The following is a 144,179-nucleotide window of genomic DNA, read 5'->3' as shown; positions in this document are numbered from 1 at the left end:
CGAAATCCTGAACATCCAATGCTAAATATCTCTCCCCAACTAGAATATAAGCAAGACTCCCCATGCTCTCAGTCTTCGTTCTCAAAGAATTAGCCACCACATTCGCCTTCCTCGGGTGATAAAGAATGGTGATATCATAGTCCTTTAGTAGCTCTAACCACCTCCGTTGCCTCAACTTTAGATCCTTTTGCTTGAATAAGTGTTAGAGATTCCTGTGATCTGTGAACACCTCACAAGACACACCGTTAAGATAATGCCTCCAAATATTGAGCGCATGAACAATGGTTGCTAACTCCAAATCATGTACTGGTTAGTTACTTTTATGGGGTTTCAACTGACATGAAGCATAAGCAATAACTCTAACCTTCTATATCAACACACACCCAATGCCAATTCATTAAGCAACAGAATAGACTGTGTAGGAACCCTATCCCGAAGGTCAAACCAGAACTGGAATTGTAGTCAAAGCGGTCTTGAGCTTTTGAAAGCTCTACTCACACTCATTAGACCACCTGAATGGGGCACCCTTATGGGTCAATCTAGTCAATGAAGCCATTATAGATGAAAACCCCTCCACAAAATAGCGATAATACCCAGCCAACCCAAGGAAAATCTGGATATCAGTAGCAGAAGATGGTCTGGGCCAACTCCAAACTACCTCAATCTTCTTCGGATCCACCTTAATCCCCTCACTGGACACTACATGGCCCAAGAATGCCACCAAGTCTAGCCAAAACTTGCACTTAGAGAATTTAGCATATAACCACTTCTCCCTCAAAGTCTGGAGCACGATCCTCAAATGTTGCTCATGATCCTCCCGGCTACGAGAGTATACCAATATATCATGAATTAAAACTACGATGAAGAATCAAGATAGGGATAAAATACGTTGTTCATCAAGTGCATAAAAGCTACTATGACATTGGTTATCCCAAAAGACATCACTAGAAACTCAGAATGACATAGCATGTCCTGAAAGCCGTCTTCGGAATATATGAAGCCCGAATCTTCAACTGATGGTACTTCGATCTCAATTAAATATTTGAGAATACCCTTGCACCCTGAAGCTGATCGAACAAATCATCAATACGCGGTAGTGGGTACTTGTTCTTGATAGTAACCTTGTTCAACTGTCTGTAGTCAATGCACACCCTCATAGAAGAATCTTTCTTCTTCACAAATAATACCGGTTCACCCCAAGGTGACAAACTAGGCTTGATGAAACCCTTATCAAGCAACTCCTTTAACTGTTCCTTCAACTCCTTCAACTCTACTGGTGCCACGTGATACGATGGAATGGAGATGTGTTGGGTTCCCGACACCAAGTCTATACCAAAGTCAACATCCCTATTGGGTTTCATGCCCAGTAAGTCTATAGGAAACACATATGGAAACTCCCTTACTACTGGAACTAACTCAATAGTAGGAGTATCTGCACTAACATGTCTCACAAAGGCCAAATATGCCAAGAACCCCTTCTCGACCATCCATTGAGCCTTCAAGCATGAAGTCACTTTACTGGGAGTGTGACCAAAAGAAACTCTCCACTCCAACCTAGGCAACCCCGGAATCACCAACGTCACGGTCTTAGTGTGATATTCAAGAATAGAGTGATATGGCAATAATAACTGCATGCCCTAATCACATCAAAATCTACCATACTGAGCAATAAAAGATCAACTCTAGTCTCGAAACCTCCAATGGTCACCACACAAGACCAATATACACGGTCCACCATAATAGAATCACCCACTAGTGTAGACACATGAACAAGCATATATAAAGAGTCACGAGGCATATCCAAATAACGAGCAAAGTATGATGACACATAAGAATAAGTGGAACCATGGTAAAATAATACTGAAGAATCTCTATGGCACACAGAAACAATACATGTGATCACAACGTCGGAAGCAACTACCTCTAGTTTGGTAGGAAATTCATAGCAACGAGCCTGACCACCGCCTGACATCCCCCTTTAGGGTTACCTTGAACTGACTGAGCCCCCTAGCTAGCTATGCGGGTGATGTAGCAGATGGTGTTGATATCATAGACTGCATGAACTGCGGTGGAACTCTACTTAGAAGTTAAGGGCAATCTCTCTTAAGATGACTCAAGTCTCCACACTCGTAGCAACCCCTCCTATAAGGCTATTGTCCTTGATAACACGAATAACTGCCTGTGGAACCTTGAGCATATGGAGCATGGTAAGAACTTTGTGCCGGTAGTGTACTGAATGATGACCGAACTGGTCAAGCACTGTATGAACCGTGGCTAACTGAAGAACTACGAGGAATATGACGAGCTGCCTGAGCGGGCCTAAAAGGATGACCTCTGTTGTGATAAGACTGGTCTTTAAATGAGGCACCACTAAAAGCACATAAATCGTGGGGACTCTTACCCTCCCGCTCCTCTCGCTCAAAGCGAACATGCTCCAAGCGCCTATCAATCTCAACCACCTGGTCAAATACGTCTCGGCTTCTTGAGACAAATTATAACCATAGTTATGGACATCAATGAACCTCCTGATCTTCTCCCTCTCAGTGGAAACCAACCATATTGCATGGACTGCCTAATATGCAATCCTCATCTCGTATCTGGTCACAGTCATATCCCCCTGGCGTAGCTGCTCAAATTCCCTGCGCAACCCCTTTCGGCGAGTCTGTGGGACAAACTCTAAGAAGAGAACTGAGAACTGATGCCATGTGAGTAGTGCTGTGTCAGTTAGCCTGCCTGACTCATAGGTCTACCACCATCTGTAGGCTGCCCCATTAGCTGAAAATAAATAAAGGCAACTCCACTAGTGTCCACAATACCCGCTGTATGAAAACTTTGGTGACACCGCTCTAGAAAAGCTTGAGCATCCCGTGACTCGCATCCACTGAACTTAGGAGGATCAAGCCTCTTCAATCACTCCAACCTCTTCTGCTCCTCATCGGAAATAGATGGATCAATCGCGGCCCGAGGAACAACACCTGGCTGCTCCGGTGTATGGGCGGCAGGAGTCTGGGCGCCTCCCCTAGCCTGTGAGGTAGCTGGTGCAATTGGTATCGTGATTGCCTAAGCCAAGCTCATACACACACTCAAGATCTGAGCCAAAACCTCCTAATGAACAGGTATAATAATAGGTACCGCTAGTGTCTAAGCTGGTCCTATCGGCTCAATAGTATTTGGAACTTGCTCCTCCACTGGAGCACCTGGTGGCTCCACAAGTGCTGCTCTGGCTGCAGTGCGAGTCCTACCTCAGCACTGGCCTCTCGCGGCCCTTAATGGTGGTACTGGTCTCTGTCCGTCCGATCTAGCATAATGTGCCCTCACCATCTGTGAGAAAATAGAAGAGTAAAGGTTCAAACTTCAAAAATAACAAATCCGCACGACAAGAATGGAAGAAGGTGAAATTTTCTAACAGTTCGGTAGCCTCTTGAAGATAAGTACAAACGTCTCCATACCGATCCGCAAGCCTCTACTAAACTTGCTCATGTCTCGTAGAACCTATGAACCTAGGGCTATGATACTAACTTATCACGACCCAAAACCACTAACCGACCGTGATGGTGCATAACGCACTTTCTAGGCAATCCAAGCATAACAAAATGAAATATAGATACTGAATTAACAGAAATAATACAAGTCTAAGGCCAATTAACATAAACATTAGCGTCGACACATAACTATCACGCCCCGACCTTGGGGAGAGAGACCGACGCCCAACCTAGTTACCCCAGTCAAGCAAGCCTACTTAGTGCCTACCATCAAACCTTTCCCATGAACAATTTGAGATGAATTACAAGAGATAGATAGTGAGATAATGAATGAGTTCAACATCATACTTCGCTACTTAAGGAGCTTCACTGATAATTACCAAAACATTTTAAGTCTATAGTTTAAAAGTGAAAACATGTCGGACAACTACAACATATTTAGTTTGTTTCCCCAATCAAAATACAACCCACAACATGTCTACAGAGCCTCTAAGTGAGCATGAGTACAAATATAGATGTGTCGGTGACAAGGCCCCCGCTATACCTCAAAATACTATGTACAAGAGTCAAAATGACATGAGGCCCGATGTAGAGTAGGGCTCACCAAATCATCTGAGTAGAGGGTATGATGATATCAACGATCAGTGCCGCCTGCTGAGGAACCACCTGCATTTATTAAAGATGCAGTGCCTCTAGCAAAATGGGAGTTAATACATATGGAATAGTACTAGTATGCAAAGTTAAATACCCTCTCATGGAAACAGTAAGAAGATCAATACTTATTTACATGTCAAGTTAAACAAAGTAAACCTTCAAGTAAGCATTAATATCTTAAGTTAGGAGATCCTTAGTATCGACACACCACAATGCACATGGCATGGAGTCCGATCCCTGCCCGATCGGCTAAGATGGCTCGCCCCAATGTATGAGGGCTGACATGGAAGCACGATACCACCATGTGTGGGGCATGGTGTCCGATCTCTGCCGGATCGGTTAGGCCGTCTTATCAAAATGTCATGTGGGTCGACATGGTCTTTGCTAACTATCCATTCATCCTAATCAAGGGGAATAATCTCAACATATCATAACAGGAATTTATCCCTCAACCATTTCCTACACCGGCACGTGTAGTTTGGAGCATGGGCATTTATAACCCAACTTTCCTCGGTGACCTAACGATACTCCCAAATATATTTTTCTATATAAAAGAAATATTTTCATCTCATAGTATTTCGTTAAATATTTGATTCCATTGGCATGCTTGGCCATACATGATAATCTTCATTCTTGGCACGATGGTCGCATTTCATATTCATACTCTTATTTCTTTACTTTAAAAGATCATCATAGAACATCAATATGTAGAACGTTTTGGAAATCATGAATTTAAATACATGAATGATAAGTGCCTTAAACACATGGAATTTCTTCTATAAGGTGAGCATACTAATTTGCAATTGAAACATGAATTCAAATCATAAGCATTAGATTTAATAACCATATTTGAAACATTTTTCCCAAAGGAGAGTAATACAATAGGGGCAATTGAAGCATGATTTGAGTAAATAAGCATTCGGATAAATCAATCGTTTGAAGCAATTCAGAACAATAAGAATAGGGCTTGAACAAACCACATTTGGAACTTACAATGAACTCATGGATTTCGATTCTATAGAAGGAGGATAGCCAACATACCTCGATGGATCTTTCCTTAGAATTACTACAATGTTCCCCCTAATCTTAGCAACTTCAATCAATAGAAACATAACCAAATTGAACAATTATTAGGGAAACGTTCATAGACGTAGCCATTATTGGCATTTCATCAAATACTAAGTGCAAAATTGACTACAGGGTTCAATAATTGAATTCCCTCTCTCCAAAACCAATTTCAACAACAAGAAATCAATTTGCGTAGTCCTACAACACCTCTTAACCTTTATTGGCACATGCATGCCCAAACATCTAATCCAAACTTCAAGAATCACACTTCTTAGACCTCACATACACCAACATTCGAGTTTGAGGGCTTATGGCTTCCGATCACCGGCCCATAAGCCCCATCACTATAAAATCACACTTAAACCCCTTCAAAGCTTGCATGAAATCATAGAGGCGATGTCTTATCCAGTTAGTTGATGACCTTATGAGTAGCTTCCTTGAATCTTCAAGATTGAACAAGAATTTGAATAGGGGAAATGTTGGAGCTCCTACCTCTCTCTAGATAACTCTCCTCTCTCTAAAATAACAGCTGAAGCCTTCTAAAATAACCCATGATGCCTTTTTATTAAAATAGGGTTAGGTAAACATTTCCCAAAAATACAAGTCTAACATACCAAACAACAATACTTTCTGAATGAAAGTCAATAGTACAAAATAAAAAGAGACGCCAAGACTGCGGTTGAGATGCAGTTCTACCTCGTCTCTCCAAAGCTAACTCCGCAACAAGTCTCAGTCACTGGATGGCTCGGTCCAACACCTAGATCTGGACAATTAAGTGCAGAGTGTAGTATGAATACAACCGACCCCATGTACTTAGCAAGTATCATAACTAACTTCAGCGAGGAAATAGAAACAAGAATTACAAATGATACTCGCTAATCACCTGTACAATTCATAAATTCCAACAAGTACAGAATAATAAAATGATCAAGTCATGAATCACAGATAAAATCCACTTTGCACAATGACTAAACGTACTCTGCTCAATCAATGATCCAACGTATAAAGGAGATATGCAACAAATCAGGTAAACAACCAAGGGAATTGCAATAAACAAATTAAACACTGGCCAGACTTTCCTCACTACCTCAATAACCGAACCAAAGCGCTGATCAATTTTTCTCAAACTGCATGTACACCATCAAGAAGGCACATGAGAGGGTGACCCTAGGGTGATGGATCCATATCCACGCACTACAAGGTGTAGTCACGTGCAATAATCATAATCCGCCCTGCATGGTCACATGCTTAATATCATAATCCGCCCGGCATGGTCACATGCTCAATATCACAATCCGCCTGGCATGGTCACAGTCTCCATAACACAATCCGCAAGGCGTGATCATGTGCTACCAGTCCATACCACATCACCCATAGGCAAATAGATAGGAATACATGTACATGATATATGAACATCAAGTTTTATATTCCTATACTAGTATAAGTGACATGCTAAAGTGTATGCATGTGCAAAATGTGCTATCAAAGCTCAAATCAAGTATATACATCACAAAAATAGAAATTATAAGGTTTAATCAAGAGAATAACCTCTATGTGACCTAAAACATGGCACAAATAGCTCACAACAGGAGTACAAATAGGAGAAACATCACAACATGAAGCCTAGAAATACACTCAAGGCATATCATAGCCTAAGCACTACCCCGAGCATGAATAATAACCCAGTGAACACATATATGTGTGCCACCCATAGCACGTAGCTATCACAAATAACTCAGGAAACTAGTGCCTCAACAAAGTTTAGGTAAGATACTTACCTCAAGCAAGCCTAATCAATCCTCTAATAAATTCCCACGTGAATCAACCTCAAATTGACTCAAATCTAGCCAAAATAACTTAATATCATCAATAAGAGACATAGGAAACAATTCCAACTAATAAAGCTAAGATCTTGAATCCATTATGCAAAGTCAACCCAAAAAGTCAACATCGGGCTTGCACCCCGAAAACCGACCAAACACACAAATTTGAAACACTCATTCTAATACGAGTCCAAATATATGTGTTTCATCCAAATTTGGCCTCAAATCATCAATTTATGCTTAGATAAGTTCTTATTAATATCCCCAATTTCATCACCAAGATTCACCAATTAAATGCTAAAAACAAGGTTGGAATCATTAATAATTAACAAATCTGAGCCAAAAACACTTAACCTAATCCAAATCGTGAAAATCCCCTCCAAAATCGCCCAAATCCGAGATCGCAGAGGGTCTTCCCAGGTATACCCTTCGTGATCGTGGAACCAACTTCGCGATCGCAAAGCACAGCCAAACACTGCTTTAGAAAACTCTTACGCGAACACGAGCCCATGCTCGTGAACGCGATGCACCACTCGCAACCCCACCAGCCCCTTCTTCTACACGAACGCGTCTTCCACATCACAATCGCGAAGGTCAGTGCCTTCTCAAGCTCGGGGAACGCGACCTCCCCTCCGCGAACGGGTTGAACAAACTCATCCTCCATCCAATTGCCCCCGTAAACGCGACCTCTTTGTCGCGATCGCAATGAAGAGAACACTAGACATCAGAAACAACAATTCAAAACATGGTGAAATGACCCGAAACCCATCCGAAACATACACAAGGCCCTTGGGACCCCGTCCAATCACACCAACCAATCCCAAAACATAACACGGATTTACTCGAGGCCTAAAATCACACAAAAGAACACCAAAACTATGAATCACACCCTAATTCGAGCCTAAGAAACTAATGAACTTTCAACTTTCAAAACACGTGCCGAACCATATCAAAATAACTCGGAATGACCTCAAATTTTTCATGCAAGTCACAAAGGACACAACAAACCTATTCATGCTCTCAGAGCCGCAATACCAACCCGATATCAACAAAGTCAACTCTCGGTTAAATCTATCAACCTTCCAACTTTTGCCAATTCAAGCCAAAACAACCTAGAACCCTCCAAATCCAAATTCCGACATTTGCCTAAGTCTAAATTCACCATACAAAGCTATCGAAACCATCAAAATACCATTTGGGTTTCGTTTACACAAAAGTCAAACTTCAGTTAACTCAACAACTTACGCTTCCAACCTTGAGACTAAGTGTCCCAATTCACTCCAAAACATTCCTAAAATCAAACCAAACACCCTGGCAAATCACGTAACGACAAATACACATAAGTAAAGCATCAAATAGTTGAAATGAGGCTAAAATACTCAAAATGACTGGTCGGGTCGTTACACTTGTGCTTCAAGAATTCAAAAAGTGAGTAAAATAAACTCAAAATCCCAAAATTAGATGTTTTAAAGCCCTGCTAGTCATCCTTCTTCGCGATCACGGTTGTCAGCCTCGCGATCATAGTTCACAAAATGTCCAACATGATTTTACCCTTCGCGATCGCTGCCAAGAAGCTTCATGATCGCAATGAACAAACCTAAATAAACTTGCTCAACTCTCTTATGACAGCCTCTAGTATAATTACCAATAAGACTCAGTACAATGTTCAAAATGATAAATGGTTCAATTTTTTTGAAGACTAGACACAAAGGTATAAAATATTAATTTTTGGAATATCTCCAAATTCCTTATGCATTGCAAGATATAAGCTCCCGAATTTAGCCCAGTGACAGTAGAAATTTCTTCTGTGCGATCGCAAACAAAACCTCCGCGATCGCGATTCACAAGACCAAAACTGCAATTTACTCTTACCACAAGTGGCCCAGAGCTTCGTGATCATGATTTATACACATGTAGCAAAAATCAACAACTAAAAAAGGCCTATAAATGGTCTGAGACAACTCCAAAACTCGCTTGTGCCCCTCATTACCCTGTCCAATCATACCAACAAGTCCTTATACATCGTCCAAACTTATCTAAAGGCTCGAAAAACCCCAATTAACATCAACTGAGAATCAAAGATAAAAATCCTTCTCTTAACTTTCAAATTTTTAAACTTCGCCGACTGCTTCTGAATCACACCTAAACATTCTGGATCACAACCAAACTTTGCACAAAATTTCCAATCAACTAAACGAGCATATAAAAGGTCCCAAAACCACAATAGTAGTCCAATAATACCGAAGTCAACTCTCGGTCAAACCTATGAACTCTCCAATTTTTCAAATTGCCAACATTCGACAATTAGAGCCAAAACCTTCTAGGAGCATCCAAATTCAAATATGAAAATACGCCCAAGTTCAAAATTATAATACAAACCTACCAGAATCATCAAATCACCAATCCTAGGTCATTTACTCAAAAGTCAAATCTTGATCAACTCTTCCAATTTAAAGCTTCCAAATTGAGAATCACTCTATCAAATCCATCCCGAACCACTTGAAAATTAAAACTAACCATGCACACAAATCATAATACATCGTATGAAGCCACTCGAAGTCTGAAATCACAGAACCAAATTCTAGAACTCAAAACCACTGTTCGGGACATTACATTCTCCCCCACTTAGACACACATCCAATTACTGTATGACTCGACATACACATCATCGTGGGTGATGTCACATCACCTCAATCCATGTAAGCTCGTCAACACAATCCTAACTGAGGATTCTTCCTTTAACCTTACATAAAATCCTTAGAACCAAATTCCATTATCTGGAACTCCCTCCAAGATCCAATTCTTGCGTATATACGTTGTATCAATCTCATCAAGCTACATCAAGTTGGTAATATACTACCACGATCAAACCACACGATGTACCACACAACTCATGTACTCATAGCAATAACTTTCGACCACAATAACTACTCATTGCCAAACCCGGTACCGATAGTATACCTTATATCAAATAAAACATTGTTCCAAACCTTCACAACACTACTAATGATGAAAGAAACATGTAGAAAATCATCACCACCCAGCAAATCAATCGTCAAATTCTAGGCTGACAAATGAAATTCTTTTTCAAACATACATCACCCAAATCTGATTGCACTAATTCCGGATCCATTAACCTCATCTCACCTAGTACAAGCTGCTTGATCAGTAGGCCACACCAAATGCCACCTAGAGCCACATACGACACAAGACGTGTACCCAATAAGCAACAACTCAAATATAACCAAATTGGAAAGAGAACAAAATAAGAGAACTATCCAACAACAGATACAACCAAAAAAGAAAAATGCTATGATTCCATCCGACAAGTGAGAAGCAAAACACGCGGAATGAGCACAAAGAATCATATCCCAAAAAAGCTCTGATGTAGTGCATAACCCGATCCAAAATAACAATCCATATAAGGATACTCGTCGAGTCCAAATGCTCATACCCAATAAACATGTGTATATCAACAACAAGCATGTGAAGTGCATGACCATAACCATGGGAAGATGGATAACACAGTATACCATACAAGAAAAGCATGACAAAGGTGTTATAAGTAATTCGACATCTCAAGAAGGCCTAAACTGAACCACATCAAACGTGTGAATAGCTAAATAGTCTCATAACCCGTCGTAACACAAGAGAGTAACACACGGAACATATCAGGGCATGAATAAGATCAATTCTAGCCGATGACATACCCCTAGCAATTTCTGTGCTAGGTAAATAAACCCGATCAGATGTAGAATACACATTCTCATCGGCCCTATCAATGGGCCCCTAAATCAATTTAGATCATCCCAAAATAGGTAAAAATAACATTCCACAAAGTCCACAATGACTTATCCATAACACATAAAATCGACTGTCTAACCCTCAACTCACCTTCACAGCCGCAACCAAGGAATAGTCTGCCTCTGAGAATATTAAATCTCTAAACCTCAAGAATAAAGGAATCTACATATCTGATCTTTAATTGTTCCATCTAAATAACTTCCATATCATGCATACACAATCAACTCGTGAGAAATACTCCTATAAATCTTCTATGACATGTAGCAAAACCTGAACATCAATAGTCACCAACCTGTAATACTAGTCAAGCATCCGCAAATCAATACACAATGCCTCTTCTACAACACACACCTCCTCCGGCGTTACAAGGTAGTACTAGCAGACTCTTAAACATCTTGTCTAGAACTTATGACCTTCGTTTTAAAATTGAACCGCAATCTTGTCCATGCAATCTCAAACCCACACGGCGCACCGTATCTATTATGCTATCATTTGAAAATACAAGAATCTCATTATCAACTCTGAATCACAAGTATGATAAAAACTCCATCAGTGAGAGACCTTCCACTTAACTTAATTCAGGAGAGACCATTGCAATACACAAAAAAACTTCCATACCCATAGAAGACATCAGTCTCAAGCCATGGTCGTAACCATCGAGAACTCTTCGAAACCCATTTGCACATAACCAAGCTATCATAATTGAATCTCTCTAACTCAACAAAGTTTCGCGGGCTTGTCACAAACCCAATTTCCCTCCGTATGATGTCGTGATGGAACCTAGTCTCTACAACCAGGTAAGCCTAACATGCGTAGAGAAATAGCAGAAATACTACTAAGACTTCAAATAAAACCTTCAAACTATAATAATAACTCAATAGTATAATACCCAACATTTTCACCAAAACCTGGTGGAGCTGAGTCATAAGCTCTACAAGATAGTAATACTAGTCTCGAACTACAATACTTTTTGAAACAAGAAAGAAACTGCAGAATGTATAAAACAGAAGGGGACTCCGAGGCGTGCAGACACAGAGAAGGTATACCTTGAAATCTTCAAAAGTAGCTACTCAAATAAACTTTAGTGTTTGGCACGGGCATACATACCCGGATCTGCACAAAACATGTGCAGAAGCGTAGTATAAGTACACCACAATGTTATCCAGTAAGTATCAACCCTAACCTTAGTAGAGTAGTGACGAGGATAGGTCTAGACACCTACTAGGATAAAATAAACAGAAAGAAAACATAATAACAAGAAAATGGAAAGCGGGGCAATAAGTAATATGAAAAATGTTAATAGCATAGACTAATGAACGGATTATAAGCATAGAGATAACATAAGAGAAGAAATTGAAAACAACCACAATGTTCATATAGAGACAATAACTGATGGAGCAAGGTAGAACAAAAACAACAACAAATGTTCCCACCAAATAATTGTTTACAACACGAGATAAACAACAAGAATCACAACGAGTTACTGCCTCGTGTACAATAAGAATCACAACCGAGGTACCGCCTCATATATATCAAGAATCAAAAAACGAGGTACCGTCTCGTATTCACATTTCTCAATTTAAATTACAATCATGCCTTATACCGCCGCATGAGCCTTACATTTAAATAGTTTTGAAAATATTTTTCCCGAAATAGCTACACGCACTTTAGCCCACCTTATGATGCCCCGTGGCTTCACGTAATTCCCTTAAGCAACATGCACATAAGTCCCATCTTATGCCGCCGCATGCACATTAATCCCTAGCCTTGTACCGCCACATGCGCGTCAATATCACATCACAATAACAACTTGCACAAGTGCCCATAGGTCACAACTTGCCAACAATCAATAATATCAACGTTTCCACAACAATAGCCCATGGCTCCATCACAATATGTACAAGAATGTCAACAATAACAATGAATGTAAAATTCTCAACAAGAAGGATATCCCAACAATTAACAACTTCGCCTCAATGTGATATGGCTTTCACAAATTCAACACCAATAACTCAACAATGAGAAAGATAATGTGTAACCACGAAAATAAATACAAATAACTCATAATGGAAGAGATAACATGACTTCAAATAAGAATAATAGCAATGAAAGATATAACTTGTAACAATGACTTCAAATAATGATAATCAACAATGAAAGAGACAAATGTGTAATAATAAAAGAGGCAACAAGTTCAACTAAAGCATAAGAGCAAATTATCAAGTAGGATGTAGAAGTGTGTTAACAAAGTCATTTAAGGCATGCAAGGATAGGCTAACACAAGTAAGAATAGATTGACTGTGTGAATTTAGTACACGATATGACCATTCAATTAAAGCATGGAAAGAGTCTAAGCAGCTTAAATGGATCAATTACCACATACAACCCGTATACCCACTAGTCACCTTGCGTACGCGACTTTCACATAGCACAAATGACACAATCAATCTCAAATCCTAAGGGGTAGTTATCCCACACAAAATTAGGCAAGACACTTACCTCAACTAGGCAAATTCAACCCTCGAAAATAGCTTTTCCCCTAAACTTCGCCTCCACACAGCTCAAATCTAATCAAAATCGACTTAATATCATCAAACAATGCAAGGGAAATAAATTACAATAGATAAAGCTATAATCATTACATTTTTCACAAAATATCAACAAAAGTCAACTCGAGGCTCGCCCGGTCAAAACTTGGGTCCAATGGTAGATTCCGACTACCCTTGACCCCAAGAGTTCATATATGTGATTAGTTTCAATATTTGAGTCCAAATCGACTCTCAAAACTCAAATTCTTATTTTTCAAAAACATGACAAAGTTTCAAAATATTTCACTTTGATTCACATGATTTTGATGTTAAAATCTAAGATATATTGATGGAATATGATTGGAAATAGATTAGAATCACTTACCCAAAGTTTGTAGTTGAAAATCCCCTCTCCAAATCACCTCCTACCGAGTCTAGAGTTCTAAAATGAGAGAATGTGTTGAAAAATGTCGTCTCCCAACCCTTTGTACCAGCTGTAGTTGTCGCAATTGCGACACAGGGTTCACATTTATGAACCCTCACAATTGCGGAACAGGGATCGCATTTGCGAACCCTGACAGCCTCATTCATCATTGTAATTGCGAACCTGGAAATCTCGCAAAAGCGAACAAATGTTTGCAAATGCGAACCAAGTCAAAACTCTGCTTACTTCGCAAATGCAAAGGGGAAGTCGCAATTGCGACATCTGTGCCCCCACTATCACCTTCGCAATTGCGATAACTGAGCACCAACAACACCAACAATTCATTTTCCATTCAAATCCATTTTGATACATGTCCAAAACTCACCCGAGCCCTCGGGGTCTCCAAACCAAACATCCGCACAAGTCTAAAAACATCATACGAACTCGCTCGCGCGATCAAATCACAAAAAAACATCTAAAACTACTAACGGAATGCTAAAATGCATAAGTTTCTAAATTTCAAGAACTTCTAGAATTGCAACAAGACGTTTGAATCCTATCAATTCAACTCCAAATGATATCAAATTTTACAGACCAGTTCTAAATAGCATAAAGGATCTATTCCAAGTCCCAAAATCAAATTCCGAGCTCAATAGCTAAAAGTCATCCAATAATCAAACATTTCAACTTCAAATTGCAAATTTCGGTGAAACAACACAAATCAATGTACGGACTTCCGAAACCAAGTTCGAAATCATGATGCGAAGCTATCAGAGACATCAAAACACCGTTTCGGGATCATTTTTATGAAAGTCAAAGTTTGATCAACATTTCTAACTTTGGCTTCTAAGTCCAGAATCAAAGGGTCTGAATCAACCTGAAAGCTTCCTAGAACAAAACTAACCAACTCTGCAACCCATAAAATCAGAAACACACATGTGTGAAGCATAAAAAGGGGATACAGGGTGCAACTACACAAAATGACCGGTCAGGTCGTTACATTCTCCCCCTTTAAAAAGAACGTTCGTCCTCGAACGTGCATAAGGACATACCTAAAGTGGTGAATAAATGAGGATTACGACTTCGTATATCATGCTCGGTCTCCTCCTCGACCAGATGACCCTTCAATTGAACCTTGACCAAAGCAATGTTCTTTGATCTCAACTTTGGGACCTGTCTCTGCAAGATAGCCACCGACCCCTCAATATAAGTCAAATCCTCATCCAATTAGATTGTGCTGAAGTTTAAAGTATGAGACGGATCACCACAATAATTTTGGAGTAGAGAAACATGGAACACTGGATGAACCGCAGACAAACTAAGTGGCAATGCAAGCTTGTAGGGCACCTCACCAATCCTCTCAAGGATCTCAAAAGGTGAGGTATACCTAGGGCTCAACTTGCCCTTATTCCCAAACCTCGTCACACCCTTCATGGGTGAAACCCAGAGCATGACTTGATCTCCAACCATGAATTCAATATCATGAACCTTCCGATCTGCATAACTCTTCTGTCCAGATTGGGCTGTACGAAGCCAATCCTGGATCAACTTTACCTTCTCCAAGGCATCTCAAACCAAATTCGTGCCTAATAACTTAGCCTCTCCTGGATCAAACCAACTAATTGGGGAACGACACTATGTCCCATATAGGCCTCATAAGGAGCCATCTAAATACTCGATTGGTAGATGTTGTTGTAGGCAAACTCCGCAAGCAACAAGAACTGATCCCAAGAACCCCCGATATCCATGACGCAGGCACGAAGCATATCCTCCAATATCTGAATGGTGCGCTCAGACTGTCCGTCCATCTCGGGGTGAAATGTTGTACTCAACTTAACCTGTCTTCCTAGCTCACGCTGTACAACTCTCCAGAAACATGATGTGAACTACGTACCCCGCTCAAATATGATGGACACCGGCACGCCATGAAGTCGGACAATCTCGTGGATATATATTTGAGCTAGCTGCTCTGAAGAATATGTAGTCACTACCAGCCGACTTGGTCAACCTGTCCATAATCACCCATACCGCATCAAATTTCTTCTGAGTTCGTGGGAGCCCAACAATGAAATCCATGGTGACACGCTCCTATTTCCATTGGGGAATCTCGAGTCTATGAAGCATACCGCCCGGCCTCTGATGCTCATACTTCACTTGCTGATAATTTAGGCACCGAGCTACATACTCCACTATGTCTTTCTACATTATCCTCCACCAAATAGTGCTATCTCAAATATCTAGTACCGCGAACTATGGGCCTCCAAAAGAATCCACTCACACAACCCATCCATATTTGGCACACATAACCGGACCTGCATCCGCAACACACTGTCATCTCCGATAAAAACCTTCTTGGCATCATCGTACTGAACCATGTCCTTAAGTACAAGCAAATGGGGGTCATCATATTGAAGCTCTCTGATGAGATCATATAAAGAAGACCGAGAAACTATGCAAGCAAGAACTCGACTAGGCTCCAAAAAATCCAATCTAACAAACTGGTTGGCCAAGGCCTGATCATCCATGGCTAGTTGTCTCTATGCTACCGGTAGATAATGCTAAGCTACCCAAACTCTCCTCCTTACGACTCAAGGCATCGACCGCCACATTGGCCTTTCCGGGATGATAGAGAATGGTGATATCATAATCCTTAAGCAACTCTAACCATCTCTGCTTCCACAAGTTAAGATCTTTTTGTTTGAACAGATGTTGTAGATTTCAGTGGTCGATAAAGACCTCACAAGGGACACCGTACATATAGTGCTACCAAATATTCAAGGCATGAACAATAGCAGCCAATGCCAAGTCGTGGAGCAGATAATTCTTCTCATGGGTCTTTAATAACCGAGACGCATAGGCAATCACCCTACCGTCTTGCATCAAAACCGCGCCAAGGCTAACACGTGAAGCATCACAATACATAGTATAAGACCCCGAACCCGTAGGCAACACCAACACCGGAGCTGTAGTCAAAGAAGTCTTGAGCTTTTTAAATCTCGCCTCACACTCCTCGGACCATATGAAAGGAGCACCATTGTGGGTCATTCTGGTCATAGGTGTAGCAATAGATGAGAAACCTTCTGCGAAACAGCGATAATACCCAACCAAACCAAGGAAGCTCCGAATCTCAGTAGCTGAATACAGTCGGGGCCAACTTTGAACTGCTTCAATCTTTTTCGGATCTACCTTGATCCCCCCACTTGACACTACATAACCCCAAAACGCCATCGAATAAAGCTAGAATTCACACTTTGAGAATTTTGCATACAACTTCCTCTCTCTCAAGGTCTGAAGCACGACCCTCAGGTGATGCTCATGATCTTCCCGGCTGTGGGAGTACACCAAGATGTCGTCAATAAACACAATGAAGAATGAATCAAGATATGGTCGGAATAGACTATTCATCAGATGCATAAAGGCTGCTGGGGAATCGGTCAGCCCAAATGACATCACAAGGAACTCATATATGCGCCGTCATGGGATTTATCATGGGGGATTGGGATATATATTTCCATTTCTTCATTTATTTCATGTTATTTCTTGTTATATTCCTTAAATATTACATGTTTTTACTTGACATCTATTCTATACATGTTACTTGATATTTAATTGTTACTTGCCTTAATTTGTTCATTTCCCACACGAATTCTGCTTATTTGCTTCCTGTTTCTACTTGCCTTAACTGTATATTTTAGTTGTTACGTGTTTTACCTATTTTTATTGTTTTATTTATATTATTTGATGCACTCTATATGTTGCTCCGCTTATGTAAGCCATTTAATTGTTATGTACTGATGAATTGGTAAAGTTTGAGATTTCGAGATGTTGGATATTCTCCAGTTATTCTGTGGTTGTTGAGTTGTTTATGTTAATGATTTAAAATTATTTGGGGATCGGGTTGCGCGCCGTAACAGTATTGAATATTATTTAAATGATATGAAGGAATAAGGACGGATTATGATATGAACAGATGATGATATGGTGGGATCGGGTTGCGCGCCGCAACGAATTCGATATGTTCTAATTGTTTGAGATTGTAGAGTTATCCTCGATATTTTGATATGAGACTTGAGACTTTGTTATTTTGGGGCTCTCTAGTAGTTGCCCTTTGGGTTCGTTTATATGAGTTTATTTCTTTATTTCTATTGCTGTTATTATTATTTTGTACATGTTAATTGTAAGTGGCTTTCCCTGGCCTCGTCACTACTTCGTCGAGGTTAGGCTCGGCACTTATAGAGTACATGGGTTTGGTTGTACTCATGCTACACTTTTATACTTCTTGTGCATATACCGGTATTGGTCCCGGTAGCGCTTACCGAGATTGCTCAGATTTAGTGGCTTTGAACACTTGAGGTATAGCTGCACAACGTCTGCATACCTGGAGTCCCCTTCTTTATCCACTTTTACTGTTTACTTAGTATCAAATAGTTGTACTTTATTTCAGACAAAATTTGTAGTATTCTAGTTGCTCATGTATTCATGACTCCAGATTCTAGGATATGTTTAGATTTCGTCATTTGGGATTTTCTTAATCTATTTCAGATTATTACAGTTTATTATTATTAATGTTTTGATTTGAATTGTTAAAACTGGTTAAGTTACATAGCTAACGTTAGTTTGTCTAGTAAGTAAAATGTTAGGCGCCATCACGGTCCCAGGGGTGGGGTCCGGGTCGTGACAATTATCATTTTATGATTTGGTTGTCAAGATGGATTTACCTACGTGGAGTTTATATCTCATATTTTGTTGAGTTGTTGGTAGCGTATCGGATTGACATGATAAGAAAGTTGTCGCCAGGAGTATAGTGGAGAACTTTCTCTTAACACAAGAGATATTGACTGATATAAGGATGAGAGGCAAACCATCCAATATGGTGATCAAATTGGACATGGCCAAGGCCTATGATAGGGTCTCATGGATATTATTGACTAAAGTATTAAGGCAGATGGGATTTGATGAGGTGTTTGTTGACATGATCTTCAGATTAGTATCAAACAATTAGTATTCACTATTTCTAAATGGAAAGGCAAATGGCTTCTTTAAATTATCAAGCGGTGTAAATCAAAGGGATCCTTTATCTCCCACATTGTTTATACTGGCTGCAGAAGTGCTTGGTAGAGCTTTGGATGCATTGTTTGACAATCCCAACTTTATAGGGTTTGGAATGCCAAAATGGAGCCAGAATATAAACTATCTCTCTTATGCTGATGATACAATCATCTTTAGCTCTTCCCATTATGGGGAAATCCAGATGATTATGAATGTATTGGAGGAGTATGAAGCAGCATCATGTCAGAAGGTTAACAAGGAGAAATTAGCATTTTATATGTATGGAAGGCTCTTTCAGATGAAGTCAACACTGTACATCTTATCACTGAATTTCAGAGGAAATAGTAGAAGGCAGAAGGGGTTCTATAAGGATATAATTTTCAAAGTGCAACGAAAGACTACAATCCTGGAAGGGTAAATTATTATCCATAGGGGGAAGGGCAGTTTTGATCTCACATGTACTAAAAAGCATGCCTATTCACTTATTGTCTGAGGTGAATCCACATGCATATGTAATTGTTGAGCTACACAAGATGTTTGCTAGGTTCTACAGGAGTAATTCAGGAAATGCTAGGGAAAAACATTGGTCTTCATGGTATTCTTTATGTCTTCCTAAAGATGAAGGAGGTGCTGGATTCAGATCCCTTCATGATATGTTAAAGCCTATTTGCAAAGATGGTGGAACTATAGAACTAAAGATACATTATGGTCTACATTCACGAGAAATAAGTATTGTAAGAAGATCAATGAAGTATTGGTTCCTAGGAAAGATGGAGCACATGTATGGAATAAAATGCTTCAAATGAGGGATCAAATAAAGCATAAGATTTGGTAGCAACTAAAAAGTGGCAATTCTTACTTCTGGTATGACTAATAGACTAGACTTGGAGCTCTATATCATGCTTTAGGTCCAGATCATTGGTGTAATGAATCCATAATACATGTGGATAAAGTTGTGGAGAATGGGGCATGTAATGAGGACATGTTGAGAGAACTGTTGCCAGATGAGTTAGCATATCATATTATGGAAACCATTACACCACCTTCAGCTTACAATCTGAATGACAAGCCATGGTGGAAACTTGAAGCCAAAAGTAAATTCTTAGTAAAGTCAGCTTGGCAGTACATAAGGAAAAGAAGGCAGAAAGCAAATTGTACAAGTTTATTTGGGTCAAGGGGATGCCTTTTAAAGTCATCTTCCTTATAGGGAGGTTATGGAAAGCAAGGCTGCCCTTGGATGACTACTTTTTAAGGCTGGAATACTTCATAACCTCAAGATGCTGGTGTTGTAGGCATCCTAAGGAAGAAACTTTGGCACATGTTTTCCTAAAGTCTCTAGTAGCTAAATTCATTTGGAAATACTTTTGTGCTCCATCAGGGATTAATATAGAAGGGAAACAACTTGTACAAGTTGTCAATTAATGGTGGAGAAGGTCAGTGAATGCCAGTTTGAAGCTAGTGTATCATGCCATGCCTAGTTTGATTGTATTGCACTTGTGGAAGAGGAGGAACTCAGGATTGCATGGAAAAAGTGTGTCCATCAGTAGGTTGATTTTTAAAATGTCAATCTCCATTAAAATGTTGTTAAAGATAAGAAGGCCAAATCTCATAGGAGTTACAGCTAACCGGCCATATTTACATGATAAACAATTGCACCATATTCCTATTACTTATTTATTTATTTATTATTATTTTTTTATTTGTTTTTTATTTGTTTTTTCTATTTTATATATTTTATTTATTATTTTTTTTTCTTTTAAATATTATTTTTTTTGTTTTAAAAGATTTATTGCACTCATCATTTATTTCATTTTCATCAATGCTTATGTTGCGACCAAACACACTCACGCAAGTATACGCGGTCGTCAAGTAATAAAGTGACTAAAAGTCGGATGTCGAACCCACGAGGACTTATGATTAACTATTAACTAAATTAGACTATCCTAATTATCTAAACAAGAATTAAACCTAAAAATATTTGATTCTAAACTAATTAAATAAAAAATATAAATAATGAACTTTGAACAGAGAAAGAGCAGATTTTTATGATATCAATGTAATGAAAACGATCTAGGGTTATGGGCTATCTAACAATCATATTGTATTCTTATATTGAATTGACCGACTAATTTATATAACTTATTGGTTGACAGGGTTAATATTGTTCATAAGAATCTGTCGAGTTCTTACTCACCTATTCAAGCTAACCTAACGCCTATATGTCTATGGAGTTAGAATCAACAAGAACGCATTTATAATTCCTGTAAATCAACCAAGCAAGACAATTAGGTATATGTCTATCCTAACCACGAATCCGTTCCCCGATGCACGAGTTCAAGAACTTGCCCTACTCAATCCTATATGCAATATAGAATTCCCACTTTCGAGTTTAATTCTAGATTCGTAGATAATATTCAATTGGTAATCAAGTAATTAAATAATTAAGCACAAGATTGAATAAATAAACTAATATGATAAATCAAGAAGTCAAAATCAATATCCGAATAACAATAGTCATGAAAGAACCACAACCCTAGAACGTGAAGTTTAGCTCCATATAGACATGGTAGCCAAACAACAAATCATACAAAGAAACATAAAGATTACTAAGTTTGGTGGGAGAAAGATGAAACTTGATGAATTCCGGCCTCCACAGCTTTGTCGTGGCTTTTTCCCTCTTCCCAATATGTTTGATAACCTAAATGAGGCGTTTTTGGATTATATATTGCATACAAAAGTCGTGGGCCAAAGCTCTCCTATTCCTAGTCCAAATCGGCTTCAGGGATTGATGCTAAGGTGGATGCGACGCATCCACCTCGTCCTCCATTTCAGCTTTGCCTGCGAGGGTGGATGCGACACATCCACCTCGTCCTCTATTTCTCAGGTGCGGATGCTAAGGCGGATGCTATGGGCCGACTTCACTGCTAAGGGTGCACGAAATCTGATCTTTTTCTAGATTGGATGCGACGCATCCAATCTCTCTTCCTCTACCTAGAGCACCTTTTCTTCATATTTTTGCACTCCAAACACCCTAATTCACCATACACAACTCGATTAGTCATAAAACCAATAATTAAATCATGTCGGGCATTTTAAAGATCAAATAACATCAAGAAGCGGTTAAAACATGGGTAAAGTAACATCAACACATATCGAAATATGCCAAACATCACTACTCCACACTTAAACCTTTGTTCGTCCTCGAATAAACCATCCTATAGTAGACGAAACAAAATTAAGCTCTTATCATTCAAAACACACTGCACCTATGACCATGGTTATTTGCACAATTAGGCTCTAGACTATGCATCACATACACTTCCCTTTACTTATGCCCTTCTTTAAACATATTCGAACAAAGACAACATGCTCACAACAACCCTAACCTCAAAAACCGACTCAATGTCACAATGCACTCATGGCTTGAACACCCAACATCATAGAGAAGTCTAATAACGTTACCTATCCCTCGTGAAACCATGTGCCCTCACAACAAGAACAAGAGAGCGAGTTCAATCCACACATTCGAATCTCATGATCAAATATATTTTAATGACTCACATATATCAAAGAAAATCGCTCACTCTCACAAAGAAGTCACATGCATGCAATTGGTACCATAGGCTTGCCCTTAATGTAAATCTCTACTAATGTAAGCTCGCTCGATCTAAAATCAATTAGGACTTTTTCATGGTTGTAATGTGGGCTAAGGGAAAGGTAGGATATATTTTAGGAATAGTGACTCAACCTCCTAAGCACTTTAACACATCATCAAATAACTTAAGCGCAAATTCTTCAACACCACTTCAATTTCACAAATAATATCACCCCAACAATATTTCCTCTTTCTTTAAGCACTACTTTAATTCATACCCACTAGCAAGAACAAGACAACAATTTATTCATCTATATTTTTATTTCTTTTTTTCCAGATTTTTCTCTTCTTTTTTTTTCTTTCAATTTCCGCTAGTGGTGTATTATTTTACAAAATAAGTGCACCCTTCTTTCTTTCATTGGTTCCACTCAAAAGTCACCCCACACTTAGTCCCTTCTTACTTCTTTTAGCGCTCATCTAACAATTAAAGTGCTTTAAGAGGTAAAAGGATCAAAACAATGTCAATTAAGAATAAAAAGGGTATAGGCTTGTAATGTAGGTACCAAATAACAGGTCTACAGGCTCAAAAGGGTTAACTAGGGATATATTTTATTTGTGATAAGCAATAAGCTCAAAAAGATCAAAGAAAGCCTAAAATCATTTTTCAAACCGAGCATCACCTAAAATTTTGCTTCAACTCATATACTGGGCAAGTTCTAGACACAAGTACAATACATGGACAACACAAAAACCTCACCACACATGGCACATGACTCACTAAGGACGATCACATTCCGACTCTCAAGCAATGCAAGTATTCACGGAGCCACGAGATATTAAGTATTAAACACAAGGTGAACATAAGTCATGTAAACGAGACATAGGCGCCACAAAACATGCTATCCAATTTAACAAGGCATCATCAATAAATTCAAATCATACAGAAGATACTACACATGCCAAAGCATAAATATGTTACTATCAAACAAGTCAAGGGCGCCTAGGTTCATCATTCTTGCTCCTTTTATTCCCTAAATTCCTAATCTACTCGGAAAGAAAAAAGCTACCCGGTTCAAACTACATCCCATGGAAAAGAACCGAGGCACAAAGAAAAACCACAGGGGATTATTACTACCTAAAGAAAGCTAAAAGACATATTTTGAATTTTTGTTTAGACTTTAATCCCTCAAGAAAACTGTCTAGGAGATCAATCGTCGGGAAAAGTCTAATTTTTCTACTTTTTTGTTTTTGTTTTTGTTTTTTTTTTCCACAAAAGCTACTACACTTAAGAATGAGTACTACAACTAAGCTAAAATAGCACAGAAACTCATCCAAACGATCTCCTCACCCCACACTTAAAATTTTGCGATGCCCTCAATGCACACTATAAGTAATAAGAGGGTAAACGAGACTCCCTGGTAGGCCAAAGGCCGAAGCAATAGCGGCTCACGAGGTACTCAGACTTCCCCCAGGCATCGTCCTTTGTGTGGGCACCCCATACTTAGTCCTCACCATCTAGCTCGCTTTTGCACTCTTCTAATGGTTTTGCTTCCTATGCTCATAATCCTACAAAACAAAAATAAATACTACAAAATAATAAAAATAAAATAAAATAAAAAGTAAACAAAAATAATAATAATAATAATAAAGCTGGGTTGCCTCCCAACAAACGCCTGATTTAACATAGCGGCACGACGTGAACCACTTTTTGCCTCCACCTCGAACTTATGAATTGAGCCCCTAACATGGCATCCAGTCTGCGGCTATGCTCCAGTGGTGGGGCTACAAAGATAACCAGGACAAGTAATAAATTTTTCACTCTACACTTCTCGGCCTTTAGATGAGGAATGTATTTTTTGCTTTTTGGCACAACAAATTCAAGAATATAGGCACTTCCATCCTCACCCTTTGACCCCCTCATTGGCTCAGATGGCTCTATTACTATCTTACTATCTAAACACAATGTGAAAAAATGATTGGAATGAGGTCTAATGCGCCTTAACTCATGAATTGTACTTCTCTTTACATCCTCATATTTACATACACAAGAATCTTCAAATATAACATTATCTACTTCCTCACATGGCTCTAGTGTACTTTTCTCAACATGGGCATCATCAACAAAAATATGCTTGAGTGATTGGCTCTCCACTTTTAGCTCCTCAATTTGGCGTATAAGCTCATTTTCAGCTTTACACAACTCGTTACTGTTTTGTTGGGCGTTAGACGCATCAACCTTTGTATTCAATTGAGCCTCTAAGTCGTGAATAGTAGTGCCAAATTTATCGATCTCTTGTCCCAATTCGGCTCTTCCTTCTATAAAGTATCTCATCTCATTTGTAATTTTCTCACGTTGAGCCTCATATATTTCTAATCTTTCGGATTGTTCCACCAGCGACATATGGCTCAAAATCTCCACTTTTTCAAAATTATCTTCTTGCTGGTACTCGCTCTCTTCATTCAATTCTTCCATATTGGCCTTCATTCTTGTGATTGCTGCCCTCATTCTTTTCATATCTTTTTTGAGTTCATCCTGTTGCTCTGCTACTTGCCTCAGAATATCCCTAATATATGCATCAGGTTCCATATCCTGCACTTCATTGCCCCTATCAAACTCAGAAACATCATTAGAAAGATAATAATAAGGGCTCAGAGAAGGATGAACAAAATTAGGACAACCATCCCAATGGCCATCTTGACCACCACACATATTACAAATATTCCACTCAAAGGATTGAGATTGTGCGCACAACTCGCTCCTGGGAACATTCTGACAATTTTTCCACTAGTGGGGTCCTCCACAATATGGACAAGGATCATCAAAATAAGAATAACCATCATTCGAACAATTTTCATTCCAAGATGCCATGTTAAAATAAATAACAAATACTAACTAAACTAAAAAAAATGAATAGATAAAAAAAATGTCTAATCTAGAAAAATAGCTAATTTCTAAGTCCCCGGCAACGGCGCCAAAAACTTGTTACGATCAAACACACTCACGCAAGTATACGCGGTCGTCAAGTAATAAAGTGACTAAAAGTCGGATGTCGAACCCACGAGGACTTATGATTAACTATTAACTAAATTAGACTATCCTAATTATCTAAATAAGAATTAAACCTAAAAATATTTGATTCTAAACTAATTAAATAAAAATTATAAATAATGAACTTTGAACAGAGAAAGAGCATATTTTTATGATATCAATGTAATGAAAACGATCTAGGGTTATGGGCTATCTAACAATCATATTGAATTCTTACATTGAATTGACCGACTAATTTATATAGCTTATTGGTTGACAGGGTTAATATTGTTCATAAGAATCTGTCGAGTTCTTACTCGCCTATTCAAGCTAACCTAACGCCTATATGTCTATGGAGTTAGAATCAACAAGAACGCATTTATAATTCCTATAAATCAACCAAGCAAGACAATTAGGTATATGTCTATCCTAACCACGAATCCGTTCCCCGATGCACGAGTTCAAGAACTTGCCCTACTCAATCCTATATGCAATATAGAATTCCCACTTTTGAGTTCAATTCTAGATTCGTAGATAATATTCAATTGGTAATCAAGCAATTAAATAATTAAGCACAAGATTGAATAAATAAACTAATATGATAAATCAAGAAGTCAAAATCAATATCCGAATAACAATAGTCATGAAAGAACCACAACCCTAGAACGTGAAGTTTAGCTCCATATAGACATGGTAGCCAAACAACAAATCATACAAAGAAACATAAAGATTACTAAGTTTGGTGGGAGAAAGATGAAACTTGATGAATTCCGGCCTCCACAGCTTTGTCGTGGCTTTTTCCCTCTTTCCAATATGTTTGATAACCTAAATGAGGCATTTTTGGCATATATATTGCGTACAAAAGTCGTGGGCCAAAGCTCTCCTATTCCTAGTCCAAATCGGCTTCAGGGATTGATGCTAAGGTGGATGCGACGCATCCACCTCGTCCTCCATTTTAGCTTTGCCTGCGAGGGTGGATGCGACGCATCCACCTCGTCCTCTATTTCTCAGCTTTGCATGCGAGGGTGGATGCGATGCATCCAACCCTAGTTCCTCCATCTCAACTTTGCCCAGGTGCGGATGCTATGGCGGATGCTATGTGCCGACTTCACCGCTAAGGGTGCACAAAATCTGATCTTTTTCTAGATTGGATGCGACGCATCCAATCTCTCTTCCTCTACCTAGAGCACCTTTTCTTCATACTTTTGCACTCCAAACACCCTAATTCACCACACACAACTCAATTAGTCATAAAACCAATAATTAAACCATGTTGGGCATTTTAAAGATCAAATAACATCAAGAAGCGGTTAAAACATGGGTAAAGTAACATCAACACATATCGAAATATGCCAAACATCAGACACTTTGTGTGAGCAGGGTGGATCAAATGTAATACAGATGGGGCATGTAGAGGAGACAATGGGGGAGCTTCATATTCTTTTTGTATAAGAGATGGAATAGGTGATATCTTATATGCATAGGCAGATTCAATTGAGGATGCTACAAATAATATATCTGAAGTACGGGCAATACTGGAAGGTTTAAGGTACATGATCCAATTACTGTTTCCACCATGCCTAATTGAAACTGATTCCTGGCTAATGCAGAAGGTGCTGGAGGAGGTTTGGGAGCCACCTTGGAGCATAATCCAGCAGGTGGAGGAGATTACGGCTTAAATGACTAGGGGTGTGTTCCAGGTTGAACATCTACTACGTGAAGGTAATAAGCTAGCTGATCATCTAGCTAACTTAACATTGGAGCAGCGGGCTATGATAAAGTTCCACTCTTTTGAGGAGATGGACAAGCAAGGAAGGAAGATTTTAAATAGTGACAAGCTTCAGATAACCTATATTAGGGTAAGAACAACCAAGCCAAACTCAAAAGGTTGAAGTACTGGATTAACATGAGAATGATGGGGAGGATTCCTATTAGGACCAAAGGATTTGACAAGGGGAAACTAACTGGAGGAGGAGATCACGTGATACTTCCTACTCGAATCCATATGGAGGAGAGTAAGAAGATGTTTTATACTAACATAGTTTTTTTTTGTAGATATTGTGTTTGAAGCTGGAGTTTATGTCGTGGCAAAATCTTTTGGGATGGTAATAGCATCTTCGATGCTCATTCCCAGAAGGTGCAACCATTACATAGACCAGCTCAAAAACATAGAAAGCAAGCAAGCGAGGAAGCCTCACACAAATATGCCATATTGGGATTGCATTGTGTGCCAGTTTGGTGCTGACGGGGAGCAACACACCAAAAGGCCTGAATGCCTTAGCATCTTCTACTTCTTGGAGGCTCTACAAACATGGTACAACAAGGTTCATAAAAGACCATTGATTGCTGGAACACGCAGGAGGCTCATACTAACCAGAAGTGTCTATTTGTTACATGGGAATTTGATTCATTTTGCGGGTTGTTTGTACATCCTCTGGAGGAGCTCCCAGGTATATTCTACAAGTCCTATGCTAGAGGAAGGCAGGCTCAAGAGGATCCAAATCCTAATCACTAACAACAATCATGCATCGATCAATCAAAGTTACAAGAATAATAGGATAACAAGAAGCTAGGCACGGTTCATATACAAATCTGCGAGTGTCCCAGCTACCATGTTAACTCTTCATAGAAGGAATGCTAATCCCAAGAGTAATGTGAAGCAGTTAATCCCCTTGGATTTTCAGTGCTCAAGTTCCTTATCATGTATGCAATATTCCAATATATGGGGCAATTTTGGGATGATCAGTCCTAAGCCGAACATTTGGTTAAGTTTGATCATTCATATGCAAGTTGGGTTAGGTGATTTTGTACTCCTAATGCTGAATGTAATGTTCAGATTTGGTAATATGATGGATGTAATGTCATGCTTTAGTTTTCTTCACTTTGTAAGACCTCAAGATAGTTTTTTGTATTTTGTTCATATTATTAATAAAAATCACCACTAAGTACACAACTTAGTGGTATATTTGCTTAAAAAAATCTAAAGTTACCAAGGACAAGTGGCAGTTATAGCCGGAACGTATGTACATCTTCAATTCCAACTGTCGCCGTACACAACAACATCAACACCAAGATCTGCACGCAAGGTGCAGAAGTGTAGTATGAGTACAACCAACCCCATGTACTCAATAAGTATCCTAACTAACCTCGGCGAGGTAATAGAAGCAAGATCTATAAATGATACTTGTCGATCACCTGTGCAGTTCATAAATTCCACAAGTATAGAACAATTATATGATCAAATCAGGTAAATCATATGTAAAACCACCTTGGTGCTCACAATTCTTTGTTTTAAAGTGTTCAGTCAGCAATCCATCATATAAGGATGATATGCAAGTAAATGAGATAAACATTCAAGGAAATTGCAAGTAAATATGAAATGCAATAACCAAATATCAGTTTGTTGCAACGCGCAACCCGATCCATATGACAATAAGCTAATAGGGCATGTAGCGACGTGCAACCTAATCCCAATAACAATAACCAAATGTGTCATAGCTCACATCAACCAGAAACCCGTCAGTTTTGCACAATCCGCGTGTATAGAATCAAGAGAGAAACATAAGAGAGTGACCCTAGGGGTATGGATCCATATGCACGCGCAAGCACGGCTAATTCAAGGTGCTACCAGCCTGGCGTGGTCACAGGCTCAATATCATAATTCGCCCGGCGTGGTTACATGCTTAATATAACGGATCCACCCGACGTGGTCAATGGCTAAATCACAATCCGCCCCGCATGGTCATAGGCATAACAAGTACAATCCACCTGGCGTGGTCACATGCATAACAATACAATCCGCCAGACGTAGTCACAAGCATAAAAATACAGTCCACCCTATATGGTACAGGCATAACAATAAAATTCGCCCGGCGTGGTTATAGACATAACAATATAACAAGCCCGACATATCAAATGTAATACAGATGGGCATGTAGTGGAGACAATGGGGGAGCTTCATATTCTTTTTGTATAAGAGATGGAATAGGTAATATCTTATATGCATAGGCAGATATAATTGAGGATGCTACAAATAATATAGTTGAAGTATAGGCATTACTGGAGGGTTTAAGGTACATGATCCAATTACTGTTTCCTCCATGCATAATTGAAACTGATTCCTTGCTAATGCAGAAGGTGGTGAAGGAGGTTTGGGAGCCACCTTGGAGCATAATCCAGCAGGTGGAGGAGATTAAGGCTTTAATGACTAGGGGTGTGTTCCAGGCTGAACATCTACTACGTGAAGGTAATAAGCTAGATGATCATCTAGCTAACTTAACATTGGAGCAGCGAGCTATGATAAAGGTCCACTCTTTTGAGGAGATGGACACGCAAGGAAGGAAGATTTTAAATAGTGACAAGCTTCTGATAACCTATATTAGGGTAAGAACAACCAAGCTAAACTCTAAAGGTTGAAGTACTAGATTAACATGAGAATGATGGGGAGGATTTCTGTTAGGACCGAAAGATTTGACAAGGGGAAACTACCTGGAGGAGGAGATCACGTGATACTTCCTACTCGAATCCATATGGAGGAGAGTAAGAAGATGTTTTATACTAACATAGTTTGTTTTTTTGTACGTATTATGTTTGGAGCTGGAGTTGATGTCGTGGCAAAATCATTTTGGATGGTATTAGCATCTTCGATGCTCAATCCCAGAAGGTGCAACCACTACATAGACCAGCTCAAAAACATAGAAAGCAAGCAAGCGAGGAAGCCTCACACAAATATACCAAACTAGGATTGCATTGTGTGCCAGTTTGGTGCTGACGGGGAGCAACACACCAAAAGGTCTGAATGCCTTAGCATCTTCTACTTCTTGGAGGCTCTACAAACATGGTACAACAAGGTTCATAAAAGACCATTGATTGCTAGAACACGCAGGAGGCTCATACTAACCAGAAGTGTCTATTTGCAACATGAGAATTTGATTCATTTTGCGGGCTGTTTGTACATCCTCTGGAGGAGCTCCCAGGTATATTCTATAAGTCCTATGCTAGAGGAAGGCAGGCTCAAGAGGATCCAAATCCTAATCACTAACAACAATCACGCATCGATTAATCAAAGTCATAAGAATAATAGGATAACAAGAAGCTAGGCACGGTTCATATACAAATCTGCGAGTGTCCCAGCTATCATGTTAACTCTTCATAGTAGGAATGCTAATACCAAGAGTAATGTGAAGCAGTTAATCCCCTTGGATTTTCAGCGCTCAAGTTCCTTATCATGTATGCAGTATTCCAATATATGGGGCAATTTTGGGATGATCAGTCCTAAGCCAAACATTTGGTTAAGTTTGATCATTCATATGCAAGTTGGGTTAGGTGATTATGTACTACTAATGCTGAATGTAATGTTCAGATTTGATAATATGATTGATGTAATGTCATGCTTTAGTTTTCTTCACTTTGTAAGACCTCAAGATAGTTTTTTTTGTATTTTGTTCATATTATTAATAAAAATAACCACTAAGCACACAACTTAGTTGTATATTTGCTTAAAAAATCTAAAGTTACCAAGGACAAGTGGCAGTTATAGCCGGAACATATGTACATCTTCAATTCCAACTCTCGCCGTACACAGCAACACCAACACCAAGATCTACACGCAAGGTGCAGAAGTGTAGTATGAGTACAACCAATCCCATGTACTCAATAAGTATCCTAACTAACCTTGGCGATGTAATAGAAGCAAGATCTATAAATGATACTCATCGATTACCTGTGCAGTTCATAAATTCCACAAGTATAGAACAAATATATGATCAAATCAGGTAAATCATATGTAAAGCCACCTTGGTGCTCACAATTCTTTGTTTTAAAGTGTTCAGTCAGCAATCCATCATATAAGGAAGATATGCAAGTAAATGAGGTAAATATTCAAGGAAATTGCAAGTAAATATGAAATGCAATAACCAAATATCAGTTTGTTGCAATGCGCAACCCGATCCATATGACAATAAGCTAATAGGGCATGTTGCGACGTGCAACCTGATCCCAATTACAATAACCAGCTCTCTCATAGCTCACATCAACCAGAAACCCGCCAGTTTCTCATAATTCGCGTGTATAGAATCAAGAGAGAAACATAAGAGAGCGACCCTAGGGGGATGGATCCATATGCACATGCAAGCACGGCTAATTCAACGTGCTTACAGCCTGGCGTGGTCACAGGCTCAATATCATAATTCGCCCGGCGTGGTCACAAGCTTAATATAACGGATCCGCCCGACATGGTCAATGGCTAAATCACAATCCTCCCAGCGTGGTCACAGGCATAACAATACAATCCACCCGGCGTGGTCACATGCATAACAATACAATCCGCCCGACGTGGTCACAAGCATAACAATACAGCCCACCCTATGTGGTACAGGCATAACATTAAAATTCGCCCGGCGTGGTTATAGGCATAACAATACAACAAGCCCGACATATCAAATGTAATACAGATGGGCATGTAGTGGAGACAATGGGGGATCTTCATATTCTTTTTGTATATGAGATGGAATAGGTGATATCTTATATGCATAGGCAGATTCAATTGAGGATGATACAAATAATATAGTTGAAGTACAAGCAATACTGGAGGGTTTAAGGTACATGATCCAATTACTGTTTCCTCCATGCATAATTGAAACTGATTCCTTCCTAATGCAGAAGGTGGTGAAGGAGGTTTGGGAGCCACCTTGAAGCATAATACAGCAGGTGGAGGAGATTAAGGCTTTAATGACTAGGGGTGTGTTCCAGGCTGAACATCTACTACGTGAAGGTAATAAGCTAGCTGATCATCTAGCTAACTTAACATTGGAGCAACGGGCTATGATAAAGGTCCACTCTTTTGAGGAGATGGACACGCAAGGAAGGAAGATTTTAAATAGTGACAAGCTTCCGATAACCTATATTAGGGTAAGAACAACCAAGCCAAACTCTAAAGGTTGAAGTACTAGATTAACATGAGAATGATGGGGAGGATTTTTGTTTGGACCGAAAGATTTTATAAGGGAAAACTAACTAGAGGAGGAAATCACGTGATACTTCCTACTGGAATCCATATGGGGGAGAGTAACAAGATGTTTTATACTAACATAGTTTGTTTTTTTGTACGTATTATGTTTGGAGCTGGAGTTGATGTCATGGCAAAATCTTTTTGGATGGTATTAGCATGTTCGATGCTCATTCCCAGAAGGTGCAACCACTACATAGACCAGCTCAAAAACATCGAAAGCAAGCAATCGAGGAAGCCTCACACAAATATACCAAATTGGGATTGCATTGTGTGCCAGTTTGGTGCTGACAGGGAGCAACACACCAAAAGGCCTGAATGCCTTAGAATTTTCTACCTCTTGGAGGCTCTACAAACATGGTACAACAAGGTTCATAAAAGACCATTGATTGTTGGAACACACAGGAGGCTCATACTAACCAGAAGTGTCTATTTGCAACATGGGAATTTGATTCATTTAGCGGGCTATTAGGACATCATCTGGAGGAGCTCCCAAGTATATTCTACAAGTCCTAAGCTAGAGGAAGGCAGGCTCTAGAGGATCCAAATCCTAATCACTAACAACAATCACGCATCGATCAATCAAAGCCACAAGAATAGTAGGAAAACAAGAAGCTAGACACGGTTCATATAAAAATCTGCGGGTGTCCCAGTTATCATGTTAACTCTACATAGTAGGAATGCTAATCCCAAGAGTAATGTGAAGCAGTTAATCCCCTTGGATTTTCAGCGCTCAAGTTCCTTATCATGTATGCAATATTCCAATATATGGGGTAATTTTGGGATGATCAGTCCTAAGCCAAACATTTGGTTAAGTTTGATCATTCATATGCAAGTTGGGTTAGGTGATTATGTACTACTAATGCTGAATGTAATGTTCAGATTTTATAATATGATTGATGTAATGTCATGCTTTAGTTTTCTTCACTTTGTAAGACCTCAAGATAGTTTTTATGTATTTTGTTCATATTATTAATAAAAATCACCCCTAAGCACACAACTTAGTGGTATATTTGCTTAAAAAATCTAAAGTTACCAAGGACAAGTGGCAGTTATAGCCGGAACGTATGTACATGTTCAATTCCAACTCTCGCCGTACACAACAACATCAACACCAAGATCTGCACGCAAGGTGCAGATATGTAGTATGAGTACAACCAATCCCACGTACTCAATAAGTATCCTAACTAACCTTGGCGATGTAATAGAAGCAAGATCTATAAATGATACTCGTCGATTACCTGTGCAGTTCATAAATTCCACAAACATAGAACAAATATATGATCAAATTAGGTAAATCATATGTAAAGCCACCTTGGTGCTCACAATTCTTTGTTTTAAAGTGTTCAGTCAGCAATCCATCATATAAGGAAGATATGCAAGTAAATGAGGTAAATATTCAAGGAAATTGCAAGTAAATATGAAATGCAATAACCAAATATCAGTTTGTTGCAATGCGCAACCCGATCCATATGACAATAAGCTAATAGGGCATGTTGCGACGTGCAACCTGATCCCAATTACAATAACCAGCTCTCTCATAGCTCACATCAACCAGAAACCCTCCAGTTTCTCACAATCCGCGTGTATAGAATCAAGAGAGAAACATAAGAGAGTGACCCTAGGGGGATGGATCCATATGCACACGCAAGCACGGATAATTCAACTTGCTACCAGCCTGGCGTGGTCACAGGCTCAATATCATAATTCACCCGGCGTGGTCACAAGCTTAATATAACGGATCCGCCCGACATGGTCAATGGCTAAATCACAATCCGCCCAGCGTGGTCACAGGCATAACAATACAATCCACCCGGCGTGGTCACATGCATAACAATACAATCCGCCTGGTGTGGTCACATGCATAACAATACAGCCCACCCTATGTGGTACAGGCATAACATTAAAATTCGCCTGGCGTGGTTATAGGCATAACAATACAACAAGCCCGACGTATCAAATATAATACAGATGGGCATGTAGTAGAGACAATGGGGGATCTTCATATTCTTTTTATATATGAGATGGAATAGGTGATATCTTATATGCATAGGCAGATTCAATTGAGGATGATACATATAATATAGTTGAAGTATAGGCAATACTGGAGGGTTTAAGGTACATGATCCAATTACTGTTTCCTCCACGCATAATTGAAACTGATTCCTTGCTAATGCAGAAGGTGGTGAAGGAGGTTTGGGAGCCACCTTGGAGCATAATACAGCAGGTGGAGGAGATTAAGGCTTTAATGACTAGGGGTGTGTTCCAGGCTGAACATCTACTACGTGAAGGTAATAAGCTAGCTGATCATCTAGCTAACTTAACATTAGAGCAGTGGGCTATGATAAAGGTCCACTCTTTTGAGGAGATGGACACGCAAGGAAGGAAGATTTTAAATAGTGACAAGCTTCCGATAACCTATATTAGGGTAAGAACAACCAAGCCAAACTCTAAAGGTTGAAGTACTAGATTAACATGAGAATGATGGGGAGGATTTTTGCTAGGACCGAAAGATTTGACAAGGGAAAACTAACTGGAGGAGGAGATCACGTGATACTTCCTACTCGAATCCATATGGGGGAGAGTAACAAGATGTTTTATACTAACATAGTTTGTTTTTTTGTACGTATTATGTTTGGAGCTGGAGTTTATGTCGTGGCAAAATCTTTTTGGATGGTATTAGCATGTTCGATCCTCATTCCCAGAAGGTGCAACCACTACATAGACCAGCTATAAAACATAGAAAGTAAGCAATCGAGGAAGCCTCGCACAAATATACCAAACTGGGATTGCATTGTGTGCCAGTTTGGTGCTGACAGGGAGCAACACACCAAAAGGCCTGAATGCCTTAGAATTTTCTACCTCTTGGAGGCTCTACAAACATGATACAACAAGGTTCATAAAAGACCATTGATTGTTGGAACACACAGGAGGCTCATACTAACCAGAAGTGTCTATTTGCGACATGGGAATTTGATTCATTTAGCGGGCTGTTTAGACATCATCTGGAGGAGCTCCCAAGTATATTCTACAAGTCCTATGCTAGAGGAAGGCAGCCTCAAGAGGATCCAAATCCTAATCACTAACAACAATCACACATCGATCAATCAAAGTCACAGGAATAGTAGGATAACAAGAAGCTAGACACGGTTCATATACAAATCTGCGGGTGTCCCAGCTATCATGTTAACTCTACATAGTAGGAATGCTAATCCCAAGAGTAATGTGAAGCAGTTAATCCCCTTGGATTTTCAACGCTCAAGTTCCTTATCATGTATGCAATATTCCAATATATGGGGTAATTTTGGGATGATCAGTCCTAAGCCAAACATTTGGATAAGTTTGATCATTCATATACAAGTTGGGTTAGGTGATTATGTACTACTAATGCTGAATGTAATGTTCAGATTTGATAATATGATTGATGTAATGTCATGCTTTAGTTTTCTTCACTTTGTAAGACCTCAAGATAGCTTTTTTGTATTTTGTTCATATTATCAAAAACAATCAACACTAAGTAAACAACTTAGTGGTATATTTGCTTAAAAAAATCTAAAGTTACCAAGGACAAGTGGCAGTTATACCCGGAACATATGTACATCTTCAGTTCCAACTCTCGCCATACACAGCAACATCAGCACCAAGATCTGCACGCAAGGTACAGAAGTATAGTATGAGTACAACCAACCCCATGTACTCAATACGTATCCTAACTAACCTTGGCGAGGTAATAGAAGAAAGATCTATAAATGATACTCGTCGATCACCTGTGCAGTTCATAAATTCCACAAGTATAGAACAAATATATGATCAAATCAGGAAAATCATATGTAAAGCCGCCTTGGTGCTCACAATTCTTTGTTTTAAAGTGTTCAGTCAGCAATCCATCATATAAGGAAGATATGCAAGTAAATGAGGTAAACATTCAAGGAAATTGCAAGTAAATATGAAATGCAATAACTAAATATCAGTTTGTTGCAATGCGCAACCCGATCCATATGACAATAAGCTAATAGGGCATGTTGCGACGTGCAACCTGATCCCAATTACAATAACCAGCTCTCTCATAGCTCACATCAACCAGAAACCCACCAGTTTCTCACAATCCGCGTGTATAGAATCAAGAGAGAAACATAAGAGAGTAACCCTAGGGGGATGGATCCATATGCACATGCAAGCACAGCTAATTCAACGTGCTACCAGCCTGGCGTGGTCACAGGCTCAATATCATAATTTGCCCGGTGTGGTCACAAGCTTAATATAACGGATCCGCCTGACATGGTCAATGGCTAAATCACAATCCGCCCAGCATGGTCACAGGCATAACAATACAATCCACCCGGCATGGTCACATGCATAACAATATAATCCGCCTGACGTGGTCAAAAGCATAACAATACAGCCCACCCTATGTGGTACAGGCATAACATTAAAATTCGCCCGGCGTGGTTATAGGCATAACAATACAACAAGCCCGATGTATCAAATGTAATACAGATGGGCATGTAGTGGAGACAATGGGGGATCTTCATATTCTTTTTGTATATGAGATGGAATAGGTGATATCTTATATGCATAGGCAGATTCAATTGAGGATGATACATATAATATAGTTGAAGTATAGGCAATACTGGAGGGTTTAAGGTACATGATCCAATTACTGTTTCCTCCACGCATAATTGAAACTGATTCCTTGCTAATGCAGAAGGTGGTGAAGGAGGTTTGGGAGCCACCTTGGAGCATAATACAGCAGGTGGAGGAGATTAAGGCTTTAATGACTAGGGGTGTGTTCCAGGCTGAACATCTACTACGTGAAGGTAATAAGCTAGCTGATCATCTAGCTAACTTAACATTAGAGCAGTGGGCTATGATAAAGGTCCATTCTTTTGAGGAGATGGACACGCAAGGAAGGAAGATTTTAAATAGTGACAAGCTTCCGATAACCTATATTAGGGTAAGAACAACCAAGCCAAACTCCAAAGGTTGAAGTACTAGATTAACATGAGAATGATGGGGTGGATTTTTGTTAGGACCGAAAGATTTGACAAGGGAAAACTAACTGGAGGAGGAGATCACGTGATACTTCCTACTCGAATCCATACGGGGGAGAGTAACAAGATGTTTTATACTAACATAGTTTATTTTTTTGCACGTATTATGTTTGGAGCTGGAGTTTATTTCGTGGCAAAATCTATTTGGATGGTATTAGCATGTTCGATGCTCATTCCCAGAAGGTGCAACCACTACATATACCAGCTCAAAAACATAGAAAGCAAGCAATCAAGGAAGCCTCACACAAATATGCCAAACTGGGATTGCATTGTGTGCCAGTTTGGTGCTGACAGGGAGCAACACACCAAAAGGCCTGAATGCCTTAGAATTTTCTACCTCTTGGAGGCTCTACAAACATAGTACAACAAGGTTCATAAAAGACCATTGATTGTTGGAACACGCAGGAGGCTCATACTAACCAGAAGTGTCTATTTGCGACATGGGAATTTGATTCATTTAGCAGGCTGTTTGGACACCATCTGGCAGGACATGGCCATGGCAGGACGCAGGACATGACTAGACTCAGGACATGGTAGGACGTTGAACATGGTAGGGCGTGGCCATGGCACGGCGTTAGATGTCGCATGACATGGCAGGACGCAAGACATGGCAAGGCGTGGCCATGGAATAGCGTCGGACGTGGCAGGACATGGCCATGTGTCACGCCCCGAACCTAGGAGCGAGACAAGCACCCCGTGCCTCACCTAACCTGGCGTACCAAATTGCGACTAAGGGACTCTGAACACATAATGTCATACTTTGGCCATGGGGCCACCTTGCAAGACAATTTGCGAAGCAAAATATAAAACTGAATGGAAACTAGCACTAACTAAATATCAATATAAAGCTAGGCCGTCATAGCTACTACAGCTGACAAACCACCAATTTATACAAACCCAACATAATGCACTAACCAACAAGATATGCCTACAAGCCTCTACTGATAGATGTACTGTGATCGGAACAGGGCCCCGACCTACCCATAACATATATACAGATATACATAAGATGTACACAAAACTCTAGTCCTGGCAACTCCGAAAGACGTGGAGCTTACCGATCAGGCGGAACTCGGAAAACACCTACTGAGGAGGTCTACCCGTCTGTCTGTCTGAACCTGCACGCATGAAATGCAGCGCCCCCAAAAAAGGGACGTCAGTACGAAATAATGTACCGAGTATGTAAGGCAATAAAATAACTGAAATCTGAAACTGAACTGATAATATGATAACTGAAATTAACTGGGAGTCAAAGATGATCTGGAGATATACTTACCTGCTGATACTGACTCAACTCCTTCAATATAGTAAGTAAAATTATTGTACGGCCTTATAAGGCTCGGTATATATAACTGCTCTGCCATAGTAGGCTCGCTTATAGGCGCTCGGCCATACTAGGCTATGTATCTCGACCATGCTGGGCTCGCTCATAGGCGCTCGGCCACAGTAGGCTCGGTATATAACTTTCCATCTGATCAGTGGTTGCCCAATAGGGGCCTGCCCATCGATTATAGCTCGATGGTAATGAAAATACTGTAATACTGTATATATAGGCTTGCTGCTCTCTTGACTGAAAGAAGACAATACTAAAATTGAATATAGAGTCTCGATAAGGAATAATATTGTAACTTATGAGACTAGAATAGTGTGAATAAATTCATGAATATGAACTTCTCTTTTTGTCTCATTACTAACACATGTAGCTACGAGATCATGCCAAAATGAAGGAAGGCTTAGCCTTAACATACCTTATCACAATCTTTGCAATCACCAAGTTGAACTCATCTCTTCGCACCTTAATCTACAAGAATGATAATAATACTATCGTTAAGTTACGAAAGGTACAACTATCGCACAACGAACGACAAACCTATTTTGTATTAAAACGGGCAGCATCTCCCCTATAATATGCCCTTCCTCCAACTTCAAGATAACACCAACAATACAAGGACAGAACAATAACAACATATATACATCATTTTCCAGCCCTATATACACCATCAAATACTACAAAACAGCCCAACACACCCCAATCTCTTCGTACACAAAACGACCACCGTAGTAGTGTCAAACGACCCGAAAATGTTATGACGAACGACCAGCCAACCACCCTACATTTATATGGTGTTTATAAACCCCCTTCCTCCTCCAAAACTCCACAAAATAGTAATAAAACACGCAGCCCAACAGTAACACAAAACAGTCCACAAAACAGTCCGCTACAAGTGAATAACTCGAACTCACGGCTTCCGATCACCATCCCGTGAGTTCTTACAAGTATAGAACGACTTACCATGAATTTACAGAAGAAAAAATGGATGAAAGAGAGCAGTAAACGCACCTTATTTGTTGGATAACTCAGCTCCTATCTTGGTTCTTCAAACTCTAAGTTTTACCTCCAATTGGAACTTGAAAGGGAGAGAAAATCAATTAGGGTTTGTGGGAAATTTTTAGGAGGATTCTTTGCAGAGCTTATGTCTGGTTATTATGCTCTATTTTAAGTCTAATATATGAAGAAAATAGGCCCTTAAAAGGCCTCTTTGGACGACCCGAAATGGCCCATTTTTGGGCTTTCATTTAAGCAAGTAGGTGACACACCTACTTGTCACCTAGCAGCTTGCGCAGTATCGCAAAAATGCACATATCTCTCTACTCCAATGTCGTATTGACAAATGGTTTAATGCGTTGGAAAATAGACTCATAGATCTTTAATTTGATGTGTGGAACACACCATAACTCTAAGTATATTGGGAGAAAATTGTAGTTACATTTGACCCAAAGTTTCAGTAAAACTTATGAATGTAACTTGTGATGACTTTCATCGACTTTTGTTCCACAACTCGCTTGACTTAAAAACATAACACACGGATGTAATACGACTAATATAAATCATAACATAATCTCTTTATCATGTTAATCACCCTAGTCTCACCCCAAAGGTACATGTTATAACATTCCCAACTTGTCGACTTTCGATGAAACATTGTTTTATTTAATTGCTTTAGCTTCTGAACTGTCCAACCCTCTTTGTACTTGTTGTTCATGATCTTCAATATTTGTAACCTCAGAGGTAACATGATTAACTTACTTTATATACTTTTAAATATTATCTCATTTTTTTATCCTACATTAGTTTGCTTACGACGCATTTTTACATACGAAAATATAGGGTGTAACATCACTCCCCCTTGGGAACATTCGTCCTCGAATGTTTACTCTTGGAGACTTTGGAAACTTTTTCCAGAGTATCCTTCGTACACTAGGTTAAAACCAACCTGCACGTAGCCAGAAACATACTATGCATGCCACACATGGCCAATCTTTATAAATAGCAGCAATTTGCCTCACCGACCGTAAATCATAAATATTGAAAGTGAAAAATAAAAGCTTACCTGATGACCTACTAGCCTACATAGAGCTATGTTGTAGCGTCCCATCTCGAACCATATCTTCATTTTGAAATAGGTGGGGGTATTTAGACTTCATTTCTTCCTCTGATTCCCACGTCATCTCTTCTACATTCTTGCTCCTCCATAAAACCTTTACGGAAGCTACCTCCTTATTTCGTAGATTGCGGATTTGTCGGTCTAGGATGGCAACTGGAATTTCCTCGTATGACAAGTCCTCTGTAATCTGTACATCATCCGTGGGCACCACTCGGGTAGGATCGCCAATGCACTTCCGTAGCATAGATACGTGAAAAATCGGATGGACAGACTCCAATTCTGAGGGCAACTCTAACTCATAAGCTAGTTGGCCCACTCTCCGAATGATCCTATAAGGCCCAATATACCGTGGGCTAAGCTTTCCTTTCTTGCCAAACCTCATCACGCCCTTCATAGGTGATACCTTTAAGAATACCCAGTCATTAATCCTGAACTCTAAGTCTCGTCGCCGCACGTCAGAATATGACTTCTGACGACTCTGAGCTGTCAACAGTCGCTCCCGGATAACCTTTACTTTCTCTATGGCCTGCTGAACCAGGTCTGGTCCATGTAACCCAGATTCTCCAACATCAAACCACCCTATAGGAGATCTGCACTTACGCCCATACAAAGCCTCGTACGGAGCCATCTGGATACTGGAGTGGTAACTGTTATTATATGCAAACTCGATAAGAGGTAGATGTTCATCCCAACTTCTTTTAAAATCCAACACACATACTCGTAACATATCCTCGAGCGTCTGAATTGTGCGCTCGGCTTGTCCATCAGTCTGTGGATGAAAAGCTGTGCTGAGATTCACCTGAGTCCCTAGACCTCTCTGAAATGACCTCCAAAAATGTGCTGTAAACTGAGCCCCACGGTCAGATATAATAGAAACTGGTACTCCGTGTAGCCGCACTATCTCCTTAATATATAACTTTGCATAATCTTCTGCTGTATATGTAGATCTGACCGGTAGGAAGTGAGCTGATTTCGTGAGCCTATCGACTATCACCCATATGGAATCGAACTTACGATTAGAACGAGGTAAACCCATGATAAAGTCCATGTTTATCGCCTCCCATTTCCATGTCGGGATCTCTATAGTCTGCATTAGCCCTCCGGGCTTCTGGTGTTCTACCTTCACTTGCTGGCAACTAGTACATTGGGCGACAAACTCAGCAATGTTCTTCTTCATATCATTCCACTAGTACATATCCTTAATGTCATGATACATCTTCGTCGATCCAGGGTGGATGGAATACCATGAATAATGTGCCTCTGACATAATCCTGTCTCGTAGCCCTGCTACATCTGGAACACACAAACGACCCTTGTATCTGAGAACCCCATCTCCCTTGAGCTCTAACAATGGCTTCTTCTGCTGCGGAACTCGCTCTCTCAACTCGACCAACTCTGGGTCCTCGTACTGCCTTTCCTTGACTTCAGCTATGAGGGATGATTTTGCAGTGTTTTGGATTACAACTCCACTATCCTCAGAATCTACTAACCGAACCCCCAACGAAGCCAATTGATGAATATCTCTAGCTAATTGTCTTTTCTCGGGCTCTACATGTGCTAAGCTACCCATAGATCGGCGACTTAAGGCATCTGCTACAACATTAGCTTTCCCTGGATGGTAGAGAATGTTAACATCGTAATCTTTCAATAACTCAAGCCATCGCCTCTGTCGCAAATTCAACTCTTTCTGCTTGAAAATATATTGTAGGCTTTTATGATCAGTAAATATATCAACATGAACACCATATAAATAATGCCGCCATATCTTAAGTGCATGGACAACCGCAGCTAACTCGAGGTCGTGGGTCGGATAATTCCTCTCGTGCTTCCTCAACTGCCTTGAAGCATATGCAATTACCTTCCCATGTTGCATCAGGACACATCCTAACCCGACACCTGATGCATCACAATACACGGCATAACCCTCTAGACCCTCTGGAAGTGTTAGAACTGGAGCTGAGGTCAACTTGTTCTTAAGCTCTTGGAAACTCCGCTCACAAGCCTCTGTCCATTGAAACTTAGTTTCTTTCTGTGTCAACTTCGTCAATGGTGCCGAAAGGGAAGAAAAACCCTCTACGAACCTCCGATAGTATCCTGCTAAGCCTAGAAAGCTACGAACCTCTGTCGGAGTGGTAGGTCTAGGCCAAGATTTCACGGCCTCAATCTTCTGAGTGTCCACCTTTATCCCTTCATCTAATACAATATGCCCCAAGAATGCTACAGACTTCAACCAGAACTCACATTTAGAAAACTTAGCATACAACTTATGATCACGGAGGGTTTGGAGTACCGCTCGCAGGTGGTCCGCATGCTCATCCTCTGAACGGGAATAAACCAGAATATCATCAATAAATACTATCACGAACAGATCTAAAAATGGCCGGAATAGGCTATTCATCAAGTCCATAAATACAGCGGGTGCATTAGTCAACCCGAAGGACATGACAAGGAACTCGAAGTGGCCATATCGGGTCCTGAAGGCTGTCTTCGGAATATCTTTTTCCCGAACTCTGACCTGGTGGTACCCCGACCTCAAATCAATCTTGGAAAAGCATCTAGCTCCCTGCAACTGATCAAACAAGTCATCGATCCTTGGAAGTGGATACTTATTCTTAATAGTTACCTTGTTCAACTGCCTATAATCGATACACATCCTCAGCGAGCCGTCTTTCTTCCGCACAAATAGTACCGGTGCACCCCAAGGTGAGGTACTGGGCCTAATGTAACCTTTCTCCAGCAAATCTTTTAACTGCTCCTTCAACTCCTTCAATTCGGCAGGTGCCATTCTATACGGAGGGATGGATATTGGTTGAGTTCCTGGAAGCAAATCGATGCTAAAATCAATCTCTCGCTCTGGAGGAATACCTGGAAGCTCATCTGGAAACACATCTGCATACTCTTTGACTATGGGAATAGACTGAAGTGTAGGTATCTCAGCATCTGCATCTCTAACTCGCACAATATGATAAATGCACCCTTTTGCGATCATTTTCCTCGCCTTCAGATAGGAAATAAACCTACCTCTGGGTGTTGGTGTATTACCTACCCATTCAAGGACTGGCTCACCCGGAAAATGAAATCTGGCTACCTTTGCTCGGCAATCAACTGTGGCATAGCAAGCTGCCAACCAGTCCATGCCCATGATAGCATCAAAGTCCATCATCTCTAGCTCAACTAGGTCAGCTGAGGTCTGACGACTACAAATTGTCACCGTACAACCTCGGTAAACCCGTCTAGCAATAATCGATTCTCCGACCGGTGTAGATACCGCAAAAGGATCACTTAGTATTTCAGGCACTATACCAAACTTCCTCGCGACAAATGGGGTAATATACGATAAAGTAGATCCTGGGTCTATCAAAGCATAAGCATCGTGAGAGCAAATGGTTAATATACCTGTCACAACGTCTGGTGAAGACTCCTGGTCCTGTCGACCCGCTAAAGCATAGATACGGTTCTGATTACCACTTGAACTGGAACCTCTACCTCTGCCTCGACCTCTACCAGCCGAAGACTGAGACTCACGCCTTGAAGGATGCACGGACATAGACGATCCTGTTGCTGAACTCGCTGGTTGTGCCATTCCCCCAGAATCTCTATTTGGGCAATCTCGCATCATATGCCCCGGACGCCCACATGTATAACAAGCATCAGAACCTGCTCGGCATTGACCCAAGTGTCCTCTACCACAGATGTCACACCGCGGAGGAAATGACCATGTCTGCGCAGAACCTCGTTGTCGCTGCAAACCCGACGCCCGTGAGCTCTCACCTGGTCCTGACTGAGTATAGCGGTCATACCCGTAACCCTGTAACTGAGGTGGCGGAGGCCTAGGTGGCCGTCCGAAGTACTGGGTCCTATAACTACCCTGAGATTGCTCCTGAGACCTGGGAAATCTCATCCTCTTACGTTGCCCTTGCTCAGCCCTCTCTGTACCCTGCTGTCGACGCCTACCCCTTTCTATATTCTGGGCGAATGCCTGAATCCGGGAGATATCCATACTATCCTGCAATGCAGCGGTGGCACATGCCTCGGTTAACTCTGGGGCTAACCCTGCTATAAACCTATGAATCCTGTCCCGCATAGTAGAAACTATGGATGGTGCATATCTGGCCAATGAGTCAAAACGGAGACTATACTCTCGAACACTCATATTACCCTGCTTGAGGGCTAGAAACTGATCGACTCGAGCCTGTCGGATCTCCCGCGGTAAGTACTGGTCAAGGAAAGCATCTGAAAAATTCTCCCAAATAGCTGGAGGTGTATCACGTCCCCTGGACCTCTCCCATCCCTCATACCAAAGGATGGCTATATCTCGGAGTCGAAAAGCTGCTAGCTCAACTGCCTCTTTCTCCGTGGCATGCATAACACGAAAGATCCTGTGAAGCTGATCTATGAAATCCTGCGGGTCCTCCCTCTGATCTGTCCCCGTGAACTCTGGGGGACTCAAAGCAATAAACTCTCGGACCCTTGAACTCCCAGACCCCTCAGAAGTTCCTGCACTAGCTGATGCCCTAGCATGTTGCTGGGTAGCTACCAACTGTGTCAACAAATGCACCGCACTCCTTAAGTCCTGATCTGATGGAAGTGGAGGGGGAACTGGATGTGCGGTTTCCCTAGGAATCTCCGTAGTTGGTGGAGGAGCCGGTAATGGCTGAGTAGGGGTCTCCCCTTGAGCCTCAGACTGGGCCCCATCTACTGGGGGTACCCTGTTGGTCCCCTCACCTACTACTGTATCTCTCCTCTGGCTAGCCGTAGTCTTCCTAGTCACCGTCATCTGTGCATGCAAACACCAACACATAAGTTTAATTCAAATTTCCTATAACTCAGTTCTATAGCACGATTTAGATTTCAAAGAAGTGTAACAAACTCCTAAATGCCCTGTAGTTCCTTGCTTATATAATGTGGTGCACAACACATCTATAAACAAGACCCTACTAGACACGGCTTGTAGACTCCCTAGGACAGAACTGCTCTGATACCAAGTTTGTCACGCCCCGAACCTAGGAGCGAGACAAGCACCCCGTGCCTCACCTAACCTGGCGTACCAAATTGCGACTAAGGGACTCTGAACACATAATGTCATACTTTGGCCATGGGGCCACCTTGCAAGACAATTTGCGAAGCAAAATATAAAACTGAATGGAAACTAGCACTAACTAAATATCAATATAAAGCTAGGCCGACAAGGCCGTCATAGCTACTACAGCTGACAAACCACCAATTTATACAAACCCAACATACTGCACTAACTAACAGGATATGCCTACAAGCCTCTACTGATAGATGTACTGTGATCGGAACAGGGCCCCGACCTACCCATAACATATATACAGATATACATAAGATGTACACAAAACTCTAGTCCTGGCAACTCCGAAAGACGTGGAGCTTACCGATCAGGCGGAACTCGGAAAACACCTACTGAGGAGGTCTACCCGTCTGTTTGTCTGAACCTGCACGCATGAAATGCAGCGCCCCCAAAAAAGGGACGTCAGTACGAAATAATGTACCGAGTATGTAAGGCAATAAAATAACTGAAATCTGAAACTGAACTGATAATATGATAACTGAAATTAACTGGGAGTCAAAGATGATCTGGAGATATACTTACCTGCTGATACTGACTCAACTCCTTCAATATAGTAAGTAAAATTATTGTACGGCCTTATAAGGCTCGGTATATATAACTGCTCTGCCATAGTAGGCTCGCTTATAGGTGCTCGGCCATACTAGGCTATGTATCTCGACCATGCTGGGCTCGCTCATAGGCGCTCGGCCACAGTAGGCTCGGTATATAACTTTCCATCTGATCAGTGGTTGCCCAATAGGGGCCTGCCCATCGATTATAGCTCGATGGTAATGAAAATACTGTAATACTGTATATATAGGCTTGCTGCTCTCTTGACTGAAAGAAGACAATACTAAAATTGAATATAGAGTCTCGATAAGGAATAATATTGTAACTTATGAGACTAGAATAGTGTGAATAAATTCATGAATATGAACTTCTCTTTTTGTCTCATTACTAACACATGTAGCTACGAGATCATGCCAAAATGAAGGAAGGCTTAGCCTTAACATACCTTATCACAATCTTTGCAATCACCAAGTTGAACTCACCTCTTCGCACCTTAATCTACAAGAATGATAATAATACTATCGTTAAGTTACGAAAGGTACAACTATCGCACAACGAACGACAAACCTATTTTGTATTAAAACGGGCAGCATCTCCCCTATAATATGCCCTTCCTCCAACTTCAAGATAACACCAACAATACAAGGACAGAACAATAACAACATATATACATCATTTTCCAGCCCTATATACACCATCAAATACTACAAAACAGCCCAACACACCCCAATCTCTTCGTACACAAAACGACCATCGTAGTAGTGTCAAACGACCCGAAAATGTTATGACGAACGACCAGCCAACCACCCTACATTTATATGGTGTTTATAAACCCCCTTCCTCCTCCAAAACTCCACAAAATAGTAATAAAACACGCAGCCCAACAGCAACACAAAACAGTCCACAAAACAGTCCGCTACAAGTGAATAACTCGAACTCACGGCTTCCGATCACCATCCTGTGAGTTCTTACAAGTATAGAACGACTTACCATGAATTTACAGAAGAAAAAATAGATGAAAGAGAGCAGTAAACTCACCTTATTTGTTGGATAACTCAGCTCCTATCTTGGTTCTTCAAACTCTAAGTTTTACCTCCAATTGGAACTTGAAAGGGAGAGAAAATCAATTAGGGTTTGTGGGAAATTTTTGGGAGGATTCTTTGCAGAGCTTATGTCTGGTTATTATGCTCTATTTTAATTCTAATATATGAAGAAAATAGGCCCTTAAAAGGCCTCTTTGGACGACCCGAAATGGCCCATTTTTGGGCTTTCATTTAAGCAAGTAGGTGACACACCTACTTGTCACCTAGCAGCTTGCGCAGTATCGCAAAAATGCACATATCTCTCTACTCCAATGTCGTATTGACAAATGGTTTAATGCGTTGGAAAATAGACTCATATATCTTTAATTTGATGTGTGGAAAACACCATAACTCTAAGTATATTGGGAGAAAATTGCAGTTACATTTGACCCAAAGTTTCAGTAAAACTTATGAATGTAACTTGTGATGACTTTCATCGACTTTTGTTCCACAACTCGCTTGACTTAAAAACATAACACACGGATGTAATACGACTAATATAAATCATAACATAATCTCTTTATCATGTTAATCACCCTAGTCTCACCCCAAAGGTACATGTTATAACATTCCCAACTTGTCGACTTTCGATGAAACATTGTTTTATTTAATTGCTTTAGCTTCTGAACTGTCCAACCCTCTTTGTACTTGTTGTTCATGATCTTCAATATTTGTAACCTCAGAGGTAACATGATTAACTTACTTTATATACTTTTAAATATTATCTCATTTTTTTATCCTACATTAGTTTGCTTACGACGCATTTTTACATACGAAAATATAGGGTGTAACATCATGTTAACTCTACATAGTAGGAATGCTAATCCCAAGAGTAATGTGAAGAAGTTAATCCCCTTGGAGTTTCAACGCTCAAGTTCCTTATCATGTATGCAATATTCCAATATATGGGGTAATTTTGGGATGATCAGTCCTAAGCCAAACATTTGGTTAAGTTTGATCATTCATATGCAAGTTGGGTTAGGTGATTATGTACTACTAATGCTGAATGTAATGTTCAGATTTGATAATATGATTGATGCAATGTCATGCTTTAGTTTTCTTCACTTTGTAAGACCTCAAGATAGTTTTTTTGTATTTTGTTCATATTATCAAAAACAATCAACACTAAGTAAACAACTTAGTGGTATATTTGCTTAAAAAATCTAAAGTTACCAAGGACAAGTGGCAGTTATACCCGGAACGTATGAACATCTTCAATTCCAACTTTCGCCGTACACAGCAACATCAGCACCAAGATCTGCACGCAAGGTACAGAAGTGTAGTATGAGTACAACCAACCCCATGTACTCAATACGTATCCTAACTAACCTTGGCGAGGTAATAGAAGCAAGATCTATAAATGATACTCGTCAATCACCTGTGCAGTTCATAAATTCCACAAGTATAGAACAAATATATGATCAAATCAGGAAAATCATATGTAAAGCCACCTTGGTGCTCACAATTCTTTGTTTTAAAGTGTTTAGTCAGCAATCCATCATATAAGGAAGATATGCAAGTAAATGAGGTAAGCATTCAAGGAAATTGCATGTAAATATGATATGCAATAACCAAATATCAGTTTGTTGCAACGCGCAACCCGATCCATATGACAATAAGCTAATAAGGCATGTTGCGACATGCAACCTGATCCCAATAACAATAACCAGCTCTCTCATAGCTCACATCAACCAGAAACCCGCCAGTTTCGCACAATCCGCATGTATAGAATCAAAAGAGAAACATAAGAGAGTTACCCTAGGGGGATGGATCCATATCCACGCGCAAGCACGGCTAATTCAACGTGCTACCAGCCTGGCGTGGTCACATGCTCAATATCATAATTCGCCCGGTGTGGTCACAGGCTTAATATAACGGATCTGCCCGACGTGGTCAATAGCTAAATTACAATCCGCCCAGCGTGGTCGCAGGCATAACAATACAATCCACCCGGCGTGGTCACATGCATAACAATACAATCCGCCCGACATGGTCAAAAGCATAACAATACAGCCCACCCTATGTGGTACAGGCATAACAATAAAATTTGCCCGGCGTGGTTATAGACATAACAATACAACAAGCCGACGTATCAAATGTAATACAGATGGGCATGTAGTGGAGACAATTGGGGATCTTCATATTCTTTTTGTATAAGAGATGAAATAGGTGATATCTTATATGCATAGGCAGATTCAATTGAGGATGATACAAATAATATAGTTGAAGTACAGGCAATACTGGAGGGTTTAAGGTACATGATCCAATTACTGTTTCCTCCATGCATGATTGAAACTGATTCCTTGCTAATGTAGAAGGTGGTGAAGGAGGTTTGGGAGCCACCTTGGAGCATTATCCAGCACATGGAGGAGATTAAGGCTTTAATGACTAGGGGTGTGTTCGAGGCTGAACATCAACAATGTGAAGGTAATCAGCTAGCTGATCATCTAGCTAACTTAAACATAGACCAGCTCAAAAACATAGAAAGCAAGCAATCGAGGAAGTCTCACACAAATATGCCAAACTAGGATTGCATTGTGTGCCAGTTTGGTGCTGACGGGGAGCAACACACCAATAGGCCTGAATGCCTTAGCATTTTCTACTTCTTGGAGGCTCTACAAACATGGTACAACAAGGTTCATAAAAGACCATTGATTGCTGGAACACGCAGGAGGCTCATACTAACTAGAAGTGTCTATTTGCAACGTGGGAATTTGATTCATTTTGCGGGCTGTTTGTACATCATCTGGACAAGCTCCCAGGTATATTCTACAAGTCCTATGCTAGAGGAAGGCAGGCTCAAGAGGATCCAAATCCTAATCACTAACAACAATCACGCATCGATCAATCAAAGTCACAACAATAATAGGATAACAATAAGCTAGACACGGTTCATATACAAATCTGCAGGTGCCCCAGCTATCGTGTTAACTCTTCATAGAAGGAATGCTAATCCCAAGAGTTATGTGAAGCAGTTAATCCCCTTGGATTTTCAGTGCTCAAGTTCCTTATCATGTATGCAATATTCCAATATATGGGGCAATTTTGGGATGATCAGTCCTAAGCCAAACATTTGGTTAAGTTTCTATCATTCATATGCAAGTTGGGTTAGGTGATTATGTACTCCTAATACTGAATGTAATGTTCAGATTTGATAATAGGATTGATGTAATGTCATGCTTTAGTTTTCTTCACTTTGTAAGATCTCAAGATAGTTTTTTTGTCTTTTGTTCATATTATTAATAAAAATCACCACTAAGCACACAACTTAATGGTATATTTTCTTAAAAAAATATAAAGTTACTAAGGATAAGTGGCAGTTATAGCCGGAACGTACGTACATCTTCAATTCCAACTCTCGCTGTACACAGCAACATCAGCTCCAAGATCTGCACGCAAGGTGCCGAAGTGTAGTATGAGTACAACCAACCCCATGTACTCAATAAGTATCCTAACTAACCTTGGCAAGGTAATATAAGCATGATCTATAAATGATACGCGTCGATCACCTGTGCAGTTCATAAATTCCACAAGTATAGAACATATATATGATCAAATCAGGTAAATCATATGTAAAGCCACCTTGATGCTGACAATTCTTTGTTTTAAAGTGTTCAGTCAGTAATCCATCATATAAGGAAGATATGGAAGTAAATGAGGTAAACATTCAAGGAAATTGCAAGTAAATATGAAATGCAATAACCAAATATCAGTTTATGCAATGCGCAACCCGATCATATGAAAGTTAGCTAATAAGGCATGTTGCGGCGTGCAACCTAATCCCAATAACAATAACCAGCTCTCTCATAGCTCACGTCAACCAGAAACCCGTCGGTTTCTCACAATCCGTGTGTATAGAATCAAGAGAGAAACATGAGAGAGTGACCCTAGGGGGATGGATCCATATCCACGCACAAGTACGGCTAATTCAACGTGCTACCAGCTTAGCGTGGTCACAGGCTCAATATCATAATTCGCTTGGCGTGGTCACAGGCTTAATATAACGGATTCGCCCGACGTGGTCAATGGCTAAATCACAATCCACCCAGCATGGTCACAGGCATAACAATATAATCCACCCGGCGTGGTCACATGAATAACAATACAATCCGCCCGATGTGGTCACAAGCATAACAATATAGCCCACTCTATGTGGTACAGGCATACCAATACCATCCGCCCGGCATGGTTATAGGCATAACAATACAACATGCCCGACGTATCAAATGTAATACAGATGGGGCATGTAGAGGCGACAATGGGGGAGCTTTATATTCTTTTTGTATAAGAGATGGAATAGGTGATATCTTATATGCATAGGCAGATTCAATTGAGGATGCTACAAATAATATAGCTAAAGTACAGGCAATACTGGAGGGTTTAAGGTACATGATCCAATTACTGTTTCCTCCATGCATAATTGAAACTGATTCCTTGCTAATGCAGAAGGTGCTGGAGGAGGTTTGGGAGCCACCTTGGAGCATAATCCAGCATGTGGAGGAGATTAAGGCTTTAATGACTAGGGGTATGTTCCAGGTTGAACATCTACTACATGGAGGTAATAAGCTAGTTGATCATGTAGCTAACTTAACATTGGAGCAGAGGGCTATGATAAAGGTCCACTCTTTTGAGGAGATGGACACGCAAGGAAGGAAGATTTTAAATAGTGACAAGATTTAGATAACCTATATTAGGGTAAGAACAACCAGGGTAAACTCTAAAGGTTGAAGTACTGGATTAACATGAGAATGATGGGGCGGATTTTTGTGAGGACCAAAAGATTTGACAAGAAGAAACTAACTGGAGGAGGATATCACGTGATACTTCCTACTCGAATCCATATGGAGGAGAGTAAGAAGATGTTTTCTACTAACATAGTTTGTTTTTTTGTAGGTATTGTGTTTGGAGCTGGAGTTTATGTCATGGCAAAATCTTTTTGGATGGTATTAGCATCTTCGATGCTCATTCCCAGAAGGTGCAACCACTACATAGACCAGCTCAAAAACATAGAAAGCAAGCAATCGAGGAAGTCTCACACAAATATGCCAAACTGGGATTGCATTGTGTGCCAGTTTGGTGCTGACGGGGAGCAACACACCAAAAGGCCTGAATGCCTTAGCATTTTCTACTTCTTGGAGGCTCTACAAACATGGTACAACAAGGTTCATAAAAGACCATTGATTGCTGGAACACGCAGGAGGCTCATACTAACTAGAAGTGTCTATTTGCAACGTGGGAATTTGATTTATTTTGCGGGCTGTTTGTACATCATCTGGACAAGCTCCCAGGTATATTCTACAAGTCCTATGCTAGAGGAAGGCAGGCTCAAGAGGATCCAAATCCTAATCACTAACAACAATCACGCATCAATCAATCAAAGTCACAACAATAATAGGATAACAATACGCTAGACACGGTTCATATACAAATCTGCGGGTGCCCCAGCTATCATGTTAACTCTTCATAGAAGGAATGCTAATCCCAAGAGTTATGTGAAGCAGTTAATCCCCTTGGATTTTCAGTGCTCAAGTTCCTTATCATGTATGCAATATTCCAATATATTGGGCAATTTTAGGATGATCAGTCGTAAGCCAAACATTTGGTTAAGTTTCTATCATTCATATGCATGTTGGGTTAGGTGATTATGTACTCCTAATGCTGAATGTAATGTTCAGATTTGATAATAGGATTGATGTAATGTCATTCTTTAGTTTTCTTCAGTTTGTAAGATCTCAAGATAGTTTTTTTGTCTTTTGTTCATATTATTAATAAAAATAACCACTAAGCACACAACTTAATGGTATATTTTTAAAAAAAATATAAAGTTACCAAGGATAAGTGGCAGTTACAGTCGGAACGTACGTACATCTTCAATTCCAACTCTCGCCGTACACAGCAACATCAACTCCAAGATTTGCACGCAAGGTGCAGAAGTGTAGTATGAGTACAACCAACCCCATGTAATCAATAAGTATCCTAACTAACCTTGCCGAGGTAATAGAAGCAAGATCTATAAATGATACTCGTCGATCACCTGTGCAGTTCATAAATTCCACAAGTATAGAACATATATATGATCAAATCAGGTAAATCATATGTAAAGCCACCTTGATGCTGACAATTCTTTGTTTTAAAGTGTTCAGTCAGTAATCCATCATATAAGGAAGATATGCAATTAAATGAGGTAAACATTCAAGGAAATTGCAAGTAATTATGAAATGCAATAACCAAATATCAGTTTATTACAACGCGCAACCCGATCCATATGACAATAAGCTAATAAGGCATGTTGCGGCGTGCAAACTGATCCCAATAACAATAACCAGCTCTCTCATAGCTCACATCAACCAGAAACCCGTCAGTTTCTCACAATCCGCGTGTATAAAATCAAGAGAGAAACATGAGAGAGTGACCCTAGGGGGATGGATCCATATCCACGTGCAAGTACGGCTAATTCAATGTGCTACCAGCTTAGCGTGGTCACAGGCTCAATATCATAATTCGCCCGGCGTGGTCACAGGCTTAATATAATAGATCCGCCCGACGTGGTCAATGGCTAAATCACAATCCGCCCAGTGTGGTCATAGGCATAACAATACAATCCACCCGGCGTGGTCACATGCATAACAATACAATCCGCCCGACGTGTTCATAAGCATAACAACACAGCCTACCCTGTGTGGTACAGGCATAACAATACAATCCGCCCGGCGTGGTTATAGGCATAACAATACAACATGCCCAACGTGGTCATGGGTATAATAATACAATCCACCCGGTGTGGTCACATGCATCCAGTCCAAATCACATCACATAGAGGCAGATATGGAAGAACACATGTATATGATCATTGAATATCCGATTTCATGCTCGTGGACTGGTATACGTGAAATGCTATAGTATAGGCATGTGCAAAGTGTGCTATCTTAGCTCAAATGGGCCATTTCATCACAGAAATTGCAATTACCATGTTTATTCAAGGAATTAGCCTCTTCGTAACCTCAAACATGGCTCAAATAGTTCACAACAATGTTACAAATGCGATAAACATTGTAGATTAAAGCTTAACAGTCAATTCAAGGTATAACAATAGCCTAAGCACTACCCCGAGCATGGATAAATACCTCGATGCTCGCACATGGGCTCAAACCCCACACATATGCGCACCCATAACACATAGCTATCACAAATAATTCAGGAAACTAGGGCCTCAACCAAGTTTAGATAAGAAACGTAACTCAAGCAAGCCAAAACAAATACCGAGCAAGCCAAATAATACTCTAGAAATGCCATCCTGTGCAAATCAACCGACAAACAGCTCAAAACTAGCCAAAAGCAACTCAAAATCATCAAATAATGCCAAAGGAAACAAACCCAAACGATAAAGGTTGAATCTCTAATCAACTGCTCAAAGTCAACCAAAAGGTCAAACCCGGGTGTAACACTCCGTAAATCTGAATTAGTTGTGGATGCATTAATTAAGTATTAATGTGAAGTCCTATCGGGATGAGTATGGGTGGAAACCGTTGTTTTGGAATCAAGACCGATAGTGAGGTGCATAAAACTTAGACAGTGCAAGGACATCAAAACTCACAACCATAGACAATGCAAGGCCATAAAACTCACGGCCATAGACAGTGCAAGGCACTGTCTAGGGCATTAACATCAGCGCCCCTGACAGTGCAAGGCATTGTCCCGGGAATCAACCTCAGTGCCCTAGATAGTGCAAGGCACTGTATTATTGGCACCTCTGATGGCGCCTTGCATAATACCTTTGGTGCCCCTGACGATGCCTCGCACCGACGAGGTTTATTCGAGCTACTTTTATTTTTCTCCTCAATTTTGGGACGTGTTCACTTATTTAAAAGCCCTACCTCATTCCCCCACACCCCAAACACGAAAACCTACTCTAGAAAGGGAAGCTTTCAAGAACATAACTTCCCCAAGGTCCCTCCATCATCCAAGGTAAGTTCTAACAATGATTCTAAGTTAATTTCAATTCTCCAACACCTTATTGACATGGGTAAATCCTTCCACTCATTACATATTCGGTCGAGACACCATTGTTGAGAAAGGAAACCCTAGAACTCTAATTCAAGAAGAGTCAAGTTCGAAAAGGTAATGCTTCTACTCCCTAATCATTTATAACTATGAATTGATGAGTTTTGGGAGAAGAGTAAATGGGTTTGATAAAGAGAACCATAAGAACTATGCTAGGGTTTTAGATTGTTGAATTATGATTGTTGTAAACATTTGGGTAATGAGAAATGGTGTTAGTTACTTCTATTTGGGATGGTAGAATCACCTAGACATAGTAGAATGAGAACATGGTGAAGAAAATACCAATTACTAAGGGCTATGAGGCTTTACACCCATAAGGTGTTTGATAAAATTCTTAAGTTACTAAAATAGGAGAATTATTGCTAATGTTGGTTCCTCTTGATATATATATTGACGTAGATTATCATTGAAAGAGGCGACGAACATCGTGATACTTTTAAAAAGGGCCAGAGCTAAGGTGTGTGAGGCTAACTCTCTTTACGTTTGGAATGCTTATGATTCTCCCTACCTCCCATTCTTTATGACTGTCACGAGTTTCCTCAGAACGTAATTATTCCTTAGTCCCATGAATAGTTGTAGAACTTCTATTCTCTAGATGGCATAGTTTCATAATCGCTCAATATTCTATGAGTTTTAGTTATGACAAATCAATTTATTATGAATACATGTCTTAGTCTAGTTCTATTCAGCATTCCAGTATCATGTAACTCAGTATGGTTCAGTATTTTAGTATCATATATTGCAGTAAGATTCTCAGTTCCTAATTTTGAATTCCTGAATATTGAACACTTGTATTTGGGCATGAGGCCACAGTTTATGCTTTATGCTTTTTTGGGCCTGAGGCCACAGTTTATGCTTTATGCTTTTTTGGGCCTGAGGCCGCAGTTATGTATACGTATACTTGGGCCCGAGGCCACAGTTTAAACACACACACACACACACACACACACATATAATATATATATATATATATATATATATATATATATATATATATATATATATATATATATATTGGGCCTTAGGCTGCAATTTGTTTATTCAGATAAACAGTTGGTTCATCATTCAGAAGAGGGAGTATTCATAACCTTACGTCCTATGTTTAGTTCAGTTATCAGTTATCAGTTTCAGTTTCAGTTTCAGTATTTACAGTTCCTTCTTTCAGTTGTTTTACATACTAGTGCAATTCAAATGTACTGACGTCCCTTTTTTCTCGGGGCCAGCATCTCGCGATGCAGGTAACGATTTACAGGTTGACGATTCTGCTTGCTAGGACATCTCGTATTAGCTATTAGTGAGCCCCAGTCTTTCGGGCATTATCACTTTTTTCAATCTTTAGTCTTTATAGTATTTCAGTTAGTAAGGTATGCCGCTTGTCCCAGTAAACAGTTAGCATTTCAGTATTCTTAGAGGTCGTAGACTATAGTTCAGTCAGTCAGATGTTAGAATACTTTTATGTGTTAGCCTTGTCGGCTACTCATTTATGTTGCAGACTTTTCCGTATCTATGATATGTCAGTCAGACTCTTTAGTAGATCATCATGTTGTATATTTATATGTAGCTTACAATTATACCACATGTTGATCCCGCCATATAGTTGATTTGCTCAGTCACATGCAGTCAGGCACTGAGTGTCGTATTACACCCAGGGCATGGTTTGGGGCGTGACAAAGCTTGGTATCAGAGCATAGGTTCAAGAGTCCTAGGGAGTCTATGAAGTCGTGTCCAGTGGGGTCACTTTTATGTGTGTGTGTGTGCCACATGTAAACATTTGACCACCAAGACATTTAGGATTGTTTCATTTCTTTCATACTCTAGATCGTGCAGTTAGAGCTATGCTTTCCGGAAACCTTCTAACTCGTACAAATTACGTATTTCAAAAAATGCCTGCAAAATGAAAGTACTCCACGAGGGACGCAACTACTAGCCTTGGGGATACGGCTAATGCAGCTCAAGAGGAGGTCACTCCGGCCCAGGGAGTTGCAACGGGTTCAGTGCCTAATGCTTCAGACATGGATGTCAGGGGAGCTATTCAATTGCTCCCCCAAATTGTTGCTACTGAGGCTCAAAGGCAGGGGACAAGTGTTGTTGATGAGACGGGTAGTTCCGGGTTCAGGGAATTCCTCAACATGAAACCTCCAGTCTTGACATGGTCCAAAAAGGATGAGGATCCGCAAAACTTCATAGATGATGTTCAGAAGATATTTAGAGTGATGCATGCTACAGACACTGAGGTAGCAGAGCTTGCTACGTACTAGCTGAAGGATGTTGCTAACACTTGGTATGAAAAATGGGAAGAGTCCCGAGGGGAGGATACGGATCCTGCAACATGGAAGGAGTTTGCAGATGCTTTTCTTGAACATTTTCTACCCATTGAGGTCTTGAAAGCTAAGTTTTTAGAGTTTGAGAGACTCAAACAGAATGATATGAGTGTGAATGAGTATTACTCAAGTTCGTCTCTCTAGCCGAGTATGCTCCGGAAATAGTACGTGATATGAGGGCCAGAGTTAGGTGGTTTGTTTTGGGGCTTTCAGATGACTTGTTTGCTGATGCTAATATAGCTGCTCAGAATAATAAAATGACCATTACTAAAATGGTAGCCTTTGTTCAAGGGAACGAAGATAGGTTGAAGGAAAAAGAGCGGCTACAGAGAGAGAGGGATAGGGAATTCAGCAAAAGAGCTAAGTCTGCAGGAAATTTCAGCCATGTGGGATCACAAGGAGGCGGTAATCATCAGTTCTTCAGGAAACCAAAATCAAGACCTGGTCCATCTTCAACTAGTGCACCAGTTCATAGGTCCAAGTTTAATAAGAAAAACTAGAATTTTAGAGCAATAAACTCACAGTCACAGGCTAGTACGGGCCACAGAGTCCCTGGTTACCCTATTTGCAACATGTGTGGTAAGAGGCACCCAAGGTTGTGTCACTCGGGCACAAATGGTTGCTTTGGGTGCGGTCAGCAGGGCCACTTCTTGAGGGATTTTCCATCAGCAAAGCAGAACAATAGAGGCAATGTAGCTCAGTCCACTAATTCAGCAGCCCATCAGAACTCTCTGGCCCAACAAGGGCGTGGTGCAGGAAAGTTCGGTTATACTGGCGGTGGTTGGAACCGCTTGTATGCGCTGGCAGGCCGTCGGGATACAGAGGCTCGTGGAGATGTTGTCACAGGTATGCTAACAGTCTTCACCTTTGATGTTTACGCTCTTATGGATCCGAGATCCACCCTATCTTATGTAACCCCCATGTATTGCTAAGAAATTTGGGATAGAACCAGAAAAGTTGTGTGAACCCTTTGAAGTGTCCACTCCAGTTGGAGAATCAGTTATAGCTAGACGTATCTATAGGGGGTGTCCAGTCAAAGTGTATCATCACCTTACTGTAGCAGACTTAGTAGAATTGGAGATGGTAGACTTCGATGTACTCATGGGCATGGATTGGTTAGAGTCTTGTAAGGATACTTCTTCTTCATTTCTTCCTCGGCCTCCCAGGCAGCCTCTTTAACCTGCTGGTTTAGCCATAACACTTTCACGGAGGCAATCTCTTTGTTCCTCAACATTCGGACTTGCCTATCAAGGATGGAAACTGGAATTTCTTCATAAGTCAATTCTTCATTAACCTCAATGGTCTCTACTGGCACAATAACTGATGGATCTCTAACTACCTTCTTTAATATAGACACATAGAATATCGGGTGCACTAATGACATCTCAGGTGGTAGCTCAAGCTTGTACGCCACCTGACAAATCCTCTGAATGATTATGTACGGCCCGACATACCTCGGACTCAATTTCCCTTTCTTACAAAACCGCATTATAACCTTCATGGGGGAAACCTTCAAGAATACCCAATCACTTTCTTTGAACTCCAAATCCATGCAACGGACATCCGAATAGGACTTTTGACGACTTTGAGGAGTTTTCAACCACTCCTTAATGATCTTAACTTTTTCCATAGCCTGATGAACGGGTCTGGACCTATCAACTCTTCTTCCCCAATCTTGAACCACCCAATGTGATATCTACATCTCCTACCATATAGAGCCTCGAAAGGTGCCATATGAATGCTGGCATGGTAACTGTTGTTGTAGGCAAACTCTATTAGCGGCAAATGATCATCCCAGCTACCTTTGAAGTCAAGAACACAAGCGTGCAACATATCCTCAAGTGTCTGAATAGTCCGCTTTACCTGCTCATCGGTCTGTGGATGGAAGGTTGTACTAAGATTCACCTGAATACCTAAACCTTGCTGAAATTTCTTCCAAAAATTAGCCGTGAACTATGCCCCTCGATCTGAGATAATAGAAACTGGGATGCCATGCAACCTGACAATTTCCTTTATGTACAACTGAGCATAATGTTCTATTGTTTCGATAGTCTTAACAGGTAAGAAGTGTGATGATTTCGTGAGTCAATCCACAATCACCCAAATCGATCCAAATTTATGAGGAGTGCGAGGTAGCCCTACCACAAAGTCCATGTTAATCATTTCCCACTTCCACATTGGAATTTTTATGTTCCGTGCCAACCCACCGGGCCTTTGATGTTCGGCCTTCACTTGCTGAAAATTTGGACATATTGTCACAAAGTCCACTATGTTCCTCTTTATACCATTCCACCAATAGACTTCCCTAAGATCATGATACATCTTTGTAGATCCTGGGTGCACGAAATACCTAGAAGTGTGAGCCTCGGTCATGATTCTTTCCAGGAGATCATCCACATTTGGAACTCATAGTCGCCCTTGGTACCTTAGTGTACCATCATCCACGCCAAGAGAAAAGGCCATGGTCTTATGTTTTTGAATCCTCTCCTTCATTGTACCAACAATGGATCATTGAATTGGTTCTCCTTGACTTCCACCACAAGCAACGATTTAGCCCTATTTTGCACAATCTCCCCTCCTTCACTAGAATCCGCAAGACGAACTCCCAAACTAGCCAAACGATGAACCTCCTTGGCCAACGGCCTTTGATATGCCTCGAAGTGATCCAAAATGCCCATAGATTTCGTGTTAAGAGCATCCGCTACAACATTAGCCTTCCCCGGATGATACAGAATGTCGATGTCATAATCCTTGAGTAACTCAAGCCATCTTCTCTGCCTCAAATTCAATTCCTTCCACTTGAAAATATATTGAAGGCTCTTATGGTCCCTGAATACATCCACATGGACCCCATACAAATAATGACGCCAAATCTTCAATGCAAAGACCACCGCTGCAAGCTCTAAGTCATGTGTTGGATAGATCTTTTCATGATTCTTGAGTTTCCAGGGAGTAATGTGAGTATGCCAACTCATTAAGTAAAAACAATAAATAAATACTGAGCAGTAGTGACGAGCAATAAAGCATATAACATTCATATCGGGAAATCTCAGTAAAATACCACATGTTTTTAAAAATCATGATTTGAATCAAAACATCTCGTTTAACCCAGTTCCAGTAAAAATCATTTAAAGATATTGTTCAACAGTTTTTAGACAGAGGAAAAATGCAAAGGTGAGCAAAAATGATGAAATCATAAACAGCCCCTCGGGCAAAACATCACTCATAAACAGCCCCTCGGGCAAACCTCACAGTCACTCGTACCACTCGGGCATACCTCACAATCACTCATTCTACTCGGGCATACCTCACAATCACTCATGCCTTCCAGTCACTCAGTACTCGGCACTCGCACACAGTAGGTATCTGCGCTCACTGGGGGTATGTACAAACTCTGGAGGGGCTCCTTCAGCCCAAGCGCTATAATGTGCACAGACAACTCACGTGCTGCACGGACAACTCACGTGCCATAATAATAAAGTATGCGGCAGGCGAGCAGCCCCGATGTACACTCATCCTCACAAATCAATCCCTCGGCCTCACTCAGTCATAAACCTCTCAAGCCACTCGGGCATTTCAGTAAAACAGGGCATTCGGCCCAAAATATTTATATGCATCAAAATAGAGTCATAAAACTGAGTTATGCGGTAAACAAGTATAAACATGACTGAGTATAGATTTTCAATCAAAAACAATGAGAGGATGGTAAGAAACAGCCCCTAAGGGTCCAAACAGCGTTGGCGCAAGGCCCAAACATGGCATTCAGTCCAATTTACAGAAATTCTTTCTAAAACATATAAGTATCATATGGTTTCAACAAAGTATGAAACTTTACAGTTGCTACGGGACGGACCAAGTCACAAATCCCCAACAGTGCATGCCCACACGCCCGTCACCTAGCATATGCGTCACTAAAAATAGTAGAATGAAACAAAATCCGAGGTTTCATACCCGCAGGACTAGATTTACAATCGTTACTTACCTCAAACCAGTCATATCTCTACCCTGCAATGCTCTTGCCTCTGGACGCGGCCTACAAATGCTCCAAATCTATTCACAATCACTACAATACCATCAATATACGCTAATGGAATGAATTTCACATGAAAAGCTTCAAAATTAGACGAAAACACGAAATTGGCTCAAACCCGGCCCCCGGCCCACGTCTCTAAATCCGACAAAATTTACAAAACTAGAAAGCTCATTCACTCACGAGTCTAACCATAAAAATTCATCAAAATCCGATATTGTTTGGTCTTTCAAATTCTTGAAATTACTTTCCAAACATTCCAATCCCTAACCCCTCATTTTCACTAATTACCATGATTAAATAATGGAAAATCACCATATATACAACTATTAGGGCTCAAGTAACTCACCTCAACGAAACTCCCTTGATTCCCTCTTTAAACCTCTCCCAAAAGCTCCATAAACCGAATAGAAATGGTGAAGAATGCACCAAAATCGCAAAGGGTTCTATTTATGGTTTCTACCCAGGTTTTTCGCACCTGCGGCCATTTTCTCGCACCCGCACGACCGCACCTGCCGTCCAAGGAGCCGCACTTGTGTAACTCACTTAATCCCCCAGCTTCCACACCTACGGACTCGCATCTGCGGTCCCTGGTGCGCATCTGCGAAACCAGCCAAACATTCTCATCTCCGCATCTGCGCTCAAGGCCTCGCACCTGCGGGCCCGCAGATGTGGCCAATTCTTTGCACCTGTGTTCCCAGCCTTGGCCCAGCATTTCCCGCACCTACGCACTCCCCACGCGCACCAGCGAGGCTTTCTTTCGCAGGTGCAAAAATAGCAGTAGCAGTAGCAGCAGCTCCAGCTGCAAATTCTAACTTCGGCAAATCCGTTAACCACCCGGAATCAACCCGAGGCCCTCGGGACCTCAACCAAAAATACCAACAAGTGATATATCAACATACCAACTTAGTCGAACCTTCAAATCACTCAAAACAACATCAAATCATCAAATTACCCTCGGATTCAAGCCTAAGAACTTCTAAATTTCCAAATTCGGCAACTGATGCCGAAACCAACCAAACCACGTCTGAATGACCTCAAATTTTTCACACACTTCACAAATGACACTACGAACCTACTCCAACTTCCGGAATTCCATTCCAACCCCGATATCAAATTTTCCACTGCCGACCGAAATTGCCAAATTTCCAATTTTGCCAATTCAAGCCTAATTCTACCACGGACCTCCAAATCACATTCCGGACGCACTCCTAAGTCCAAAATCACCTAACGGAGCTAACAAAATTATCAGAATTCAAATCCGAGATCATTTACACATAGGTCAATATCCGGTTGACTTTTCCAACTTAAGTTTCTACTTAAGAGACTAAGTGTCTCAATTAACTCTGAAACCACTCCGGTCCCAAACCAACTAACCCGACATAATATAATATAGCAGAATAACACAAAAAGAAGTAGAAGTGGGTAAAACGAGGCTATAACTCTCGAAATGACCGGCCGAGTCGTTACATCTACCTCTGTAGACGCTCATCCTCTTGAGTAGGTTCATTCTTGCAGGGTATCTCCTCCATATATTCACCATCACAATGCACTAAGCTTTATGAAACTGTACTTATTATTTGACTTACTTGCATGGTTAGGTTATTAATGGCTTCATCATCTTGTGTAAATCTCTCTTCCACCTTATTTATGAACTTATACACAAGGTCTTCTAAACTATTAATCTCCCCCTTAAGGTGGTTGTCTCACTTCGCTTCTATTCCAGTTATAATAAGGGTATTCATCCCAACCAGAGTCAAGATTGTGCCCATATGAATCCCCATACCTGTACGTACTAGAAATAGAGTGAGACTATTCAGAATATAAATTATAGGAAGAATACATACCTGCTTAACAATCAACCCATAGATGATTTCCACCACACTTAAAACACATAGGACACCGCTGACAATGTTCAGTTGCTAACTCTTCAACCATTTTCTTAGGCTGGTTGTACTCCATCTTTATAGCATTTAGGGTTCAATATCAAAAATATTTTCTTCAAGAGTTATTCAACAAAAGAAATCTTGCAGAGAAGTTAACTAAACAAATTTAAAAATAAGAGGAAAAAAGAACAACAACAACCCAGTAAAATTCGACTAATGGGGTCTGGGAGAGGAAAAAAGAAAGAAACAATTTAAATATAATTCCTGAATTAGCACTACAAACTACTTCAAACACTATTGATTTCCAATCCCCGGCCACGACGCCAAAATTTGACGAGCGCAAAACACAACACAAAATTATGCTCGCTAGTCGAATATAGTATCCACAGGGATTGAATTTAAATAGTGTTTTCGTAGCTTCTAGTTTTAGTTGCTATCCAAGATGATCAACAATTTAGAATTGTGTGATTTAAAACTAAAATTTACTAAAAGTCTAAACTATTAGCTAATGAAAATCTCAACAAGAGTAAGCAAGATGATATCATAGGGAGAAAACATGGGTTGATAGGATAGGTGTAAGATACTTGTTTGGGAATTAACTCTAGTTGATTCATTTCTAAGGTTCAAGTGAGTCTCTCGAATTCACTCTTTTATTAGTTCAAACGTTCAGTAGAAACTCCTCTCTCGATCAAGTCTCAACCTCACGATATGAACTAAGTTAAGCTTGGTGAAGATATGCAAGAATTTATAGTGGATTGATCATTAGGAGAACCTCTTTCGATTATCCTCCCAACTAGGTCTAAACAATAATTCAACTAGCCTCTTTCGATTACTAAGAAGAATTAATAAATTCAACCAACAAGATAATGCAAAACATCACAAATTATGCCTCTTTCGATTACATAAACAAGTGAATATATATGCAACAATAAAATACCCAAAATGATTCAATATATAAAACTAGAGTTAATATCCACAAACAATTCTCAAAACACAACATCCATCAACCCCTAAGGAAGAATTACTCCATGGATATGGATAAATTCATCACAATTAAGTTTAAGCAAAGGAAAACATAAAACATCCAAACCCTTGTCTTGATTGAGGATGAATGGTGAAATCCTTGTGCTCTTGCTTCTCCCTCTTCTCCTTAGCTTCCTTAGGTCTAATTTATGTCAAAAGTCCTCAAAATACCATTTTTCATGTATATATACCAAGTAGGGTTAGGCCCAAACAAATACACCTTCTCCTATGCAAAATAGGACACTTTTCCCGGACAGGACGTGCGTGGCAGCACACCTGGAAGTGTGCTCGCACACTTGGCCGCGCACTTTTCACCTTGTTCTGCCTTATATGCGTGCCGAGTGCACAACCGAGCACGTGGGTGGCGTTCTGTTGGGAATTTGGGAAAATATAAAACATGAAAGTTGTAGCCCTTTTAAATAGATTTCCAATGATATATTGTGTACCCCAAAAGGAGTTCCGAGCAAAATGTTATGTGCATTTATCTGGACACTGCGCAATAGGCTTGTTCGATTCTTCGTTTCGTTGCACTATCATCCGTTGATCCCCAAACTCGATCCCAACTTAATCCTTGGGCTTTTACTCAGACTTCAAAGCTCTAGAATAGCTTGAATTCATTCCATAATATCTACATAGATCAGAATCACTCCTACAAGGCATAAAACACACAATTAGTGCAAAACACTAGCGATTAGAGCTCCAACTCAATTAAAGTGCAGTAATTAGAGTGGGATAAGCGACTAAAATATGAGATTATAGCCTACCATCAGAAGTTTATTTGGTTCTTACACCATAGAGGTGCTTGATATTTTCATTGTGCATTATGCTATATGGCTAGGTTTATGCACCTTACGTGCTTGTTGTTGATAAGCATATGTTTGGGAGTATGAGAACTATGGACCAATAGTTATTGATGAGATTGTTGTAGATTGGGTGGTAGGCCACCAAGTGTATTCTGAGTGGATCGGGTGCACGCCTCCACGAGTATCATGTGTGGATCGGGTGGCACGCCGCCACAGGAATATGTGCGGAGTGAGTTGCACGCATCAATGGAGTTATGATGGTTACAATTCCTTGAGCTTATTTTGTGCATTTTGCTTCTCCTTTATGGGATGATTTCATAGAATTACGCTTTTGTTATATCTGCTAGAAATGTTGGATAGTTCTTGTACTTTAGTTCCATTCCCATTAGTGATCATGCTTGAGCATCTATTGTAAGCGCAACAAATCGTGTTGTATGAGGTTCTTGATGGCATTTGATACAGCCCATCGATTGAGCAGCTTGTACTGGGTGAGACACGGTTATTGGACCTGGAGTCAATGTAATCGGATTTGTATAAGATATGTTTGGAAGAATAATGTCATTAATCAGCTCAAAATTTGGCAGTGGTTCTTGTACTTATTCGTTTGATGGGTAGTTATGAGTTTCTACAAGTTTCTTCTTTATTAGGGGTGTTGTGAAGGCTTTGATTCGGGTTTTATATGTTATGAGGTATTTATTGGTACCGGGTTTGATAATGAGCAACTATTGTGGTCGGAAGATATTACTATGGGCATATAAGTTATGTGGTACATCGTGTGGTTTCATTTTGGGATTATACTTGTCGTTTGACCGCACTACAGGCCAAGCGTAGCCAGTTTTGTAGCCATCTTTACTGCGCTACATGCCAGGCGTAGCCAGCTCTGTAGCCAGGTTGGCCGTGCTATAAGCCTGGCCTCGCGAGGTCTGTAGCCTGGCGGTTAAAAGTTCGCGAATTAAAAGACTCCGACCCGGATTTGGACTCAAGCACCTCGACCCTAACATATAAATACTCCCTAAACGAGTTGAGAAAGGGTGGAACATTATTTTGGAGAAGAAAAAAGGCTACAGAGCACCGTGGAGCAAGGAATCAGCGAGTTTTTCCATGCGTTTCTCTTTACTTTGTAGTTTGATGTCTTTGAACATCATGATGATTATTTATACATTTATGAGTACCTAAACTCTCTCATCTAGGGTTTGATGGAACCTATTGAAGGATGATTTTCCACTACGTTTAATATAAATTTGTCATTGATCTTTCCCTACTTGTTCAACTATATTTTTGTTGTTGTTGATTGAAGAGCTCTCAATTAACTGTGCATATTTAGTGTGTACTGCTCGAGAGAGAGTACACGTTTAGGTAGTCGTTGAACAACTTCACTCCTAAGGTATTTGAGAAATCAATATGGGGGGTTTAAAGGTGGGATTAGAAATAATGAAACATTGGTGCGATCGTAGTGAGCGGTGAATTAGTGCCAGCCAGCGTAGTTTGAGAGAATACGTCTAGTAAATTGTGGTAGATGCTCGAGAGAGAACTACACCACCCAAAGTACTCACGATCGATAGAAAATACTTAGGAGAATATATAGGAAATGTAGCGGAGGAGATTCCGACAATTGGGAAAATCAAAACCCTAGACTTTTCCAATCTTGTCTATAACATTTGCTCTGTTAGTTATAAATTATTGCACTTTAATTACTTTTCTCTTAGTTAGTAAACACTTAAATCGTTATTTAATATTTCTGAAGGTTGATTGAATTCTTACAAAACCAGTGGTTGTGATTAGTAGGTTAATTCCATGCGGGATTCGACTCGGGACTTGTAAACCAGATTATATTTGCAACGACCGCTAGACCTCTTAGGAGGCATAGTTGGGCATGATCAAATTTTGGCGCCGTTGTCGGGGACTTAACGGTGTTATTAATTATGACTAGAAGAATTGCTAGAATTATTATTTTAGTCAGCTTTCTCGAGTTGAAATTCATTATATTGAAACTCTAACGTTTGTAGCCTTATGTGTTATAGGTGCATGCCTAGAAACTCCTCAAGAATTGGTGAATTGTTGGAATCATTACCGGACATTGAGAAAGATTTCAAGGCACAAAATCAAGCAAACAAGAAAGAAAAACGACAACATAACTCAACAGACCGAATCGAACTAGACACGGGTGACATCATAGACAATCAAAATAACAGATACATTGGGATGACCCGAACAATCAGGGTGTGGCACCTCTGGTGCCAGAAGCAGCCTTATATGATTGGGCACAACCCACCGCTGAAAATCTGGCAACCGCAATTACAGTCCCTCAGATACAAGCAGAATAATTTCAAATCACAAACAACATGCTACATTTGTTGCAGAATAAGGGACTATTCTCGGGGTCTTACATTGAAGATCCACAGTAGCATCTAAAAAATTTCCCGTCGATTTGTGTCATGCAAAGGCAACGGAATGTGACACCGGAAGCAATAATACTGTTATTGTTTCCATCCTCAGTGACCGGAGAGGCTCAGACTTGGCTCAATTCGCTCCCCATAAACTCCATCACTACTTGGGAGGAATTAGTCAAGCAGTGTTTGAACAAATTCTACCCACCCAAAAAGACATCCAAGCAAGTGGATGAGATATTAAGGTTCAGGCAGAAACCAACAGAAACACTCATGAAACGTGGGAGAGGTTCAAGGGGATGTTGGTCAAGTAACCACACCGTGGCATTCCTGATCAGATGTTTGGTCAAAGGTTCTATATGGGATTGGCAGACAACTTGAAGGCCGATGCTTCAGCAGGTGGAGTATTTTTTAGCAAATCATTCAGAGAATGTAAGGTCTTACTTGATAAAATGGCTCAAACCTCAAGATGGATGACAAAAGACTCTACAATCACTCTTGTAGTTCACTCAGTAGCTCTAGACCCAAACAACTCCATAGCTGAGAATATGGCCACTCTGATGATGCAAATGAGTATCCTCACCAAAATGATTGATGAGTCGGGCCAAAAGCAGGTGCACATAATCGACATGAAAAATGGAGGATTATGAACACCATGCATTAATAGACCATATATGTTCTTGTGGAGTGGTGAAAGTGACAATTAGAACAATCAAGAGAATATGAAGTATGTGAGCAACTTTGGAGTCTAGAGACAAGGTGGTCAGAATTGGGGGTAGCAAAATCAGTAGTATAGACCTACATAGCAGCAATACAATAACAACAACAATCCTAGAGCTATGCGACCATAGGGTCAAGTTGTGCCTTACCAAAGACAGCAGGGTCACAATCAGCAAAATCAACATCTAGCTTATCAACAACCCCAACAACAACAGATAGTGAGACAAGTTGATGGGTTGTCTCAAATTAAAGGAATGATGCAACAACTCATTGGGTCTAACGAAAAAATGCAAGAGAAGGTTGAAACACATGACTCGGTGATAAAAGATATCGAGATTCAATTAGGGAAGATATCTTTGGCTCTAAATAATTGTCCCTTAGGGATGCTACCTGCGGACACACATCAACCCGAAAGAGCAAGGCCTAAAGCAGCTGATGGTTGTGAGTCTGAGAAATAGTAGAGATCTTCATTTAGAGCAAGAAATTACTCGCAAAAGCCAACTAACCGAGATACTTGTGCTAGTACCAAATGAGATAGATGAGTAAACTAAGCTAACAGAAGTAACAGTGCACCTGGCTCAGGAGGAACTAAACAAAGAAAAAGAGGTTACAAAGGAAACTGAGCAAGGGCAGGAGGAAGTATCTGAAAATGTGTCTGAACAGAATCCCACCCAAATCACTGGAAGGAAGAGACCTCTAGCACCTTTCCCACAGAGGTTGGTCAAATATCATATGGATGAGCAATACAAGAAATTCATGGAGATGTTGAAGCAAATTCAGGTGAACATCCCATTGTTTGATACCTTGAGGGACATGCCCGGTTATGCAAAGATGATGAAGGACTTGATGTCTCAAAAGTTTGACTTTCAAGACTTGGCAACTCTGACATTGACTCAGACATGTATTGCTGTTGTGAGAAGACCTATAGCTGAGAAGCTATCTGACATAGGGAGTTTTACAATTCCGTGCACCATAGGCAGAGCATTGTGTGATTTAGGGGAGAGCATAAACTTGGTGCCATTGTCTATCTATAAATGATTAGGCATTGAAAGATCAAGGCACGCATCCATGTTACTACAGCTAGCTGACCGAACGGTGAAGAGACCATCAGGTATACTTGATGATGTACTTGTGCAAGTTGGAAAGTTTGAGTTCCCGGCAGATTTTGTCATTCTGGACTGCCAGGTTGATGAGGAGATTCCCCTAATTTTTGGAAGGCCATTCTTGGCCACGGGGAGAGCTTTGATTGATTGTGAAACTGGGTAACTAAACATGAGACTGAACGCTGAAGAAATAACATTCAATGTGCAGAAGTCTATGCGGAAACCTAGTGAGTTTGCTAATTGCTCTCTGAAGCAGTGGATGTGATCATGGAGGAGGAAGATGAGATGCTTAATGCAAAAGATCCTCTAGCAGCCTGCCTCATGAACCTAGAAGAGGTAGGTGGTGAAGACTTGGAGGAGTGGGTTTTGGCTCTCGAAGGCCAACTGTATTGGAAACGAGAGCTCGAATTCAAGCCTTTACACTTAGAAGAAAGAAAGACCCCTCCAGCTAAGCCATCAATTGAAGAGCCACCACAGTTGGAGCTAAAATTGTTACCATCTCTGTCACGCATCGAACACGGAGAGCGCGACTGGTGCTCAACCTAGTGAACCCAGTCAAGCAAGCCTGTTAGATTCTTCCTACCCAAACTCACTTATGAATAAAGATAATACATATTTTCGTCAATTAGACAATAAAGTGATCATGTGTATAATATCAATTCATTACCATTAGTTACTTAATTTTAAAGTCCTCAAAATATTACATTGCACATCCATAGTTTAGAAGTGGAACATGTGATACATTTACAACATCATTAGTTTGACCTTCCCAATACCAACGTACAACCCACACCATGTCTATGGAGCCTCTAACAGGTACAAAATAGTACAAGGATAATGCCGGCAACAAGGCCCCAGCTATACCTCAAACACAATACATGAGAAAACAAAAGGTACATGACCCCGGTATGAAATAGGGTTCACCAAGAAGCTGAGAGGAAGGTATACTTCTATCACGGATCGATGCCGCCTGCTATGGAACCACCGGCATCCATTAAAAGATGCAACGCTCCCGACAAAAGGGACGTGAGTACATGTGGAATAGTACTCGTATGTAAGGCAGACAGAACAACATATGAAAATACGGTAACTCAAATAAGAGGCATTTAAAGGGCACCAATAGACTACGAAATGTCCCATAAAATCAAATATCAAGCCTTATTATACTTGCATCATTCTAAACTTCTTTTAGGATCAACTGAGCCATATGAACCATGCGTGAAATACATAGTATAATGTAATTGAAACAACATGTACAAACAAGGCCAACGAAAGTGGCACCTATTGTCTGCATTAATAATGCGTCTCACTAGACCGTTCATACCCCTCTCTTATTTTACGCCCATACATTTCATAGACCATCCTTAGTGTTCACATATCATATTATACACCTATGCGTTTCATAGACCGTCCATGGTGTTTATTCATACCGTACACCTATACATTTCATACACAATACACCTATGCATTCATAGACCGTCCATAGGATTCCATATACAATGCACCTATGCGTTTCATAGATCGTCTGCATGATTTCATATCACAATATACCTATGCGTTTCATAGACCGTCCATAGGGTTCATAACACAATATACCTATGCGTTTCATAGACAGTCGCATTTCATAGGCCGTCCATAGGGTTCATAACACAATATACCTATACATTTCATAGACCGTCTATATGGTTTCCATAACACATCACTATGCACATAATCATATACAAACTCAAGCGACATGACTAATGCTACTTTTAAGGTCGTAAGTTCCCGAATCATTGGAACACTTCATGTTCATGCTTATCATAGAGAAACATAGTTCTTTACATTAACACATGCGTGGCAAATCATTAGTAGATTTCAATGGTACATGGACCCAATTTCCTTTCTTATGGTTCATCATCATTAAGCATATGATGTCTCTTTTACACCTCATTATATACCTCTTTGTCATCTTGGGTCACTAGCTAAGTTCATGATTCTCATTTTGGCAACGGCCACAGTTCACATTCATACTACCACTTACTTGTACTAGTCACGGTTGATCATAGGACACTAATGACATTATTATATAAAGTACTTTCAGCTCATTTCCTAGTCTTTTACGCATCTTTTCATTTCATTGGCACTAGTGGCCACAAATGTAATATCATTCTTGGCATGTCGGTCGTATTTCATATTTCATGTTCACCCCTTTAACTTTCACACTTCATCATGGATTATCAACAACAAAGCATCTCTAAATCATGACTTTTAGTTCACATATGAGCAAATAAGAAATCTTAGGAACATTGAGCTTTCTTCAACAATTTGGCATGATAGCTAGCAATTGAGACATAATTGAATTCATAATATTTTGACACATGGTCACATTTAAATACAATCTCGGAGGATAAGACAATAGGATAAGAGCATTCGTAACGCATTTTGAACATATATCTTTCGACATAGAGTTTGTTCGGAATTGTTACACCCCACAGTATTATATTACGACGATGTTACATCCAGTAGTATTATACGTGAAATTGTTGTAAGATAATTGACCTAAGTTCAAGGACAAGATTATTTGGATATTATAAGCATTATGCTATTTCAAACAAGTGAGGAGTAAATTCGTGAAGGTGAGAGGATAAAGAAATCAAAGAAAATGAATTTTCGTCGAAGTTTGACATTTTGGAATAAAATGTGACCCGAGATAAAATACCCGGTATTTATGGACTAGTGCCATATAATGTACCACATGACCATGATAGTGAGGTGTATAAGGTGTGCTAAAAGTGAGCAGTATTTTAAGTAATTTGAGATAAAACTTAATTATGTGAATAATTGGTTAATTATTGGATTAGTGGGGAATTACCAAGTTAATTTAGAAATTGGTTTAATTAAGATTTTGGATAAACTCTTGAACATTTGGCAGCCATAAAGAGCCCAAAGAATGACTCTTCATTTATATGCTATGTGGCATATTTAGGAGAATTGGTGGCCACAAACCTCAAAGTTAAGAGATTACTATACATAAGTTTAAAGGAAAATACCTAAGCTTGCAAAAAGGTTACGGCTGAAGCTCTCAATTCCAAGAATCTCTTTACTTCACTATAATACTTCTAATTCACAAAGAAACGTGAATTAGAAATAAGCAAAGTAACGATTTTGAGCAAACATTTCATACAAGGTTACACTGCGTAATAGCAACGGGATTTGCAATTCTAAGAGAGCACGGTACAATCTTTATCAAGAACATCATACGGATTTTCCCCTACTTCGATCTGCCATTACGTGTTGTCGCAATTGACATGTGTTGGAAGGATTGTCAAGAGAATCGGCTCAGGTATGTTAAGGATAAGACCAACCTTCATTTTGGCATGATCACGTAATTACATACGTTTGATAATGAGATATAAAGAGAAATTCATATTCCAGAATTTATGTATATTTTTCTAGTCTCGTAAGTTACAATATTCTCCTTATCGGGACTTCATATTTAATTGAGTATTTTCTTGTTCTAGTCAAGAGAGCAAAGAGACTATATATGCAGTATTATAGTATTTTCATTACCATCGAGCTATAATCGATGGGCAGGTCCCTATTGGGCAACCTCTGATCAGATGGTAAGTTATATACCGAGCCTACTGTGGCCGAGCGCCTATGAGCGAGCCCAGTTGGCCGAGATACAGAGCCTAGTATGGTCGAGCGCCTATGAGCGAGCCTACTACGGCAGAGCGGATATATACATGTATCGAGCTTTATAAAGCCGGACAGCTATTTTACTTACTATATTGAGAGAGTTAAGTCAGTATCAGCAGGTAAGCATATCTTCAGATTATCTTTGACTCCCAGTTACTTTCAGTTATTATATTATCAGTTCAGTTTCAGCTTTCAGTATATTGCCTTACATACTCGGTACATTATTTCGTACTGACGTCTCTTTTCTGGGGACGCTGCATTTCATGCGTGTAGGTTCAGACAGACAGACGGGTAGACCTCATCATTAGGTGTTGCCCGAGTTCAGCTTGATCGGTAAGCTCCATGCCCTTCGAAGTTGCCGGGTATATATATATATATATATATATATATATATATATATATATATATATATATATATATATATATATATGTGTGTGTGTGTGTGTGTGTGTGTGTGTGTGTGTGTGTGTGTGTGTGTGTGTGTATATGTTATGAGTAGGTCGGGGCCCTGTTCCGATCACAGTATATCCATCAGTAGAGGCTTGTAGACATATCCTGTCAGTTAGTGCAGTATATTGGGCTTGTAGGCCTTTTATGTATATTTTGTTGGTTTGCCAGCCATAGTAGTTATGACGGCCTTGTCGGCCCAGCTTTATATTGATGTTTAGTCAACATTCAATTGTCTTGCAATGTGGCCTATGGCCAAAGTATGACATTATATGTTCAGAGTCCCTTAGTCACAAGTTGGTACGCAAGGATAGGTAAGGCACTGGGTGCCGGTCTCGCCCCCCAGGTACGGGTGTGACAAAAACTGGTATCAGAGCAGTTCTGTCCTAGGGAGTCTACAAGCCGTGTCTATTAGAGTCTTGTTTATGGGTGTGTCATGCACCACACTTATAAGCAGGAGGCTACAGGGCATTTAGGACTGTCACCCTTTCTTCTTACTCTAGATCATGTGGTAGAGCTCAGTTGTAAGAACTCAATTTCCAAAACTCTATCTTATTCATAATACGATGATGCCTACATCTAGAAAGACAGTTGGTAAGAGATTGCATGTGGCTATGGAAGAGTTGAGTCAGAGGAACTCGATTTTTCATGATGTTTATGATGAGTAAATATAAGGTCTTCAGTAGATAATGTGTGTACTAAGACATGTAAGCCTCTTGATAAGGAGCCTTAAGGCAAGAATATTTATTCACCCCTATGGTGAAAGGCAATGAGTGATTCAGAAGATAGATATAAGTTTCAACAAGTAAAAGAAGCAAGATGAATAATGGTACGAGGTGCCCAGTTAATAAAGATTATCAGTATTTACAAATTCAGGCAGAGGAATATAAGCCTTTTGAGATACCTTCAACCATAACAGAGGCATGTACAAATGGCCACACCCATCTCATTTATGTCATATGGAAGTTAACAGAAGTAGTATAAGAAAAGGACGGGATATCAGGATCCGGCTGGGGTTATAGTAACCCAAAATGGTAAATGGTGAATGGATTGTTTGCGTTAGTTGACATTTCCGAAGGATAGTGCAAATATGCTAATAGATCTCCTTGTGAGACACCAGATGGTGCACTCTAAAATAGTACATCTAGATATGAGTACTACAAAGATGGGCACTGGAAGCCTGGAAGGGATAAATATTACCTTAAGTATGGCTCCTGTCCCTAATAGAGCGATAATGCTAGGCAACCCGAAGAGCCAATGAATGAAGCAAGGGGAGCTAAAAGTAAAGGAATGTCTTGTTGAAGCTTTCAAAAGAAAGTGACAGGCAGAACTATTAACAGGGAAATAAGAAGAGAGATAAGGAAGCATTATGAGCAAGATGTGATACATGGATGACAACGGTAGAAAAAAAAATGAAATGATAGTATTACATAGTCTATAGTCAAGGAAAGGAAAAGATGAGAGGTTCTAGGCTTGGAGACAACAAAAGAGTATAGGCCATAAAGTCATATCCTCATTTCAAGAAATAAGTTCGTGATTACCAGAAGGAAAAGTAAGACCCTAGAGTAATAGGAATTAGTAGGGATTGGTGAACAAGATAAACTAAACATGAATTAGGGGTTGAGTGGTTTGGTAATGGTCAGCATCATGAGAATTTTGGATTGCGTTTCGGCAATAATAGAATGGACAACAGAAGAATATTCATGAGAAATTCAGAGAATGGTCATTCAGGAAGACGCTTCCCTAAATCAGCAATATGAGCAAAGTTAAGCTTAAGGGACTATATGTGCCAGTTACACTAGGTGTCACCCTTGTGAGTAAGGAAATTTGTTATTCTTGGTACAGAAGGATTACCGCAAGGCGAGTAAGGGTCATCGATGATGTGAAAAGACGCCAAAGATGAAGAGATAAAACATCTATAGGTAGGTCATCGTAGATCTAACTCTTAGTACTCCCCTAAAGGGGGAATATGGAGTGATGTGGCATTAAGTCAGAATTAAGTGGTTCTAGTAATTATGGAACGGTAAAGGAAGAATGCGAAAAAAAAATGAAAAAGGGATGAGATTGCACTTATTCAAAGCCTATAGATATGCTACGATTCTTGAACATTATGCAAACACGACATCAAGGAAAGGAAGTAAGGGTCCCTGCCCGAGATGTAATTGATAAATAAGGAGCCAGTGCGAGAGGTGAGGTAAGACAAACAAAATATCCCAAGAATGATTACGTGGAATATTGATATGAGAATGGGCCAACGAGTAGTCAGTAGTTAATTCAGGAAAAGCCTAATTATGGATAGACAAGAGGATATAGACAAATCAACAGATTGTGCAATATAAACATAATGAACCCCAACATGAGGCATTCAGTCTCTGCAGATATGATATCGTAACCTTGAGAAATATTAAGATAAAAGTTGGGGTAGTAAAGGTATTGTATGAGGGTTACGGAGATAAAAGAGAGTGCCATTGGGAAGATAATAAAAATATCAGCTTAGAAGAAACCCTACGAGCACAAGGGCATGAAGGTAAGTAAGTAAGGATAATTACAAGTAAGAAAGAACGTCAAACATTCCGCCGGTGAAACGATGTAATAAGCTCGTAGCCTTACAAGAATCAGAGAGTCCTCCCTAAGTACTACAATGAAAGACTAGCTAAGGAAATAAGGAAGAAGTCTTCAACCTGAGCACAGTGACCTGAAAAGGAAATGGTCTTATAACAACACTCTCACAACAACACTGTACGCACTCCAAAAGAAAGTGGCACCTACCATGGCTAATGAACGGGGTGTAAAACCAAAAGTAATATTCGAGACCATATGAGTTGCACAAAAATTTCGGCATGTGTGGGAACTAAGTGAAGCTAAGTATGCACGCAACAAGGGGGCAAAAAGATCAGGAAAAAAGTAATTGCTTACATTTAAAGAAAGCTGAGATGGAACGAAATGAATTATTCGATCAATGATATAGAGTTAGTTATGAACGCACTTAAGATTTTAGAGTATTATCCATGCAGCATATAAGTTGACAATCATACAACCGTAGAAGACTCCGGTATAAGTTAAAAGAAAGAATTGAGCCCAGGGCATAGATAAAGGATTCAATTGTTAGAAGATTTTATCATGGATATTCCATAGCGCCCATGAAAGGCTAAAGTAATAACTAATACTAAGAGTCGCAGATCGGAAGATAGCTTAAGTCTATATGAAGGCTGATCAGAAGGAAGAAGAAACTAAAGAGTTACATCAACCAAGTAAATCAGGAATCTGATTATTGGAACCAGAAAATTATAAACCTCGTGATTGAGAGCATTGCAGAATTACTGTTAGATATCAGAGGTACAATAGAGATAGTATACTATCCATATTCTATAATGGCTATACAAGGAAGCTAGTTAGAAGAAGTACCAGTTTCATAAGAAGTCAGTATGAAGCTCCCACCGGATTGTATATGTACCAGAGGTGCAAGTATTATAATAGAGCTTCAAGTTGTGGATGTGAATTATACCTATGTGGAAGGGAGGTCATGAACGAGATAGAAGATGTGAGGCGAGACTTTAAGGCAAGTAAGGTAAAGGTGAATAACGTAAGAGATACTCAAATAGAGAGGGTTGTGAATGGTCCATACTTCGGATAGAAGGCTAGAAGCACGGGGATTTAGTATCCAGGAATGATAGCAGCGTCGTCAGTAGCATATCTTCCAGCCTATGGTTTCTAGGTACCGAAAGATCCAGCCAAGAGAGTAAAGAAGAGTTAGAGATAATGTAATATCTCGCTTGATGTTTCAGAATAACACAAGGAAATATATGGTGCAAGCAAGTTGAATGAAGGTTCCGAGTAGTATAAATAGATATGTGTAGGTCGCAAGCTAAAGTATGGTAAAGCGACAAGGTTTTAGGAAGACAGGGTGAGGATAAGAAAGGGAGAGTAAGAAGGTGATGAGAATGGATAAGTCTTCGGGATTAAGCCCATGAAAACAAGAGAGCTGATGGTTTCTCTAAATTATAGAAAGCTTAGTATAGCCTGAATGAACTCAAAGGAGTCTAAGACTAGCAGCATTTAGAAGAGATGGAATGCTGCCTTGGTAGTAGAATGAGGGTGTAATTGTGACAGATAAAGGATGACGTTTGGGGCCTTCGATTGAGTAATGATTTCATGAATTGTACTGGATTAAAATACCCACGTAAGGTAAACCACATTGGGATGTTATGAAATACGATTATTGAAGTACAGTATCGCCCCTAAGTGGATCAGGAAAATCACTTCAAATATTCCTCGATACAACATAAGCCCTAGTGGCAATATATTATGTAAGAAGTTTCAAGTTATTAATGGAAGATTGTAGATCAACATTGAGGTAAATCGACAATGGATGGATAAAAGATACAAAGTACGGGATGATATTAGGCCATCGGTCTTAAGATGAACAGTAATGAAGAAGCATTAAAAGACTTAGCTTTATGCATATAGAATAAGCAACGAGAGTAACCTGGATTTTGGTCGCAGACCTCAGTAACAATAAATCGAAGTAAGAGTTATGGTATAGTATGGCCTACTTAGATGTAGTAAAGCTAATGACGCCCAGAGGGACAACTTGACATAATTTTGTATATGTTCACAAAGTGAGGCCTAGAGATTGGCTAAGAGCTGGAGGAAAGAGGAGAGAAGCATCGCATAGGCGCACATACAAAGTGAGAGTCATACAGCTACATGATAGAAGGTAGCAACAGTTACGAGATTAGAAGGATTCCAACTACAAGTCGTGGTGTGAGAAAGAGGCTTAAAGGGGGGAACACCCTTGCCTTTGGATTGATTCAAAGAACAGTTGCCTAAATGGAAAGGAGAATATTAAAGTATTCGCAAGAGCTATTGCTTATGAGAATGATAAGTGCATCAGTCAACATTTGAGGACGAATGTTCCAAAGGGGGGAATGATGTTATGCCCCGCAGTATTATATTATGACGATGTTACACCTTGTAGTATTATATGTGAAATTGTCGTAAGATAATTGACCTCAGTTCAAGGACAAGATTATTTGGAGATTATAAGCATTATGTTATTTCAAAAAAGTGTGGAGTAAATTCATGAAGCGGAGAGAATAAGGAAATCTAAGAAAATGAATTTTCGTCGAAGTTTGATATTTTGGGATAAAATGAGCTAAAATACCCGGTATTTATGTACTAGTGTTGTATAAGGTACCACATGACCATAATAATGAGGTGTATAAGGTGTACTAAAAGTGAGCAGTATTTTAAGTAATTTGAGATAATACTTAATTATGTGGATAATTGGTTAATTATTGGATTAGTGGGAAATTACCAAGTTAATTTATAAATTGGTTTAATTAAGATTTTGGTTAAACTCTTGAACATGTGGCAGCCACAAAGAGCCCAAATAATGACTCTTCATTTAAATGCTATGTGGCATATTTAGGAGAATTGGTGGCCCCAAACCTCAAAGTTAAGAGATTACTATACATAAGTGTAAAGGAAAGCACCTAAGCTTGCAAAAAGGTTACGGCTGAAGCTCACAATTCCAAGAATCTCTTTACTTCACTATAAGACTTCTAATTCACAAAGAAACATGAATTAGAATTAAGCAAAGTAACGGATTTTGAGCAAAAATTTCATACAAAGTTACACTGCGTAATAGCAACAGGATTTGCAATTCTAAGTGAGCACGATACAATCTTTCTCAAGAACATCATACGGATTTTTTCCTACTTCGATCTGCCATTACGTGTTGTCGCAATTGACGCGTGTTGGAAGGATTGTCAAGAGAATCGGCTCAGGTATGTTAAGGCTAAGCCCTTCCTTCATTTTGGCATGTTTACGTAATTACATACGTTTGATAACGAGACATAAAGAGAAATTCATATTCCAGAATTTATGTATATTTTCCTAGTCTTGTAAGTTACAATATTCTCCTTATCGGGACTTCATATTCAATTAAGTATTTTCTTGTTCTAGTCAAGAGAGCAGAGAGCCTTTATATGTAGTATTATAGTATTTTCATTACCATCGAGCTATAATTGATGGGCAGGTCCCTATTGGGCAACCTCTGATCAGATGGTAAGTTATATACCGAGCCTACTATGGCTGAGTGCCTATGAGCGAGCCCAGTTGGCCGAGATACAGAGCCTAGTATGGCGGAGCCCCTATGAGCGAGCCTACTACGGCAGAGCAGATATAGACATATACCGAGCCTTATTAAGCCGGACAGCTATTTTACTTACTATATTGAGAGAGTTGAGTCAGTATCAGCAGGTAAGCATATCTTTAGATTATCTTTGACTCCCAGTTACTTTCAGCTATTATATTATCAGTTCAGTTTCAGCTTTCAGTATATTGCCTTACATACTCGGTACATTATTTCGTACTAACGTCCCTTTTCTGGGGGCGCTGCATTTCATGCGTGCAGGTTCAGACAGACAGACGGGTAGACCTCCTCATTAGGTGTTGCCTGAGTTCAACTTGATCGGTAAGCTCCATGCCCTTCGGAGTTGTCGGGTCTAGAGCTTTATGTACATCTTGTGTATATATGTATATATGTTATGAGTAGGTCAGGACTTATTCCGATCACAATATATGAGTAGGTCGGGGCCTTGTTCCGATCACAGTATATCCATCAGTAGAGGCTTGTAGACATATCCTGTCAGTTAGTGTAGTATGTCGGGCTTGTAGGCCTTTTATGTATATTTTGTTGGTTTGCCAGCCATAGTAGTTATGAAGGCCTTGTCGGCCCAGCTTTATATTGATGTTTAGTCAGCATTCAATTGTCTTGCAATGTGGCCTATGGCCAAAGTATGACATTATATATTCAGAGTCCCTTAGTCGCGAGTTGGTACGCAAGAGATAGGTAAGGCACTGGGCTCCGGTCTCGGCCCCCAAGTTCGGGGTGTGACAGGAATAGTCAAGCTTATAAAGAACAACTCGGAACATGAGATATAAGAGCTTGATCCAATCATAATTACAACTTACGAGGACATCATGGATTAGATTCTACAAGAGGAGTTTAGCCAAAATACCTTGCTTCGAGCCTTTTAATTTACTACACCGTTACGGAAATCTTAGCCACTCCGATCTATTTAGAGATATAGCAAAACTAAACACAAATTAGGAAGGATTTCATAGTTCCAGCTCACTTGAGCATTTTATCAAATACTAGGTGTGCAAATTATACTACAAGGTTCATCCACAAGATTTCCTTTATACCACAACTAATTCAACACCAAAACCACCCAAGATTGTTCAACAACTTCCGCACAATCCCTACTAGCTCATGCATGTGATAAATAACAATTCCCATACCCAAAAGCATACTCCCAAATTACCCATCTCATACCCAAAGTCGAAATTGTAGACTAGGGTTTGAATCTTTACCTCTTAGATGAAGATCTTGTGGTTGGCCTCCTTGATTCTTGAAGATTGGGACAATAATGGATGATTAGAATATTACGTTTCCTCTTTCTCTCTCTAAAATACTCTTACCTCTCTCTAAAATCACCAGATAGATGCCCTAAAATAAGCCCCAAAGGCTATCTATCAAAATGGGGTCGGGTATAAAAATTAGAAAAATGAAGCTCCGAAGCACAAATCTACGGTTGCATAGTGATCGAAGAATGGATATGCGGTCCGCAAATCTGCCGCATAATTGGTGCCCCTGAACTGGAACATACGGATTGGGTCTATGGCAGTTTTGCTGCCCAAAGACCTGTTCTGTGGTCGCATAATGCACCGCAGACCTATTATGCGGTCGCATAATGCACCGCAGACTTTCCTCCAAACTTGCCCAATTACTGCTTCACTCTGCGGCCATTATGCAGCCCGTAGAGTGATTCTGCGACCTCATAGTGGGCCGCAAAAATATCTTTTTCTGCCAAAACATTTTCCTCTAAAAACCTCAAACACGTAAACCCACCTCAGCACCTCGAAACCTTAAATTCCTTTACGAAATTTTATGGGGCCTTATAGTCTCACCTCAGGGATGCTTTCTTGGGACCTAACTTAACCTTATATGGTATTATCTTATCTGGTTTGTTAGATGTGCAGGTAGAATAGCTTTTACAGGTTCTGAAAGAGTGCAAGACTGCAATTGGTAGGACCATTGTAGACATAAATGGTATCAACCCAACATTTTGTATGCATAAGATTCTACTAGAAGATGGGAACAAACCTTCCAGAGAACATCAAAGAAGGTTGAACCCCTACATGAAAGAAGTGGTGAAGAAAGGAGTGATCAAGTGGTTAGATGCAGGAATCATTTTCCCCATCTCTGATAGCAACTGGGTTAGCCCAGTTCAATGTCTGCCAAAGAAGGGTGGAATGAATTTAGTAAAAAACAAGAACAACGAGTTGATCTAAACAAGAACAGTCATGGGATGGCGAGTCTGTATGGACTACAGAAGGTTGAACAAGGCCACCTGAAAAGACCATTTTCTACTGCCATTCATTGATCAGATGTTAGATAGATTGGCGAGGAGGTCCCACTTTTGCTTCTTGTATGGATACTCAGGGTATAACCAGATCTTTATTGCCTCGGAGAATAGAGAGAAAATGCCATTCACCTATCCATATGGAATATATGCTTTTCGGAGAATGTCGTTTGACCTATACAATGCACTCGTTACATTCTAAAGGTGCATGATGGCCATCTTCACAGATATGGTAGAGGACATAATAGAGGTTTTCATGGATGATTTCTCACTGGTGGGGAACTCATTCGATGACTGCCTTATGAATTTTAAAAGAGTACTAAAGAGGTGTATGGAGACTAATCTGGTACTGAATTGGGAAAAGTGTTATTTCATGGTACATGAAGGTATAGTCTTGGGACACTTAGTGTCAAGTAAGGGAATTGAGGTGGATTGTGCTAAGCTTGATATAATATAGAAGTTGCCACCACCCACTTCCGTCAAGGACATAAGAAGTTTCCTTGGTCACGTCGGCTTCTACAGGCGGTTTATGAAAGATTTTCCAAAAATTACTAACCCTTTGTGTAAATTGCTTGAAAACGATCACCCCTTTGTGTTTTCTGATGACTGCATGGTAGCTTTTGAGGACTAAAAAGAGGATGGTGTCGGCACCTATCATAGTTGCACCTGACTAGGAGCAACCATTTGAGCTGATGTGTGATGTGAGCGACTATGTTGTAGGAGCAGCGCTTGGAAAGCAAAAAGAGAAGGATATGAACCCAATCTACTATGCAAGTAAAACCTTGAGTGGCACCTAACTAAATTACATTGTGACTGAGAAGGAGATGCTAGTAGTGGTGTTCGCATTTGATAATTCAGGTCATACCTGATAGGCTCGAAGGTAATTATTTATACTGACCATGCTTCTATCAGGTACCTAATTGAGAAGAAGGAGTCAAAGTCTCACCTGATTCGATGGGTGCTACTGCTGCAAGGGTTCGACTTGGAAATCTGTGACCAAAAGAGAACGGAAAACCAAGTTGCTGATCACTTGTCTAGGCTTGAAGGAGCTGAAAAGAAGGTTGAGGTGGAAGAGATCGTGGAGACTTTCCCAGATGAACAACCTTTAGCCACAAGCCTTGAGGTAGCACCTAGTATGCAGATATTATAAACTACCTGGCGAGCGGTATTGTACCCTATTACTTGTCCTTTATGTAGAAGAAAAATTTCTTTCGTGATTGTCACATGTATTTCTGGGATGAACCATATTTGTTTATGATTTGTATTTATAACATGATCCGGAGATGTATCCCCGAGATAGACCAAGTTTCTGTTTTGCAGGCATATCATGCTTCGCCTTATGGAGGCCATTTTGGAGGAGTAAGGACATCTACTAAAGTGTTGGAGTCGGGCTTTTATTGGCCGATGTTGTTTAAAGATGCACAATTTTTGGTAAAGAGTTGTGATGAGTGCCAATGGACGGAGAACATTTCCCGTCGACATGAGATGCACATGAACCCAATTCAAGAGGTGGAAGTATTTGATGTATAGGGAATCGATTTTATGGGACCATTTGTCAGCTCATATGGCAACAAGTACATACGGGAAGATGTGGACTATGTCTCAAAATAAGTAGAAGATGTGGCACTCCCGATGAACGATGCAAAGGGAGTCATTGGTTTTCTAAGATAAAATATCTTCACCCTATTTGGCACTCCAAGAGCGATCATCAGTGATGGAAACACCCACTTTTGCAACTGAGCCTTTGCAAAGTTGTTAGATAAATTTGGCATTCGCCATAAGGTTGCCACTCCATATCACCCACAAACAAGTGCGCAAGTGAAGGTATCAAACAAAGAAATCAAGAGTTTTTTTACCAAGACTGTAAATGCTACTCAGACTGATTGGGCAAAACAATTGGATGATGCAATATGGGCATACCGCGCTGCATTCAAAACATTGATTGGTATGTCACCCTACAAATTGGTATTTGGAAAGGCGTGTCACTTACATATAGAGTTAGAACATAGAGAATTATGGGCATTAAGGAAACTAAATCTTGACATGGAGGTTGCTGGCCCGAGCAGAGTCACAGAGCTGCATGAACTTGATGAGTTCCGTTACCATTCTTTTGAGAGAACCAGGCAAAGAAAGGATGAAGAGGCTGCACGATAAGCATATTCAAGAGAGAATTGTCAAACCTGGAGATGTCGTGTTATTGTATAACTCAAGATTGAAATTATTTCCAGTTAAGCTAAAATCTAGATGGTCGGGCCCATTTAGAGTTGGGCAAGTGTTCTCAAGTGGAGCTGTAGAAATTGAGTATGAGGATGGGACAAACATGTTTAGAGTCAATGGGCAAGGGTTGAAACATTACCTTAGCATGGATGAGGAAAAAGTTGAATCGGTGATTTATTTGAAGAAGCCTCAAGTGTTGAGTGAACTTTGATTTTGATTGACTGCGTCGTTCCACGATTTTAAATCAGGCGCTTCATGGGAGGCAACCCATTGTAATATTGTATTCGTCATGCCGTGACGTTAACTAAGGCGCTTGTTGGGAGGCAACCAAATTCGTAGTTTATTTTAGCTTAATTAGACTTTTATTTTTGTTTTTAGGCTCTAACAAGTTTTTAGATAAGTCTTGGTGTTTGAATAGGTATTGGAGCACGTTTGGAGGTCATAACGCTTGGAGTAGTTCACAAAACGGAATGAAAACCACCTGCGTATGCTCCGGACCTCGCCAAGTGAGTCATGAATCATGTGAAATAGCTGGCATTGCGCATTCTAAAGTGCACCGGACCTCGCGCCAGAGCTGTGCAGCCTATAGCGCGCTTGACCTTCCTCTGGACCTGGCACCGTGCGCTCTACAGCCTGCTTGAGCTCACTTCCTGCCTTGCTTTTCCTGTTCTGTTGCGAGGCCAGGTAAGTTTTCATTTTTTTTATTTTTATAACCCCCCTCCCCCCATCTGTTTAAAACATCACCAAAAAACACACACACACCCCTTGCATAAAACAACCTCCCATCCCTATACACAACACACACACACACAAAAAAATTCCCAAACACACACGCTCCCATCTCTCTCTCTCAAACCACACTGCCCCATCCCCTCCACCTCTCACTCACATCAGATTCCCATTAAATCTACTCCTTCATTCACTCATTCACTCACTAGCACCATCAATTGAAGAGAAATCCTTCTTCTGAAACATCTAAGGTATGATTTCTAACACTTTCTTTGTCTAATTTCGAATTGTTGAAGTGATGAACTCGGACAGCTTTTGGATATGTGCTTCATAGTAACAATGGGCATATTTGTCCTAACCCTATAAACCCAGTAGGAATGGTATTGTTGTTGTTTACATGAGTGATAGCACTAAATTCCCAAGCAGATTTAGGAGGGTGAGGCAATCCCTTATCCATACAAGCACTTCCATGGCACTAGTGCACGCCAAGTGTTTGTCAAAATGCCTCAAAGGCACTTCTTGTCCCCATTGGAGCCCGAGTCTCCAGGGTGGTTATACTAGTGCTATGTTTTCATCCACCCCTTGAAATATTAAGTGTGGGTTGGCTCACCGGATTTGAGATGGGTAGCTATATGCATCGAAATTGTAGTAAGCATCTATGAGACATTGATTGAATGGGAGATATAAGCATTCTAAAATAAAGAGGTGACGTCTGAATAGCCTCAAGTTTGTTGAACATCATGCGCTTAACTCTTAAGTTGGGGTCGTAAGACCATATTTTGAAATGATTCAATGCCCTTTAAGGTTGATTAATGTCCACTTGTGCAAGTACAAATATGGTACGTCCGAGCCCAATGCACCACTGACGAATAAAGGGAAGGGCAAGGCCACTGCTCCTACCAAAAGAAACGCTTCCTCTGCACATCTACTGAAAAAGAGGAAATGAGGGGAGGCCACTTCAAGTCATGTTGTGAGGTTGCAAGCAGTTGCAGCTATGGAAGCCTCACGCCCATAGCCTACAAGATAGCGAGATTATGGAATTAAGAGTATACCCCCGTCCATCAAGGAATGGTACAAGATTTGTTGGCCGAAACATATACACCCTGATTCAGCTGTTCATGCGTGCCGCGCTGTCTAATTCAAACAATTTGGAAGGATATTCATGATCTTGGGTTGAGGTACGTGTTTGGAAACACTAGGGACATCAACGTCAACCTTGTTCGTGAGTTCTATGCTGGTTATGATCCGAATGATCCTGAGCAGTATGTGCCTATTCATGGGCGATTGAATGATTTTTCTGCATCAGCTATATGCAATTACTTGGGAGCTTCGGTTGTTCCCCATGAGCTCTTGGGTAGCTTCATTGCCCGCCCAACATATCAGGCGCTGAGACACACTCTCTGTGCTATCAATTATGTGGTAGCCTGAGTCCGTGAAAAAAAGACCCAATGTCATAGGAAATTTCCAAAGAAGAAAATGAAGCCAGAAGCTCAAGTGTGGTTGAAATTGATCAACATGCGGCTATTATCATGCAACCATAAGACGATGATCAACCGTGAGAGGGTCTGTTTGCTTTAATTCCTAATGACTGGCCAAAAGATGAATGTGGGCCAGTTGATACGCTACCAGATGGGACAGGTGAGAACAAGCAAGAGAGTTGATAGGTTGTTCTTCGACAACATGTCAACTCAGTAACTGAGAAAATAGGTGGAACGCAATTTTGATGTAGTCATTCCCGCACCCCTCCGATAAACGTACATCACCAGCACCCGGGCAAAGAAGGAGAGTAATATGTCTTCACTAACAGGTGCCGAGCGCAATTCTCGAGATGACAACTTTATGGCCTATCTATATAGGATGATGGACTTGCAGCTTCGGATTGGAGGGAGGCCAGCCACTACGGAGGAGAGGGACAACTTGGATGAGCGCTTCCGTTCAATGGTCATGACCAGCGTCTGGTTGGGCTTGGTGAGGGTCAGAGGCCATTGAGGACGAGGGTGTCAACATGCCGGAGTACTCAGAGGCTGAGCTAGAGTAGTCTGAGGAGGAGGCTGATGATGATGCTAATGAGGGAGCAGAGGATGAAGAATGGACAGCTACGGATGGGGCCTTTGACAATGAGGTCGATGATGATGACTGATCAGGGAATTTTTTATACCACCTTACTTATTTTTATTGCTTTATATATGCACTGAGGAAACTACATGAATTAAGTGTGGGGGTGGGAAATTCTCTATTCTCTGTGACTTGTAAATAGTAGATAAACTAGTAGTTTCTTCTTTTATTTTTTTTAAATTTTTTTAGCTTCTTCTTTTCTATTTAGCATAGAATATATAAAGGAAAAACATATTTTAGTATAGTATTCTTTCTATAGAGGAGAACGATATGTCATCACTTACAGGTGTCGAGCGCAATGCTCAGGATGACAACTTTATGGCCCATTTCTATGGGATGTTGGACTTGCAGCTTCATATATAAATGATTGAACTTTTCCCGACGATGGATTTCCTAGGCAGTTTTCTTGAGGGATTAAAGTCTAACCAAAAACAAAAAAATTGAAAACCAGAAAAATCCAAAAATATGATTCTTTTATTCTTTTAGGTAGTAATAATCCCCCGTGGTTTTTCTTTGTGCCTCAGTTCTTTTCCATGGGATGTAGTTGAACCAGGTAGTAGTTTTTTATTAGAGTTGATTAGGATTTAGGTAATGAATGGATGAAAAAAGAGATTGATAAGCGCCTTTTGACTTGTTTGATTGTAGCATATTTAGGCTCTAGCATGTGTATTGCCTTCCCTATGGTATGAAGTTGCTTATGATGCCTTGGTGAATTAGATAGCATGCCTATTGACGCCTATGTCTTATTTTCTTGGCTAGTGTCACTTTGTGCCCAATGCTTAATAATTTGTGGCTCCGTGAATAACTGCAATTGTTTGAGAGTCGGAATGAAACCGTCCTTAGTGAGTCATGTGCCATGTGTGGTGAGAATTTTTGTAGTCTGTGTCATTGCATTAGAGTCTAGAACTTACCCGGCATGTGAGTTGAAGCGAAATCCTAGGCTTTGCTCGGTTTGAAAAATTATCCCTAGTGAACCCTTTTGAGCGTATAAACTTTTATGTGGTAACCACATTACAAGCCTATACTCTTTTGTTCTATATTGTAATTATTTTGATCCTTTTACCTCTTATAGCACTTTAATTGTAAAATGAACCTAGAAGAAGTAAGGAGGGAACTTGGGTGGCTTTTGAGTAGAACCAATGAAACAAAGAAAGGTGCACTTGTAATTGTTAGGAATATACCACTAACATGAATGGTAGAAGAGAAAACATTATTTTTGAAAAAAAAGAAAAAAAAATATGTGGCGAAGGAAAATAAGTATATCTTTTCCAAAAAAAAGTTCAAAGACTTACTCTATGATTCACCTCTTCTCTCTCCTCTCACTAGGCGATTCTATGGAACCCTAGGGCAGCCATGGCTGTCAACGTCTCTCCTCCGCCCCAAGCTGTGGGAGAGCCTTCTAAACCAATAAATTATGCTGCGTTAATCATTAATAAATAAGTTAATAAACCTTTAACCAAAGATTCCTTGAAACCAGTCCAATATGTTCATGGAGAACCTACAATTCAGTTTACTTTTAAGGAACTGGATGAACTTTGAATTGAAGAGTGTAACCATGGCTATGTTAAGAGTTGGGTCTTGCGGGTGAGAAGGGATTTTGGGCTCATCCCACGTTAGTTCTCTTTAATAAGGCCAAAGTTGCATTTAGTCCATATTGATTCCAGCTTAGTCTTTACATTAATCAGTCCTTTAGGAGGTTCTAGAATATAGACATATGTCGTCCCATGTGTCGGTTTGTTAGGCTATTAGTTGTTGTTGTTCTTTTCCTTCTATATAGCAGTGTTTCCGTTGTAATTGTCCTTGTCGTGAATGAAATGAGAATTTTTCTTTTATGTTAATTTCCTTATTTTGCCATTTTCTAATTTTCTTTCTCTAATAGTAGCCGAGCTGCTACAATTTTGGTATCAAAGCGCCGGTTCTGGCAACCACCATAGTGGATAAGCAAAGAAATCAGTCTGTTGAAGATGGAGTGAAATGCGTGGAAGCTCAACTTCCGAATTTCATTGAAGAATCCGGGAAACTAATGGACCAAATAGAAGAGAACAAGCGAGTTATGACACAAAAATGGTGGAAGTTACGGATAACACTAGACGTATCGAAGAGCTACTGTTACGAATGGATAGCCAGAGTAAGGTCGTCAGTATTCATGGAGGGACGGTCATAGAGGTAGGGCAATCATCAGTGGGTGGTAACATTAGAGATAACACTCCATCTTTCTCTCCTCTTTCCATTACTGGGAATCGAGTTGCCAACACAACATCACCACCAAATCGTACGATTCCCATTTCGAGCTCCACCACAGGTACTACTCTCAATCCCTCAGCTATATCTTTTCGTCCTATTACGTCCTCATACCCAATGGCCACACAACCTTTTCTTCCCACGGGCTCTTATCCCATGTCCACTCACCCATATTACCCTTAGAATATTCCCGCCTCTCTAGCCCAAAATTTTATGAGTTCCTCTCTCCCACCTTCTTCTTCACACCCTCTCTCCACGGGTCCTTTCTCCTTTAATCCATTTTCCCAGCCGCTTACTTATCCTTTAACCTTACCCATGAATTTTTAAATTCCATTTGGTAATTTTCCAACTAGTAATGTTGGGTGGGGCCAATCGAGTCATGGAGGGCTAGACCAAGCTGGGTCATCATCGAAATTTCCTAAAGCGAAGCTATCTTTTCCCAAATTTATGAGTTGAACCCCAGAAGTTGGTTGAGGTGTTAGGATAAATCTTTTGACCTTTACCAAGTCTCGGACGAGGAAAAAATAATCTACGTGTCCATTCATTTAGAGGACTATGTAGACAACTGGTTTGATAGTTATGTGATGGACCGAGGAGGTAAAGTTACTTGGGCCCAATTCTATTTTGATTTGTGTCAAAGGTTTGGAAATAACCAACCAGTGGAAATTGTTGCGGCATTTAATCGATTGGAGCAGACTACTGATGTTGATAGTTACAAAAGGAAGTTTGAGAAGTTAAGGTGTTTGTTGACTCTAATTAATCATTTTGTCCATGAAGCCTATTATGTGTTGTGCTTCATTGGAGGCCTTAGGCATAATATCCAGCCTTTAGTGCAAGATGTTGAGCCTAAAACACTAATGGAAGCTTATAAAAAGGCAACACTGCATGAAAAATCCTTTAATGCCCTTTATCAGCAATTATATGCCAAACCCCAGCTCAGAATCACACATCTAGTCCCAAAACCTACCTTAGCCATTACTTATCCCAAAACTCCACCTGTTGTACACACAAGGAACCAGAACCTAAAACCCATGTCCATGGAGACCTTAAGGGAGAAGAACTTATGTTACAAATGCCATGACAAGTGGCACCCTGGTCATCAGTGTAAGGTGTAAGCTCTTAATGTAATGGAAGGTGAGGAATTTGTCGATATTGTTAATAAGATCAACGAACCAGAAATAGAGGTAATGGAGGAAGGAGCTGAACAAGGAGTAGTAACTTTGAATGTAATATTGGTCCATGGCGACAACCCAACTACTATCAGAATAGTAGGTTGGGTCAAAGGACTCAAGGTTTCTGTCTTAATTGATTCGGGGGCTACTCACAGCTTTGTGGACCCTCAAGTGGCTAAGATTTAGGCTGGAAATGTGTAATATTTGGGCAGGCCGATGATGGTCCGAGTAGCTAATGGGCAACTGTTACCAAGCAAACAAGTATGCAAGAATTTCTACTGGGAAATGCAACAATTACCCTTTTATTTCGATTTGAGGGTGCTTAAGGCTGGTGGTTGTGACATCATTTTAGGGATGGATTGGATTGATTCTGTAACCCCAATATTACTGCATACCAAGCCTAAAAGAATTAATTTTAAATATGGTGAGGAAATGGTCACTTTGTTGGGTGACCCAGGCGAAAGAAAGCTATCCAACGTAGATGTCTGGGCTATTTTTAAGTCAGTTTACAAGGGGCAGTGTAATTTCGTGGCCCAACTATTCTTGGTGGAGGCCAGAGAGGCCCAAAATGAGATACCTAAAGAAATTTCAGAAGTTTTGGGCCAATATGAAGAGTTATTTTAGGAGCCCAAAGGGCTGCCACCCGCTCGAGACTGTGATCATGCCATAGAACTATTGCCATGGGCCAAGCCCATTAATCTTAGGCCTTATCGTTACTCTTTTCAGCAGAAAAACGCCATTGAAGAGATTATCGCTGATATCCTCAAGGCGCAAACAGTAACAGAGTGTATCCCCATTTGCTTCCCCAATCCTATTAGTAAAGAAAAAAATGCGAGTTAGCGTATGTGTTTAATTATCGTAAGCTCAACGAGATTACGATTAAAAACAAATACCTCATACCAGTCGTGGAGGATTTGTTAGACAAATTGCATGGAGCTCTCTTCTATTCAAAGTTGGATTTACGGTCTGGTTACCATCATATCCGTATGAAAGATGGTGATGAGTTTAAAAAGGCTTTCGGAACACATCATGGCCTTTGGGAATTCCGGGCTATGCCGTTCGGATTAACAAATGCTCCGGCCACATTTCAAGCCTTAATGCACCAAATCTTTGGCCCTTTTCTTAGGCGTTTTGTGCTCGTCTTTTTCGACGATATACTGGTGTATAGTGCTTCACTAGCAGACCATGTGCGCCATTTACAACTTGTTTTTGATTCACTTAAGGCTAACTAGTTATTTGTTAAAGGGCCTAAGTGCAGTTTTGGGCAGTTGAAGGTAGAGTATTTGGGTCATGTGATCACCAGCAAAGGGGTTAGCATTGATAATTCCAAAGTGGAGGCTATGTTGAATTGGGCCCAGCCCAAATCCATTAAGGAATTACGAGGGTTCTTAGGCCTCACAGGTTATTATAGGAGGTTCATCAAAGATTTTTCCACCATCAGCAAGCCTTTGTCAAACCTCCTCAAGAAAGGAAATTTCAATTGGACTTTAGAAGCTACACAAGCTTTTGAAGAATTGAAGTATGCCATAGTTCAGGCCCCTGTATTGGCCCTGCCCAATTATTTGATTCCTTTTGTAGTTGAAGTTGATGCTAGCGGCAAGGGTGTAGGTGTTGTACTTATGTAGAATGGTAGGCCTATTGCGTTCATTAGCCAGGTCTTAATTTTGAAACACTTAGGCTTATCAACCTATGAAAAAGAGTTGATTGCGCTACTTCATGCAGTGGAGAAGTGGAGGCACTACCTCCAACCCAGTCATTTCATTATCAAAGCAGATCATTTTAGTTTGAAATTATTAAAGGACCAACAGATCACTACTTCCTTGCAGCATAAAAGGGTGATTAAACTTTTGGGCCTAAGCTACAAGATACAGTATCGCAAGGGGGATGAAAATGTGGTTGCGGACGTATTATCTAGAAAATTTGAGGAAAGTGATTGTTGTGGGCTTACAACAGTCCAACCTATATAGGCCAAGGATATCATTACCAACTACAATAATGATGAAAAAGTCCATAAGTTAATTACCCAGTTGAGTGTGGACACAGGAGCAGTCCCAGGGTTAGAGTTACAAGAAGAAATTCTTAGGCACTATGGAAAGGTATGGGTGGGAAACAATAGCTCCCTTCGACAGAAGCTAATCACTAAGATGCATTCAACCCCTTGGGGTGGTCACCCAGATATATTTGCCACTCAACAAAGGATGAAGTTATTGTTCTATTGGTCGAGTTTATTACAAGACATCAAAAATCAAATCAAAGAGTGTGAAATCTGTCAAAGAAATAAAGGTGAAAATGTTGCTTACCCTGGTCTCCTACAACCCCTGCCCATACCATCTCGTGCTTGGTAACATATAGCAATGGATTTCATCAGTGGACTACCTAAGTCACATGGAAAAGACTCTGTCTTGGTAGTGATCGACAGATACACTAAGTTTGCTCACTTTTTTGCCTTAACACAACCTTATACTGCCAATCAAATTGCCTAACTTTTCTTGAATAATATCTGCAAATTACATGGCATACCCAGCTCCATAGTCTCTGATCGAGATCCTATATTCCTCAGTACATTTTGGAAAGAACTATTCAAGGGGCTACAGGTACAATTTAAGCCAAGTTCTGCATACCACACCCAAACGGATGGTCAATCTGAAAGATTGAATAGATGCTTGGAGACTTACCTTCGGTGTATCACTGGCCACAAGCCTTCTGATTGGAGTAAATGGATCGCACTTGCAGAGTTATGGTACTATTCAAATTATCACTCAGCTATAGGAATGACTCCCTTTAAAGCTTTGTATGTGTATGATCCTCCACAACCCACATTTAAGTTGATTAGACAAATGAAGCTGGAATCTGTGGACCTGATTTTGCGAGAAAGACAACTGATGGCCAAAGTCTTATATGGAAATCTGACAAAAGCACAGGCAAGAATGAAGCATTACGCTGATAGCAAGAGAAAGGAAAGGAGTTTTGAAGTAGTAGATTGGGTGTTTTTGAAATTACAGCCCTACAGACAATCTTTTGTTGCCATTTGAAGGAATCTGAAACTATCTGCTCGCTATTTTGGTCCCTATGAGGTGCTTCACAAAATTGGATTCGTTGCTTACGAGCTCCGACTACCAGCACACTCCAAAATACACCCTGTTTTCCATGTTTTACAGCTCAAAAAGAAACTTGGTGATAAGGTACTTGCAACTCAAGACCCCCCTCATTGCACCGTCGATGGTCAGATCTTAACTGAACCTCTGACAATTTTAGACAGACGCATGGTTAAAAATAAGAACAAAGTTGTGGTAGAGGTATTGGTGCAATGGGCCAATTTAGCTCCAGAGAAAGCAACTTGGGAAGAATACTCATTCTTGACCAGTCAATTTCTTGAGTTTAAACCTTGATCTGCATCAAGGTTCTTAAGAAGGATGGAGTGTAACCATGGTTGTGTTAAGAGTTGGGTCTTGCGGGTGAGAAGGGATTTTGGGCTCAACCCACGTTAGTTCTTTTAATAAGGCCCAAGTGGCATTTAGTCCATATGGAGTCCAGCTTAGTCATTACATTAATCAGTCCTTTAGGAGGTTCTAGAATATAGACACATGTCGTCCCATATATCGGTTTGTTAGGATATTAGCTGTTGTTGTTCTTTTCCTTCTATATAGCAGTGTTCCCGTTGTAATTGTCCTTGTAGTGAATGAAATGAGCATTTTTCTTTTCTGATAATTTTCTTATTTTGCCATTTTCTAATTATCTTTCTCTAATAGCAGTTGAGTTGCTACAAAGAGGGACTTCACCAGGCTGTCTTGATGAAATTATCATATGGCGGACCAAGATTGAAAGATTTGAGAGCTATTCTGCCGCAACAACTAGGTATCAAAGGTAGTTGTTTGATTGGCTTGCATGCGTATCATCAACTTCTGTTAAGGTTTGATTTATTTGAAGATTATGTAGTTGTTATGTCAAAGACTGTAAGTTACCTTCAGTTCAATGGCGAGCAACATCAGTTCAGGACCTACCCATGGTCACAATAGTTTAATCCAAAGGAAGAAACCTCAAAGGCTTTGGCTTGGGTGTCGTTTCCCGATTTGCCGCCTAATTGGTTTGCAAAGAGAGATCTTCTGTCGATTGCTGCTACATTAGGAAAACCATTAGCAATTGATAAAGCAACTCAGGAACACACAAGACCTAGCACAGCTCGAGTTCGAGTAATCCTTGACCTACTGGATAAACAACCTAAACATATCAGGCTAAGAATGTATGATTGATAATCCCCCCTCATATTGTACTGTTTGCAAGCATCAAGGACACGAATAGATTAACTGTCGTTCGCTTATAAAAACAACCAGTAGTAATATGCAAAGAGGTAAAGAAATTGCTATTGAATTGAAGGCGGGAGATGTTGAACGATGTCAAGGGGATTTGAGGCAATTGTTGGATGCAAAAAAGATCCAGCAGGTTGTTGAAGGTAAAGGTTTTGATGAAGATAACAATAATGGAGATAATTTCCTTGTTGTTCATCAACGATCTGATGCAAATAAGCTGATTAATACAGCAGTTGTGACTAGGAATTTTAATGATATAGTACTTGGAGAAAACTATGTTATTGCGGTTGTTTCAGCTGAGGCAGATCCTACTACTATAGCTGGTACACAAAGTTTTGGGAGTGACAGAAGTTCGCAATGAGCATATTAAAAATTTGAGGCAACAGAAAGAAGATCGAGTTTCTGTTAAGGAGAAGCAAGAGCAGGGGATGTTGACTAATGCCTCAACTGTTGTGAAAATTAAACTTCCAGCTGATATCCCTGCTACAAGAGCTTTGGCAACAATTTAGAAGGCAGTGAGTAAGGAAACTGCTGGTGCATTAGCTGGAGATGATCATGGATCTTCTGAAGGTTCAAAGTTGGTTGCACTGGATAATTCAGCAGGTGTGAAGGCTACTGGTGTGGATGTTGTAGGGCAAGAACATGTAGGTGTTTTGGCATTAGAGGATGCAGCTAATACAGGGTATAATGCAGTTACACTGGTGGCTCAAACATGTGTATACGGTTAAAACTGGGCCTACCCAATTTTACTATTTGACCGAGATCGGGAGATTACATCGAAGGATGGCCTCGTAACGGAACAGACTAAATCACGAGGACTAGGTACCGAGTTCAGAACCAAGGTACCTGTCGAGATCGAGGCTAGTAGCGATCAAAGACAAATGAGACAGATATCGGGCAAGATCGAAGATAGCATAATAACAGAAAGGCGAGATATATGTGACTGGTGGAGGATCACGGCATAAACCTCGATAATTGGTCGAGGATCATGGCGTAGTTCTCGGAACAGATCAAATCAGAAACGGTTAATTAGCTAATCATGGGATTTCCTTATGTAATTAGAATCATACCATAAGTAGGATTCCTCTAATATATAAAGGGGGGTTCTAATCATTTGTACGACACAGTTGAAAGATATAAAAAATAATATAATTCTCTTTCTCGTTTATACTATTGTTCATCAGCTTGTTATACTTTAATGGTTCTGGCATCAACCAGTTCGAGGGTATCCAAACTCGAGGGCTGAGTTCCATTCTAACACCGGTTTGCTTTACTTTATTGTTAATTTCTATTACCCATCCTCACATTTATCAATTGGTATTAGGTGAAATCACGTGTCCTTAGAACCATATTATAAGTTTAATTGTTATCCAATTTTAAGAGTAAACAATGTTATATGCATGTATCCATGATCTTAAAAGAAAGTTACTGCTTAATACTGATTCCGATAACACACTCTAATTTACACTTGTTCTCGTAAGAATCTTTGTTTTCAGGATAAACATGTCAAACTCATAAGTAGCGCCTGCACATGGTGACAACAACATCGGATCTCATGGGGAGAATGACAATACAACCGCCCCAGGGATCGAGGTGCCTCAGGCTGACCTCGAGTGAACACCAATTGCAAATCACGTCAATGTCAGTTCGCACGTCGCTTTAAATGCAAATTTGGATGTTGATCCCGAAGGTAGCGTACGCAGGGAAGTTCGATCAGGTGGTCGAGGTACGCAGGGCACAGAAGATGGGGGAGTTAGCCTCCAATTGATATTCGAAATGTTACAGGCCCAACAAGCCAATATAGCACAAGTACAAAATCAGCACCGAACACCGAGTAGGATCGAACCAGAAGTCGTCCACAGGACCGATCCTGAGCCGAAAAGGTTGAACGCCAACGAATCGGGGACTGACCCCGCCATTATGAAAATTCTCGAGGAGCTCACTAAACAGATTTAGTCGGGAGAAAAGAAAATCGAGGAAAATGACAAGAAATTAGAGACATATAACTCCCAAGTTGACCAAATACCGGGGGCTCCGCTGATTCAAAAGGGTATGAATTCAAAGAAATTCATACAAAAGCCATTCCCTCCAAGTGCGGCTCTGAAACCCATTCCGAAGAAATTTTGAATGCCAGAAATTCCTAAGTACAATGGGACCACCGACCCTAATGAGCATGTCACTTCTTATACATGCGTAATAAAAGGGAATCAGTTGGAAGATGATGAGATTGAATCTGTTCTACTGAAGAAATTTGGAGAAACCTTGTCGAAAGGAACACTGATATGGTACCACAATTTTCCTTCTAATTCCATCGATTCCTTTGCCATTCTTGCAGACTCCTTCGTAAAGTCACATGCCGGAGCAATAAAGGTTGCGACTGGGAAATCGGACCTCTTCAAGGTGAAACAAAAAGACTACAAAATATTGAGGGAATTCGTATCTTGGTTCCATATGGAATGCATGGAACTACCACTGGTCACAGACGATTGGTCTATTCAGGCCTTTACTCAAGGTTTGAACGAACGAAGTTTGGTGGCATCACGACAGCTAAAGTAGAATTTAATTGAATATCCAGCGGTAACCTGGGCCGAAGTACATAATCAGTAACAGTCAAAGATCAAGGTCGAGGATGATCAATTGGGGACCCCTTCCGGTTCCGCTTATCCAAACAGGCCTGTCGGTAGAACTCAAAGGGATATTGGTAGAGAACCCCGATCGAGCAGAGATCGATATCAACCATTAAATGAAGATCGTAGAAACAGAGGTCCAGGACGCAATCCCATCCAAAATGATTGAAGGAACGATCGAATACAGAGCTCTCGAGGGCTCATGAGCAAAAGTGGCTTCGATAAACACGCAAATTCCACAGAAGCACCATGATTATCATAATACAACTTCAGCATCGACGCATCAAGTATTGTGTCAGCCATTGGGAGAATCAAAGATACTAGATGGCCCAGACCCCTACAAACCGATCCGTCCCAAAGGAACCCCAATCAAATATGGAAATACCATGGTACACATGGTCATAAAACCGAAGACTGCAAACAACTAAGGGAGGAGGTGGCCCGTCTATTCAACGAGGGTCACCGTCGAGAATTCTTGAACGACCGAGCTAAAAGCCATTTCAGAGATACGGATGCAAACAGGGAAAACGAGCAGGAAGAACCACAACACGTGATTCACATGATCGTTAGTGGGGTCAATATTCCACAAAGTCCCATGTTCAAACACACTAAAGTATCAATCACCAAGGAAAAACGAATTCGAGACTATGTTCCAGAATGCACTTTATCATTCAATGATGAGGAAGCAGAAGGGATCTTATAACCCCATAATAATGCTTTGGTACTCTCTATCCTTATGAATAAAATTCAGGTTAAACGTGTTTTAATTTATCCAGGAAGTTTGGCCAATATTATTCGATCGAGGCTCGTGGAGCAGCTCAGCCTACAAGATTAGATTGTACCCGCAGATCGGGTTCTCAATGGCTTTAACATGGCAAATAAAACAACTATAGGTGAAATCATCCTACCAATAAATGTAGTCAGAACTATTCAAGAAACAAAGTTCCATGTGATCGAGGGCGATATAAGATACAACACACTGCTCGGAAGACCCTAGATTCACAACATGAGGGCGGTCCCCTCAACACTTCACCAAATGCTAAAGTTCCCGACACCGGATGGAGTAAAAATGGTGCATGGGGAACAGCATGCTGCCAAAGAGATGTTCGCGGTCGACGAAGTAATACCGGTATCGGCACTTTCGTCAACAAAGGGATCGGAGTCCAAAGGAAAATAGTAAGCTAAATAGCAACCACAACCACCAGCTTTGACTCAGTCGGGGAAGTAGAAAACAGATGATAACGATGACTATTGGATCCCTCGATCCTTCATAATCCCAGAGGATTCCGACGCCACCAAATCAACAATCGAGGAGCTGGAGCAAATCATACTGATCGAGCATCTACCAGATCAAAAGGTATACATGGGTACGAGGTTTACCCCCAAGCTCAGGGAAAAACTCATTAAATTTCTTATCAATAATATGGATTGTGTTTGCTTGGTCCCACCTAGATATGACAGGGATCCCGCCGGAAATCGCTATACATTGACTGAGCTTGGACCCGAAGTTCCGCCCGGTAAAACAAAATAGAAGACCCCAGTCCGAGATAAAACATGCATTCATCAAGGACGAGTAACCAAACTGCTCAAAATAGGATTCATTCGGGAGGTAAAATATCCCGAATGGTTAGCAAACGTAGTTGTAGTCCCTAAAAAGGGAAATAAACTTAGAATGTGCGTAGACTATACAGATTTAAACAAAGAATGTCCTAAAGACACTTTTCCTCTGCTGAATATCGATCGCATGATCGATGTCACCGCCGGCCATGAGATCCTTTGTTTTCTCGATGCCTACTCCGGGTACAATCAAATACAAATAAACCTGGAGGATCAGGAAAAGACTTCGTTCATCACTAAGTACGGCACCTATTGTTATAATGTAATGACGTTTGGACTAAAAAATGTTGGTGCCACTTATCAACGCTTAGTAAATTGAATGTTCGAAGAAAAAATAGGTAAGTCAATGGAGGTTTATATTGACGATATGCTAGTTACGTCCCTGCGAGCAGAGGACCATTTGACATATTTGCAGGAGACCTTCGATATACTAAGGAAATACAACATGAAACTCAACCCGGAGAAATATGCATTCGGGGTCGGCTCAGGAAAGTTCCTCGGCTTTCTGGTATCGAATTGGGGTATCGAGATTAACCCCTTTAAGATTAAGGCAATCGAAGACATAACAGTCATGGACAACGTTAAGGCCGTACAAAGATTAACAGGGCGCATAGCCACCCTAGGCCGATTCATCTCAAGGTCTTCAGATAGAAGTCACAGGTTCTTCTCACTGCTCAAAAAGAAGAACAATTTTGCATGGACCCCGGAATGCCAACAAGCATTGGAAGAATTAAAGAGGTACCTCTCGAGCCCGCCACTGCTTCATACTCCGAAAGCGGACGAGCAACTCTACTTGTACTTAGTAGTCTCAAAAATCGTGGTAAGTGGGGTCCTAGTTCGAGAAGAGCAAGGTACGCAATTTCCTGTTTACTATGTTAGTCAAACTTTAGGTGAGGTCGAGACCCGGTACCCACACTTAGAAAAATTAGTGCTTGCCCTAATAAGTGCCTCAAGGAAATTAAAACCATATTTCCAGTGTCACACAATCAGCGTGTTGACTACTTATCCCCTTCGCAATATTTTGCATAAGCCCGAACTTTAGAGCCGATTGGCCAAATGGGCCGTCGAGATCAGTGGGTACGATATCGAGTATCGAGCCCAAACGACCATGAAGTCTCAAATCTTAGCGGACTTCTGGCCGACTTTATGCCAGCCCTCATACCCGAGGTCGAAAAGGAACTAATAATAAAGTCGGGTACATCATCGCAGGTGTGGACCCTCTTCACAGACGGTGCTTTAAACGTGAAGGGGTCCGGGTTAGGCATCGTTTTGAAGCCACCCACGGGTAATACAATTAGACAAGCTATCAAAACTGCCAAGTTAACTAACAGTGAGGCCGAGTATGAGGCCATGATTACAGGTCTCAAGCTAGCTAAAGGTTTGGGAGCAGAAGTCATCAAGGATAAATGTGACTCCATGCTTGTGGTAAACCAAGTCAACAGAACCTTCGAGGTTTGAGAAGATTGAATGCAGAGATACTTGGACAAATTACATGTGACTCTACATCGGTTTAAAGGATGGACCCTACAGCATGTGCCTCAAGAACAAAACAGCGAGGCTGATGCCCTCGCAAATTTGGGGTCATCAGTCGAAGACGACGAGATTAGCTCGGGGACCATCGTACAACTTTCAAGGTCAGTAATCGAAGAAGGCCATGCCGAAATCAACTCCACGAGTCTGACCTGGGATTGGAGGAACAAATATATTGAATACCTAAAGAATGGGAAGCTTCCATCGGATCCTAGGGAATCGAGGACTCTATGTACGAAGGTCGCACGATTCACATTAGCCGAAGACGGAACATTGTATAGAAGGATGTTCGATGGACCATTGCCAATATGTTTGGGACTAGGAGATGCTGACTACTTCCTATGAGAAATCCATGTGGGCACCTGTGGAAATCATTTTGGTGCCGAATCATTGGTTCACAAAGTCATCAGAGCAGGATACTATTGGGCCGATATGGAAAAGGATACAAAAGAGTTTGTTCGAAAGTGCAACAAATGTCAAAGGTATGCGCCGATGATTCACCAACCCGAAGAGCAACTCCACTCAGTCTTATCCCCATGGCCATTCATGAAATAGGGAATGGGTATCGTCGGCTCTCTACCATCGGCCCAGGTAAAGCTAAATTTATTTTGTTTATGACTGATTATTTCTCTAAGTGGGTTGAAGCACAGGCTTTCGAGAACATTAGAGAGAAAGAAGTCATAGATTTAATCTGGGACCACATTATATGCCGATTCGGGATGCCTGCAGAGATCATATGCACAATGGAAAGCAATTCATCGGCAGCAAAGTGACAAAGTTTCTCAAAGATCACAAAATAAAGAGGATCCTGTCGACGCCATATCATCCTAGTGGGAACGGATAGGCCGAATCGACAAACAAGACCATCATTCAAAATCTAAAGAAAATATTGAACGACGGTAAAGGAAAATGGAGAGAAATATTGCCCGAAGTCCTTTGGGCGTATCGAACAACATCAAAATCTAGTACGGGGGCAACATCGTTCTCTTTAGTATATGGCGCCGAAGCTCTGATCCCGATTGAAGTCGGGGAACCTAGCGTCAGGTTTCGATATGCAACGGAAGAGTCAAATCATGAGGCTATGAATACAAACTTAGAATTGCTAGATGAAAAATAAGAAGCCGCCTTCGTTCGGATGGCTGCACAGAAATAGCGGATCGAAAGGTACTATAATTGAAGAGCCAATCTTTGACACTTTAAAATTGGGGACTTGGTTCTGAGGAAGGTCACCCTCAATATTCGAAACCCAAATGAAGTAAAACTTGGCCCGAACTGGGAGGGACCGTATCAGGTCCTCGATATTATTGGAAAGGGATCCTACAAACTTGGCACGATGAATGACGAATAATTACCAAACAATTGGAATATATCACTCCTCAAACATTATTATTGCTAAGATACGACCTTCTACATTTTCATTTATATTTTATACTAACTATTTGCAGGTGCTTAATCGAAGACATCGAAGGATTCTTCAAACACAAAGTCCTTAGGTCTGAAAGCATGTGTTGCAAGCTTTTTCCCTTAGACCGGTTTTTGTCCCAAATGTGTTTTTCCGGCGAGGTTTTTAACGAGGCAACCATTGTTCGTGCTAACTTAGAGCAATTCAACAGTATCCGAGGCTCCTTTATAATCAACCTCGAATACTGGGGGGCATCACCCTCGGATAGGAAAATACTTTGTGCCGATAGGGGCTCGATAGGAAAATTTTGTAAGGGTCAAACGGTCGAACGAACCATACCCATATAGATTACTCAAGCCCTAATGGCAAACATGTACGCATGTTAATCTATTGAAAAAAGTATTTTTCCTTGCTAGATATTTCATGCCTTAGAGAAATCTTTACTTTACAATGTCATGCTTGTGATCTGTTGTGGAAACTAACTTAAGGGTCGGTCACAACTAAAGTTCGAACAATTGACCCCACACTTGGGGACTTCCATACAAAGATTCGACATAATCGAATTACTAAAATCTCGAGATCGTAAGACCTTAAAAAGGAAACCCTCAATTTTATAGGCCACGGCCACCCCACTCGGGGACTGATACTTCGAACAAGTTCGAAGTATAATAGGGGAACAAGCCCAAAAGGCGAATCCTAAGTTAAAGGATATGGCCAAATTAACACGGTTTGGAGACGTATGATTTCCGTTATAAAACAAGCCTTCAAATATTTTCATAAACCGGTTAAAAAGGCTACCCTCGGCTGAATTACTAAGGGTCTCGATAATATCGACCCTCGAAAATCCTAATGGGTACAAAGTCGTTCGAACTCTTGAACAAATTCTTTATTTCATGCTAAGGCACAACAAATTTTATATGACTAGACAATAAACTTTTCAAGCCGAAAAGTAGGAGAAAGCCATTCTTTTTACTATAGCTGTATCGGCCTAATTCAAGAGCCTAAAGGGCCATTTTATTTTTGAGTTCGAGATATCATCCTCACTCAATTAAAACCTAAGGGTCACCCTACTCCGAGTTCGAGCAAGTACTCACTCGATTATAAAAACTACACAAGTCCGGCTTCGATCAAATTGCCTAAGCCTCGAACTTATGAACAAAATTTTCATAAGGAATGAATGAAACAAAATTTTCACAGGGCAAAAATGAAATAAAGACAAGTCGGAAAGAGATCTTTATATATATGAGAATATTTACAAGGTCCGATCAGGATCCTACACAAAAATCAAAAGTGAAAAATCCTAAGGTTCCTAATTTTCTGCGGAGGCAGCTTCTTCTCCATAGAGGTCCCCCATCCCCCCTCTTGCTCTTGGCGTCATCAGAGGAGGAGGAGGAGGCCAGCGCTCCAGCATCAGCTTCATGCTCTCTAGCCTTTATTATCTCGTCGGTAAGATCAAAACCTCGAGCGTGGATCTCCTCAAGGGTTTCTGTTACACCTCATTTTTTCATACGTGGAAGTACGCCATAAGTAAATTGATATAAGCTCGGAAATGAGATGTCACATCCCGCATTTTCGTACGTCAAAGTTTCATCGTAAGTTAATCGACGTAAGTTCGGGAATGAGATTATTTGGAGATTATAAGCATTATGCTACTTCAAATAAGTGATGAGTAAATTTATGAAGGTGAGAGGGTAAGCAAATCGAAAAATAATTTTTCGTCGAAGTTTGACATTTTAAGATAAAATACGGTCCAAGCTACAATACCCCATATTTATAGACTAGTACAATACAAAGTACCATATGAACATGATAGTATGATGTATAAAGTGTATTAAAAATGAGTAGTATTTTAAGTAATTTGAGATAATTCTTAATTATGTGGGTAATTAGTTAATTATTGGTTTAACGGGTGATTAACCATGTAATTAAGGATTGATGGATAATTGTAGGTGGGGAAAAATCCCCCCCCCCAAACAAGGAAGAAAGTGGAGGAAGATATAAGTGACCCTTCCTTTAGACAATTAAATTAGGAGGCACATGGACAACATTCTTAAGCCATCCCTTGCCAACACCTAAGAATTGGAATTTATATTAGTCATCTCTAACATATCTTCAATGGATATCAAGTTCATTTTGGTGAGGGAATTATATAGAAAGGCAAAACAAGGAACGAATGTGAGGGAATTTTGAAATTTATATGAAACTTCGTATTACAATAGCAACGACAGTTCTTGGATTAATAAAGGAATTCATACAAAATTGCACTGTGTAATAACAAAAGGATTTTGCAATTCTAAGGGAGTATGGTGCATTCCTTCTCAAGAATATCATACGGATTTCTCCCTACTCTAGGTATGTTAAGGCTAAGCCCTTCCTTCATTTTGGCATGATCTCGTAATTACATGTGTTTGATAACGAGGCATAAAGAGAAGTTCATACTCCCGAATTTGTATGCATTATCTTAGTCTCATAAATTATAGTATTCTCTTTATCGGGACTTTATATTTAATTGATTATTGTCTTCTTCCAGTCAAGAGAGCAGAGAATCTATATATACAGTATTACAGTATTTTCATTACCATCGAACTATAATCGATGAGCGGGCCCCTATTGGGCAACCTCTGATCAGATGGTAAGTTATATACCGAGCCTACTGTGGCCGAGTGCCTATGAGCGAGCCCAGTTGGCCGAGATACAGAGCCTAGTATGGCCGAGCGCCTATGAGCGAGCTTACTACGGCAGAGCAGTTGTATGAATATACCGAGCCTTATAGGGTCGGATAGCTATTTTACTTACTATGTTGAGAGAGTTGAGTCACTATCAGCAGGTAAGCATATCTTCAGATTATCTTTGACTCCCAGTTACTTTCAGTTATTATATTATCAGTTCGATTTCAGCTTTCAGTTATTTTGTTGCCTTACATACTCGGTACATTATTTTGTACTGACGTCCCTTTCTCTGGGGATGCTGCATTTTATGCGTGCAGGTTCAGACAGATAGGCAGTTAGACCTCCTTAGTAGGTGTTGCCCGAGTTCAAATTTATCGGTAAGCTCCACGTCCTTCAGAGTTGCCGAGTCTAGGAGTTTTGTGTACATCTTGTGTATATATGTATATAGGTCATGAGTAGGTTCGGGCCCTGTTCCAATCACGGTACATCTATCAGTAGAGGCTTGTAGACATAACCTATCAGTTAGTATAGTATGTTGGGCTTATAGGCCTTGTATGTAGATTTTGTTGGTTTGTCAGCTGTAGTAGTCATGACGGCCTTGCCGGCCTACCTTTATATTGATGTTTAGTCAGCTTTGGTATCCATTCAGTTTTATATGTTGCTTCACAAATTGTCTTGCAATGTGGCTCATGGCCAAAGTATGACATTATATGTTCAGATTCCCATAGTCGCAAGTTGGTACGCAAGGATAGATGAGGCACCGAGTGCTGGTCTCGCCCCCAGGTTCAGGGCATGACAAAAGTGGTATCAGGCAGTTCTGTCCTAGGGAGTCTACAAGCCGTGTCTAGTAGGGTCTTGTTTATAGATGTGTTGTGCACCACATTATATAAGCAGGGGACTACAGGGCATTTAGGAGTTTGTTACCCTTCTTTCAAATCTAAATCGTGTTGTAGAACTGAGTTATAGTAAATTTGAGTTAAACTTACGTGTTGGAGTTTGCATGCACAGATGACGGTGACTAGGAAGACTACGGCTAGTCAGAGGAGAGATACAGCAGTAGGTAAGGGGACCAGCAGGGTACCCCCAGTAGATGGGGCCCAATCTGAGTCCTATGGAGAGACCCCTACTCAGCCATTATCGGCTCCTCCACCACCTGAGAAGATTCCTAGGGAGACCACACATCCAGTTCTCCCTCCGTTTCCATCAGATCAGGACTTGAGGAGTGTAGTGCATTTGTTGACACAGTTGGTAGCTACCCAGCAACAGGCTAGGGCACCCGCTAGTGAAGGATCTTTTGAGGGGTCTGGGAGTTCAAGGGTCCGAGAGTTTATTGCTTTGAGTCCCCCACAGTTCACAGGGATAGATCAGAGGGAGGACCCGCAGGATTTCATAGATCAGCTTCACAGGATCTTGCGGGTTATGCATGCCACGGAGAAAGAGGCAGTTGAGCTAGCAGTTTTCGACTTCGAGATATAGCCATCCTTTGGTACAGGGGATGGGAGAGTTCTAAGGGACATGATGCATCTCCAGTTATTTGGGAGAATTTTTTGGATGCCTTCCTTGACCAGTACTTACCGCGGGAGATTCGACAATCTTGAGTCGATCAATTTCTAGCCCTCAAGCATGGCAATATGAGTGTTCAAGAGTATAGTCTCCATTTTGACTCATTGGCCAGATATGCACCATCCATAGTTGCTACTATGTGGGACAGGATTCATAGGTTTATAGCAGGGTTGGCCCCAGAGTTGACAGAGGAATGTGCCACCGCTGCATTGTAGGATAGTATGGATATCTTCTGGATTCAGGCATTCGCCCAGAATATAGAAATGGGTAGACGTCAGTAGCAGGGTACGGAGAGGACTGAGTCAGGGCAGCGTAAGAGGATGAGATTTGCCAGGTCTCAGGAGCAGTCTCAAGGTAGTTATAGGCCCCAGTACTTCGAACGGCCACCTAGGCCTCCGCCATCTTAGTTACAGGCTTACAGGTATGATCGCTATACTCAGTCAGGACCAGGTGAGAGCTCACGGGTGTCGGGTTTGCAGTGACAGCGAGGTTCAGGGCAGACATGGTCATTTCCGCAGTGGTGTGACATCTGTGGTAGAGGACACTTGGGCCAATGCCGAGCCGATTCCGATACTTGTTATACATGTGGACGTCCAGGGCATATGATATGAGATTGCCCAAATAGAGATTCTGGGGGTATGGCACAACCAGCGAGTTCAGCAATAGGATCATCTATGTTTGTGCATCCTTTGGGGTGCCAGTCTCAATCTTCGGGTGGTAGAGGTCGAGGCAGAGGTAGAGGTTCCAATTCAGGTGGTAACCAGAATCGTATCTATGCTTTAGCGGGTCGACAGGACCAGGAGTCTTCACTAGACGTTGTGACAGGTATGTTGACAATTTTCTCTCATGATGCTTATGCCTTGATAGACCCAGGATCTACTTTATCGTGTATTACCCCATTTGTCGCGGGGAAGTTTGGTATAGTGCCCGAAATACTAAGTGATCCTTTTGCAGTATCTACACCGGTTGGAGAATCGATTATTGCTAGACGGGTTTACCGAGGTTGTACGGTGTCAGTTTGTGGTCGTCAGACCTCAGCCGACCTAGTTGAGCTAGAGATGTTGGATTTTGATGCTATCATGGGCATGGACTGGTTGGCATCTTGCTATGCCATAGTTGATTGTCGAGCAAAGACAACTAGATTTCATTTTCCGGGTGAGCCAGTCCTTGAATGGGTAGGTAATACAGCGACACCCACATGTAGGTTTATTTCTTATCTGAAGGCGAGGAATATGATCGCAAAAGGGTGCATTTATCATATTGTGAAAGTTAGAGATGCAGATGCTGAGATAGCTACACTTCAATCTATTCCAATAGTCAAAGAGTACGCATATGTATTTCCAGATGGACTTCCGAGAATTCCTCCAAAGCGAGAGATTGATTTTGGCATCGATTTGCTTCCGGCAACTCAACCAATATCCATCCCTCCATATAGAATGGCACCTACCGAATTGAAGCAGTTGAAGGACCAGTTAAAAGATTTGTTGGTGAAAGGTTTCATCAGGCCCAGTACCTCACCTTGGGATGCACCGGTACTGTTTGTACTGAAGAAAGATGGCTCATTGAGGATGTGTATCGATTATAGACAGCTGAACAAGGTAACTATTAAGAATAAGTATCCACTTCCAAGGATAGATGACTTGTTTGATCAGTTGCAGGGAGCTAGATGCTTTTCAAAGATAGATTTGAGGTTGGGGTACCACCAGGTCAGAGTTTGGGAGAAAGATATTCCCAAGACAGCCTTCAGGACCCGATATGGCCACTTCGAGTTCCTTGTCATGTCCTTCGGGTTGACGAATGCACCTGTTGTGTTTATGGACTTGATGAATAGCCTATTCTGACCATTTTTAGATCTGTTCGTGATAGTATTTAGTGATGATATTCTAGTTTATTCACGTTCCGAGGATGACCATGCGGACCACCTGCGAGCGGTGTTCCAAACCCTCCGTGACAGTAAATTATATGCTAAGTTTTCTAAATGTGAGTTCTGGTTGAACTCTGTAGCATTCTTGGGGCACATTATATCCGATGGAGGTATAAAGGTAGACAATCAGAAGATTGATCCTGTGAAATCCTGGCCTAGACCTACCACTCCGACAGAGGTTCGTAGCTTTCTAGGCTTAGCATGATACTACAGGAGGTTTGTAGAAGGTTTTTCTTCCCTTTCGGCACCATTAACAAAATTGACGCAGAAAGCAACTAAGTTTCAGTGGACAGAGGCTTGCGAGCAGAGTTTCCAAGAGCTTAAGAACAGGTTGACCTTAGCGCCAGTTCTAACACTTCTAGAGGGTCCAGATGGTTATGCCATGTATTGTGATGCCTCAGGTGTCGGGTTAGGATGTGTCCTGATGTAACATGGGAAGGTAATTACGTATGCTTCAAGGCAGTTAAGGAAGCACTAGCAGAATTATCCGACCCACGACCTCGAATTAGTTGCAGTTGTCCATGCAACTATTTACATGGCGTTCATGTTGATGTATATACAGATCATAAAAGCCTGCAATATATCTTCAAGCAGAAATAATTGAATTTGTGAGAGAGGTGATGGCTTGAGTTATTGAAAGATTACGATGTTAACATTCTCTACCATCCATACAAAGCTAATGTGGTAGTAGATGCCTTAAGTCGCCAATCTATGGGTAGCTTAGCACATGTAGAGGCCTAAAAAAGACAATTAACTAGAGAGATTCACCAATTGGCATGTTTGGGGGTTCGGTTAGTAGACTCTGGCAATGGTGGGGTTGTACTCCAAAATACTGCAAAATCATCTCTCATAGTTGAAGTAAAGGAGAGGCAGTACGAGGACCCAGAGTTGGTCGAGTTGAGAGAGCAAATTCCGCAGCAAAAGAAGCCGTTGTTAGAGCTCAAGGGAGATGGAGTTCTCAGATATAGGGGTCGTCTGTGTGTTCCAGATGTAGCAGGGCTACGAGATAGGATTATGTCAGAGGCACATTATTCGTGGTACTCCATTCATCCTGGGTTGACGAAGATGTACAATGACATTAAGGATGTGTACTGGTGGAACGATATGAAGATGAACATTGCTGAGTTTGTCGCTCAGTGTCCTAGTTGCCAGCAGGTGAAGGTAGAGCACCAGAAGCCCAGAGGGCTAATGTAGACTATAGAGATCCCGACGTGGAAATGGGAGGCGATAAACATGGACTTTATCACGTGTTTACCTCGTTCTCATCATAAGTTCGATTCCATATGGGTGATAGTCGATAAGCTCACGAAATCAACTCATTTCCTACCGGTCAAATCTACATACACAGCAGAAGACTATACAAAGTTATATATTTAGGAGATATTGCGGCTACATGGGGTACCAGTATCTATTATATCTGACCATGGGGCCCGGTTTACAACACATTTTTGGAGGTCATTTCAGAGAGGTCTAGGGACTCAGGTGAATCTCATCATAGCTTTTCATCCACAGACTGATGGACAAGCCGAGCGCACAATTCAGATGCTCGAGGATATGTTACGAGCACATGTGTTGGATTTTAAAAGAAGTTGGGATGAACATCTACCTCTTATCGAGTTTTCATATAATAACAGTTACCACTCCAGTATCCAGATGGCTCCGTACGAGGCTTTGTATGGGCGTAAGTGCAGATCTCCTATAGGATGGTTTGATGTTGGAGAATCTGGGTTACATGGGCCAGACCTGGTTCAGCAGGCCATAGAAAAAGTAAAGCTTATCCGGGAGTGACTGTTGATAGCTCAGAGTCGTCAGAAGTCATATTATGACGTGCGGCGACGAGATTTGGAATTCGGGGTTAATGACTAGGTATTCCTAAAGGTATCACCTATGAAGGGCATGATAAGGTTTGGAAGGAAAGGCAAGCTTAGCCCACGGTATATTGGGCCTTATAGGATCATTCGAAGAGTGGGCCAAGTAGCTTATGAGTTAGAATTGCCGTCGGAATTGGAGTCTGTCCATCCGGTTTTTCATGTATCTATACTACGGAAGTGCATTGGCGATCCTACCCGAGTGGTGCCCACGGATGATGTACACATTATGGAGGACTTGTCATACGAGAAAATTCCGGTTGCCATCCTAGACCGACAAATCTGCAAGCTACAAAATAAGGAGATAGCCTCCGTGAAGGTTTTATAGAGAGGAAAGAAGGTGGAAGAGATGACGTGGGAAGCGGAGGAATAAATGAAGTCTAAATATCCTCACTTATTTCAAACTGGAGATATGGCTCGAGGTGAGATACCTCAGCACAGCTCTATTCAGGCCAGTAGGTTATCAGGTGAGCTCTTATTTTTGACTTTCAGAATTTATAATGGACAGATGTGTGAGGCCAAGTGTTGTTATTTATAGACATTGGCCATATATGACATGTATAGTATGTTTTCTGGCTACGTACAGGTTGGTTTTAGTCTAGTGTACGGGGAAGACTCTGACAAAATTTTTCCAAAGTCTTTAAGGGTAAACATTCGAGGATGAATGTTCCAAAGGGGGGAATGATATTACACCCCATGTTTTCATACGTGGAAGTATTCCATAAGTAAATTGATATAAGCTCGGAAATGAGATATCACATCTCGCATTTTCGTACGTCAAAAATTCGTCGTAAGTTAATCGACGTAAGTTCGCGAATGAGATTATTTGGAGATTATAAGCATTATGCTACAATACGGTCCAAGCTACAATATGGTAAGCAAATTTATTTGGAGAGTAAATTCGTGAAGGTGAGAGGGTAAGCAAATCGAAGAAAATGAATTTTCGTTGAAGTTTGACATTTTGAGATAAAATACGGTCCAAGCTACAATACCCCGTATTTATGGACTAGTACCATACAAAGTACCATATGACCGTGATAGTATGATGTATAATGTGTATTAAAAATGAGTAGTATTTTAAGTAATTTGAGATAATTCTTAATTATATGGGTAATTGGTTAATTATTGGCTTAACGGGAGATTAACTATGTAATTAAGGATTTATGAATAATTGTAGGTGGGGACAAAGCCCCCCACATGGCAGAAAGTGGAGGAAGATTTAAGTGACTCTTGCCTTTAGACAATTAAATTAGGATGCACATGGACAACATTCTTAAGACATCCCTTGCCAACACGTAAGAAGTGGAGCTTATATTACTCATCTTTAACATATCTTCAATGGATATCAAATTCATTTTGGTGAGGGAATTATACAGAAAGGCAAAACAAGGAACGAATGTGAGGGAATTTTGAAATTTATATGAAACTTCGCATTACAATAGCAACGGCAGTTCTTGGATTAGTAAAGGAATTCATACGAAATTGCACTGTGTAATAACAACGGGATTTTGCAATTCTAAAGGAGTACGGTGCAATCCTTCTCAAGAATATCATACGAATTTTTTCCTACTCCAGTTATGTTAAGGCTAAGCCCTTCCTTCATTTTGGCATGATCTCGTAATTACATGTGTTTGATAACGAGACATAAAGAGAAGTTCATACTCCCGAATTTATATGCATTATCTTAGTCTCATAAATTATAGTATTCTCCTTATCGAGACTTTATATTTAATTGAGTATTATCTTCTTTCAGTCAAGAGAGCAGAGAACCTATATATACAGTATTATAGTATTTTCATTACCATCGAGCTATAATAGATGGGCAGGCCCTTATTGGGCAACCTCTGATCAGATGGTAAGTTATATACCGAGCCTACTGTGGCCGAGCGCCTATGAGCGAGCCCGGTTAGCCAAGATACAGAGCCTAGTATGGTTGAGTGCCTATGAGCGACCTTACGACGGCACAGTAGTTGTATATATATATCGAGCCTTATAGGGTCGGATAGCTATTTTACTTACTATGTTGAGAGAGTTGAGTCAGTATTAGTAGGTAAGCATATCTTCAGATTATCTTTGACTCCCAATTACTTTCAGTTATTATATTATCAGTTCAGTTTTAGCTTTCAGTTATTCTGTTGCCTTACATACTCGGTACATTATTTTGTACTAACGTCCCTTTCTCAGGGATGCTGCATTTCATGCGTGCAGGTTCAGACAGATAGGCGGGTAGACCTCCTCAGTAGGTGTTGCCCGAGTTCAGCTTTATCGGTAAGCTCCACGTCCTTTGAAGTTGCCGGGTCTAGAAGTTTTGTGTACATCTTGTGTATATATGTATATAGGTCATGAGTAGGTCGGGGCCCTGTTCCGATCACGGTACATCCATCAGTACAGGCTTGTAGACATAACCTATCAGTTAGTGTAGTATGTTGGGCTTGTAGGCCTTGTATGTATATTTTGTAGGTTCGTCAACTGTAGTAGTCATGATGGCCTTGCCGACCCAGCTTTATATTGATGTTTAGTCAGCTTTGGTATCCATTTAGTTTTATATTTTGCTTCGCAAATTGTCTTGCAATATGGCCCATGGCCAAAGTATGACATTATATGTTTAGATTCCCTTAGTCGCAAGGATCAGATGGTAAGTTATATACCAAGCCTACTGTGGCCGAGTGCCTATGAGCGAGCCCAGTTGGCCGAGATACAGAGCCTAGTATGGCCGAGCACCTATGAGCGAGCTTATTACGGCAGAGCAGTTGTATAAATATACCGAGCCTTATAGGGTCGGATAGCTATTTTACTTACTATATTGAGAGAGTTGAGTCACTATCAGCAGGTAAGCATATCTTCAGATTATCTTTGACTCCCAGTTACTTTCAGTTATTATATTATCAGTTCAGTTTCAGCTTTTAGTAATTATGTTGCTTTACATACTCGGTACATTATTTTGTTCTAACGTCCCTTTCTTTAGGGACGCTGCATTTCATGCATGTAGGTTCAGACAGACAGGCGGGTAGACCTCCTCAGTAGGTGTTGCTCGAGTTCAGCTTTATCGGTAAGCTCCACGTCCTTCGAAGTTGTCGGGTCTAGAAGTTTTGTGTACTTCTTATGTATATATGTATATAGGTCATGAGTAGGTCGGGGCCCTGTTCCGATCACGGTACATCCATCAGTACAGGCTTGTAGACATAACCTGTCAGTTAGTGCAGTACGTTGGGCTTATAGGCCTTGTATGTATATTTTGTTGGTTTGTCAACTGTAGTAGTCATGACAGCCTTGCCGGCCCAGCTTTATATTGATGTTTAGTCAGCTTTGGTATCCATTTAGTTTTATATTTTGCTTCGCAAATTGTCTTGCAATGTGGCCCATGGCCAAAGTATGACATTATATGTTCAGATTCCCATAGTCGCAAGTTGGTATGCAAGGATAGATGAGGCACCGAGTGCCGATCTCGCCCCCCAGGTTCGGGGCATGACAGTTTCCCTCCGAGATTGGCATTTGGTGAGTTCAGCAATCCAATGTGCTCGAGTTTGAGCGGTCCTGGCTGTCTCTCTCGCTTGGAATTGAGTGGCTTCAGCATCGGCCCGGTAGACGGCCACGATCGCATCTGCCTTGGCTTTAGCCTTTTCGGCTTCATATTTGGCGTTTGCAAGTTCGGAAGCCAACCGAGCTTCGAGCTCCTCTATTTTCGTTTCCTAAGCTGAGCTATTCTCCTTCATGCCTCGAAGCTGACTTTCGACCGATGACAATTGGGCTCGAGCAGTCTCTTTTTCTGTAGCAAAGTGGTACATACCTTCTTTCTACCCTAAGGACTGCGCCTTCATCATGTTGATCTCCTCACAGAACTGATCAATCCTCTCGACCTTCTGCTGCAGTTGTGAGAGTGAAATGTTAGCCACTGTTCCCAAATCAAGCCCATGAGCTTTTAAGATTTTTATTACCTGCTCGATCAGGTCGGTCTGATCTTTTTGAACCGTGGCCAACTCGGCTCGGAGGTCCTTGATCTCTTCTTCTTTTTCCCCACCGAGAAGGTTGAGGGCATTCCTCTCCTCGGTAAGCCTTTGAATGTCAGCCTCGTACCGACTTAGCTCAGCTCAAGACTGAGAAAATGCTTCCCGATGAAGCATTGAGGCCTACGCAGAAAGAAGAAAAAATGTTAGAAATAAACACAAGGGTAATTCCAACAAGGGGAATTAAGGCTTACCCGATTCAGAGCTTGTTGCGCTTCGTTGAAAAGACTCGATGCCCCGCCCAAGTCCTTCTTTGAGACCTCCAAGTCACTCAGGCCGGTAGCATCTTTGACCCCAGTAAAGTAATCATGGAAGGGGTCCTCCCTTCCGTGGGCTCCTTCGATGGAGAGGGTCTTAAAGGCCCGAGCCTCTTGAATCATCGTCTCATATAACGAGGGGAGCAGCGGGGAGCCTCCCATTTCTATTGCCCAAAGTGGATCACTTGGGGCATATTCTCCATCTCGAGGGGCCTCGAGACTAGACCCTACAACCGTACCCACCATTGGCTGATTATGGTGGGAGGCATCTTCAATCCTCGAGGACTCGGGAACTTCACCCAAGTCTCTTTCCGAGACCCCCTCATCTCATGATGAAGTCTCTGCAGCCTTCACCGATCCAGTGACCTTTGGGGCCTCGGTGTTCATTCCCACTCGGGCCACCAGCCCAAAGTTAACTTCTTCCACTTCTTCGTCTTCCTCCCTTAGACACCGGACAGAGTCTTCAGTCAGGAGGATGATGTTCTTCCTCGACTTACGAGCCGCCTTCTTCTTAGGTTCTGGATCCTCGGAGGTTGAGATCTTTTTTCTCTTTTTGTTCTTTGCCGATTTCGGTGCCGGGATATAAGTCTCCTCCTCACCAGATAAGGGCCTCATGACAGCATCTTTGCCAAGGCCTATAAGAAAGGAAATTAAGTAAGAAATGCTTTAACAAAATCATCAAAGACGTAGAAAAGGGGATTACCATGAGTTTTGGCCTCCCATCGGCCCTTTGATAAATCGTGCCATGAGCGCTAGATATACATAGAGGTCGAGGACAGGTCCCGAACCCATCTTTTGAGGTTAGGAATTGCATCGGGCATCCAAGCGACCGCTACATCACGTAAAAGGATATCGATGAGAAGAAGCAAAGGAGCAAAACAATACATAGGAGCTAACAATGGGATTGTACTTATGCTTCATATTCCATTTCTTGGAAAATGGCATCTTCTCAGCCGGGATCAGGTCGAAAGTCCTCACTCGAACAAACCGGCACATCCAGCCTTGGTCCTTGTCCTCGTCTATGCTCGAGAACACCACTTTGATAGCCCAACGTTGGAGTTTTATCAACTTTCCTCGATAGAGGCAGGGCCTGTACAACCTGATGAGGTGGTCGAGGGTGTCACGCCCCAAACTTGGGGAGGCGTGGCTGGCACCCGGTGTCGTGCTGGCCCGAGCGAACCACTCAGTAACTTATGATCGTTCGACCAAAACTAGAACATACATAGGTCGAGTTGGCTGAACTCATTCCTTTTGTAACTATCATGGGCCAACATGGCCACGACTCATAATGTACAAGCGTAAGTGGGAAAACACTGTATCACAGAAACATTTTTTTTTTCTTAAAACATAAATACATTTGGGCCATCAAGGCCTCTGACATACTATACAAAATGAACCTCTGTCTAAAAAGCCTCTAAGATTATTTGACATCAAATGGGATAGGGTACCGGCGTACCCATAAGTCTGTAGAAAAACTATGACACGATGACTCATAGACTCGGCTGCACTCCGAATGAGGTGGAGTCTTACTGATCATTCGCTGAATGCCAATTTCGTCTACTATGAGGGCTCGTCAAACTGATTCTACCCGTCTATCAGGACCTGCAGCACGACATGCAGCGTCCACAAATAAAACGGACGTCAGTACGAATAATGTACTGAGTATGTAAGGCAGGAAAGCATAAGTAAGAACAATAATGTAACCAGGGATAGAGAATATACAACCTGTGACATCTGGGTACCTCTGAGGACTACTGACATGAAATACATGATACATACATATATATACATAAACTTTTAAAACATACGCCTTTATGGGCATCACCATTATCATATCGTACCCGGCCGTAATAGGCTCGGTAAAACGTACCCGGCCATTATAGGGCTCGGTAGAATCATACCCGGCCACGTGAAGCTCGGTAAAATCCAACAGATCAGTGGTTGCACAATAGGTGTCGTACCCGGCCGACTATAGCGCGGCTCGGTAGAGTAAAATAGATACATATATATGATGCATGCTGGACTCATTGGAATCACATTTTGAACCTTTCGGAGTGACGTAAGGTCGGTATCCTTCGTACACGTTATTAGGATTAACTCTTCATCAAGAATCTTATAAGATTCAGAAACTACCAACAACATTGATAATATAAGAATAAAAGAAGTAACATCAATATCAATCGTTTCATAAGAAGGGCAGCAATGTAAGTACTGCTAGCTTCTAAGAGTAGAGTATCTTTGGGAGCTCGTTCATTACATTATGTACAATCAGAGTCGTGAAAAAGAATGAAGGGGATAGCCTCACATACCTGGAGTAGGGGAAAAATCTGTATGATATTCTTGAGAAAGATTATACCGGGCTTCATTAGAATTTTTCAGAATCTCACGTTGATTTGAATGGTTGAAGGTCTTGCGTTGCTTATATCAACGTGGAAAAGAAATAGACAATTTAGCATCATGTGATCTTAATCTCATGTTACTTCAGTATATTGTAGTTGCAATTGTTCTACACACGCATACATAATAGATCTTAGAGGTAGGAGAAGTTATGCTCTTTCAGTTACATGGGTTGAACTGTTCGACACAGCAAGTGGTCTAAACTGACCGTCTTTGCCACTCTATTTCAATTTAAACAGTAGAACAGAAGAATTTTCCTTGTTACCTTAACATCCAAGAGAATACCAAATACATAAAATGGTCTTAAACGGGAAAGAGACGATATATTAATAGTGATGTTTATGATATATGCAAGTAAGAGAGTGACAGACAAGGTACCAACCTTCTCAAAGTGCCATGTTGAAATCTTTAATTAAGAGTCACTTTGTTTGATTTGTGTTGCTGCCACGTGATGTTCTTATCCCAATCATTTTAGATAATTACCAATTTACCCGCATAATTAAGAATTATCTCAAATTACTTAAAATACTATTCACTTTTAATACACATTATACATCTTACTATCATGATCATATGGTATAAAATAAATACATACACTATTATTTAATTAAAACATCCATATAAAAATACACATATTTTCTCAACTTTATAATTTTCCTAATCTCATATAAAGAGTAAAAATTCTCGTACTCTTAATTCTTAATTTGGTAAAAAGATAACTTTCTTTTTCTTGTGAGAAAATAATTTCTATATTTACAATAAAGAAAATCTCATAAACTTTCTCATATTATGTGTATAATTTAAAACATATTCAAAAGTAGTAATACTAATAACTATATACAATCATATATTTTTTTCAAACTATTTTACAAAAATATTCCACTCAAAATACCATATCAAATGTATATATATCGGTATCAAGGATGTTAAACTTACGGGGTGTAACATCCTTCCCCCCTTTAGAACATTCGTCCTCGAATGTTAACTATTAGAGATTTTCAAACTTTTCACTAGGGTCTCCTTTGTAAACTAAACTAAAACCATAACTATATCTGAAGTCTCAACTATTCACAACCTTTTGTACTGGAGTATCTCGTATCTTCCTCACCTTTACCTTACTTACCCTTGAATCTCGCATCGTATCTTCTGTTTCTTTCATAACCTCCCTTCAACATAGGTGAAAATTGCGCCTTAAAACTCTACTGTAATACTTGCACCTCTAGTGCATACAAAATCTTGCGAAAGCTTCATACTGACTTCTTACGACTCAACTCTATGGCACGATCTCGAAACAAAAGAAGGGTAACATTTCCTAAATGCCTTATAGCCTCTCAATTATAAATGTGGCGCGCAACACACCCATAAGTGAGACTCTACTAGGCACGGCTTTGTAGACTTCCTTGGATACGAACCGCTCTGATACCACTTTGTCACACCCCAAACCTGGTGAGACGTGGCTGGCACCCGGTGCCATGCTGGCCCCAGCGAACCACTCTATAACTCATGATCGTTCGACCAAAACTAGAACATACATAGGTCAAGTTGGCTGAACTCATTCCTTTTGTAACTATCATGGGCCAACATGGCCACGACTCATAATGTACAAGCGTAAGTGGGAAAACACTGTATCACAGAAACATTTTTTTTCTTAAAATATAAATACATATGGGCCATCAAGGCCTCTGACATACTATACAAAATGAACCTCTGTCTACAAAGCCTCTAAGATTATTTGACATCAAATGGGATAGGGTACCGGCGTACCCATAAGTCTGTAGAAAAACTCTGACACGATGACTCATAGACTCGGCTGCACTCCGAATGAGGTGGAGTCTTACTGATCATTCGCTGAATGCCAATTTCGTCTACTATGAGGGCTCGTCAAACTGATTCTACCCGTCTATCAGGACCTGCAGCATGACATGCAGCGTCCACAAATAAAACGGACGTCAGTACGAATAATGTACTGAGTATGTAAGGCAGGAAAGCATAAGTAAGAACAGTAATGTAACCAGGGATAGAGAATATACAACCTGTGACATCTGGGTACCTCTGAGGACTACTGACATAAAATACATGATACATACATATATATACATAAACTTTTAAAACATATGCCTTTGTGGGCATCACCATTATCATATCGTACCCGGCCGTAATAGGCTCGGTAAAACGTACCCGGCCATCATAGGGCTCGGTAGAATCATACCCGGCCACGTGAAGCTCAGTAAAACCCAACAGATCAGTGGTTGCACAATAGGTGCCGTACCCGGCCGACTATAGCGCGGCTCGGTAGAGTAAAATAGATACATATATATGATGCATGCTGGACTCATTGGAATCACATTTTGAACCTTTCGGAGTGACGTAAGGTCGGTATCCTTCGTACACGTTATTAGGATTAACTCTTCATCAAGAATCTTATAAGATTCAGAAACTACCAACAACATTGATAATATAAGAATAAAAGAAGTAACATCAATATCAATCGTTTCATAAGAAGGGCAGCAATGTAAGTACTGCTAGCTTCTAAGAGTAGAGTATCTTTGGGAGCTCGTTCATTACATTATGTACAATCAGAGTCGTGAAAAAGAATGAAGGGGATAGCCTCACATACCTGAAGTAGGGGAAAAATCTGTATGATATTCTTGAGAAAGATTATACCGGGCTTCTTTAGAATTTTTTAGAATCTCACGTTGATTTGAATGGTTGAATGTCTTGCGTTGCTTATATCAAGGTGGAAAAGAAATAGACAATTTAGCATCATGTGATCTTAATCTCATGTTACTTCAGTATATTGTAGTTGCAATTGTTCTACACACGCACACATAACAGATCTTAGAGGTAGGAGAAGTTATGCTCTTTCAGTTACATGGGTTGAACTGTTCGACACAGCAAGTGGTCTAAACTGACCGTCTTTGCCACTCTATTTCAATTTAAACAGTAGAACAGAAGAATTTTCCTTGTTACCTTAACATCCAGGAGAATACCAAATACATAAAATGGTCTTAAACGGGAAAGAGACGATAAATTAATAGTGATGTTTATGATATATGCAAGTAAGAGAGTGACAGACAAGGTACCAACCTTCTCAAAGTGCCATGTTGAAATCTTTAATTAAGAGTCACTTTGTTTGATTTGTGTTGCTGCCACGTGATGTTCTTATCCCAATCATTTTAGATAATTACCAATTTACCCGCATAATTAAGAATTATCTCAAATTATTTAAAATACTATTCACTTTTAATACACATTATACATCTTACTATCATGATCATGTGGTATAAAATAAATACATACACTATTATTTAATTAAAACATCCATATAAAAATACACATATTTTCTCAACTTTATAATTTTCCTAATCTCATATAAAGAGTAAAAATTCTCATACTCTTAATTCTTAATTTGGTAAAAAGATAACTTTCTTTTTCTTGTGAGAAAATAATTTCTATATTTACAATAAAGAAAATCTCATAAACTTTCTCATATTATGTGTATAATTTAAAACATATTCGAAAGTAGTAATACTAATAACTATATACAATTATATATTTTTTTCAAACTATTTTACAAAAATATTCCACTCAAAATACCATATCAAATGTATATATATCGGTATCAAGGATGTTAAACTTACGGGGTGTAACAGAGGGTAAAAGGCATTCCCTCGACTTTGCTCACAAAGAATCGGAGCAGAATAACAATTCACCAAAAGGATGGTTGGACTTTGCCTAGGGTTATTTGATATTGACGGCAAAAATCAACGACGACGGGGTCGAGGGGGCCCAGCATGAAAGGGTAAGTATAAACACTTAGAAACCCTTCCACATGGTTGGTGATGTCCTCTTCAGGGGTCGGGATCACCACCTTTTTGCCCTCCCAGTTGTAGTCTTTCTTTACCTACTTAAGGTATCCCTCGATTATCGAGCATATATACCTCGACACTAGCTCGCATCGACCAGGAATCGACGAGGCTTTATCGGTCTTAAAGTCGGAACATAACAAAGGTCGGGACAGGGTCCCGCCATACCAATCAATACATGTCCAAAGCATACTGAACAAATAGGCAACTCCGGAGCAAGTAGAGTGCACCAACACCTTTCGCTGAGCTGATAGCCTACTAGGAGGACCGTCAACCTATCTATCGGGACCTGCGGACATAAAATGCAGCATCCCCATGCAAAAGGGATGTCGGCATGAATAAAGTACTGAGTATGTAAGGCAGAAAAGCATAAATAAGAACAGTAATGTTAGGAGAGATAGAGAAGATACAACCAGTAACATCTGAGTACCTCTGAGGGTGACTCACATGAAATGCATGAGATATATATATATATATATATATATATATATATATATATATATATATATATATATATATGTATGTATATATTTTTAAAACATACACCTCTGTAGGCATCATCATCATCATATCGTACTTGGCCGTAATAGGCTCGGTAAAAACGTACTTGGCCATCATAAGGCTCGGTAGAATCGTACCCGACCACGTAGAGCTCGGTAAAACCCAACTAATCAGTGGTTTCACAATAGGTGTCGTACCCGGCCGACTATAGCGCGGCTAGGTAGAGTAAAATAGGTACATATATATATAATGCATGTTGGACTCATAGAATCACATTCTCAACCTTTCGGAGTGACATAAAGTCGGTGCACCTTCAATTAATGTTATGGACATCCATACCATCAATATGAACCTCAATAGGATTCAAGTATCATACATACATGCTTAGAATAATTTTATAAGGAAAGAACAACATGGACAGCCTCAGCCTTAGTTGCTAGGAGTAGATCCGCTATAAAATAGCATATCGTTTACGTTCATTTCACTTTAGATCATGCCAAAAGAAAGAAGGAAATATCTTAACATACTTGTATGATCTCTTCCTTATTCATCAACAAGCTCAACACAACTTCTTGTGTCTAAAACAAGTGAAATGATATTGTTGTCAACATATAATATCGTACCATCGTATAGCTTACGGAAAATTGGGCAACAACTCCCCCGTTTTTACTACATCCCAAAGACCACTAAGGTTCATCAACATCCCAACAACAACAACATTAACCAACAATAGCAACAACAACAATATAATCCAATATCAGCTTCTCCGATTATCTTAACATTCATATTGAGCGGCAAGCTTGTTTTTATTAATAACAAAACATAAATTGAATCCAACTCTTATTCCATAAATTAGTTTACAACCTTCAGAACATCATACTTATATGTATTATATGATTCCTAGCACCTTAACTTTTATCACCAATCACTTGTTTTTTATGTTTTCATCTTCAATCAACTTAATTAACACCTAGAAAAGCTTAACAACAGAAGACACAACATTATCAAATTATTTTTCATAATTTCCAGCCACCACAAACCATATATGTAGCCACAAAATAGTCCAAACAAAAGATAATCATGTCCCATATTCTTTCAAGTGATATCTTATGGTTTTCACTCAAACAACACAACCAACAAAAGATTAACCTTAGGCACAATCAAGAAGATGTTATACATACCTTGAACAGCAGCTACAACTCGAAACTCCATCTTAACGTAGCTCACAATAGCCCTCAATCACACCACAACATCATAGAAGCATTCTCTTATAGTCTTTAACACTTTTGATGATGATTTGAGTTGATTTCTTCTTGGATCTTAGGGATATGTTAGAGATGGTTTTGCAGAGCTTGTGGACGAAATTTGGGTGAGAAATGACCATAAATGAGGTTGTCGGTGGTCGTCTCAAGTGGGTCCCAACAAGAGCTTCTTGTGTTGTTTCGCAAAAATGTGAATATCTCGCTACTCCAACGTGGAATCGACAAACAGTTTAATGAGTTCGAAACTAGACTCATAGATCTTCAATTTGGTGATTGGATCACCCCTTAACTCTAAGTACATTGGGAGAAAATCGTAGTGACATTAGACCTAAAGTTCAAAAAAATTATGAACGTAACTTGTGACGACTTTCGTCGACTTTTGTTACACAAGTCGCTTGACTTCAAAACTTAACACACGACTATTATACGACTAAAATACCTCATAACATTGCCTTCTTATCATATTAAGCACCCTAGTCTCATCCCACAAGTACGGGTTATAACATTCCCAACTTGTCGACTTTCGACGAAACTTATTTTCTCCAATTCGATTAGCTTCTTAAGATTCCAACCCTTACGATACTTCCTTAAAACTTATTTTGTCCCATCATTATCTTTTTAAAGGTTTTTCAACTCTCCGGCTCATATTGATTCACTTAAGATAAATTCTAACATGAAAGTACAGGGTGTAACATCTTTCCCCCCTTTGGAACATTCGTCCTCGAATGTAAAGGAGTCTTAGAGGAGAAACTAGCCCTTACAGATTTTACAAAAATATCGATAGAGTCTCCTGTGCAAACAAGACTATCCCATAACTTGTTTCCAAATAATTCTGCTCCTAAAAACACAACAATGCTTCAATTATGAATATCATTTAATCATAGAATGAGTGTTAATCGAAATCACATAACACGTGCTAATAAAAGACATGATCAAGCTATAGCAGTTAAGAATCTTCTATCTGAAACAACTAAGGGTACTTAGAATTCATTTCTTCTTCGACTCCCCACATTTTTCCTTTGACATTCTTATTCCTCCACCATATCTTTATGGAAGTTACTTTCATGGTCCCCAACTTGTGGATGTGCTGATCTAAAATAGCAACTAGAACCTCTTCATAAGACAGGTTCTCTGTAATATGAGCCTCATGTGCTTCTGCAACATAGATTCCTGATTCATTTATAGCTAATAGAATCCTCTCATAAGATCGATCCTTTATTACTTATATATCATTTAATGCATTTCTTCAATATTATAACATGATAACCGGATGAACGAATCCTAATTCTGAGGTAAAATTCAATTTAGTCCCTTCTCTAGGTAGTTTGGAGTGGCTTTATATATGTCTTGATTATCTTGTCCCATTATATTATTATGCTCTTCATGAGCAAAATTTTCATGAATTCCTCATTATCAATTTCTTTAAGTCTCGTTGTCGCGTGTTTGAGTTCGATCTATGACGCTTCTAAGTACAAACACTCTTGAATAAGTCTGACTTTTCTATAACATGATACATTAAATCTGGTCAAACAATTATGTCTTTCAAACTATCTTATGGGGAATCTACATTTCCTTTCACATCATGATTTATAAGGAGCTACTCCGTGCAGTTTAAAAGGTATCCTTATGATCCTCCTGAATGTATAGATACTACTATAGTTATTGTTGTGCACTACTCAATAGTTGGTAATTGATTATACCATCTTTCCGTAAAATTTGGCATCTTAGCTTGTGACATGTCTATGAGCATCTGAATGGTACGCTTCACTTGCTAGAATTATCTTGTGTACCCAAGTTTATTGAGAGGGCTTTTAGAAGTTATATGTAACTGAGCACCTCTATTACCCGTAATCGAGGCAGAAATATTATGTACCCGAAATATCTTCGATACCCTTCCATTTTACATAACCTTTAGTAATTTTTCAAGTAAAAAGTAAACTCATTTTTGCCAAACTAACCACAGTCGTCCATGTGGAATCGAACTTGCTATATTTGTAACGAATCTTATGTCAATCACTTCTAATTTCCATATTGGGTTACTTTATTCCGTGTCAATCCATTGGGTTCCTGATGTTCTATTTTGTCCGATTAGCAATTGGAATATTAATCCACGAACCCTATAATGGTTTTCTTCATGTCGTACTACCAATGTAATCCTTTGACATCGTGGTATATCTTCGATGTTCTGAGATGAATAGAATAGCGTGAATAATGAATCTCTGTCCTAACATGAAATCGGCCATGATATTTCAAGATCCCTCATTCAATCTAATCAAAAGTTATAGTTTTCTCTTGACGAATACCTATTTTAACTTTCCCTAAATTGAAATCTTCCCTATCTACAAGAGATGGCTCTACAATATTCCAAGCCATTATACCTTTATTATCTAAGTCTACCAAGCTTATTCCGTATCTATTAATTGGTGAAGACCTCTAGTCAAACCTTTTTCCATTTGGGCTTGCTCATTTATCAAACCACTTGTGACTTACGACTAAACGCATCCATTACAATCTTAGTTCCACTTCTTTTATTCTAGTTCTAAGCTGTCTTATATGAAACATTTATACCATTATGTTTCTCCATTCCTCCTTATTTTTCTCACTGCCCCTAGTTGTCAACGACTTCTTATTTGGCTTATATTATGATATTCCTTATTTGCAACTCTGATCTAATTCCCACATATTTTGAATCCCTTGTACATATAGTTTGGGACCTCATCTATTGATTTCCATCTTCTTGTTACCGTATACATTTGATGTATTTCTTCATTGGTTAGGTTCTGATTTGTAGAAGAAACTGACATTGTGAAATAGCTTACCTTCATACTACCTCTTTCTACATCGTCCTTTTCTTATTGTCTATCACAAGTCTTATCCTTGATATCGACTTTATGGATTCCACTTTGATGGTTTCTCTTCTTTAGGTTTTTCCATGAATTATCGTACTAAATCCCTTGTTCTTGCTGTCATCTCGACTATCCCTCATGGTTGTAACATTTAGATATTACCATGGTCTGTCTTTAATTGCAAGAGTCATCGTACTCGAATCCTTTTTTAACTCATTATGATTGTTCTTCCTTCTCCTTTCAATCTCTACAATTTCATTTGGAGTCATATCTACCAACTTTAACACATTCTTTAGGTTAACATTTCCATGTATAAAGTGTTTGACTACGCTTGTCGTCAATTTATAAACCAATATCGTTTCTTTTGCACATCGTTTATACCCGTGTGTTACTTTAAAGTTCTATATACTCCTTTCTGTCCTAATCCTCCCATCTTTTAGTTATTAAATAAATGTGCTCTCGACTTAGTGCTTTACCACCTCGTTTCCCCCCTTAGGGAAATAGTTCAATGTTTCACGCTTGAAGTACTACTTGTCTTTCCGCCATTCGTAGGTTCGTATTCCTGGAAGCTTACGATTGACCTATGGGTAACCTTTCTTCCTCTGAGACAATTTATAGGGGTCCATATACGTAGCAAGTCATACATTCTTGTTAGCATGCCTTCTTTCGACGAGTTTAATTTTAATTCACGTGGCTTGTGAAGGAAATATTTATAAATTTCTTTCAGGGCTCTTCTCCCACTAATCTTTTTCCTCATTTTTCTTATTCACTCAGTCTATCACTGCAATGCTAGCAAGCATGAGAAATCTTTGAATCTCTAATCGGTACCTTTGTTCTAGTTCATCCTAAGTCATCCTCTGTTATCGACACCTCGCATATGTATGGTTAAATTGATCTTCTGATAATCCCCATTAAAATTACTAATCAATTTTTTAATGCAAATGTAGCTCGTACTGTTTTATAACCTCAAAGCTTTCTTACCTATGAATCTTATTGCACATCCATACTTTAACTTACGTCCCTTAATAGTCTTACCTATTCACTCATATTGCTCAACTTGGTTTCATAAAAACCTTTCACAACATTTCACTTCTCGTCTCCTTCGAAGTAATTTCAACAAAGCATCCTTCATTCTCGACTTCCTGTACTCTAACTAGCCTCATTCTTTAGTCGTCTGATATTACTTTACTTATCTTATAACCCCATAAGATGTAGAACCTCCCCGATGATATCTCTTGCATTCTACACTTATTGTCTGTCTTTACTACATTTTCATATACAATGATTTATCCATAAAGGTCGGGAACTATCTATCTGAGCTTCTCCACATTGTCGGGTAACATTCTACTAGTCAGCATGAACATTATAGAAGAAATTGGGCCATGTATTTGTACTCTGAAAGTAATCTCCGGAGCCGATGCTCTATCTTCACTCCTATCTTGGTCTTTATGCTTAAGCATTGGACATGCCCATATCTTGTGTCTCTTACTTCTACACCAAGAACAAACACTCGTTCTTACATGACATTGGCCGGCATGCGCCTGACCGCACTGATGACACAATAGTAGGGGAAACTCTACTCTACATGTACTAACCCAGTCTGCTGCAACCTACAACCACCCAGTAATCCTCTATAATCATCAACCGACTTGTCCCTCTTAGTACGTCCCATAGCTTTATCAAAATCGTCTCTTGAAACTATAGACCGATCTCGCTCTCTGAAATCCTTAGGTTGTGAATTTCCTGACCCTTCAAGGGCTTTATTAATTAGGGGCCCGCGGGTGACGTCAATCCTGAGAGATTACCAACTACATCAGTACCTGTATTGCTTTTCTCACATGCCAATCAGACGAAGTCGATGGTGGAACTCACAGAGCAAATGTTGGAGCCTTCACCAGCTCCTCTAGTACTAGTTGAACTGGGGCTATCTAAAGTAGTGACTCACCCTAGTCCTGAGACGGATCTGTTTCAGTAGAAGCCGTACGTCTCACACCCCCTCCCAATCCTTCTTTAAAATCCTGACTAGTTGCAACTCTTCTGGGTAATGACATCTTTGTACAACCTATATCAACGCATATGTTAGACTCGATTCCCTACAACTCAGCTTTTTCGCACGATCTAGAACATGAAGGAAAAGTAACCAGCTTAAATGTCCCGCAGCCTCCTGTTTATAAGTGTGTCACACAACACACCCATAAACAAGACTCTATTAGACACGGCTTGTAGACATCCCTAGGACATACCTGCTTTGATACAAAGTTTGTCAAGACCCAAATCGGAGGGCCGCGTTGGGCACTCGGTGCCTCACTCAAACGAGTACCAACATAACATATCTTTCTTATCATACCATCATGGGCAAATGATCCAGAAGGGCCATCATGAGATAACCAGAATAAAACATAAGGGAATACTCGACATAGGATAACCCAACATGATATACAAACTTATACATGTGACATACGGGCCTATAAGATCGACATGATCATTTGTACACTCAAAACATAGGCCGACAAGGCCATACAAGTATCCATATACATAATATCTGTCTACAAGCCTCTAAGAGTACATAAATGTCACAAAGATCGGGATAGGTCCCCGTCATACCAATCAATACATGTCTAAAGCATACTAACCAAATAGGTAACTCCAGAGCAGGTGGAGTGCACCAACACCTTCTATTGAGATGATAGCCTACTAGGAGGACCGTCAACCAGTCTATCGGAACCTGCGGGCATGAAACGCAGTGTCCCCAGGCAAAAGGGATGTCGGTATGAAAAAGGTACTGAGTATGTAAGGTAGGAAAGCGTAAATAATAATAGTAATGCAAAGAGAGATAGAGAAGATATAACTAGCAATATCTGAGTGCCTCTGAGGGTGACTGACATGAAATGCATGATATATATATATATATATATATATACATTTAAAAACATACACCTCTGTGGGCATCATCATCATCATATCGTAATTGGCCATAATAGGCACGGTAAAAACGTACCCGGCCATTATAAGGCTCGGTTGAATCGTACCCGTCCACATAGATCTTTATAAATCCCAACTTATCGGTGGTTGAACAATAGGTGCCATACCCGGCCGACTATAGCGCGGCTCCGTAGAGTAAAATAGGTACATATATATAATGCATGTTGGACTCATGGAATCATATTCTCAACCTTTCGGAGTGACGTAAGGTTGTTGCACCTTTAATTAATATTATGGACATCCATACCATCAATATGAACCTCGATAGGATTCAAACATCATACATACATGCTTAGAATAACTTTATAAGGAAAGAACAACATGGACAAGCTCAGTTGCAAGGAGTAGATCCACTATGAAATAGCGCATCGTTTACGTTCATTTCACTTTACATCATGAAAAAAGAAAGAAGCAAATGCCTTAACATACCCATGTGATCTCGTTCTTATTCCTCAACCAAGCTCAACACAACTTCTTGCATCTACAACAAGTGAAATGATATTGTCGTCAACGTATAATGCCATACCATCGTATTTGGCTAGTCGCATAGCTTACGGAAAATCGGGAAGCAACTCCCCCATTTTTACTACATCTCAAAGACCACTAAGGGTCATCAATATCCCAACAACAACAACAACAGCATTAACCACCACTAAGGGTCATCAATATCCCAACAACAACAATATTAACCAAAAATAGCAACGACAACAATATAATCAAATATGAGCTTCTCCGATTATCTTAACAATCATATTGAGCGGCAAGCTTGTTTTAATAATAATAAAACATAAATTGAATTCAAATCTTATTCCATAAATTAGTTTTCAACCTTTAGATTATCATACGTATATGTACTATATGATTCCTAGTTCAAGACATCCATAAAATGCCTTCCAAAACCGTCCCATACGCCTAGCACCTTAACTTTTATCATCAATCACTTGTTTTTCATGTTTTCTTCTTCAATCAACTTAATTAACACCTAAAAAAGCTGAACAGCAGCATCCAAAAAATTATCAAACTATTTCTCATAATTTCAGCCACTACAAACCATATATGTAGCCTCAAAACTATCCAACCAAAAGATAACAATGTCCCATGTTCTTCCAAGTGCTATCTTATGGTTTTTCACTCAAACAACACAACCAACACAAGATTATCCGTAGGCCCAATCAAGAAGATGTTATACATACCTTGGACAGTATCTAAAACTCGAAACCTCATTTCAACTTAGCTCACAATAGCCCTCAATCACACCACAACATAAGCATTCTCTTGTAGTCTTTAACACTTTTGATGATGAGTTGAGTTGATTTTCCCTTGAGTTTGGTTCTTGGATCTTGGGTATATGTCTATTGACTTACTCTAAGTGTTATGAACCCATTCATGGGTCCTTAAATGATAAATCCTCATAGAACTAATGGAACTAATGCATATGTCTTTCTGTGTCATCTATTAATGTTTTTATCACTTAACTAAGCCTATTTGAACCTTAACTAATAGATAACACTTACTAATATGCAATTAGCTTTTTGTATCTTAATAATGGTCCTCCTAAGTGTTCTGATACATGTCAAAGTCAACCTTAAGGTCACTGATGTTACTGGACTCTATCAGTCCACTTGCGATGATTTATCTTTGCACTTAGTGTTTAGGTGAGAAATCTTGAGGCCAATAATGTGATTGGTTCTGAGTTATTCATATCTTTGTACTCTAATGATAGTGTAACATCTCCTGTAGCTATTTACCTCTATGTGTCAAACTTTTGAGAAGTTTTTATCATGAACCTTTGTGCTATTGCTAATTGTATGGAACTACTTAATGGACACTACATTTGGGTCCAAACCTTTGAGGAAGAGTAAGGGTGGATGATTAAGGGTATTTGGGTGTGAACTTGGGTTATGGTTAACGTACCCTTGCCTGACACAAGCACTGCTTGGGGTTGAGACCTTTATGAACTCTGAAGTGTCAGGGGGTCCAAAGGGGGATTTTATCCATAAATAAATGTTCACTATTATCCATTAGTCATTAACTTTTATTAATCCTCATAGGGTTAACACAAAATAGAATTGACTTTAATGTATTCCTTGGCTCTTTATTATTATTTGTCATGATGTCATTTGATCCCATTTCATATTGACATATACTAATCATCATCTATTCTTTTTGAATGCATGATTCAAATTGGGCTTGATGAGCCCATTTGGATCTCAAGCCCAATTTCTAGACCTGGGTCGTTTCTTTCTCTGCTCTTTGGAGTCTACTGATTGCGAGAATTCTTTGGGCCTGACCACTGGCCCAATATCGAGAGTCCATTCCTTCCTCCTTCCTATTTTAGACGATAAATATTATTGTTCACTATTTTATATATACATATCTGTAGATCTTCAATTTGGTTTGTGGATCACCCCTTAACTACAAGTACATTTGGAGAAAATCTCAGTGACATTAGACCTAAATTTTAGTAAATTTATGAACGTAACTGATATTTAGCATAAAGTATATATATTTATATGTATATCGCCTCATGTTTTACTTATATTTTGTGGATTTTGGATGTAAAATGTATTGATTTATGTTAATTTGTGGTATTTTTATGTGTTGGAATCATCCGGAGAAAATTGGGGGTGAAAGGTACGAGATTAGAGTCAAAAAGAAGCAAAGATGAAAAATTGGCAATTGTAGCGCCACATGCATTGTAGGGCGCTACATGTGGCGCCATTCCAGAATGCTTAATTTCCCAGCACCAGGGCTAGAGCCCCACGCTACTCTAGGCGTTGGTAATGGAAAACATCTCCAACTTTGCTCGGGATAAGGTTATTTCGGCCCAAGACCTACCCAACACGTAGCAAGACTAAGCCTATTTTGAGGGGGAGATGCCACTTTGAAGGAAAAATACACATGAGGAACATCCTGGAGCGAGGATATCTCAGTGTTCTTCATCTTTTCTTAGTATTTTCAATTATTCAACACTTGTGAATTTGTTTTGATACTATCATAAGTGACTAAACCCATAATTCTGGGGTTGTGATTTAGCCATGAATATTATCGTTTAAAGTTGACTTAACCTTGATTACAATTCACCAATATATGGTTGTTTCTTCAATTTTGTGATTAATTGCTTAATTGTCTGGCCAACAGTTAGGTTCTATTTACTATCTATGCTATGCTTAGGAAAGCCATATTTAGATTAGAGAAGAATTGAAGAGAGAATGATCTTAACTCTGGGGGGGACAGATTTGTGGTTAGGATAGGAATATACCTAGTCACCGGGCTTAATTAAATATTGTAATCTTAATGCATTCTTAATAGATTGATTCCATAAAAATAAGCGTTAATCTATTTTAAATAGGCGAGTAGTACTTCGGGAGAAGGCTATGAGAGCAATTGTTCGATTAATTAGCAACCATGAGTGAATTGTATGAAAGGGAGAGTTAATTAGAATACAATAGGATTGGTGAATCGATCACAACCCTGGAATACTCGTCTCTACTGAATACACAACAATCATTTTGTTGCTTGATAAATTAGTTACTTGTTAGAATTATTGCGTAGTATAATCACACTTTTGAACTCGGAAATACTTGACTGAATAATAATCTTAGTAAAACTAGTGGGTAGTTAACACAAGTCTTTGTGGGTTCGACACTCGACTTATTATTTTATTACTTGTACGACCACATATACTTGCGTGTGCATATGGGAGCAACAAATTTTTGGCGTTGTTGCCGGGGACTTGAATATTGACTAATTTCTAGTTTTTGATTTAATTATTTATTGCATCAAGTCTAACATTTCTTATTGGTTTCTCTGCTCTTAGGAACTTTCATTAAATGCGAAGGGTCAGAAGCCAGGATAGACTTCAAGGCTTTGACCCCGAACCTAAGAGAACATTTCACGGGAGGCTGAGGGAAGCAAGGGCCATAAATAATCTTTAGGCACTTGTTCAATTTCCTGTGGACATGGCAGAGGAGCAACATATGGTTGTTCAGGAGATGGCGATGCCCAGCATTGCTAGTGTCACCTCCAGCATTGTGAAGCCTAGAATCACTGGGCACTTTGAGCTGAAACAGAGCATGATCCAGCTACTACATGTGAATGAGCAGTTTATGGGTCTTCCACACGAGGATCCACAACAGCACATCCTGAACATCTTGGAGATTAGTGATACTATATCACTAACGAAGTCACTCCAGACTATGTGAGGCTCACACTATTCCCATTCTATCTGTTGGATGAAGCAAAGCGATGGTTGAAGGCAGAACCAGCTAATTCTATTACATCATTGAATGATCTGGTGAGGAAATTTTTGGCAAGGTTCTTTCCTTTAGGAAAAACTGCTTGGGAAATCGAGGGAATCTTTATACTCAGCTTGGGAAAGGTTCGAGGGACTGATCAGAGACTGTCCTCATCACAATATTAAAAATGAAGTGTTAGCTCACACTTTTATAGGCGCGCTACATCCTGAGACAAAGATTGTGGTAGATGCTGCAGTGGGAGGTCAAGTGTTGGAGAAAAGATTTGATGAGGTATATGCATTATTGAACAAATTCTCCAAAAGCAATCCGGATTGGCAAGGAGAGATGGGCAGACACACAGTGCAAAAATCTGGAGGGGTTCTCGAGTTAGATGTCATCTCTGCATTATCAGCACAGATTGCCACACTGGCCAACCAAGTCAATCAGATGACCTTGGTAATTAACAAGCAACAAGTTCAGCCAGTGCAACGGGTTCAAATATTTTGTGAAGTATATGGAGAGGGTCACACGAGCAACTTATGCCCAGTTAATCTAGAGTATGTTTGTTTTATGGATAATGCAAATAGGGCCAGACAAACCAGTACGGGAACACTTATAATCCTAACTAGAGGAACAACCAAAACTTCTCTTGGGGTGGAAACCAAGGTGCTTAGAATCAGTACAGGCCACAAGCGCCTCAACAAAAATATAGACCACCTCAGGCTGAACAACCTACAAACCCGACGAGTCACCTTGAGGAGATGATGAAGAAATTAATGGCTAACCAGCAAGCTCAAGCAGCAGCCCACGTTGCAGCGATTCAAAATTTGGAGAGACAAATGGAGTAACTTGCTAGTGCTCAAAATACTCGACCAGTTGGGGCTCTTCCTAGTGATACTGAGCCTAATCCTAAAGCTCAAGTTAATGTGGTTATCTTGAGAAATGGAAGAGTATTAGAAGAAGTTCCAAATAAAAAGAAGTATACATCTAGTCCTGAAGGAGAATTAGTTCCCAAGCCAGTTGAGGAGAATGAGAAAGAGAGCGAAGGATCAGAGCCAGTAATTATGACAATGTCACCACCTCCGTTTCCACAAAGACTGCAGAAGCAAAAAGATGGTGCTAAGTACAAGAAATTCTTAGATATTTTTAGCCAAGTGCCTGTGAATTTGCCTTTGGTAGAAATTTTGCAGAAATTGCCTAAGTATGCAAGGTATCTCAGAGATATTGTGGCAAACAAGCGAATACATACAGAGTTTGAAACAGTTACACTTACTGAAGAGTGCAGTGCTAGAGTTCAGAGTAAACTTCCTCCTAAGTTGAAGGATCCTGGGAGTTTCACAATTCCTCTGTCTCTTGGAAAACAAGAAGTTTGTAGAGCCTTGTGTGATTTAGGGGCTAGTATAAACTTGATGCCATCATCTTTATTCAAAACACTCGGATTGGGGGTGCTTAGACTTACTACAATCACTTTACAGTTGGCAGATAGGTCACTAGTTATGCCAAAAGGAATTATTGAGGATGTGTTAGTTCGAGTGGAAAAGTTTATTCTTCCTGTTGATTTTATTGTTCTTGATTACGAGGCAGATGAGGAAGTGCCCATTATTTTGGGCAACCATTCTTAGCTATTGGTGGAGCGATTATAGATGTGAGGGAAGGGAAGTTGACGATGAGGAAATCACTTTTAATGTGTACAAGGCACTTAAGCTCCCTAAGCATTATGAGGACTTGTGCATGATTACTGTGGTAGAATTGAAGGGGATAAAGTAGAGTCCATATGTGAATTGTAGTGATCCAGATGGGATAATTGAGTTAGAGGAGGTGGTATTGCAAGCCAAGTGTGTAAGGATGATTGAGAAAAGAACCAAAGATGAAAGACATGCAAAAAGGCTAGACTTCATGGTAAAAAAGAAGAGAAAGCGCCAAGCCTGGGCAGAGTAGAAGAGTCGTGCCACGACTATAATAAGACGTTTGTTGGGAGGCAACCCAGCCTGTATTTTTTTTTTTTTTTTTTTTTTATAGTGTAAGTTTTGTGTTGTTTTTGTTTTGCATAGTAGGGAAAGTCTGAGTACCCGAAGTTGAAGTTAAGGAGCATATTTGAGCTTAAGTGTGGGGTCGTCCCGACCGTTAATATTGAGGATCATATGCGAGCTAGGCCCGAGAGGGTCTCAAGGAGTATTTCTCACCCTTGTTTAATATTTTTCTCTATGATCATGCATCGAGGACTATGCATAATATAAGTGTGGGGTAGGAAAATGACTTTCTGAAGTATAATTGTATAAAACTATTTTTTTATTAGTTTTTATTTTAGAACCATTTTTATTAGTTTTTCGTTTAGAACTCGTAGTAGACATAGTCTAGGTTCTAAAAAATTAAAAATTGAGAAAAGGAAAAAACAATTGTGGTGTAAATATCCCCTTTATTTTACTAGCACCAGTTTCACAAATAGATGTGAAACACACACACCAGCCATGTGATGCCACGTCATTTTTATTTTTATTTTCCTTTTCTCTATTTTCTGATATTTCCTTTTAATTTTTTCTACATCATTGATTCCTATCGTCACTTTCAGCCCCCATTCACTGTATCCACCACCACCATTGTCATAGAGCCCGGAACCAAAATATTGTAAATTTTGATTCAAGCAACAAAAATAGGTGAAAAAAAATATTGAGTACCATATTATGTATAACGCATCTAAAATATGCGCTATACTGTAATGACCAGTTACCCCGTTAAAGTATAACGCATGTAATAAATGTGTTATACTCAGTATTTTTAGTCATAATAATTTATTGCGTAGCGCATCTATTATATGCGCTATGTATAACCTCAGGTATAAAGAAACATTCCTCATGTCATAATAATTCACGAATTGAAATCACATGCCAAAGCTTCAGGTAATAATCTCAATGTTTTTCTTTGTTAGAAGAAGAAATGGTATGCGAAATTGTTCGTGCATTGGAATGTCATGTTGCGGAGGCTGCCTTTTATAGAATTCTCAATTCCTTTAGATTTATTATTATAGTACTATGTAGTCACATAAAATATTATGGATCGTGATATGCGGAATTAGTAATATAAAAATATTTATAATAGCTAAATATTCATATTAATAGTGTATAATGGTGGCAAAATGGATTAAAATGATAATTACCCATTCATATTACCCACTAAAAGATAGGTTAGATAATGAACTTTATAAAAATAAGTCAAATATGGATAATATGAATATTATCCACTTAAAATATATACTTCATGGATAATCAATGGGCTTAAATTTTATATTTCTAAAGATTCAAATTGAGAGTTTCTCAAAATTGGGAGACTAGAAATTTTCAAAGGTGATCATATTCAGGAAGCAATGGATAATATGTGTATTCATATTATACATCGGTTAACCCATTTACTATTCGTATTAAATATGGCAAGCTGAATATTTTACCTTTTTTTATATTACCCGTGTTCAATTCGCACATACCCGACTCACCCATTTTTCACCCCTAATAATGTATTCTTCCTGATAGGTTATGAGCATATTTCAATAATATTTTACCTTACAAGATCTTTTTTTCAAGATAAACAATCACAGCACATGTGCAGTGAAACACCACGTCATAGAGGTTGCAAATCGTGACATGTAGGGAAAAAACATGTTGCCGTTTTTATGAAGCTTTGGCATGTGATTTCAATTCGTGAATTACATAGCGCATATAATAGATGCGCTATGCAGTGAATTATTATGACTATAAATACTGAGTATAGCGCATGTATTACATGCGCTATACTTTAACGGGGTAACTGGTGGTTAAGGTATAGCGCATGTTTTAGATGCGTTATACATAATATGGTTCTCAACACTTTTTTCCACCTATTTTTTTCGCTTGAGTCAAAATTTACAATATTTTGGTTCCGGACTCCTTAGGGGTGCACATAGGTCGAGTTGGTTTGAATTTTTTAATTACCAAACCAAACTAATTGTATCGGGTTATTAAATCTAAATAAAATCAAACCAATAAAAGTCGAGTTTTTTAATCTCGGTTTTTCTCGGATTTTCGAGTTTTTTCGGGATTTTTTTCATAAAGTCTTCATAGCACAAAACGTAAAATTTGTGCTCCAAATATTTCTTAATCCTAGTAAGACAGAACTATATAAGGTATTTTTCAATAAAATAATATAAATATGAGATGTGTCATGGCATTGTACTAAAATATTCAATAATAAAGATAATAAAATCGCATAAACTAAATATTATTAATAAGCCATAATAAAAAAAAACATAATTTAAAATTACGACTAATAAGTATTATTATTTTCATGACTAACCACTAAAAGAAAAATAACTTATACATTTTATCTAAATCATGGAAAAACTAAAAAATAGATAGTCAACGCATCTAAAATATGCGCTATACCGTAACGGTCATTTACCCCGTTAAAGTATAGCGCATGTAATAAATGCGATATACTCAATGTTTACAGTCATAATAATTCACTGCATAGCGCATCTATTAAATGCGCTATGTATAACCTCAGGTATAAAGAACCATTCCTCATGTCATAATAATTCACGAATTGAAATCACATGCCAAAGCTTCAGGTAATAATCTCCTTGTTTTTCTTTGTAAGAAGGAGAAATGGTATGCGGAATGGATCGTGCATTGGAATGTCATGTTGCGGAAGCTGCCTTTTATAGAATTCTCAATTCCTCTAGATTTATTATTATAGTACTATGAACTCAAATAAAATATTATGGATCATGATATACGGAATTAGTAATATAAAAATATTTATAATAGCTAAAAATCCATATTGATAGTGTATAATGGTGGCAAAATGGATTAAAATAATAATTACTCATTCATATTATCCACTAAAAGATAGGTTGGATAATGAATTTTATAAAAATGAGTCAAATATGGATAATATTTCATATTATCCACTTAAAAATATATACTTCATGGATAATCAATGGGCTTAAATTTTATATTTGTAAAGATTCAAATTGATAGTTGCTCAAAATTGGGAGACTAGAAATTTCCAAAAGTGATCACATTCAGGAAGCAATGGATAATATGTGTATTCATATTATACATCGGTTAACCCATTTTCTATTCGTATTAAATATGGTAAGCCGGATATTTTATCTTTTTTTATATTACCCGTGTTCAATTCGCACATACCCGACCCACCTATTTTTCACCCCTAATAGTGTATTCTTATTGTTAGGTTATGAGCATATTTCAATGATATTTGACCTTACAAGATCTTTTTTTCGAGATAACCAATCACTAACACATGTGCGGTGAAACACCACGTCATAGTGGTTGCCTATCGTGACATGTAGGGAAAAATACATGTTGCCATTTTTATGAAGCTTTGGCATGTGATTTCAATTCGTGAATTACATAGCGCATATAATAGATGCGCTATGCGGTGAATTATTATGACTATAAATACTGAGTATAACGCATGTATTACATGCGCTATACTTTAACGGGGTAACTGGCCGTTAAGGTATTACACATGTTTTAGATGCGTTATACATAATATGGTTCTCAACACTTTTTTCCACTTATTTTTGTCGCTTGAGTCAAAATTTATAATATTTTGGTTCCGGACTCCTTAGGGGTGTACATAGGTCGGCTTTGTTTCAATTTTCTAATTACCAAACCAAACTAATTGTATCGAGTTATTAAATCTAAATACAAACCAAACCAATAAAAGTCGGGTTTTTTAATCTTGGTTTTTTCGGATTTTCGAGTTTTTTCGATGGGATTTTTTTCATAAAGTCTTCATAGCACAAAACGTAAATTTGGTACTCCAAATATTTCTTAATCCTAGTAAGACAGAACTATATAAGGTATTTTTCAATAAAATAATATAAATATGAAATGAGTCATGGCATTGTACTAAAATATTCAACAATAAAGATAATAAAATTACATAAAATAAATATTATTAATAAGCCATAATGAAAACAAACATAATTTAAAATTACAACTAATAAGTACTATTATCTGCATGACTAACCACTAAAAGAAAAATAACTTATACATTTTATCTAAACCATGAAAAAATTAAAAAATAAATGGCCAACGCATCTAAAACATGCGCTATACCGTAACGGCCAGTTACCCCGTTAAAGTATAGCGCATGTAATAAATGTGTTATACTCAGTATTTGCAGTCACAATAATTCATTGCATAGCGCATCTATTATATGCGCTATGTATAACCTCAGGTATAAAGAACCATTCCTCATGTCATAATAATTCACGAATTGAAATCACATGCCAAAGCTTCAGGTAATAATCTCCGTGTTTTTCTTTGTTAGAAGGAGAAATGGTATGCGGAATGGTTCGTGTATTGGAATGAATAGAATTCTCAATTCCTCTAGATTTATTATTATAGTACTATGTAGTCACATAAAATATTATGGATCATGATATGCGGAATTAGTAATATAAAAATATTTATAATAGCTAAATATTCATATTGATAGTGTATAATGGTGGAAAATGGATTAAAATAATAATTATCCATTCATATTATCCACTAAAAGATAGGTTGGATAATGAATTTTATAATAATGAGTCAAATATGGATAATATTTCATATTATCCACTTAAAAATATATATTTCATGGATAATCAATGGGTTAAATTTTATATTTGTAAAGATTCAAAATAAGAGTTTTTCAAAATTGGGAGACCAGAAATTTTCAAAAGTTATCACATTTAGGAAGCAATGGATAATATGTGCCACGACCCAACTCCATATCAGGTCGTGATGGCATCCAGCATCGTTGCTAGACAAGCCAACAGTGAACAACTTAGTGATTTCCCATTTTTTGTTTATTAAGCAATTCCAACATTAAGCTTTACTTACATTTAAAGCATTTGATAATTAACAGATTTTGTTTAAGGCAAACAAACGGAAACGTCTAAAAGCAGTTATAACTATTGAATTGCAACCCGAAAATCAAAGTCTACTAATATGTGCCAAGATCTAGTGTCACAAGTGTGTTTTAGTAGTGCCAAGATCTAGTGTCACAAGTGTGTGGGCAACTAGTAGAATATACAAAAGATGGCTATCCTACTGTCTGAAATAGAATAGACAGAGAAGAATAAAAGAGAAACTCCGACATGCTGCTGAACGGCTCAAGAGGGGGCAGCTCACCGTGAAGTCTCGGTCCAAGATCAGGTATGCGCGCCGGGTGGGTACCTAGATGCACCAGCCTCAGATCATGTACAATTAAGTACAGAAGCGTAGTATGAGTAGATAAACAATATGTACCCAGTAAGTATCCCACCTAACCTCGAAGAAATAGTGACGAGGGGTCGACTTGACACTTACTATGGCCAATAATAATGTAATTAAAGTGTTATGCTAAGTACAGATATCATGAATAATTCTGACAGTTCAATACCGGGGAGAGATAAGTACTTCTTTCATAAATTTAAAATTTCAATTTCGGTCATATCATTTAACCACTTATATTTCAAGACATTTAAGTAGTATAAATCACGGAGAGTTCCAAATAATTAACATGCACAACTATGTCGAGGTCGTACGGCCCGATCCAACATAATATTAAATTGTGCACTGCCGAAGGGTCGAACGGCGCCAACCATAGATGCATCTATTTACTATCGAGGCACTCGGCCCCATCCACAAATAACAATTATTTTCAAGAAAATACAAGTTTCTTATTTACAGTCAAGTATCTCATACAAACCTTCAAGTAAGTGAATTTAACCTTATACAATTCTTTTATCAATTTCTATCATGACTTAAGTGATTATATTAGCAAGTAAGGGCACAAACATTCCAAGTATAGCATGATACGGGTCCTAAACTACCCGAACAATAGCATAATAGTAGCTACGTATGGACTCCCGTCACTTCGTACGTACGTAGCCCCCACAATTAGGTACAAACATTTATTCAATTCACCTATGCGGTTAATTCACTCTTACAATATTGGAAAGGAGACTTACCTCGTCCCGAAGTCTACTTCCCAATTCAAGAACGCGCTCAAACCTCCAAATTTGACGTCAAACGACTCGAAACTAGTCAAACATTAAATAAACTATTCAATCTATGCTCAAAAGTTTATATTTCCACTATTAAGGTGATTACCCACCCAAATTGCAAGATTTCTAAAATTTACCACCGGGCCCACGTGCTGGGATTTCGGAAATTTTCGAAGAAAGTTGTTTCCCATAACCTTAGGGACATGAATATATGATTTCTACTAAATTCCATAACAAATCCCGTGGTTAAATCTCATTTTTATAAAAAATAAACTTAGGTTTTCACCTAAACTCATGATTTTCACTAATTTACATGTTATAATCTAGCTATAAACTATGTATTTAACTCACATTGTGTAGAAATTACTTACCTCAAAGTGCTAAGTGAAATCCCCTCTCTATGAGCTCCAAGAATCGCCCAACAATGGAAGAAATGAGCTAAAATAGCCTAAGTCCTATTTTTAAAAAGTTTCTGCCCAGGTCTGCCTTCTTCGCGATCGCAGAAGAGGCCTCTCAATCGCAAAGAAAAATGGCCCAGGCCCAAGAAAATTTACCCATCGCGAACGCGACAGGAGCAACGTGAATGAGGAGGCTCGCTTGGCCTACCCTATGCGAACGCGAGGGCTTCTTCGCGAACGCGAGAGCTTCTTCGCGAACGTGAAGAACGAACAGCGGCCACCCAGCTCAGCCTCTTCTATGCGAACTCGGGCCAGGTCATGCGGACGTGAAGGCTAGAGGGACCAGACCTCCGCGAACGTGGTCCTGCGCACATGAATGCGAAGGGAAAAAGCTCCCCAGCCCACAGTACCCCAAATCCTTCATCACGAATGCGAGGGTCTGACCGCGTTCGCGAAGAAGGAAATCAGAAGAAGAAATCTGGTGTGTTTCAACTCAACTCCGGGCGGTCCGAAACACACCCGAGTCCCGTGGGACCCCGTCCAACTACTCCAACAAGTCTATAAACATGATACGGACTTGCTCGAACTATCGAAACATGTAAAACAACAACAAAATCAAGAATCACACCCCAAAACCAAATTGAATCAAACTTTGAACTTCAAGTTTCTAAATCGCTCCGAACGCGTCGAATCATACTTAGACTACTCACATTGACACCAAATTTTGCGTGCAAGTCTTAAATGACATTACGGAACTATTCTCGGTCTCAGAATTCCATTCGGACCTTGATATCACCCAAACGTACTCCAAACCAAATTTAAAGAATTTCAAAAACCTTCAAGAACCAACTTTCACTATTAGGCGCTGAAATGCTCCCGGGTCACCCAAAACCCTATACGAATATACGCCCAAGTCCGAAATCATCATACGAACCTATTGGAACCGTCAAATCTCGATTCCGAGGTCATTTACTAAAAATGTTGACCAAAGTCAAACTTGGCCTTTCAAGCCAACCTTAAGGACCTAAGTGTTCCGATTTCAACCCAAACCCTTCTAAATCCCGAACCAACCATCCCCACAAGTCATAAATCAGTAAAAGCAAGTACGGGAAGTCTTATTTAGGGGAATGGGGTTCTAGCAAGTAAAATGACCAGTCGGGTCGTTACATTCTCCACCTCTTAAACAAACATTTGTCCTCGAACAGGTTTAGATTCATACCTGAAGTGCTGAATAAGTGTGGATATCTACTCCGAATGTCCTCCTCGGACTCCCAGGTCGTCTCCTCGACTGGTTGGCCTCTCCACTGAACCTTTACCGCGAAAATCCTCTTGGACCTCAACTGGCGATCCTGTCTAGTAACAATAGCAATTGGCTCCTCCTCATAACCCAAGCTCTTATCTAGCTGAATAGTACTAAAGTCTAACACATGAGACAAGTCGGCGTGATACCTCCAAAGCATAAACACGTGAAAAATTGGATGAACCCCTGATAGGCTGGGAGGTAAAGCAAGCTCATAAGCAACCTCCCCAACTCGCCTCAACACCTCAAATGGGCCTATAAACCTTGGGCTCAACTTGCCCTTCTTTCCGAATCTCATAATACCCTTCATCGGCGAGACTTTCAAGAGAACCTTCTCGCCGACCATAAATGATACATCGCGCAACTTCTGATCCGCGTAACTCTTCTGTCTGGGCTGTGCTACGCGAAGTCACTCCTGAATCAACTTTACCTTTTCCAAGGCATCCTTTACCAAATCAGTACCATATAACCTAGCCTCGCCGGGCTCAAACCACCCGATGGGAGAACGATATCGCCGACCATATAAAACCTCAAATGGATCCATCTCGATGCTGGACTGATAACTGTTGTTGTAAGCAAACTCGGCCAAAGGCAAAAACTGATCCCATTGTCCCCCAAAGTCAATCACGCATGCTCTTAGCATGTCCTCCAATATATGAACTGTCCGCTCTGACTGGCCATCGGTCTGTGAATGAAATGTTGTGATGAGCTCTACATGGGTCCCCAACTCACTCTGTACGGCCCTCCAGAAATGTGAGGTGAAATGACGGCCTCTATCTGATATAATGGAAACAGGCACACCATGCAACTGAACTATCTCCCGAATATAAATCTAGGCCAACTTCTCTGAAGTATATATAGTCACAACCGGAATGAAGTGTACCGACTTGGTCAACCTGTCGACAATGACCCAAACCGCATCAAACTTCCGCAAGGTCCGTGGCAACCCAACTATGAAGTCCATGGTAATGCGCTCCCATTTTAACTCAGGTATAGTCATCTGCTGAAGTAGGCCACCTGGCCTCTAGTTCTCATACTTGACTTGCTAGCAATTTAGGCACCTAGCCACATACTCAACTATGTATTTTTTCATCTGTCGCCACCAATAATGATGTCTCAGGTCACGATACATCTTCGTAGCACCTGGATGAATAGAATACCGAGAACTATGTGCCTCCTCTAAGATCCTCTCCCTCAATCCATCGACATTAGGAACACATAGACTACCCTGGAGTCACAGAACACCATCCTTGCCCATAGAAACCTCCTTGGCACCACCCTGTAGTACCGTCTCCCTGAGGAATGCCAAGTGCGGATCAATAAACTGTCGAGCCTTGATCTGCTCCAATAGTGAATACTAAGCAACCACACACGCAAGAACTTGGCTGGGCTCTGAAATATCCAACCTCACAAGTTTGTTAGCCAAGGACTGAATGTCCAAAGCTAGTGGCCTCTCCTCTGCTGAAATAAATGCCAAGCTACCCATACTCTCTGCTTTCTTGCTTAAGGCATCCGTGACCACATTTGCCTTGCCCGG

Source organism: Nicotiana tabacum, chromosome 4, assembly GCF_000715075.1.
Source record: "Nicotiana tabacum cultivar K326 chromosome 4, ASM71507v2, whole genome shotgun sequence".
NCBI lineage: Eukaryota > Viridiplantae > Streptophyta > Magnoliopsida > Solanales > Solanaceae > Nicotiana > Nicotiana tabacum.
This window is presented reverse-complemented; position numbering follows the sequence as displayed.